The 102320-nt window shown below is 40.7% G+C and overlaps 1 protein-coding gene across 1 annotated transcript; it reads right to left on the minus strand.

Annotated features, from left to right (window-relative positions):
- Positions 1-1623: 1623 nt before the first annotated feature.
- On the minus strand, positions 1624-65719 carry LOC121614188 (cilia- and flagella-associated protein 46). Its single transcript, XM_041947993.1, has 59 exons — positions 65671-65719; positions 65452-65573; positions 64178-64309; positions 63819-63883; positions 62764-62928; positions 61914-62037; positions 61241-61335; positions 60162-60308; positions 59890-59989; positions 59393-59491; positions 58716-58906; positions 57943-58168; positions 57117-57234; positions 52525-52645; positions 51845-51969; positions 51420-51529; positions 48785-48897; positions 46986-47198; positions 45973-46174; positions 36408-36557; positions 33173-33283; positions 32124-32305; positions 31681-31812; positions 31338-31503; positions 30222-30294; positions 29759-29894; positions 29464-29647; positions 28858-29011; positions 27893-28116; positions 27646-27768; positions 27061-27222; positions 26516-26658; positions 25968-26066; positions 25828-25888; positions 25119-25271; positions 24564-24764; positions 24369-24475; positions 23529-23711; positions 22448-22586; positions 20054-20251; positions 18608-18796; positions 17703-17825; positions 16103-16288; positions 15536-15709; positions 14460-14557; positions 14063-14136; positions 13272-13450; positions 12904-13010; positions 12578-12654; positions 11640-11813; positions 7526-7605; positions 7051-7111; positions 6887-6914; positions 6386-6499; positions 6123-6235; positions 2564-2645; positions 2260-2396; positions 2012-2110; positions 1624-1749 (listed from the first exon to the last, which is right to left on the minus strand). Exons 1-59 carry the CDS (start codon positions 65717-65719, stop codon positions 1640-1642), a joined length of 7803 nt encoding a protein of 2600 aa, XP_041803927.1. The 3' UTR covers positions 1624-1639.
- Between the last annotated feature and the right edge of the window lie 36601 nt (positions 65720-102320).

The raw sequence follows: 102320 nt of genomic DNA on the forward strand, positions 1-102320 counted from the left end.
AGAACGTGGGGCAACATTTCAATTCAATTGTATGAGTGTGAATGTTGCTAAGGACAGGACGTCTGAGACTGGCTGAATCCATACAAACCTTAAGTAACAAAATCTGCCTACCAGCACCTCTAAAATTCAATAATTACCACATTATGTCTGTTTAATTCATACAAAACCAAGGCATAAAAAAAATCAAGTCGTGGTTTTGTGTCCCAGACTATTTCTGGCCTTGGTTTTGGTATTGATTAAGCAGAAAAGACAAAACGTGTTAATTAGTGAGCTTTTGAGGTGCTGGTAGGCAGCTCTTGTTTACCTAAGAACCTACTTGTTTCCTGTCTTCATGCTAAGCTAAACTAAGCTAAGCTAGCATCTTACGGGATAGACTTAACTGTGGTATCTATCTCATCAAACTCACTCGTTCACAAGAAAGCAAGTGTATTTCCCAGAATATGGATATATTCCTTTAATTCTACTGTGGCCTCTATACTCGTGGCTTTGTGTGTGACAGTCAGAAGCTGAATCTCTCCATTCTCACATACATGAGGTAAAAATCCCATTTTATCTGTGTTTTAATTAACTTACACACCCAAATCTATTGAGGAATAAAGCATTAAAATGGCAATGGTGGCCTCCACTTTCTCTTTTAATTCAAGTTTGAATCAATTACAATAAATAGGACAGCGTTTAAAACCTCACACAGCTCTTACAGTGAGAACATTTTTTTCTCAAGGGGTGTATTTACCATTTAGGAATTTATGACACAGCACAAGAACAAAAATAAGGATTAAGCTTTCACTGCAATGTCTGATAAAAGCATCCTCTAAATTGAAATTAGCAAACACAATTACACTTAAGTTGTGTCAACGAAAGACCCAGTTTGACACAGCATGCTTAAACAGCACATGCATCCTCAATCATGGGGGCAACATTTGACATTTCTGAGTTCAAAGTCAGTAGTAAATACCGTCAACAAGAGGCTAAATCAGGACAAATGACTATGAGAACTACAATTAACAAGGGAGGCAAGGAGTGAATTTACACAGGAAAGTAATAACAGAAGTTCAAGGTGAAGCTGCATCACTGCACTCACAGCATGCCTGACCACGAGCCATCGTTTTCTAGCTCAGTCCTCTCATTGCGGGGCTGCCGGTCAACAGTTCATTTGGCCTGAAAAAATGTATCATACTGAATTCTGTAAAGCCTGACAGCAAAACACATCAATGAAATATTGGCAATCATGGTGACTGATGTGGACAGTACACTCTACACACTCAATATATTGAGGCAGAGAGGTACAACATGTGAGCATAATGTTAGCAGTAACATTGTTGTTTTAATAATACAAGACGCATATAGGGTGAATCTCTGCAAGCTCCCCCCTGAGAGCATTAGTCTTATTTTGTAGAGCCAAGCATGTTGGGTACTGTACATTAATGTCTGCTGTGTACAGCAAAAACAATATTAAAAACATCAAGTATAAAATCAGTATTCACATAAACTGAATTAGCGGAAAACAGAGGTAATGAATCAAGGATCATCTCTGATGAAAGGTTTAACCACTCATGTTACAGTAGTTTAGCTGGCTGACATCAGTCAATCATCTTGAGCTTTGACGTGTAAGTGAGAAATATTGACGATATACTGTATATTATGTGACAATTAGGTTAGGGAGTCCATAAAGAATGCAGTTGAAGGCTGACGGTGTGAGAGTCGTTTTGCCGTGAACATCGTCTTCCTTTGAGACACTGAGCACTTGATCTGAAAAGGAAAACCAGACAAAGAAATCATTCTATTTGAGGGTTGCATTGAAATCCAGCTTAGTTTGATTCATAATATGAAAGATTCTGCCTGACGTTTATTTATTCCTCTTTGCAAAGAAACCCGAGCCCCGTGTACAGAGAAAGAGAGATGGTTGGGTGTCTGTGATCCACACATAAAAACACATGGACTTGGATGTATTTACAGTAAATACAAATGCAAATGTGAGGCCCAATGAGGTAGCGGGTAGGATGCTCAGTACCATATGATCCTGTGAGCTTGTGATGTGGTATCTCTGAGCTGTCCCCTCTCCTCAGGCCATGGATGGTCTGACCACAGGTCTGTCTCACCCTCAGTAGATCTGCAACACATGGTGACACACAGTGTGATAAAACTCATGGAAATAAAATAAATGTTTCAAGAAGCCAAATTACAACATATTACACAGTCAGGAAGTATTGAGAAATGAATAAAAAACATTATTGTTTCTAATGTATGTCCAACACCTACTGTCTAGAACATTGGCCATATTGTGTGTGTTCTGTCGGAGGCTGCTGTGCCACTGGTTGAGGACAATACAGCCGACACCACCCAAACTCAACAGCAGAGCAGTCTCCAGGGGTTTCTCCAGGGCACACTGTCCTGCACTGGAGAAGAGAGAAACAGAGATATTATGAGAGACGGAGGGAGGGGAAGCCCTGTTTCTAATAACAAGCAAAAAGCTGAAATACTACCAAAGACAGAGACAAAAGCAGTAACATCACTTTTGTAAGTGGATCTACTAAAACACTCCTTCACTCATTTATTTATTTACCTCTTGTGCATGTCGGAGTCTGACTGGCGGAGAACACTGGCGTTGTTCTGAACCAGGTCAAAGAGCAGAGCCATGCGACACTCTGAGGAGAGCAAACATTATCATTATCTGGCAAAATAATAAATAAAGCTCTTCTACTGAAAGACAAGCATTGGCTAACAGCTGTATATGAAGTATATATTTAAAAGTCCTGACAAACAAAATACACAACACAGACTATGGGGTGCCTCAGTGGCCTTAACAAAAAAAAAAACAAAACACTACACTTGTGCCCGTGACTTTTTCAAATACATTTCCAAATGAAGCATAAAGCACAGCCTTGAATATGTCCATCATGTTCCGCCGTAAACATGAGCTGTTCTCAGCTATCTTCATGTGTCGCCTGAACATTATGTATTACAGGAGGTAAAGGCCGGTGTGTAGGGGAGGAAGAAGTCTGAAAGAGAGAACCATGACGGTAAAGAGAGAAGTACAGGAATCATTCTGAAAAGTTGTGATGGAAACTTATGAAGGGTGCGTTCAATGAGAATGATGAGTCTATTTCTGCATTTACAACAGTCAGAGTCCTGCACTACTTCAAGGCTAACCTTTGTACCACAATATATTTTTGTTCTATTCTTTGAAGATAATTTCCCAGGAGGTCTATTTCTAAGATTCAAGAGTGTTGTAGCTGGTGGATCCCTGCAATGATATCATTAAAGTTTGTTAAAATGACAAGGTGCAGAAGCTGCATATGTTAATGTTTAAGCACATAGTTTCAATGTACAACTGTCTCTGCATTGTGGATCAACTGTACTGTGTTTACAGTACTTCAACTTTATAAATACTGTTGAGTTGCGTATAACGTATATGAGGGTATTACACAGAGGTCGGACCAAGTCATTGTTTTGAGTCTCAAGTCTTTGCATTCAAGTCCCAAGTCAAGACAGGCCAGACCTGAACAAGTCACGATGCACTCTTCACCAAACGTAATGCCTTTTTAACGATGGAGCTTCCACTTACTGTTCTTTGTGCAACTTCAAATGTCGAAAAGTCGAAGATGGAAGTTTTAATTTCCGAGCCACTCATTTTGCATACTGCAGTTTATTTTTTGTTGACAACTGTGTAGTTTTTGCATGAAAACAAAATTATCGTAGCATTTTTTCCTGCTTCAGCTCAGTAATGTAACGGTGGGTCTCCACAGTTCTCTTCTCTTACCTGATTCGATGCTGTTGGATTGTTTCAAACAAAGTGGATCTGCATAATTAAGTGTCGACTTGCTGGGAATGAAAAGTGTTAACATTAGGTGATTCAGTAAAATGAAGTGGTTCATGGCATACTTTTAAAATAACATATTTTTTAATCTTTGAGCTTTGGGGGAAGGTATCAAGTATCTTCAAGACAAAATGCTCAAGTCTAAGTGAAGTCATGAGTCACTGGTGTTAAAGTCAAAGTCAAGTTGCAAGTTTTTATTGATTTAGTCAAGTCTAAAGGCATCAAATTTGTGAAGTCAGTCCACACCTCTGGTATGAAGTTAAGTGATTGAATTTATTATGAAGAAAAGTGGGAACCTTTGGCCTTTTCTGCCACTTCTGCTTTTTCCAGCAATTTCCTGGAATCACTTTCAGGCAGAAGATTGCTGCACTTTGTAGGTAGAAAAATATATAGTTTGCAACTCTTTAAACTAAAACATGATATATTGGCCCTTTTAGCCTTCACAAGATCAGATGAAGCTCAGTGTATTTTCGCCAAGGAGACGAAGCAAACAGACGGAAAACACTTCATGTGAATGAATAAATGGTGGCGAGCAGACATGCCACAGGGCCAAACAGGCAGAAACACTGTCACATCAACACAGTCTATCTATTTAGAGACAAAGACAGCCTTTTACTGTACCAGCTCTTGGACTAGACCTGTAGGTGTGAGAAAACTGCAGCTTTTGTCTGACACCAGGTGTGTGTCATTGAGGTTGTCTACCATCTTCTCTATTGAACAGGAAGTGCCTGCAGCTATTACGGTTGACTTCTGATATGGTGACAATCATGTCTGTGTCTAAAGCAGGACACTGCGGCCCCCCTATGCTATGCAGTCATGGAGCGTTGTCCTTCAAGGAGCCATGTTAGGAAGTAATATTATTACACAAACAAGATAAAGACTCAGTGATGAAGTAACACAATTCCCAGATATGAGTACAGATGGGGCAGCATGCACCGCATGACACCCTTTTTTCTAGGAAACACAAATCTGCCATCACCTAATCATATCCTGATGGCCAATTAGGAAGAAACGATCTGGTTTGTTGTGAAGTAACAGCTGCAATTCCGACGACGGTGTCAGTCACACTATAGTTAGCAGCACTAACAGCAGGCTAGTGGGTGGCGCATATGTCTGGCCTGGGGTGAAGCATAAGATCAACCTGACACTCTGCCAGTCACAGTGGATAAAGTTCACCCATCCTCAGACTATCTTTGTTTACCGGTGACAGAGAGGAAAGATGCCATGCAGCCATACTTGTTTTGTGAAATATCTTTGAAGGTGTCAAGAGCTGAAAGGTTTGGGGCTGATGGACTGAAGAGGCCTCGTCTAATAACTGAAAAGAGGGGGACAGGTTTGGAGTCTTCTTGTGCCCTGATTGTAAATGAATCACAATGGCCAGGATAATTCCTCTGTTTTAGTAAATATGCTCAGGTCTCCACATGTGTTATCTTGTATGACTCGATGATTGAATGGCAGTGAAATGAAGACAGTATTGCTCAGGAATAGGCATTATTTCACAGTTAGATTATTTTTACAGGCACTTGGTGCAGTTGTGTAAATGTCATAGCAGTGATCCGATAGTAAAACCTCATTGATTTCTCGCTGCAGAACAGGGACATTTCTATATATAACCGCCGAGGGAATGAAAGATTGATGTGCTTGAAGAGATTAAGCCTACTGCTCCATTTACTGCTTACATAATCTGCAAACAGCTCTGCTCCACATTTCAATCGTTCATTCACATCACAGTGTTTTTCCTCTAATTTAAAAAAAAATGCATCATACACAAGACGGTGTGTGATTTCATGAAATCTGGTACATTAGTAGGACGCCAAAAGCTCGAGATAAGTGATGACATTGACGTTTTTGTCAATCGTTTGTATTTTTTTGGAGAGGGCCTACACGCACTGATCGTGGTGATGGGGTCACAGGAGTAACAACTGGTAAAGTCTTGCTATGTTTTATGCTATGCTAATGTAAACCCCAATTGACATTTTATTTGCTGACAATAGATAGACTTGTGTTATCAACAGTAAATACAGGCTAGTGGACACATCACAAGTTTGTTTGACATTAAGTATATACTAAGAGTGTTGCTGGTGTTGTGCACACTGAAACAAACCAAAACATGTAACAGACCTGTACATCAAGTTTCTGCTCACTCATACACAGCAGTACTCATAATGATATGGTCAACATGCTGTGAATTTTTAATGCTGACATCTAACATTTTGAAAACAACGCACAATCATAGAAGTAAAAACTATTCTTGGGTCCTATTAAAAACTGTAGAAGGAAAATGTAGTGTTTGTGTATACAGTACCAGACAGATTGAGGGCTGCCAGTTTGCCAGGTGGAATGTTTGCCATGAAGCGCTCCATCCCCAGGTAAATGAATGCACTGCATCTGCACAGCAGCTGCTCCATCTCGGACAGGCTGGATGCATATTTGGGGAAGGGTTAGCGGTATAGAAATGATCCGGTGTGTTGCAGTGTACCAAACACAGTTGGTTCTCGGTATGCTCAGTTCAAAGACCAAACAAAGACATGTTTCATTGCATTGCTTTCTCTACTTAAAAGATCTAACCTGGCTCTTTGTTTGCTGCCCATGAAGCCCTCCCACAGGTGGGTAAAATGCTGGCTGTGGGTTTCCAAAATCTCCTTCATCCTCACACTCAGACTCGTCCCCTCTATGCCACACAGACAACAACATAGAAATATTAGAAAACTTTCAACTTGCTGAAGTTGAGATGCTAACTGGGAGCCGCAATGTGACTCATACAAAAGTAGAGACTTTGTAAAATAGTATAATGCAAAAGTTAGATGGATACTTTAAAGAGCTGAGAAGAAATTTAGCCTGCGGAGAACATTAAGCACAAAAGCACCCACAGAACTCCTATACTTAAGTCCAAACACACCATCCATACAGAACATAGAATAAAAACAGCTACAGCGACACAGCACTGTAACTGATTACTGACATGCACTTTTCTGACATAGTGCACTTCAACAGACAATTCTTTAAATTATGCAAATATGAGTATTCTCTTCAAAAGCTGATTGAATCAATTACAATGACTCACCAAAGTTGCCTTCATTGTGAGGGTCAACAATATCTGGGGGGGCATATTAAGAATAATGATCGATGAAAAGAGTGTAATATATATTTATATAAAGAAGCCAGATAAAACAAACATAAAAACAACCATCTTAACAAGCAGAAAAAGGCTAAATGCTTCACATAAAACATACATTTGAAGTTACGTGCGTCCACTGGGAAGGTGTTAGAAGGCAACACACGATTCACAGGTGCCTGGGTAAATAAAATGTTATAGAAGTTATTACAGCTTAAACCAGAAACAGTTACAAACATAACGTGTATGTACATACACACTCGTGCACATATTGTCGAGCACATATATACATCTGCAAATACCAGCTGCAAGAGAGAATATGAACGTGGATTTTAAGACAGAGGAGAGAGAGCAAAAGAAATGGAAAGGAAAAGGGAACAGGCTCGTGGAAAAAAATAGAAGTGGTGCATGACAGAAGATAAATGATCAGAACCTAGAAATAGGATCTTTATGAAAACACATTATGTAATTGATTGAAAAACCACACTTAAAAGGGAGGCGAGAGGAACTTAAATTATTGCTGGTGCTGACAGCAGGTAAAAGTAATACTGCTGTCTGTATCTGGCAGGCCCAGATTAATTTACTGAACTCACCACTTTGATGGCTTGGCTTTGATCTCCCTTCCCCTTAGTTCCTTTGCCACCTTTGGTCTCCTTTTTGTTGTCACTTTCAACTGCCACAAACAGGAAGCAGAATTAATACATACACTTGTCTGCAGGGTAGATTACACAGCATTTGGACTGGGGAAAAAAAAAATCTGCAAAGTCAATGACATTTATTGGTGACTGAAACTTAAGAACTGTTAAAGTTTCCTCATGGCTGCAACATCAAGTATCTACTGCAAATGAAGCACTGACTATAGATTAAGCATTACTTTAAATTTAAAGTTAATTAACTTCTATCTTACATTGTACATCAGTCAGTGCTGCAGGATAAATCTCCACATCCCATGCCAGCACGTACTTGTGTGTCACAACAAGAAAAAGCTAAGCACTTGTCGATGTACCACTCCAAACACTTTTTTTGTGTCTATTTCTGATGGCATTCAGCTCTTGTTTTATTGAGCGTGATTGCACTCGTTAGAACTTGGTTTGGACAAAAGTGTCTGCCAAAGGAATGTAATGCAATATAACTATTAAATTAACTTAACCTATATAGCTTGGGAGTCAGTGAACACTTAATGCTCCCTGAGGATAAATCAAGATGAATTCTAATCAGCTGATCAGCATTCACAGCAAGAAGCAGCAGATCTAAACTAACAAGAAAACTAAAGAATTCCTACAAAGTTTGCTGTTGAAATTCATTGTACACAAAGGATGAATTAATTATTTTCTCTCACCATCTGCTCCCCACCCGCCTCTAAGTGCAATGCTTCAAATTTAAATACAGTAAGATAAATCAAAATCAGGAGAGCAGAAACACTCGTGTTTCATTTGTTGGAATGATCGAGGTTAACTTGCTACCAGCCACAAAGAAATGCGTGACTGTAATTCCCCAACTTTTGGCGGTAGCTACAAATATGATTTATTACTTTTTAAAATTAAATAACACAATTACAAGATTAAAATGGGCTGATTATTCGGTACTTTTGCCTTACGTGAAAATAGTGGAATATGGCACAGGATGGTGGCCGAATGCAACCCGACACTACTTGCCACTAGTGTCAACCTCTAATGACAAGCTCAGGGCAGACCTTTTAATAAACCCTTTTATTTCACCAACTATGTAATAAATATAAAGGAGAAACAGCATAATGCTCTGTTTTCTGTCTGAAGCGTTGTCAGTTTATGGTTGATTAATGTGAAGGCTTAAATTGTTCCGTCTGACGCGTTGAACCACTGCGCTGTGGTATGCTTGGCCTTGTTTTTAACAAAGGTCCCACGCCACTGTTCTTATGACTAAAACAAAAACGCTCATATGTAAAGTGTGCATCACTGTACTGTTTCATGAAAGGACAGCACAGCAAATGTAAAATCTTTCATGAAGTCTGTGCAATTTTTATCACAATTTATTGGTCGTATTTCAACAACTCTCAGAGAGTCACACAGACAAATTGGAGGCAGTAAGAACAGACTTTCAAACAAACATTTCCCACCTGAAGGCAGTCTTTTTATAGTTTGTGCTAATTTGTCCCATGCATACTTCATGCAAAACACTGCACAGAGTAACAAATAGCCCTTTCAACAGTGGTTGCAGGCACTCCATCTTCTTGACACAATGGTAAACTGTAGATGTCAAAATTATGGTAATGATGGTCCAGAAAAAAAAAAAAACACTTCTTCTGGTCTCATCATCACCCATGTATTTAATTCAGCCATTGAAAGATGCACTTGGAAATACAGGTTCTTGTAGTTGCCTGTCCGTGGTATATGCAAGTGTCAAGTGACACACACACACACACGCACACGCACACACACACGCACACACACACGCACACACACACACACACACGCACACACACACACTGGTGAAACAGTAACCTTTGAACATTCATTAAAGTTATGCAAATGATTCAACCTTTAAAAAGGTAAAAATGTCTGCAGCATCTCTCTCATGCTCTATCTACCCTACCTTTTCATTTCTTTACAAAATATTATTGTGCAGAATTCCCCTGAGGATTGAAGCATCATTGCCAAAAAAACAACTGGATTTTTCTCTTTTTTTAACGCTCATGGTAGTAGTTCTCAATAAACTCCTGAGAGACTGGAGAAGGGCACAATATTGTGGATAATATTAATTACAATTTGGCTCATGCTTTTGTTCACACACATCGATATATTTCTTCTTTGTTTCCTACTCCAACAAACCACTGTTCACTTAAGTTTACAGTGAACAGCAATTGCAAGATAGAGTTGCAAAGTGGAGAGAAAAATCGGCAGAAAATGCAATAGGCTGCAAAAATGTTATTTTACATTGTGTTAAAAATACTGACATAACACCAAAGACAGATATTCTTCACAGGGTGTGGTTGTAGAGCAAACCTATTCTTCTTAACAATACATAGGTGAATTTATCTATTCTGATTAGAGTGAGATGAACGGTTGGTGCTGCAGTTGAGGCATCCATTTAGGCACTGTACGACTAACAAGATAGCTTACTTCACAGTGATTTTTTTTCTTGTAAGCCAGTAATGTCAATAGTGGTTATGCTTCATAACCATTGTAAACTGGGAATAGGCAAAACTTGAGTCCCATTAAACCCAATGGACTACTCATTGACTAGTTTAAGCTTGCTTCTTATCAAACTTAAACTCTTTGCTGCCAAGGTCTGTATCCAGAATTTGTGATGTGTGTGTGATGCTTTTCAGCTGTAGCCACACTTTTGTTACCCATGGACAATCAAGTCACGACTCTAAATTACTCCAGCAGGAACAGCCAAATGGCCACAGTTAATGGACATCCACTTCAGCCAAGCAGGCTGTGGCGTTCACGGATGTCCGCATGAAGTTTTGCATGCCAGCAGGATGTGAGATGACCTTTCTATTCTATGGATGGCTGCCTGCAGTCAAACGTGTAAGTCATTGTTTACTAAAATATGATGACAAATTACGTGAGGCAAACATCCACTTACACTGTAAAATAAATAAAATCCCACTCTAATATACGGTTTCATAGACAGAAGACAGTTACATCGCATAGTATACTGCGCTGTAATACTTCTCCCATCAAGAAACCTTTTGTTTCTTATGGTGTCCTTGACTCTGCGTGGAGACACAGTAAAAAAAAAATCATTCTATGTTTTAGTTCTGGCCCAGAACCTTTTTATAATAAGTCATATCTTGTTGTTTCTTTACTGTTCTTCACTTTACCTGTCACAATCTTGTCACATTATCATCTGTGCAATATAAAGCAAAAGCACACTTTTGAAGAACATCTGAGAATTGCATTTATTGCAACTAAATATAATAATATATTAGTATCACATGATATTATTAAAAATAAATATGAGCCAGTGAGTGACAAAATGCTAAGCAGACTATATATCTGAAAATAGACAACAAGAGGAAAGAAATTAACAAAAGAAATGAGGAGCAATGAGTGTCTCTAATAATCATTTTTTTGGGCAATTAAAAAAGCATAAGTACTGTAGCAATTGAAAGAGGGTAGCTGTTTAATTAGTGCAGTAATAACAGGCTAGATGAATGCTGAGCAGGAATTCTCCTGATGGTTTTAGACCCGTCTGAAATGGTGCATCCACCAGCAAGTCAAGTCATTTGCACTTCCATATTCTGACAAGTTGCCAATAATACATGTGTTATATAAAGTACTGCATTAGTCACGCCTTTTGTTTACATGTGTTGTATTTCAATGTTCACATACATGCATATGGGGAAGCATGTGTGTCTCTCTGCACCACTGCCCAATGAAATGGCAAGCCAACCCATGTTTAACAGACAGCTGACACATTGTTATTGATGTTTTCTAACGAGTACTCAACTTGCTACCTTATAGTCCCTGGCATTTTCTGTAGTTAGCAACATTTAGTTGTCTTGACTAAAAATGTGTCACTTAGCAACGATTGAAGTTGTTCACTGGGAGGCATAAAACTCAACAGCAAAACCGTAAAGTATGACTATATGAATAAAACAACATCGCCAGACTTTGAATCCACTAGAGGAGCTGCTGTATGTAAAAGTTGCGTGTTCATGGGCATAGTTAGTGCTGGCAAACATCCCTTAAAATTTGTCTGCATGAGTGTCTCTGGTACCTTTCTCCAGTTCTTCTCTGTTCAGGCGACTGTGGAGAAGCTGGAGGGAGAAGTCTCGTGACACAGAACTCAAGCCTTCCTCCTGCAGGATAGACAAGGCTTCCAGCGGCAACTCCAGCAACTTTCTGTCTGCCAGCACCACCACATACTCCCCTGGTTCAGCTGGTAACTTAACTAACGCGGAGACACAGACACACACACAGACACACACACAGACACACACACACACACACACACACACACACACACACTGTCATGTTTCCATCACTTTTGGGGACATTGCATAGACTTGCATTAATTTCCTTGAGACTTATCCTAACCTAACTATAACCATTACCTCCCTAACGCTAACCCTTTCACTAACCTTAACCTAAACCCCGCCTACTCTGACCTTAATCCGAGTATTCACCCTAAAATGTATTGGTTTATGTTATGGGGAACATATGCTCATCCACACACACGTGTACAAACATCTTCTCATATATCATCTATTCTATGACAGTATAACTCTGTTTTTAACCTTAAAATCTTCTAAAAAAATCTCCTTAAAATATTGCTGTACAACAGTTTTTAAGAAACTATTGCTCTACTTCTGAAGTAAATTTCTAACTACTACAGGGCCATTGTTCTAACATTCTGGGCTGTTAATGTATATGAAGACAGTTTAGTGGTACTATAATCTTCACTGCCCCTTGTAAAAGTACTGAGTTGTCAGTTTGTGCTTGTAAATAAAGTGTATCACATTAAGAGCAACATCACAGGCCTGAGGGGGGTGAGATGCAGCCTTCCTGAATAGAAATCTGATGATTGGTCGCAAATACAGAGATAGGAATCACAGCAGAGGTCAGAACAGTGGTTCAGATGATACACTGTAAAGATACCCACAAGGCCCTTAGGGTGTCACAGACACAAGCAAGCTCACACCCAACATGCTTTACCTTTAGCTGAGCTCCCTTTCTCTTCTTTATCTTTGGTTTTGGTCATTTCAGGGACTGCTGGTGATGCATCCCAGCGCCTGAGGAAGGTAGGGACAGGTAAGGATCAGTAGGGCTACACTATCTTACATAAGATAGAACCAGATAGCGTCAGATGTGACAGAGTGTAACAAATACAGACATGAAGTAATTGCTTTAACAACAACCTGGAACAAACCTGATCAACTGAGATTAACAGACAAACCAGTTGCACTTTGTTTTAAACACAAATGTGAAAAGCCTTTGTAGCGTGCAAATTGGGGAATCTGATGACATATACAGTACTTCACCTCAAGCAAGAGAAATCAAATTCTGTGAGAAGTGGATTCAAATAGTCTTCCATATCTTGCACAATTTCTCTGAAGCAAGCTGCTAACATTTCATCTGCAGCAGTTTGCTGTAAAGGGGAATAAGACAAAAGAGAGTTTCAGTAGCTGTAATGCAGTATTTATTACTTCAGACGCCTGATTACTTTCATACACACATCTATTGCAGCAACACCACGTTTTGATATAACAGTCAGCTGTCCCAAGTCTCCCCAGTAAGCGAGAAGAGACATGAGATGATAATAATTGCAGTGCAGTGAGCTTATTTATGAGGCTCGCAGTGGAAAGTGTTAATAGAGTGAAAGAAGTGCAGAGGTTTCAACAAGACATACACGCGGAAAAACTTGATGCTCCTCAGAGGCCTCCAGCCTCTCCTCAGCTCCGTGCCAACAGGCTTCCTTGAGGAGGGCATGTCTAGTCTCCTGGCCAAAGGCCCGAATTTGCTCCCTCAGTGCCAGCAGAGCCTGCGGGCAGACCGAAACCTTGGCCACCCTAGAGCACGCCAGGGTGCCTGCAACAGAACTGACACACAATCAGACGTGCATACTCACAGACACATACAGGCCTTGTAATTGGTCCCTGTGAGCACCTCCACCCCCTCCTCCTTTCGAAAGATCTCCCTCTCTCTTCTTCTGTCTCATCTTGTTTATTCCTGGACTGTCTTCTCTGTTTCATGAATTTGTCCTTGTTCTCAGGCAAAGAGCTTAGAGTCTTTATTTCCACAAAACCTACAACTTCTTACGTCACACTAGTCCCAGGAAAGGTCATGTGAGCAGGTAATACAGTATGCTAATACCCTGTGATGACTAATTAAAGCTGGTGTTCCATGCCAGGCCAGTAGTACAGAGATCAAAGGGAAATTCAGGTGATTTGTTCTACACTTTGCCATCTTTTTCTCTCCCCTTGTCTTCATTAAAACAGAACTTCTCATCTGCCTTGCAGATAAATGTTAAATGGGGATACAAAATTAATTTGGCCCCATTTAAATGCTGACAACACTGCTACTTGAAGCACCGTATGTGTGATGAGGACCATATTCCCCGGGGCTGTGGCTCATACAAGTAAGAAATCTGACAGCTATTTTTAATGTGAACGTTGGTTTAAAAATGTACACGCATATAACCTGTAACTTGCGTAGTCTTTCCCTTTTGATGTGGAGCTTTGGTCATCTCATAGAAGGCCCCATAAAGTTCTGACCTAAAACCAAAACAAACAAACACTCACAAAAATGCATTTTATCCTTTACCTGTTCACTGTATGCACTGTTTCACAAGTTTATTTACAATATCTTAAACTCAAAGTAACATGGATGCCCTGCAAGTACTGATACAGTAGTTTCAACCAACAGCCCTCTTGTGGCAGGTGTACCACACAACAGGCTCCAATCTAAAGTGACATGTGTGACCAGCAGCCATTTACTCATTTACCATGATACTGTCAGAAGCAGAGGACAGAATTTACAGCATGGCAAAGGATGGGAAATAGTGAGAGGAAACAGAAAGAGGCAAAACAGAAATTACCCATCTTCAGAGTGCTGGAGCAGCAGGATCTTCATGTTGGGCGGAAGCTCTGCAAGGATGTTTAGGTGGCTAGGACAGATGGTCAGGTGGCTGAAAGCCTGCAAACCACAAAAAATTCAAGATCACACATTTAACAGTATATTGTACAACATAAAATGCTTTTGAAAAAAAAAAAAATATATATATTTATATATGCAAGTCCTGTTTTAGGCAACTTGTATAAGCAAACACATATTGATTGAAGTTAACATTTTGCAGAATCAAAGTATTCGTATGTGTGTGTGTGGGTGAATACATGTGGCCATATGAAGGAGAAGAAGAGTTATAGAGCAAGTACACACACACACACATACACATGCATACACACATGCATATTGTTCATCTGACATAAAATGTCCCAAAGTTAAAACCAAACCTACGCCAGTTATTTAGAAAACTGTGGAGCAATTGTAACACATTAAAAGAAAACAGCAATGATCTATTCATTACCTTAGGAGGTCCAACACCTCATTTTAGAATTACAAAAATACCAGTAGCTTATTTATAGCACATAAAATCATCAGTATCATCATATCATCATGTCGATAATACAGGGCATCTTCTGAAGCTTCTGAAGACATTATTTCTGCTGAATAATTAATTAATAATTATTAGCATTATTACTATTATTATTGTCATGATATAGATTTTTTTCTTTATTAATCATTCCATCAATAACATTCAAACAAGAGTCACTTAACTAGAGTTAAGTTAACATGTTTGTGTGACAACATTCCAAAAGACTCATCTGCCTGAGGAGGCAGTTTTCATGTAACTTCTTAATGCCTTATGCTCACAAGGCTGCAGATGGGACAAGTCATCCCACATACCAGCTACTGTATATGTTGGTGTAACATAAAAACTTTTAAGAAGTGTGTTTGCAGCCCTACTACTCTGTGTGATTTTGGAATTGCACTGTACATTCAGAGCAAAGGCTATAACAGCACCAGCATCGTGTCCCTCATCAAGGGAATTTACCAAGCTGAGTATGACAGCATCCATAAATCATGAGCGACGGGGGTTTGGTGATCCGGTACCTTGGAGAGGCTACTGAGGGAGTCATCCACTCCCTTCAGCATGCTGCTGGGCCTCTCCACCTGAGAGACGAGCAATTTCCTGTGTAAGTTGAGCAGGGCAGAAAGCTGGGACACACTGGTGGAAGTACAGGCAGAACTTAGGACCTCAGCCATCGTAGCAACAGTGCAGCAGCTCTGGGAACAAAACCAAAGTTGGGTGAAGGAGCTGTCGGTAATGGCAGGAATTATAGTGGGTGGGGTGAGTCATTCGGTCATATACTGAAGAATACCAACAAGTAAACGAAGATCATGTGTACAGATGCATGGGACTATGTAAAGCATAGAGCAACCTGCATGCTGGCCAGTGCGCAGAATTTCACTGGCAGCATATTGTCCCCTGTTTCATATAATGTACCATATGTGGAACTTTGTACAGGGTTCATGGGCATAACAGTGATGAGATTGAAAGTGAAAGTGAAACCCAATGATTAACGTGTAATTTCTATAACATAGCAGTGATTACTCAAGACAATGCTTGAACACCCAGGAACTATAGCAAAAATGCACATATGATTTGATGCACAATACCTGAAACAGGGCAAGATATTGGCCTGCCAATGCAGGGTCAGACTGGCCATGACACTCCAACATGTTGAGAGCGGCATCAGCGATGATGGAGGAGGGCAGCTTGTGTTGGAGACTCAGGTTGATTGCCTCAGTCAGTGCCTTACTGGCCTGTGCCAACAGCTGCTTAGCTCTATGCCTCTTCTGCTGCTAAACAGACATGAAAGACAGACACAAAAAACAGAGGAAAAATACACCAGATTAACATCATCTGCACACTAGAATAATCAATACAAGTACGGTAATTCTGCACAATCAATCAATCAAACATCCATATGTACAATACACATATAACAATGTTACATACACTGTATATATGCATTGCATATAGTATCTATATACTGTATCTCCATCATTCAGTTTTCATCATAAGTTACCTGACCAACTAAAAAGACTGTAACTTTGGAGGATATCCACTTACTGAATCTACCGAAGCCTCAGATGAGCTTCAGTTGAACTTTAGAGTGCATTTTTACACAGAAGGAGGACTGTGAGGTTTGTTCCTCATCTCATAGCCAATTGTAGAAATATGATGACTCCATATTACAATCCACATTCGCAGGTACCAGAGGGGTTAGCCAATACAATGTAGTTACCCAAACTACCCAAGCAGGCGTTATGGAGCACTCGGAGACAGTAGTTTCATGGCAGTACTGGTACAATTGTAACATTGTCACGAATTAACAACTTTTTTTCTCAGACCAAGGTGTGGCTATGGAAATGTGGCTAATAATACTCTTCCTCACATCCAAATGTGATTTGTCTCCAATAAACTCCACCAAAGATATTCAGGGAAAATATCTGAACTTCTGCATATCATAGAAGAGTAAACTGTTGACCTTGGTGGAGGTCTGTGCTCTCTGAGTGCCCTTCTAGTTTTCAACTGGTGTGTCACTGTTATTCATACATCTAATGTATTTTCATAGTTACATGTCTTTCAACAAACTGATAAGACACTTAAATCTCGTATTGCTATGTTAATGCATAACTTTTGCAGCCTCTACCTACAGCATAAAGACCTCTCACCAGCCAGGTGTTCATTTCATTCCATGTCTTAATAAAAGCTTTGTTTTTACATTTGTAAACAGATATCACAAATTAGTTTAAAAGGTAAAGCATATTTGACACATTTATAGTTGATGATTTAACATAAGGATAGGAAACTCTATGCTATTTAAAAGGAGGTTATGTCTGGCAACAATATTTTTAAGCCCTTAAATGGCAAAATAATGATAAATGAACTGATTAAAAGCTGCCTGTGAAGGCATTTACAGTAGTTAATCTCAGGCACCCCAGTGAAAACTCAACTTTACAACATTATCAATTTAGTCTTACTTAATATTCCAAAATGTTGCCACATAAATAATACATTGGCCCCATTTTATTCCGCACCAAGTTTGATGTAGACAGTAGCTCTCTCTGCACTGACTTTCAATATGAGAAGTATGCGGAGCGCCAGAGATTTACCTCTGGGGGATTTGAGATGTGATGTGAACCTCTGTATAAAGACCTTAGATTTGAGATGAGTCAGAAGTGATGGGGTCACTTGTCAGGAGGTATGTACCTGCAGATCAGCACTTTTGGCAGAGGTCACCTGCGGCTCTCTTCTGCTTGATCCTCTGTCTTTCTCTTTCTCTGAATCCTCCTCCTCCACAGAAACAGCTTTAGGGTCAGACCAGGCCCCCTTCTGCGCAAAGTTAGTTCAAGATCACAGAACAGTGATGGTAATTATTATAAAATCCTCTCATGATCACAAACCATGAAAACCTAAGCTTTTCTGTCTTAAATTATGTAAGCGGACATCCATCTCTCTAATCCTTGTAATCTTTTCAGTCCGTCTAGCAACTTTTCCAGGCTATTGTCCATTGGGGTGTATGTGTGTACATGTGCATTCCTCTGCATCACAAAAGACCCACAAATATGAGCGTGTTCAAAACTTAAATGATTTCATTCTAGTATGTTGTTTTTGTGGGTGCAAAATTTTGTGAAGGCATGAACAGTCTCGAGTAGAGTAGAAGCTTTAGTTTTACTTTAAAGGCATCATCAGGGGCAGGTACAGAAGTCAGGAAACGAGAGTAAATAAGTAGAAGAAAAAAGTTTTGTACACAGCCCAGGCTCTGTAAATGGAAAACAAACAAAGTGGCTCAGACTGAGCCACACAACACCATTGCAGCAACAAGTGGTATTCATGCCTGTGCATGGGACAAGGGAAAGGGGAGGTGGTGGGAGTGAGAGGGACAATAAACCTGGCATGCTAAAGTGTAATTCACATTGCGAAGAAGGAGAGATTGCAACCTTTCTGCAGAATGGCTCACCCCACCTTTAAATTTCTCTTTAATCCCCTGTGACTCTCTAAATAATGTATTAAATTCCACAGTTTCCCATCTGGAATACAGTGCCCGTGAGAACCCTCTATGTAGCATGTTAAAATGAACATTATAAGAACACTTGTGTTGTTGTGTTGTCTACCTGTCTGTGCCTGTCCCAGAGAGCACACAAATAAACAGGGTCCTCCCTCACAGCCAGCAGTCTGAGGTACTTTCCCATCAGGCTCAGGCAGCAAGCTCTGGTCTCCATGTTGTCCAGGGAGTAAGAACTGACTGCAGCCAACTGGCCCAGAGCCACCTGCCCCAAGGTACTGCCCAGACACGCCCATTCCTGGACAACACCAAGGAAGTTAAGGTCAAATGAGGAGATGGATCACAAACAATGTACTTACTTGTATTATCATCTGACAAACCAGTATTTGGATATGCAATCTATCTTTTTGTTCCTTTTTCACAAGGAAAATCTGTTAGAAAAGCTGTTTAGAGGCAGCATTGTGAGAGGGGAAGGAGGAGTGGTGTCTGTGGACAAAACATGAAGTAAGTGCTGCAGTTAGAAATTTATCACAACAAATACTGAACCCTGTGCTATCAAGAGAGAGAGGGAGACAGAGAAAGAGAGAACAAATGGGAATATACATGGAAAATAAGACAATATTTCAGCTCTATCTGATTATACCTTTCATAAAGACTAGCGGAAGGGCTCATGGATGACTACACTTGCTGTGCTCACAATTTAAAGCCCTTCTCAGTCTCTTAATCTAAACAATTAATATTAAATGAGCAATTTCAAATTTAGAGGTCTGGGTGATGCAATCGCTAAAATATTTGGTTTTCCAAACACGTGTTGACTGGAAACAAACCAATTCAGACTGGAGGAAATGTCACATGACTGGAGTTTTAGGGTAGTGTAATTGGTATGTACGTATATTAAATGCTAGATAAGTTCTCTGTCTTGAGTAGGATTATCTTAAAAAAGAGTTGAGTGAGTGAAAGCTAGCCCATGAAACTTGGCAGCTTTTCAAACATCTTATGCACAAAACTTACTACGCCTTACTGTCTCCTAAATCAAGCATTAGTAAGAAATCCGACGTATATTCTCTAAATGACGGAAAACATTCTCTGAATTCTTTCAAAGCCAATAAAGCATTTTTAGTGTCAAGATGCCCTCAGACCACACACAGAAGCTAAACAATTGCTGTAAATTGTTGGTTAGCCGCAAGAGATTTGTTCTCAGGAGTACAATTAAATACAGTACAGCGTAAAGGCAAAATGTATTTGTGAGGAGGATAAATTAATTGTGGTATTTGTCTTTTAATTTGCTGATGATGAAAAAGATAAAATACTGACTGTCTTAGCCTTTTAAATAAGATGCCACGCCCCTATAATAAAGAAATTGCCACTTAGAGCAATAGTTTGTTACAAGAACATAGAATTTGTTTTGGCATAATGTGTTGATTTCTTACATTAATTGGTGTTATAGGGACTATAGTATGTCATTACTGTGGCAAGTAAGTTTGATTATGCTGTATCTAACTAAATTCAAGATTTCACACTCATGCATGTTTAAGGTGCTTGTGCACTATCTAACCTGTTCTATAGAGTTTGGCTCAGGTGTGCAGCGTGTAAACTCTTCCACTGCTATCTCAGCAGAGGTCTTCCTCTCCCGGGCCAGGGCTTGGCGTTTCTCCTCAGCACAGTACTCCTCCAGCATGGCCAGACAACTTTCTGCCAGGGCCAGTCGCAGGCGCAACAGCCTCCGCATGGCTGCCAGTGACAGTCCATGACCCTGACAAGGACGAAAGAACCAGTGTGAAAACGAATGTGAGAAAGTGCACTCATAAGCGCACACATGCAGTAGTTCACAAAGAAAACCATAACACACACCTGAAATACACACACATCAGTGTCTAAGAGGCATGAGACAAACTTAAGCAACTCAAGTTTCAATGATATAGAAAACTTCACATCAGTGCTTTCCTATTTAAATGAGGTACCAACCTGGAATCCAAAAAACACCCTTTCTCTCTAATAAAGTCTGACTACTGTTAAAATTGTCAATGGAAACAATTATTCTCAATCATTGGTTGGCAAGAGTGGGTAACTTAGGCAAGACATGTGATCAGATATTGTGATACATGCAAATGAGAAACTTAATGGTCTTAATTAAAGAAATAAGACTGAAAACCAAGAATTTGAATAAAATTAATTGAATATGGAACAAAACAGCCCAGCCCAGCTCGTAAAGATGAATAAATGAGCACAATTTCAGTGATTACGGCTGTTGTCTCTTGTTTCAAATGCAGGTTGGATGTCAAAACTTACTAGTGCAGCAGCACCATCTGCTGAGAGCTCACTGCCACAATCCAGCCTCCAGGGGCTGAGTCAAACATCCACACAAGATTGAATCAATAACTCAATAAAACAAGAATTTGCAGCAGGTGTGAGAGTTGTTCAATCAATCTTTCTTTCATGATTTCATCAACATGTAAATCAAGGATGCAGTCAGTGTTGTGCCAGTCCATCTCTGGCACTGAAGCACTCAGATAACCTCGTCTGTATGAGTGCTTGTACGTAGTGTCTGGATAAAATATGATTCTAACACCCATCTGCTGTTGCCAAGAAAAAGTAATGAATTCTTTATCTGTTTGTGCCAGAACATTGGTAAACTGTAGCCTGAGATATAAAAAGCAACACACACATACAGACACATACACACAGGAATATTTAGGGAAGATGTCACACAGCCCAGAATATGACATTGGCACAACAGGGCCTTAATAACCTCATACAGGCACTTAATTGTGATTCAGTCAATTAGACTGTTTAGGAATTGAACATGCAGACAGCACATACAAAGCCTGCCATTTAGCCATGAACAGGGCTTTTCACAGGAGAGCCCTTTCATCTCTCAACACTGAAAAACATGCTCAGATACGTCTCTAAATAGGATCAAACATTTTGCCATCTGCACATGTCCTTAATGGGCCAACAATTTCAATCAGAGCTCAGCTTCTGAGCTACAGTGTAACAGCCAAACAAATGCACTTACACAGTTGTTCAAAGCGTTTTTAGAATCACTGTAGTAATGCCTTTTCCTCTGCCAGGAAGTTCATTTTCAGCCACGTTCTCTGCTGATCAGTATCCTCAAAAGGAAGTTAAGTCAAAAGAATGTGACAAGTTAAAAGTGTAGATAATTAGGCCTTGTTTGTTTTTTTTTGTTTTTTTTTCCCAAATTCTGTGTTTTCCATTTCCATTTCTTTCTAAGAAAGTATGCAAAACTAATTAATAAGCCATTTTTATGTTGCTTTACTGTTTATTTCACTGGCTAGCCTCTTGAATTTTCTATTAGCATTTTCTGTGGCTAATGTGCCTTGTAGCATTTATTGCAGACCCACATGATGGCGGTTCACCCTCATCTGAAGCCCATTAAATAATGAGAGTAGTCGCTTATAACTTACATAATATACTTGGGTTTTTCCTTGTTTTTTTCTGTCTTAAGATGTGTTCCTTTACATTGCCAATAGAGTGTAGAGAGGTAGAATCATGTTTCCAGTGGGGTATCCCTTTTATTTTTGTAATACTGTGACAGAATACTGCCAGCATAAAAAACAAACAACAACTGCTGAAGTGATGAGCTCTTGCTAGCGAGCTGCCTCTCTCTCAGCGGACCTCTTTAACATGACTTTGTGTGTGTGACACCAAAACATAGCAGCATAGTTTTGTTTGTTGTTGTTCATTCAACTGAGACGCTAATTTTTTATCAACTGCAAACACGTTTTGGCAATTTGCGACGTTTAAAACTGCGCTGTACAGTTGATTTAGCTTTTATTATCAAATTCTGCAGAAATCACTGGGCCCTCGATAATAGAAGACAGAATGTTTCTCAGATCATTTGAGAGATGAAATGCCTCCCAAGGATTTTGAGAGGGCAACATCACAATGAAAGATGGATTATTAAGGATCATGCATGTACTTTGTTTACCTCCTCCTGTGAGGGGAGCAGCCTCTGAGCATTCAACACCACATGCTCCTGCTCTGTAACAGCGAGCTGCATTTGGGAGAGACCATTGAGCAGGAAGCGCTGTTTGTCCTCTGTATAAGTAGTGTGGTTGGCTAGGATTCTGTAGAGCAATATTGTTAAGGGTAGACAAAGACAGAGAAAATAAAGTCTGGTTGTGTAAGTGAGACTACAAATGTGCAAAATCAAATAAAGAATGTGAGAGAGCACATCTATGCAAGTACAAGTTCAAACGAAATTCACGTGCTGTCCATACCTGTTGTATGAGTTATGAATACATAGTTTGCCTTTCTCCACAAGGGAGAAAACCACTAATTTGATGTGAAATCATATTGTCTTAATCTGAATGAATTAACTAGAATACCTACATTAACTAAGATAATAGAAAACATTGTCTTTACAAATATTACTTAGTGTAAAATTAATATTCTCTTCACCTTCACTTCAGTTTTTAGATTTTCTGATTTAATTGGCGTATTTCAGAGCAACCTAAACAGTTCAGTAGTTGTTGGGAAGTTCTTCTACTCCGACAGCTGCCTCAGGGTCTTTACCAGAATGCTGCTCAGTATCATCCTCTGTTGCAATGACAGTCTAACACCTGTAGGCTGTAATATTCTCTTTTCTAATATCTCTGTTACAGTCACATCCCCCTAACCATCTCATATTAGTCATGGACCACTTTGATTCAGGAAGACATTTATCTAAAGATCTAACCTGATGCAACCGAAACCATTCCTTCTTCATGTCTGTAACAGTCCAGCGCTGCTCTGACAGCATACGTCAGAGCAGCGCTGGACGTATGTTTTCTATTTGTTTGAGGTCTCCTAATTTGACCACTGACACTGCTAAACTGACAACATTTTTCAGTCAGTTGATTTCTGATAGCAGGCTCCACATTGTGAAAAATCTCAACAATTGACCTTATATGGCAATGTTAGGGTATTGATTAGACTAATGATCAAATCTCACAAATGTAAAGTAACTTAACAGACAACATCCTCACAAATGTTAAGTTACTTAACATACAACATCCTGATTGACTAACCTGAGAGCATGTGCATACTCTACATGAGCCTCTGCTGCGTGTTCTCTATAGTTGAGTTGAGTGAAACCACTGGCACACTCTCTGAGGGTATCACAGGCAGCCATTAGCCTCTGGACTGTCCCGGTGCTGAGAGTTTCTCCAGGATCACCACCACCAAGGGCACGAATACATTCAGTGGCTCCTCTGGAACACAACATATTCCATTAGATCAGGATTACATCAATACCCATGGAAATCACCCCTTAATGAGTGTGTCTGGCTAACCATTTAAAACATCACATTTATATGATGTTTCAAATGCATAACATTTACATGCTGAAAGTAGGTTTCACTTGCTGATGTTTTAGCCAGTTGACTTTTGTTTGAGGTAAATATCCCTGTCAGTCTACAATACATTACAAAGCTTGTGAGGGCCACCATTCATTTTCAATTTAGCAGGGAATACCTATATGTATTCTCAGACTCTCCATGTGAGTACTACAAAAAAGCATCACAGATGTTTTTCCTAGAAATTTCAGATGCAGACAAACCCCTTTGTAAATATCCCATCCAAGTAGTGGATTTTAATAAATTAATAGTCAGCGATTAACTGGGTGTTTTGTCAATGGATTATATGGTAACTGTGCTGCACTGGATCTCCAACCATGTGACACTCATTTTTCTGTCAGTTTCAAAATCAATATTATCTGATAATTATAGTTTACATTCTCTTGACTCAAACTGAGTAGTGCGTTTTAAAAATGATAAACACCTTAATCAAAGACAACACAGCAGTAAAGGTCACCCTAAGCAGGAAAAAGCACACATTTAGCAGGTTTGGCCACAGAAGTTTGGGGTTACCTCATCTCTAATGAGGTGATCAAGAATGTGAGTTCTGGGACTCGGTTAACTCGCTGCTCCAGAACCAGCTTCAGAGCCTCACAGCCTTGTTTTATAATCTGATCAGCCTGTGAAAGAAAAAAAAGTTAAATGCATTCAATACAAAAATAAAGTAATTGTACTGTAGAGAGTTGTAAGAATGTAGTGATACTATACCTTGGTGTGAGCATCTTGGTCTCTCTGGCCTACAACAGCTCTGACCTTGGTGAGGGTGAGCTGGTACCAGAACTCCTCATCCCCACCCAGGGCTTGGGCTTTGTCCAGCAGGATCAGAGCCTGGGCATAGTTCTGCTCTTCACAAGCCAGACTGGCCAGACCGAGCAAACTTCTTGCCCTTGCTTTCTGGTCTCCAAGCTCCTGAACAGAGGGAATTTGAGAAAGATGGTTTTAAGAGTAGAAAATTAACAGAACTATTGCAGTAAATATTTTAGTGTGCATAAATTATCGGCCAACAGTAAGAGTATCCATGTCAACAATAAACTGTAGGCCAACATTTTCTTTCACACAACTTAATATGTATAACTATGTGTGTGTATATATATATATATATATATATATATATATATATATGTGTGTGTATATAGGTGTATATAATTTAATGGTTAATGGTTCAGTCTGGTATGCCAACATAGTACAACAATGTTGTGATTTAATCTGAGCCTATTTTACTGTCAGAATCTGACAGTGTGGTCTTCTTCTCTTTCATCTTACCACAGCCACCCAGTGGGCCTCTGCCAGGAGCTGCCTGGTGGGTTGATAGAGTCCCATGCTGAGGCAAACCTCAGCTTTGTCCAGCCAAACATACTGAGTACACACATGCATGCTCTGTTGCCCTGCCCCAGCCTTTTCATCCATCATTACTTCCTGAAAAATCACAAAAATATTGAACAATTGACTTTTTCTCTAAATCAACTCAGACTGAAAACAGATGCTTTTAAAAGTTGCCGACAGCTTTAAAGCTGCCACATACAAAGTGCAAACACACACCCACACAAAAACCACCATGTGAAAAACTGGGTGCAGAAAAAAAACAACGCTCTAATGTGCCCTGGTAGGATCTTAAAGTGTTAAAATTTATTGAATAGGCCATACATAGTACATTTCAATATGCAATTCAAATCATTAACAGGCTACAGTACCAACATTAAAAATATTTAGAAAATCCTCATCTCTTAACTGACTTAAGACACTCATTCCAGGTTTATGAGACACGTAATTAAACTGCTGTAAACCTCATATATCAATCTGCTAATCAGTGTCATAGCATAAGTCACTTGGGGGCGCTTGTCAGTCGTCCTCTAAGGAGCAAGTAATTGAAGCTAGAGCAAATTAAATGGTTTGACTTGTAAACCCTAATGAATGTGGAGCCCTCGAACAAAATTTAAAACACAGATATATTTATTTTGTGAGGCAAACTGACCTGATTGTAAGCTTTGTGAAGGCCTCTCATCTCCCGTGAAAAAGCAATTGCTTTGTAGCACCTGCAGTCATAACCATCATATCAAAGGTCATTTAAGGAAAATGTACAAACATTTAACATTTACATCTGAGTTGATATACCCCATCTGTTCTTGTTCTTGGATTCTACACAGGTTCAGGAGTGTCTCCTGATACGGTGAATGTGTCTCCAAACCCAGCTGACAGCAGGTCCTCACAATTCTAATTAGGTGATAAAAGCAAACACACAAAGTTACTACATAAATTAGAATAATTGAGTATTAATAGGATTTCTGAAAGCAACTAATGGTGCCACAAGTGGATGATCATCAGGTCCCGTTTTCTTTGCTCCCTGGGTTTTGACTATTTAAATGTTTAACAGCTGACTGAAGTCAAATCATCGTCTTGCAGTGGAACACAATTGAAATAACTAGCCTTGACCAGAGATGACGAGGGAGCTACAGAGGTCTAGTGAGCTCAGTTTTCAGATCCCTACAGCCCCAGTTTTTTTCCTTTATTCCATTTTGTTTTCAGGCTCAAGTGGCATCAATTAAGGCAATTTCACAGATTTTGCACAGTTCTCTTTGGAGTCACAAAAGGCTTTATACAACCCTTCTCTCATGTGGAGCATATCTGTAGACAGTTCACTTTTAATTTATCAGTGTTTTTACCTAAGTCGGTAGAGATCGGACAGACTCCTCCTATCCAAAAGGTCATGAGCAATGGTCTCAGCTAGATGCAGTACAGGCAGGGTCAGGTGGTCGAATGAGAGTAAGTGAAGCTCTTTTTCCAGCAGATTGAGATAAAACAGGCTCTGAGTCTACAGCCAAACAAACATACGCAAAAATAAAGAAATAAGAAATTTTCTGATTAATTACATCCATTCTCATCACATACTTCCATCCCATTCTGGTAGTAGATCCATAAATTAATTATAACACATTTAATTCAGAATATTGGGGTTTCAAGCTCTTCCAACATTTGACCCACACAGATCAATAAATGCACTTCCACTTAACTAACAAATGACAGCTTCTTAGAACGGAATTGATATCAAGTCAATGCTTTTGGCAGCTGAGCCTTTGATCCTATAAAGCCTGCAGATACAATCTCTGTTATTTTGAAATAAAGACTGAAATCAGAGACAAGATCAGAGATGGCAGATAGAAATGGCAGTGAGAGAAATGTGAGGAAGCGTTATGGTATGTAGCCTTGCCTGCTTTGTAATGCTGTGTGTATTGATACAGTGGGGGTTACTGTTGGTCCTGAAGATCTGCCGGGCCTGGTCAGGACAGACATAGCGAGCCCAGTCCTTTGGGGTGGAAGGAAGTGCCTGATCCAAAACAACAGGTTTAGGTCTCTCATCTGTTGGGGGAAGCTGGTCAAACAGATGAGAAACAAAACTCATGATTTTGTAGTTTATACTAATATGCAGTCAGCTTTTAAACTTGAGTACAATTGAGATTAGTAAATACCTGTCAATAATACTTTTATTGGTCCAAATAACTTACATAACTCATTTACTTTTTAGTGTGGTGTCATGTAGTGTGGGGTACCATGTGGAAATTTGAAACTGGCTGGCTCAATTTTCATAATAAATAAGATGAACTTATTAAAAATGTAATAAAATTTCAAAGCATTGTTTCTTGTAATCATACAGAGAGGGTATAGGGAGGATGTCTGGCAGTTTTTAAAAAGCAAGCCAAGTATTGTTCAAAAGTAATGACCTAGTATTCTATGTTACACACTCTGCTGTGTAAATCAACAAAATTCTCAATCAAATGCGAGGCAAAGGACTTACATCTTTCACTTTTTTGCCTTTGGTCTTGTCTTTGCCTTTTTTGGATTCAGCAGAGGGAGGAGGCTGCAGTGGCTGACTCCTTCCCATCTCACTGGAAATCTCATAAGCCACTGACATGGACACCTGGGGTGACAGAAAGTCCACACAGATTTATGGTCCATGCTCAAACAAACATCATTTGAAGAACAACCTCATCCACGTGGTCAAATCTGAGTGACAGAACAATGCTGTAGGAAAGATGCACTACCTGCCATATTTGAAGTACAAAGGTGTAGGCTCTGAGCAGGTTAAGCTGGCGCTCAGGTGAAGTCTTGTCCGCCATGACAGCGAACAGAGTGTGAGCTCGTACAAGACTGTCAAGGCGCCACACCTCCTTCAGATTAGACAAACTTTGTTTGAATAACAAGTCCTGTACTCCGACCAAGGACTCGCATTTCACTGAGCTCAAAGCACTCTGTTTGGACTCATCCTCTAGAGGAAAGATATACACATAACATTTACTATGACAAAGAATTGAACAGGAAACAGATACATACAATAATATGTAAGTATAATTGAACAGCACCATTAACATTACTTTTCACAATTACAAATGGTGCTTATAACAGAGAGACACATATCACTGTAATGAGTTTTCTTTAATTTGAGCGTTCAGTTTGTTTCTAAGGGAATATTTAATGGGGCTCATAAAAGAAGTCTAAAAAGACTTCTCCCAGCACTCCTCTAAACAATGCCTTGTTATTCTCAAGGGGTAGCCACATGGGATCGTGACAAATCTGTTTTCGTCCTGTCAGTTTGTATTCGTCTGAACAATATTTGCCTGGTTTAATGTTTACACAGGGTAACAATTCAAATGAAATACAAACACTGAATACCATTGCTGATGCAACTATCAGAAAGCTGTGGCATGGCCATTGTGGATCAGACACAGCAGATGTTATTCCCCTCAGACTAAAACAGTGTAAAACTTCAGCGAGTCCCTTAAATTAAAGTACACAGGCGCATGTTTTCATGTGCAGCCACACACACAAATTGAATCCATATGATAAAGCATTATCTGTGTTTACGGTACAATTTGCTTCATGCCCAGATGCATACTGGGGAGGGGAATTTTCATTTGTTACCTTCTCCTTCTCGTTTAGAAGTAGCATAATTAACGAAACTAACAAGTATGTCACAAAGTTGTGAACAAGGCAAGTCAATGAGTTCTACCTGCTCTGTCTGCCTGTTCTGTTTCCATGTGTAGAAGGATGTCCACGGCCCACTGAATCTGGTGTTGGGCATCAGCTTTGGGGAAGTTGTGACAGTACAGCCACTCTCCAAACTCTAGCAGAAGGCCGACCTTTTGCCGCTGAGTCTCTACACTCTGTTCACAAATTGCATCACAAACAAACAAAAATCAATAATGAAAATGCTTTTTTCTACTTACCCTTTACTTTTCCTTTGTTTGGAAACAATATATGACCTGGAGGTTGGAGTGAAGTGACACATTTGGATGGTGTAACAGATGTCAATAATCCTAAACCTGACTCTTATCCCAAATTTCACCTAGCCCCAACAGAGAGGCTCTCCTTCCATGTTGCAGGCCATAGTGAGGGACACTATGAAACACAGTGCTAATGACATGCTGGCTCCACATGATGGTGCTAGAGACTTTGCTAGAAATGCTGCCTTTGCTCAGTGCAGGAAATGAAATAATGACCCTCATGACAAGAATTTCCTAATCCAACAAATTCAAACATGATCTGTCTGTGTGAAAAAGCAGATGTATCAGGTTTAGGTCATGATGAAAAAATGGTGCCAGAACAGAGATATTACCAACAGAGAGGTGATGGATTTCTGGTAGCAGGTGAGCTGTTGGGTTATACTGCCAGAACACAGTGCCACCTGGTGCCACATAAATGAACAGCACTGCTCTCCTTCATCTTGTAAGTTCTGCATGTCCATCAGTACACTTTCCCCCAGTCGTGCTTTCACCAGTATTCTGTGTTTCAGCAGAGGTCTGGTAAAACACAGAGGACAATAACATTTCTTTTGTCTTTCTGTCTATCTATCTCTCCAATTCCTTTCATATGTTTACCACAATCCCCACTGTATAATTTTTTTTACTCACAGTCGGTGTCTCGTTCGAGGCATGTCTCTAATAACTTGGTCCAGGAGCTGCAGAGCACTTTTCCAGTCTGCTTTATCAGTTTGGATGCGGAGCAACAAACTGCAAATTGCTGCTCTCAGAGTCAGGCCCTCTTCATCTGCTCACAGACGCACATACATTAATACAGTATATACACAGCAACAAAGCATGTATTCAGATGATTGATCTGTAATCCAGTGTAAGCAAGAGTGTGTCCAAACAAACCATGCAATTGCAAATGTTACAGGCCCCATTGCTTAATTGTTTATCCTGGAATGAATAACACTTTCCATGCCATCCATCATTTACAGTACATAGGTACAGATGAAACCAATCACATTCAGAATCGGAAACAAAACCAAGCATGAGGCTATCTTCAAGGGTCTTCAAATATTAACAAAGAAATTTCACAGAAGAACAATTTCAGGGTCCTTTCACCACTCACCTGCGGCTTCATGTTTAGAACTCCCAAGAGGCAGTCGTGTCAAGGTCAGCAAGCCTTTCACTTCGCCCTGTTTCTGAAATAGAAAGGATTAATGCTTAAGACTATGACCCTTGTGGCTGAACACTTGAGCTACAAGGGTGACAGGAGAGTGTTGCTGATAGAGGTGGATGGTTGGTCATAGTTAAAGCTCACTGATGTACAGTATGAGATAAATTGCTATCTGACCTTGCCCTCTACACGACTGTGGCCCCTTATGTGTAAATCCAGAGCAAGCAACAATAACACATCTGATTATGCATTTGAGGTAGACATTTCTGATGTTCACACTGGGGCATCCCATTTCAATTCTGTTAAGACAAGACACAGCTGTACAGGATGGATTTCACTTTTTTCCTGGCTTATTGTGGGTCGCAGCACTGCTGAAGACCAACGTCAAGTTGGAAAGAGCACCACATCTGCATATGAACATCATTCTGAATTCTCACATAAGATGCCTTTAATTATGAATTTTAAGTTATTCTACAGCTGAACGACTGTTTATCCCCCTGGCTGGATTGCTGTCCACAGGCAGCGCTAAGGAGATGTTATCTCACTCTTGAGCACACCCACAAGTTGTCCCCTGTAGCTCCCTCACAAAAATGTTTAAATTTTCACATCAATTACAGATAACACAGCAAGTTTAAGAACCATGCCCCCTATTTTACTATGTTGTTATTGTAAAAAAAAAAAAAAATAGGACAAAACAGAAAATGGGAAAAAAGAGAAAAAAACAATATCAGGACATAAAAAGCCACTCTTGATTGTCATTCAATTCTTGTTTTGCTCACTTGCTGTTCAATTTGTTGTGCGTACTTTTTTGCCTGAACTTTTGTCCTGTTGGCAGTTGATGAAGACCTAGGGAGGTTCAAACATCACAGACATATCTTCAAAGGATAAGTGTAGCTTTATCCACGTTAAAATTAAATGTAATTCAAATGTGTTAAATCTTCCTAGTAGATGAGTATCATAAAAAAATCAACTCTGGCACCTCCTTAAACATGAAACCAACATAATAACCTGACAGAGTTCATATGAATTAAAATGAATGCATGAATAAGACTGAACAGGAGTCCATACATTTGCATGTGTAGTGTTTGTACTATCCAGAGCAGTCAGGATCTTCTCCAGAGGTTCTTGGAGCTGCCATCTTTCCTCAGGAGTCTGTGTCAGGGGTAGACAAGTGTTCCAGTAATGCCTGACAGCTGCAAGACACAATGCTGGATTCTCAGCCTTTTCTGCATAGCTGTGGACAAGAGAAGATAGCAAGCATATATAAGGTAAGAAATTAAAAATCTAGAGGGGACAGATTTCGAGAATATTTTTTAGTTTAAAAATATTCTCTTAATTTCTCTCATTTTAATTTTATAGATTGTGTCTGCCCAAGGCATTAATCAATACATAAACTGACTGTAAACAGCACCTGACACTGGACAGAAGCACCTTCATAGCCTCTCTGTAAGTGTGCAGGTCTCCGTTGGACTTGTGGACTAAACTCAGAGCCCTCAAACAAGTGGCACTACTCAGCATCTCATTTACTGCGTTCTGGCCATAGCTAGAAAAATGAGGAAGTGTATTAGCTGTCAATCAAAATCAAATCAAACAATCAACCAAAATGTAAAACTGACATATGTATGCAGGAAAAATCTCAAACTTTGCAACTGAATTCAAACTTCATGCAAAAATGTAAAGCAATGCTTGCTCATTAGTGTCACCTGCAATACTCTTGAATATGCACAAGATGTCATCTGCCCCTCACAGAGCAAAAATCTCAAAGCGCTTTTCATAACAAAGCACACACATTCATATTAAGTGCAGTCTCTCCTCCCCATTTTTAGGACTTTGTAATCAGCTTACAACACTTACAAAACACAGGGCATGGTCTTGAGGCTCTTTGCTGCTGCTTCTTCCAGCTGCAGAGCACTCTCTGTGCAGCACAACACCAAGCTGTGTTCCTTGGCATGGTGGCAGAAGGCAGCCAGCTGGCACCACACCTGCAACTCCACCACGGCGTCAGTCCAGCTGCATTCAGACGCCATCCTCACCAGCTTAAGGTGAGGAGAGAGAAGAGGGGAGGAAAATGGAGATGGTGAGGGATAAGGAAAGGAGAAGAGGAGGGGGTGTAGGAAAAAAGGGGTGCAGGGAGTGAGAGAAAAGATGGTAAGAGGGAGGGTGAGATTGCAGGGAGGAAGGCAGAAGGAAATGAAAACAAAGGAGGGAAAATGTAGGAGAGAGGGTGGAATTAAGTAATACAAGCAGGGGAGAAAGTTGGGAGGAGTGAGTGGTGATGGTGATGGTGATGGTGATGGAAGAGAAAGAGAGAAGAGAAGGAAGGGACAGAAATGAAGAAATAAATGAAGAGGGAAAAGACAGGAGGTGGTAAATAGAAAGGTAGAGTAAAAACAAGTAAAGGAAAAAGGCAAAGAAATGAGGAAAGTGAATGGAGGCACACAGAAAATGAAAGGTTAGAAGGAAGGATAGAGCAGAAGTGGAAAAAAGGGGAAAATGAGGAAAAGAAAGACAATGAAAGACAGGGTAGGCGGTGAGAATGCAGGAGAGGAAGGAGTGAATGAAAATGAAGAAAGGAAGAAGGAGAAAAGGAAGCCGAGGACAGATATATAGATGAGAGACAGAGTGAGAGAAGATACAGGTATGGAAAAAGGCCAAAGGGCCTTTAGTGTCAGACAGAGCAATTCTCCACAGAAAAAATGCATAGCACACCTCATATCAAAGAAATGTCTAATAACCTTAATCCAACCAAAGCAAGATGATCAAGGCAACTGCAGTATTTTGACAATATTGACACATGTTACAATTCAGACAGGCTCTGAAGGCTCGAGGGTCATAATGGCATCTGTTGTTGCCATCTGGGCAACAGCTACTGTAGGAAAACATGAACGGAGAACAGTACATACTGTGGAAAGACTAGGAACAGAGAACTCCATATGCCTCGGGTTCCTATTGCAATGGAGCATCTCCACTCCAACCAGCACACGCGTCATCGCAGACACTTGCGCATTCTCACACTGCAGATGGGGAAGAGAACAATGCACCCTGAGCTTTTCAATGCAGTCCTCTGCTGAATATACACCAAAACCCTTGAGTTGAATTATAGAAAAGACACATACATGTATTACTATTTGCTTATAAATTATACATGGACCTGCAGTATGATTATCATATTGTATGTGTCCTAAATACCACAGAGATGACCTCGTTGATAATGTATGACTTTCTATTGTGTGGAGAATGAGTTGATGAATGATTTATTGAGATTAGAGATAAACCCTCATTTATATTAACACTGCATTTCTTAATTTGCATGGCAAGAAACAAACCTCATTTAGCTGTGACTCAAAGCACATCAGGCTGAAGGGACTAATGTAGGGCAGGAAATTCTTGGCTGACAAATGGTCGTAGGATTATGGTGACTAATCAAACAGTCTTTCTAAATGACAAATTGTATAAGTGCATTGCCCACATTTTTATCCCACTGTAAAGCAGTACAATCGGAAAATGTGACATCCGGATATGATCACAGAGCAGCGGATATAATGTAACACCTACCACATCAAAAAGATTAATAAAATTGTTAGGCATCATAAACCCACAATATTATGAGCACATTATGGAAGAACTCCAAGGAGACCGTAATACATAATGCATAATGAATGTGACATGGCTATGTTATGACAATGAGCTATATAGTTGTCTCAGTAAGCATCCATCAACATATTTTGCAGTGTGATGAAAAAAAATCTGAACAGCTGATATCTAAGATAAAGAACTTAGATATGGTGTAACAGAGGATACCAGCCTCTCCAAGTGAAACAGGAGAAAATTGCATGCAAAGGTGTACAAATATTTTTCTTGTTATGTCTCTTGTTATGTTTTGTTTTGATTCACTTCCACCGACTGTCTCCTGGGGTCATGGGGTTATAAACGATAATAAGATCACCAGTAAATGACTGCAGATGTAAAGTAATGGTCCAATGTCATGTGTAGAAAAAGAAATATACAGTATTTTATTTTTAGACACCAGTATGTTCTTTTGATGATTGTGTGAAGATGTGGTGTGTGGAACATCACGTGTAAAGCACAATTTTGAATCTTCGAATCTCTGTGTGCTTCTGAATTAAAAGCTCCATAAAATACTTGAAATTGCTGCTACGAACGAAGAAGCATGCATTGTGGCGTGTTGAGAGAGCTTATTGGACTTGTTTGCATGTTTGAAAAACCCGTAGTTCACATTAATCGCTGCATTCAGATCTACTCACAGATGTGAACAGATCTTTTCACATCTCAAGACTGTGCTAAATCCATCTCACAGTCGACCGACAACAGACCATTTAGAGGCACGAGTGCAGCTGAAAGTATCAACACAACCGAGTAGTGAAAGGTGCAGAATCACCATGCAGGATGGCCACAATGCACTTTACAATTAATTGACAAACTGACAAAATTGACAAAACTACTGTTAGCTTGCTAACATATGACCTAGGCCTGGAGGTAATAAGTACAGTCAACTTATCTGACCTGAAATTTCATAAATGCTGTTTTAAGTGATGTAAATCTGGAATATTTAAACTTATATTTCACAAAAATAACACAATTCAAGTGGAGGGACTCTCTGTCTATATGATTGTCTGTTCTTCAATTTCTTGACAACTGTTCATGCGATCGACTACACATTTGGTGGGTGTATTGCTGTGGAAACAAAGAAGTGCAGTGTCCATGTGAAGTAGTTTGGATGATGTCGGGAAACATAAAAAGAGAAACACCAGCTTGCATGACAAATGGCAGTTGGTGACTACACAATACCCAGAGCCGTGTAGAGAGAGCATTATGGTTAACCATCTCTCTCAACAGCGCTGGTTATACATAACAAGGTGTCTTAAGGTGTTGTAACGATAATGTCTTGATAACCCTACGCAGTGGTTAACTCTAGCTCCGCTAGCTAACTTCGATAAAAAATGTGAGCATATCCTTTGTAATGCCTTGGGAACCAGCTATACTCTGGGGTAGTTGGCTGGCTTCAGCATGAATTTCTGAATTTCATCAATAGTAATGATACAGCAGTAAAGATTTCATTCATTCACTGTTATGTGTGAATGAAAAACTTCAATTTCAGTGGCAGAGCTTTTCTTTCACCATCTCCCACAAATTCTGCTAACGCTAGTCTATAATAAAAATGCTTAATTGCAAATTTTGACATTTTTAATACATAAAAAGAGTGTACATTTTGCTTTTCATATGTGCTTGCCATTTAGCTTTTTTATGTGTCTTTGGCCAACATGAGGTCAATTAAATATTTAAAAATGAAACAAAAATACCAAAAACTATCATTAATAAGTTCAGTGTGACTCATTTGGGAACACCTCAATACTGGTGGTGTATTGTAGCATTACTGTGTTGTTAATAGTTTAAAAAAAGGAAAAAAGCGTGTGTATTTATAGAACGGAGGGTGTCTAGAACTGTGGGGGCTCTCCGCCTCTGCAGGTCGATGAGAATGCGAAATCTGTGAGCTGGAGAAATCAGCAGCAATAATACGGAAAGACAGAAGAAGAAAGAAAGTTTGATCCGAACAGGCATGATTTGAAAATCTGAAATGTTTGACTAAATGGGTACAAAATGTCAGTTAACTTGGCATGATTATACATTTCCCACTCATTCTAAACTGTATGAATGCTGCTTAGTCTATACACACATTGTTCAAAGCGTGTCCTAAAAAAACAATGTAATACCTCCATTTAAACGATATATATTTTAAGCCTCTAAGACTGCAATTTTTGGAGATTATACTAGCTTGTTATGTTAAGGTGACTCCCTGTTTACACACAGTTCATTGCTCTTAGCTAGACAGTGCTACAGATGCTTCCAAACTACCTATTTATATATTATCAAAATCTTAGTTGCAAAGTTTAAATGGTAAGGGTTAGGCTAGGCTGAAATTAGCTACTACTAACTAAGAAGTTAGGAAGGATCTACCAATGGACTTCTAACTAGCTGGTGCAACCAGATCCTGAATTACACTGTAATATGTTATGAACAGTGAGCAGTGGTTTAAAATGTTGATTATACCCTTTACATAGATTAGCAACATAAAATGAAGTGCCACAAACGGTTTGGGGCTGACACAGAGAATAGCACCTCATCTTCAGTGTCCATCTTTGAGCCAATTTGCTGTTGCAAGAGCCTCTTGATCTGCACCCATGTGGCCACCACCTGTTTCCTTGCTGCGATGGGGACAGTCTCTCCTGGGAAGCTGGAGTTGGATATGCGTAGGGCATGGTCACACAGCTAGGAGGAAGTGCAGAAAACAAGAATGAGCTTGTACGTGGTATTTGGTATACCAGTCACCATAGGAGTATTCAACATGTCAACATTTTTTTCATTTAACATACTTCCAATGCAGATATTCATGTGCAATAGAAACCAGACAATGGCATTAACTCGATAAAACTACACAGATAAAGAAATCCTAGCACCCTTATCCATAAAAATGTTGCAATAAAGTGAAATGACACAGGAAAAAGTGTTGAACAAGCTAACTGAAAAGTATTTAAAAGTATTTATTTACTTGACAGAGAAGCATTTGGTTGCAAAGACAGGGATTTGGGCCCGTTCTTCTAGGTAGGCTTTAAAAATCTTGAAGATTCTGGGGGGCTTGCTGGTGAGTCTTGATCTTCACTTCCTTCAACAAATGTTTAGTCTGGTGACTGACTGGACCATTCCAACACATTTATTTTCTTCCTCTGGAACCAATTGGCAGCTCCTTTGCAGTATATTTTGGATCGCTGTCCTGCTGGAAGATCCACTCGTATCTCATCCTCATCATCCTGGTGGACAGCAAAAAATTCTTCTAAAGGATTTCCCGGTACATGGCTCCACTCATCTTCCCTTTGATAATTTGGATTCTGACAGTTCAATGAGAAGACAATACAGCCCCATACCATGATGCTTCCATCTCTGAACTTCACCGTAGGTATGGTATTGTTAGGGTCATATGCAGAGCCATTCTCTGCAAACATGGTGCATCGCATTGTTGTCAAAACGTTTGATTTTTGTCCTTTCTGAAGTTATTTTCAAGTGGTCGTTGGCTTTGGCTACCCTTGTGACAAAATTTCTGCCTGTCCAGTTCGGAAATCTTTCAAGAGACTTCAGTGTGTGGTTGGTTAATGATGGAGTGATGTTCCTTCCACTTACAGATAATGGTCCCAACAGTGCTTATGAGGAATCTATTGGCAATCAGTGCCATTGCTATGTTGCTTAACAATGTTGTTACAAAGTCTTGGGAAAGCTCTTTGCCACTACTCATCAAGAGATGTTTCTTGCATGACAGCTTCGGAAAAAAGTATTTGTTTACTTGCATTCAGAGGTGGGTAATGCTTTTTCAAAGAATGGAAAAGGGTACTAAAGGAACTAACCTTGCCATTCCACTTTATTGCACATAACTTTTTTAATGGTTTGGAATGTTGCAATTCCTTTATCTGTGTAGTTTCATTGAGTTAATACACATGGCTGGTCACAGGTTCATGTGAATAGATGCATTAGAAAAATGTTTGATGTTAATTTAAACACAAGATACTTGTGCTCAAAAAGAGGATTCATTCTCAGTGAAGAACCTTGGAGCTCTAATCTGCCTCTATACCTGCCAAAGAGCAGTGATTCCTAACACGTCTCTGGGGGTCATCAGGTGGAAACCTCCCTTCAACAGTGTTTCGCCTACTTAGTCCCACTACACCTCCAGGAGGTTAGGCAGTGAACTCCGGCGTCCCAGAGTCACCCCCCCTAGTGCCAGTTCACACTGCTCCTACACAATCCAAACAGCACCGCCACGTTCAACTGACCCAGAGATGCTCCAGGTAGTGGCCAGTACCGATGCTACCATTTAACTATTGCTAATGCTAATGCTAACCGCTAGGAAGAACAGAAGAAGACAATACAGTTCCGATGCTACCATTTAGCTAATGTTACGTGCTAACCGCTACCTGCTAAGAGGAACAGAAGAAGACAATAAAGCTAGATTCACCTATACTGTTAATGTTAATTGCTAGCTACCAATACTAACTGCTAAGATACTATCATACTCTCACCGCTTTAGCTATTGTTAGCTGCTACAATGCTACCACAGGCCTAGATGCCACATGTAACTGCCAATTGCCACACTACCATCATCTACCCCTGCCTCTCACCAACTGCACCAAGAAAAAGCGGGGTGGGAATACAAACCCTGGTTCGGGTAGGGGATAGAAAATAAAGAGGTAGAGTCAAAAGATGGAAGTAGGGATTGGATACAGACCCTTGTTCGGGTAGGGGGTGGAAAATTTAGAGGGTGCTGGAGGTGGAGGCCTAAACCACAGACTAGATTTAACAGCCTCTTCTAACATTTCCTTCAAGAAGCAGCAAACCCTACCATTTCCTTCAAAAAGCAAACAGAGCAGGAAAACAAACCCTAACATTTCCTTCAAGAAGCAAACAAAACAGGAAAACAACCAAAAAGATAAAAAAACAAGCCAACTCTGTATCTTACCACGCAAACTCACCTGAACAGGCCGCATGGTCCCAAAGAGAGACTCTAGCTGGCCACACCCCCACCTTATCTAAACTTCCTGGTTCTCTTCCTATTGGCAGAGCGAGAAGATGGGGCGGGGAAAGCAGAGCAGAGGAGAGGTGTCTTGTTAAGACTTTAACCTCTTCTCTTGCCGGGTTAGGCATGCATGTCCTCTGCCCCCCCCCCCCCCCCCCCCACCGTCCCTATTTCACCCCCCAACTACTATTATTTCTCCTGATCCATATCCACTGACTAGACCTAGCAGCCTCATCTGACATCTCCCTCACTGTCTTCCTTAAATTTTGCCCATGCACTCCCAGCTCCCTCAACAGTGAAACAGCTGACCCTGCAACAAAACCTCTACACCCCACTTCAACCGGACAGACCCTGGTCTTCCATCCCCTCTGCTCAGATTCTGTCTTTAAATCTGCATACTTAGTCTTCTTCCTTTCATAAGCTGCCTCCACTGAATTTTCCCAAGGGACTGTTAACTCAATAAAATACACAGTCTTTTTACTCATGGACCATAAGACAATGTCCGGCCTCAGATTACTATAAACTATTTCCTGGGGCACAACTAGCTTTCCTCCCAAGTCGACCTGCATTTGCCAATCATCAGCCCCTACCAGGCAGCCACCTACCTGCTTTCTCCCTGACTTAGCAGCTCTATTTTTCTCCCCCTCTCGAACAAACTGCACATCTAACCTCTCCTTTCTAGAACTTCCAGTATTCACCTGCTTCCTTCTCTCCTCAATGCCTGCGGCTAAGCTTCTCAGCACCTGATTATGCCGCCATGTATACCGGCCTTGTGATAAGCTAATTCTACAACCTGACAAAATGTGCTTTAAACTTGCTATACCTGAGCAGAGTGGGCACGATTGATCGCCCTGTACCCAGAGACTTAGGTTCTGCGGGGTTGGCAACACATCGTATGTCGCCCCTATCAGAAATTTAATACGGCCTTCCTCCATATTCCACAGGTCCCTCCAACTAAGTTTCCTCTTCTCAACACCTTCCCAATTCAACCATTGTCCCTGTTTGGCTTGACCAACTGCTTTTGCCCCCCTTAACAACTCCTCCTGCCTACGCACCTGTTCCACTACAAGCTTTCTTTTCTCCTTTAGACCTGCTTTATTCCACACTGGTTTGCCTGGGCCAAGCCCCAAGCCTCCCCGGCCAAATTGAACATTTCCTACTATTTCTGCATGCCTAAGAGCTGCCTCTGCCTCCTGCACTGCTGCCCTTGGGTTCCATTTCCTCCCCCCAGAAGGATTCGGAACCACATTGCTAACTAACATGTCCTTACTCCCAGATAATAAAAGTTCTGTCCTAACCTTAGTGCACTTAAACTCCTCTGTTAGACTGGATACTGGCAGCTGAAGCATTCCTTTCCCATACAAAGCTACATTGCTTAAGCACCTGGGAGCACCCAACCATTTTCTAATATAAGAGCTAACTAGCCTTTCCATTCTCTCTGCTACAGATAATGGGACTTCATATACTGACATTGGCCACATTAACCTAGGATACAAGCCAAACTGCAAGCACCACAACCTCAGTTTTCCTGGGAGCCCTGATTTATCTATTCTCTCCAGCCCTTCTGCAACATCCTTTCTAAATTGCACAACCTGTTCAACATCATTCAGGTCCACATTGTACCACCGTCCTAGACTCTTAACTGATTTCTCCCTAATTGTTGGGATTTCCTCACCATCTATAGCGAACTTTCTATCACTTACTTTCCCTCTGTATATTGAAATACTCCTTGACTTACTAGGCTTAATCTTCATACTAGCCCACTTGAGATTCTGATTGACTTTATCTAACAACCTCCTTGTACATGGCACTGTTGAAGTTAGCAGTGTCATATCATCCATATAAGCCCTAATTGGTGGAAGACGCATTCCATTCTGCCGTCTCTCTCCACCTACGACCCACTTGGAAGCCCTAATAATTACCTCCATAGCCATTGTGAAAGCTAGCGGGGACACTGTACATCCTGCCATAATACCAACCTCCAATCTTTGCCAGCCTGTTGTGAGCTCTGCGATACTTGCACACAGTCTGATGTCTTGGAAATATGCTTTCACCAAGTTAACAACTATCTCCGGCACTTTAAAGTAGTCAAAGGAACTCCAAATAAGGTTATGTGGCACTGACCCAAACGCATTAGCCAGATCTAAAAATACAACATTCAAGTCTCTTTTCTCCCTCTTAGCTGTCTGAATCTGATGCCAAATCATGCTAGTATGCTCTAAGCATCCCGCAAATCCTGGTATCCCTGCTTTTTGCACTGTCGTATCTATCATACCATTCCTTTCTAAGTATTTAGCCAGCCTCTGTGCTACGATACTAAAGAAAATCTTTCCCTCAACATTTAGGAGAGAAATCATCCGAAACTGGCTAAGGTCCGATGACTCCTTCTCCTTAGGGATGAAGACACCTCCTGCCCTGCGCCATGCTCTTGGAATACTTTGTTTCTCCCAAACTATTCTCAGGTATCTCCATAGTGTCCTTAAGATGCCAGGTGCACTCTTATAGACACGGTAGGGGACTCCATTAGGCCCTGGGGCCGAAGAAGCCTTTGCACGCCTAACCACCTCCACCACTTCTCTCCACCTAGGTGGGCTCACATCCATCTCCTGCTCCACTTCCCCTAATGGTGGCATGTCAGGTGGAAGACCTATGTTCCTATTCTCCTTTGAATCTGAATACGTCGACTTCAAATACTGTTCAATCTCTGATTTCGTTGCCTTAAGTTGCCCTCCTTTTTCTTGATTAAACAAGCCTTTCACAAAATTAAAGGGGTTCCTAAAAAATGCTGACCTTGCACGTTCCTTCTTCTTTCTCTTCTCCCTAAGGTGTTCTGCCCTTCTGAGTACTGCTAACCTGCTTCTCAGTTCCTCCTGCAACACCTTAATGCCCTCCCTTTCTTCTTCTGTCGCCTTCCTCCACTGCTTTCTTAACTGCCTCCTTTCCTTTACTAACTTCTCTATTTCTCTTTGCCGCCTAGACTTGCCGACCTGCACCCTCTCGCCTTTCCTTTTGACAAGCACGCCAAATCTCTCTCGACCATAGGAGTAGATCACATCTCCAATTTTATCCAATTTCTCCACTACATCTCCTCTAAGCCTGCTTAATATGACTGATAAATCTCTATCAACTGCCTCCCACTCTTTGCTATCATTAGCCCTCGGCCACCTAACTCTAGCTTTCTGCTCCATGCTTCTCTCCTTGGCTGGCCTGTTGACCTCAACACCAACTGCATCCCCTCTCCATACCTCCTCCTCTCCAGGGATAGTGTTACTGATATCCTGCGAACTGTGGGTTTCTACCTGTCGCTGGACTTCATCCGACTGATTCGACTGACTTCTCAAGAAATACTGGTCGATGCGGCCACTCTGCCCTTCCACCGCTAAACACTTCCTCCTTCCCTGATGGGTTCTAAGGCCTCGGATTGATGTTATTTTCTGCCAGCCACATGGGCAAACTTGAAGCTTCTTATCCTCTGCTGCACAACTTTTGCTCTCCTTAGTTGCCTTCCCTGTCACCTGAGTACTGCTACCTCTGGTCCTAAGAGATGGGTCCGTGCCCCCATCCCTCACTGAGTCATGTATCCAAGGCATAGTCATATCCGTTATCCTGTTCGTTACCATGCAATCCACCTGTGAGTCATCTTCCACCCCTGCTCTCGCTGACTCTTGGGGTATTTTCCTTATATTGGTTGTAGCTAAGTCTGGTTGTAGCAAGGTTAAGGCTTGCCACTGCTGCCATGGGTTGCTAGCCCAAACCAGCACCTGTGGGGTCTTTTCCCTCCTGTCAGCTGTCTTTCCAAGCAGTCACATGGTCTTTCCCTTGTTGTCAGCTGCTCTATTCACAACAGTCACTAGCCAAGCTAGTTGTGAGTTAATTTAAACACAAGATACTTGTGCTCAAAAAGAGGATTCATTCTCAGTGAAGAACCTTGGAGCTCTAATCTGCCTCTATACCTGCCAAAGAGCAGTGATTCCTAACACGTCTCTGGGGGTCATCAGGTGGAAACCTCCCTTCAACAGTGTTTCGCCTACTTAGTCCCACTACACCTCCAGGAGGTTAGGCAGTGAACTCCGGCGTCCCAGAGTCACCCCCCCTAGTGCCAGTTCACACTGCTCCTACACAATCCAAACAGCACCGCCACGTTCAACTGACCCAGAGATGCTCCAGGTAGTGGCCAGTACCGATGCTACCATTTAACTATTGCTAATGCTAATGCTAACCGCTAGGAAGAACAGAAGAAGACAATACAGTTCCGATGCTACCATTTAGCTAATGTTACGTGCTAACCGCTACCTGCTAAGAGGAACAGAAGAAGACAATAAAGCTAGATTCACCTATACTGTTAATGTTAATTGCTAGCTACCAATACTAACTGCTAAGATACTATCATACTCTCACCGCTTTAGCTATTGTTAGCTGCTACAATGCTACCACAGGCCTAGATGCCACATGTAACTGCCAATTGCCACACTACCATCATCTACCCCTGCCTCTCACCAACTGCACCAAGAAAAAGCGGGGTGGGAATACAAACCCTGGTTCGGGTAGGGGATAGAAAATAAAGAGGTAGAGTCAAAAGATGGAAGTAGGGATTGGATACAGACCCTTGTTCGGGTAGGGGGTGGAAAATTTAGAGGGTGCTGGAGGTGGAGGCCTAAACCACAGACTAGATTTAACAGCCTCTTCTAACATTTCCTTCAAGAAGCAGCAAACCCTACCATTTCCTTCAAAAAGCAAACAGAGCAGGAAAACAAACCCTAACATTTCCTTCAAGAAGCAAACAAAACAGGAAAACAACCAAAAAGATCAAAAAACAAGCCAACTCTGTATCTTACCACGCAAACTCACCTGAACAGGCCGCATGGTCCCAAAGAGAGACTCTAGCTGGCCACACCCCCACCTTATCTAAACTTCCTGGTTCTCTTCCTATTGGCAGAGCGAGAAGATGGGGCGGGGAAAGCAGAGCAGAGGAGAGGTGTCTTGTTAAGACTTTAACCTCTTCTCTTGCCGGGTTAGGCATGCATTTGATGAAAGAAATTATGTATTGAATACTTGTTTCCCCCACCGCAGAACAACTTCATTGTCAGACCAATGGATTTCAGCTGGTGGTCTCCATCGGGGTCATCACTAAACATAATTACAAACAACATCTAAATAGGGTAGGTTTTAAACAGAAAATGCACCCACATACATAACAGGAAATAGGGCACCTACAAAGATGAGTTGGGTACAGTATACTGGTCGTGAGGCAAAGGGGTGGTACTTACTTGTACTTAACCTAAAATGCGCCTATTAATGTGGATCAAACCGTCTATCAAAATGCCATACATCATGATATGTGTCATAGACTTTCTCTAGCCCAAGGCCCACTGCCAGCTTGTCAGCTACAGATATGAGTCATACACAAAAGGCTGAAAATTCAGTAAGACTTTGTTCAAGTCAGACACTGTATCTGACCCTGCTGTACTGTAGACTATTTATAAAAAATGTATTGGAAAGGATCATTTTTTATCTTGCCTTCAAAAAGAAAACAGACAAGATGAAATTTAGTTAATAATTCACTGATAAAGTGTCTTTCATCTGGAGTTAGAGCTGATATTCATGGAGGATCCTTTGAATAGAAAAGGAGAAGGGAAACAGGGTTTAATTGGCGACTGCAGCAAAGAGAACAGAGAAATCAAACTTGAATGGTGCAAGGAAAGCTAGTCACGAAAGCTACAAGAATATGTATACATCTGTGCATGCATGGTTGGATGAATAATGGGTGTCAAAGGGTGAATGTAATAACACAATGCATACTGAGTGCTTCAACTTTTCACCTGTGATGCTCTGACATCTGTCATAATATCATATCAAGGAACAATCCGTGCTCCCTGAGAGGCCTTGAATTTCTTCATTAAAGTTACAAACATACAACATATTGTATGAAACCTAAACAAGGCCAGTATCCATATGGTGCTGACATGTTTCATGATTCATACTTAACAAAATACGAAGAGAACATTTTGAAAGCTGTAAGCAAGCTTTGATGGCTCAAATTGTAGTTTGAAGAGTGAAATATGGAATTTTAAAGTTTCAAACTTTTAAAGTATTGACAGTGTGTAAACTATTTCAAACATACTGTCAATACTTTGATGAGATTCTAAGCACTCCTTGCAAAGATTCAGTAAACTCCATTCAGAGATTATACACATACGCCTTTCTCTACACAATCTCTTCAGAGATTCTGATCTGGATTTGGATGCTGGAGTTTCAGAAACTGAAAAAAATGCAGCTCAGAAAACAAACGAAAAAAGTCTGGGAGGATTTGACAGAACTTTAAATTAAGTTTGCTTAAACAAAATGCAACCAATCGAGAGATTTCCAAGGAAACACATTTTCATAATTTTATAATGTACACATGGGTCACAAAAAAGCTGGTTTCCAAGTTGTCATTATTTCATATTACATGATACATGGAGGTTTCTAAATGTTAGAGAAAGCATTCTAACTTGTATCCTCATCAATTGTCAGGATTGATTATTTCTTATCTTCTGCAGAAGTTTAGGATAAAAAAAGTGATTTCTTTTGTGATTGCCACTCCAGTTTTACCAGGTAGTTACTTTGTATACAAGTATACAAGTGTGTTATTGGCTTTTTTATCTTTATGCAAATAGGGTTACATAATTGCTTTGCAAATCAATGGTGATGTAGGAATTTTGAACATAAATGTTTGGTAAGAGAGGGCATTAAATCCAAGTTTTAAGCAATTTCTTTGTGACACATGTAGTTTGTAACAATGGATATTTTATAAAAATGGAGGTGTCAGGGAGAATTTTATGCAAAAATATGGTGACATGGTTAGGTTTTATGCACATCTTGGTGTCACAGGCACACATATTAGTGCAGGTGGTGCTTCACACCTGCCACTACCAGTTGGGATTGTTCAAAAGGCCATGTAATGAGAGCAAAGCCTAATACTACAATAAAAAACTGAAAACAAAACTGAAAGTCACTATTCTTAAGAAATATTTCCAAGGAATTGATCCTTCAATATATTATTTAAGACATTTAGTCACGCACATCTACACACAGGAGCCTACTGCTTCTATCTCACTCCCACATACTGAACACACACTGGCATACCTCTAGTGCCTTGTGGACATCCTGCAGGGCAGCAGGGTCTAAGAGAATCCCATGGACATTGGTAGACTTCTCCATCCCCTTCTCAGCTCTGTTTTTGCCCTTGTCTCCTGGCGGTGCTGGCTCGATGCAGTCTAGTCCACACAGAGGCTGGATCAACCCCCGGGCCACAGCATCACACAGCAGCACAAACAAAGCACGATTCCTGAGAAACACAATGCAAAGAATGCTTCAAACTGACATACTCTGGAAAAACTAGGGCTGAAAGTTGGGCTTGAAGGCCAAACATCTTTGTTTTTATGTTTTTGTTCTTTCTGAAAGTAAAAACCCTTACCACAGATTTGGATGACAAAATTGGTCACATCGTTACATGAGAATGTCACTGAGTCCCAACATTCACATAATTATTGCTATGCTCAACATTCACTGCTTCTTTCCATAGCCAGAAATAAGAGCTTAAACCGCTTCGTTTTCTGTGAGTGAGCTACAGTGCAATAGAGAATAAATTAATGGTCATTTTTCAAAACTCAACTTTGACGGAGCCTAAAATGATTTTCTAAGCACAAGTGTACACATTGCTGTTGTCAGCTGAAAACATAATTTTCACATTCCACCAGAATTGAAAGACTGTTTTGCATAGTCGCCCAGTGAGGGTTGACTAAATGACTGCTGGGTGATGAACCGCTTTCAAAACCTACTGAGTAATTTAAAAATGTGTACAGTCATCAGTCTAAAAACAGCTATGTTTCACGTTCTTGAAATGCTGACATTTTGTCAATGAGTTTTTTTTATCAAACACCTGTGATATTCTGATTCAGACCTGTTTACAGAAACAATGACGAATGACAAAGTTCACATCAGCAGCAACTGTCATCATTCACTGTCGGTGGAGCAGCTTGATACCTTTTGTCACTAGGCCAAAATAAAGTTTGCAAGAACTGTAGGCCAAACACCTAAACTTCTGTCATGTATAGACTCTGTAATAAAACTGATACTCATTTAGAGACCCGGCCTACCCAGTGTAGTCTGTCTTTCGGATCATTTCCATTAGACTATGGAAGGTAGGAAGCAGGCGTGGGTACTCCCCAGCTGCCAACAAGTGGCTGCTGTAGTTCCACAGGTAAATGGCTGCATTTGCTACCACCCACGGCTCCCTGATCTCTGCCCCGAGCTCCGCTGCCCGCAAGAAGTTGGAGGTGGCGTAGGCAGACAGAGCCTGGATCCAGTCTCTGGGTGAGAGATGTAGAGAGACACAGGAGAGTGTGGGAAAGAGAGGGAGAGAGTTGTGCTTGTGTGAGAGAGCAAGAGAGGTAGTGGCCACATGGTGTTCTCTCTAGTGAACAATTAAAGTAAAGGTGAAAAAGTCAATTATTTTAAAAAGTTTCTTGTTGAAGCTTATAATGCATATGCTTTTCACATGAATAGTTCCATTTGCTGAATAAAAGTGCCACCCTTTTCTGACAGCTTTTTCTGCACAATGCACAAGGAAGAATGGAACTCACCTTGACAATGTCAAATAAATTATATCTAATGAGGTATTCAACAGCAGTATGTTTGAGCACCTGGATGTACTGTGATAGCTCTCAACCCTTATGTTACAATGAGCTGGAGGCAAATCTCAGGAAAAGCGTAATAGTGCAGTAGTTGCTGCTGAATGTGATCAATAAAGAAAACAGGCTGTTAAGACAAGAAGAATACAACCATGACTGCAACCCAGAAGACAAGTTACAGATATAAATCATTCTGGAAAAAGTATACATTTGATTTTGGTGCAGAGTCCATGTGGCTGCAATGTCTATTTTTGAATCCCATACAGTAATCAATGAGAAAGATAACCAACCTGACTACCGTCACTTTGATCTGTAACTCTGATCTGTAACTAATGGTAAAAGGCAGGGGTGCTGGGGAAACAGCACAATACAGGTAGTGTCTGATCCTGGAGCTTTGTGGCGTACATGTACAAAATCTTGGTCTTTAATAAATATAATTGCATCATTGATGATGTTTGAAGTCAAGCCTTGTTTCGACCACTTAACTGGTGAATGGTTTCAGGTCAGGTGTGTAGTTTTGGTTAAAGAGATAAGGAAAAGAACTCTTTTAGATAATTGGTTTGTAGTTCAAGAGAGACCACAGAAACCATTATTTCTAACCAGTGATGTAAATGAATTTACTTTAAAAGATAACTCACTGCTCCATTTAATGAGCCACTGTCACTATAGTATAAAATATTGTATCTTTTTACACTTAATTTTAAAACAACACTTACACAGGAACAAAGAAGCAGTAGATTAATATATACATAATCTTTGATACATAACACACTACTTTACACAGCATTTTATCAGCTTTACAAACATCAGGTTCAAACCCTTTTTGGGAGAAAACAAAAGTTTTTTGGACCATATAAATTTTTAAATTTCAAATTAAATCATGATTTTGACATTTTTGAATTATGTGTTATATAATGACAAGAGATAACAAAACATAAAAAAAGAGAGGAAATGTGGTCACTGAAAGCTGCCCTCAGGTCTTATATCACTGCTTATATTGTTGCGATTAATAATAATTACAAATAAAAGCTAAAATTAAAATGTAATTGAAATTTTTATATGGTCATATGGGTCTAAAAGTTCTTAATATTACAAATTTGGACTTAAAATGAAATGAATGAATGAAAATTATTAAAACATTTATTAAATCTGTGATGCAAATATAACACAGAAACATACAGTGCACAGAAAAAAGATACACAGAAGAGAAAAAATATTCTATTTTATGATGTCAGCATGTGTGCATGTGCATATTGTGTTTTCACCTGTAAACAACCCAGTGTGGATCCTCTTCAGACACACACACCTCTCTTTCCACTGCAGGAACAGCAGGACTGTTAAGCTGCACCCCCTCTGTTTGCAGCTTCTGGACGGTGGTCTTTGCAAGACAGAATCCATTAATTTCCATTAAACTCAAAAGATAACATCAAAGTTGACTTCCTATTTTGACAACTTCATAATAAAAGGAGAAGAGACGACCTCCCACTATGGGATGACAGCATCTCAAGAGCTGTGAAAGCTCAACTGTAGCAGATCAAAGAGAAAAGAAATGACTGGTGAGCATTTTACTGCAAAGGCAGAAAACTCAGGTAAGACACGAGGAACCCGTCTTCATAATCAGACTGAGACGTAGGTATCTTTTAAATTAATCAGTTATGACCCAATGTGTCATAGAACAAAGAGAGTGATACATGAGAGGAGCAAGAAGAAAGCCTATAGTGTGAGTCAGTCTTGGCAGGGTCATGTAGTTGCTGTGGATAGTTGTCTCCATTTTCTTCAAAGTGCTGTCAAGTTAACATCTCTATGGATTTAATAAAGATCTTATGCTGCAGGCTTGATGGGAAGCAGTATCACACAATAAGACAAGCTCATATGACAAGCACAACCATCTCGGACCCCAAACAATCAACATCTACCTCACGGGCTTATTTAAAATCCCACAATGCATGTTTACTCCTGCAAGCACCCTTTGTTCCTAATCTTATATTTCAGAAGAAGCTATGAACAAATCAAATATAATATTCCTATGACCGAAGATAGCTCAACTAGTTTTTGTCTGCATGAACACACACCTCAGTACAAAAAACATCTGCATACAAATAAGCCTGAAAAAAAGATGGCAGACCAAATAATGTGAATGTACCCTTTCCACTGCCCTTAGTAAATCATGTACATTAGCAGCAATAATTGAAAAGGGACACAAGGAAAATCAGACAGCTGAAAGTTTAGTGTCTGATCTGTAGAGTGAAATTGATTAATTGCAACTGAGTGTGACTCTCTATCACAATAACAACCAGAAAAGTGTGTGTCCTTGGAAGATCCACCAATCACTATGTGGGCATAATTGGTCACTGGACAAGTTATAATCCTTTGAGGTATACAGTATACCCTTGTTTTTCGCGGGGGTTACGTGCCAAAAAGAACCCGTGATAGGCAAAATCCGTGAAGTAGAAACCTGTATTTTTTTTTACAATTATTATACAATTAAATATTATACATTGAAAAGAAAGAACAAACCATTTTACAGGCTCAAGCATTTGTTTCACAAATAAAAGTACTTTAGAAACGTTTTTTTCAACAAATAACTTCTGTACTGTACTGTCAAATAATAATTTTAATCATCGATGTGAACAGAAGGCTTCAAATTGCGGAGATTAGCACCGCCCATCGCGACCCGAGTAATTGGATTAAACGGGAGAAAATTAAAAATGATTCTGAAAAAAATACAAAGTACAGTCGGACAAATAGTGACTCAGGTGTATTTCACTGCTCTTCAGACTGAGCCGCTGCATCCTGACTCCGCTCTGCAGTGTTTTCTTCTTTTTAAGCTCGCGGTGCAGGTGTGTTTGTTCAGGAGAAGAACAGAGTGATCGGCAAAACTCGAAATTGCAAGAGAATTTGCACGTACGTAATGTAAATTTGGCAAGCTGTTTTATGTACGTGTACATATTAAACTGCAACGTTATTGACGCACAGGTAGAGAAGAAGCGGAGTGACTTTTTAGCCAATCAGAATGCAGAACACAATGCACGATGCAAATCCGTGAAGTAGCGAAACCGTGAAAAGTAAACCGAGTATAGTGAGGGATCACTGTACTGTCTATTCACTTCTGGAAAATTTCAAACAAATAGGGGGCAGCATTTCACCAGAGTAACTGCTAACTGCTGTTCACAATATCCTGTAGCTACCTTTGGCTGTGGCTAAGAGCTGCCATTTGCAAGCATTTGCAAGCAGTTAGCCTTGCAGCTAGTAGCCCTATCATCTGACTGGATTTTGCTCCAACCGAGAGCACAGAGCACCGGGGGATTGTTGGTGTTTACAATGTGGGCAACAAAACTGGGTTCAGTAGCCTCCCAGTGAACACGTTTGGATTGGAACCGAACACTGCCTCCAAGGCCGAAGGAGGCCAGTTTGAGGACAGGGAAAATGCTGCTGACGTTGTTAACGTCATGTTGAAGAAAAAGTTGGCCAGGACATGAGAGCCGTGACATTTGGCATTTGTGAGTTTATGTTGTGTATTTGTTTGACTAAGAAAGCTAAGACCACATGTGAAACATAGCAAACCTGCATAATGAACTCATCCTTGCTGAAACTACATGGGCTATGCTATCTGTTTGCAGATTGTAAAGGAACAAGACGGAGCAGTCACAGTGACCTGCTGAACGAAGAGCTGCAGTTGACAGGTGTAACCCTAACCATAACCCTAACCCTTCACTGTGTCCTGCTGTTGTGTGAAAAACCAATCATGCCATGTACAGTATGAAATCAGATTGCAGTTGCTTTTTTATTGACTGACTTCATTATTTAAACATTAACAACATTACGATTACTTATCGTAAGGACATACATGAAAAGTGTGTACAGGTCTGTGTTAGGAGGCATGAGTTAGTAAGCACACACCTCAGCACAGATGAAGCGGATTTCAGCTAAAAGGCGCAGCAAGTCCCTCACACAGGTTTGGCTTCCATTGCAACATTCAGCACAGCCTTCTTCCTCCGAGCATCTACAATCTGGATCAGGTTGAAAAAAGCTTTGATGTGAACAACTACAACTACTACTACTACTATTACTACTTCCTGTCCACCTGTGTCTTATCATTAGCAATACTTAGTTACCAAATTAAACTTGTAAATCAGATCCATTATTATTAGGAATCTTTACACATGATCAATGAGGTAAGACAATGTCATAATCCTGCAGTGATAACTGTGATAACTGCCTGTGGTTTCTCTTTACATCATTCAAATATTCCAATACCCTCTCCGTCAGTTTTTGGAATATTGCTGTTATTTTACCATCAGTCTAGGGATCATTCATCATCTTACTGTCAGTCTTGGAAATCTTCCATCTCCCATCATCGTAAAGCAAACAGAATCGACAAGCAGCTCGGCACACATCCCAAACTTCCTGCTTCCTGGCTGCCTTCACCAGTGTTGCCCACAACTTCACCCTGGAACAGCCAACAAATAAAAAAAGAGATTATTTCTTTTTCCAAGGTGGAGGTCAGGGTAAGGGCACAGTGGCACACTGTGTATGATCTGATGTTGTTTGTTTGCAGGGCCATGAATAATAAACCTTTCCTTTGGGGAATCTTCAAGTCCTGATGGCTCTGCTCTCTTATGATCATTAAGCTTGTCATTTCTCATGTGCACACTTTTTACTGTAATGATATTGCTAGACAGAAAGAACTCAACTATGTGCTTTGAATAAGCAGATAGAATGGGAGGTTGCAGACTCCTATAGTCAGAAAATAACTGCAGAGAGGACCAATACATCACACATTCATTACTATCTAATGTTCAGTAACAGCAAGGAGTAATAAATTCAACAAGGCATAAAAGGCTGATTATATAGCCAATATAACTGGGTTACTGGGAAGCCTGACAGCTAAAAATAATTACTCAGAAAACTTTACACTAGGCAAGATGACATAAAAAGGCTTTTGCATATATTCAACACATGCATGTATAGTCACAATAATGTAAATTTACAAACACACACAAACCTCTCTGTGCTGTCTGTGTCATCTCCTTGTCTGGCCAGGTGTCCATCCACCTTCAGTACAGACGTAGAGTGATGCTGAGCCTTAGCAGAGAGGTGAGCCACTGGTCCAGATCCAAGACAGCCTACAGGAACTGAAAAATTGTTGGACTACTGAATACATACGTCAAACTTAATTAATGCTGTTGGAAAAGCCTCTGTATTTTCTCTAAATAATGAATCAATCCAATTTTCTGACTAGTATGCATAACAAAAAGTTGAGTCATTCTTCTACACAACTCCTTGATGCTGTGGGTTTTCTACAATTCAAAGAACATGGAATAAATGTACACTCAAATGCATAGTGAGAATCCTTTTGAGGTTACATAATGATCCGTATGTGATTTTCATGTCCTCACAAGGAAGTGCAACTGAGGGACCACAAGAATAAATGGCCCATTTCCAACAGTGCCAACTCTTTCAAACAGGGATGTTACTGACTACATGACTACAATGTAATCCGATTTGACATGAAAACACAAAACAAAATAAACAAAGAAAAAAAACAACAAAGAAGCATATTCCAGATTTTCATTCAGACCCATCAGCAGAAACAGGGGTATTCAAGCGTTTGTTTTCTGGACTGAATCAAAAAAAGAGGTCTGCGACTTTGATTACAGTGTTTCAAAGAAGCAAAATGCTTCAGTGTGCGCAGCCTGGTGATGGTGGTGCAGATGTTCCTGTACCACTTTCCAGATGGAAGCGGTACAAACAGTCTGTGGCCCGGATGGCTGGGGTCCGTGGCGATGGATCTTGCCCTCTTCCTGACCCGGCCTTCATAGAGTCTAGGTCAGGAAGGGGGCAGCCCACGATGCCCTGTGCAGTTTTAACCACCCGTGCCAGTTGTTTCCTCTCCTGTGCCGTGCAGCTGCCATACCACACTGTCACACTAAGGCAGAGGATGCTTTGAATTGTGGCCCTGTAGAAGTTAACGAGCAACCGAGAGGAGAGTCCAGCCCGTTTCAGTTTCCTGAGGAAGAAGAGCCTTTGCTGTGCCTTCTTCACCAGGCGGCAGGTGTCCATGGACCATGGGGAGATCAGATGGGATGTGGAGGCCCAGGAACTTGATGTTGACCACACGCTCCACCACTCCTCCACACCATGAGGAGGGGGGTGTGATACGTCTTTTTGGACCTCCTGAAATCCACAATGACCTCCTTGGTCTTCCCTGTTTTCAGCACCAGGTTGTTGGCTGAACACCACTGTGTGAGCTGGCGTATCTCCTCTCTGTAGTGGGTCTTGTTGTTATCTGAGATGAAACCCACTACTGTAGTGTCGTCCGCAAACTTCACGACTGTGTTGATGGGGTGGAAGGCAGCACAGTCATGAGTAAACAGGGTGAAGATGGCTGGGCTGAGCACACAACCTTGTGGCGTGCCCGTGCTGAGGACCAGAGGGGATGATGCTGCATTCCCTATTCTCACCACATGAGGCCTGTTGGTGAGAAAGTCTCTGATCCAGTGGCACAGAGACGCAGGCAGACCCACTGCGTGTAGCTTCAGCGCCAGCTTGTCTGGGATGACTGTGTTGAAAGCTGAGCTAAAGTCTACAAATAGCATCCTGACGTAGGTGTTGGGCTGCTACAGGTGGGTCAGGGCTGTGTGCAGGGTGATGGAGACAGCATCCTCCGTGGACCGATTCCCTCGATAGGTGAACTGGAGGCTGTCTAGGTCCATGGGGTTGAAGCCTCTGTGGTGTTGTTGTCCAACCAGGTGTCTGTGACAACGGTAACATAGCTGTCCATCCGGCAAGAGATTATCCTTAGAGGGACCTCGTCGATTTTGTTGGCCATAGACCTGGCGTTAGTGAGGAAGAAACTGGGGAGAGCCGGTCTGTGAGGGTTAGCATGTAGCCTTGCACGCAAGCCGGCTCTCTTGCCACACTTTTGTTTATGGTGCCTCCTCCGTCTCCTTGGCAGCAGTGAGGGAATGGTGGTGGGCTCTGGGGTCCGGAGCAGCTCCAGTGGAATAAAGTCCAGTTTAGGGGGTGTGTGGAGTCCGAACTGTACTCCAAAGTTCAACAGTTTGGACCTGCTGTACTGCGTTAGAGCTTCCAGAAGAGTGGTGAACGTAGATATGAGTAAAAACAAATAAACAAAAACGTAAACACGGGAGCTTCGAGCCGCTGCGTCTGCACGTGTTGCCATCTTGGACAACATTATATGCTGCAATTAATTAATTCTTCTCGTCGGGTTTCTTGGTGTGCTGGCTTTAAAGCTCAGAACACAATGCTTAAGTGATGTCATCTTGGAGATGCATGAGGTTCATGGACAAAAACAAGGGGTGTCTCTCAGACCAAAGCTTTTGACCCATGCCTGCAGTAGAAGCCCTTTGATTAACTGTCAGAGGTGAGTTTTTCCCTGGGTCATTAGGACAGCTGGATGTTCATTTGATGCTGTGGACCAAGAAGCCTCGAATGAGTCTGAGATCAAAGGCTCTTACCGAGCTCAGGGCCTTCTGCTCCATGATCCACTGCACACATTCAATGGGGCTTTTCTGTGAGCAACACCGGAACACACACTGATTCACTGGAGTTTAATACCACTACTGAAAGAGCTTCTGCCCTCACCTGAAGACCAAGGGATAAATTTACATACAAGACAGTGCAAACCAATTTTGCACTGTGACGCTCACTCAATTTGGACTCACAATCTGTTTGCAATCATTGCCTGCCTTACTGAGACAGCCGGTCATTACACAATCAGTGCAGAGGACTGCCTTCCAGGTACATTCTGTGAGCGAAGGAGAGTTCAGATCAGTGTGATTTGTCATGCTGCACTGAAATTCTCATTAATAATAACAAGATAATAACAACAACAATAATAATAACAAGATCTCAAAACATTCACACATGCCACAGTTAAATGTGTTATTATTTAATAATTTGCAGTTCTTCTGAACTGTAGGCCCATTCATTTATGCAACAGGATCAATTAGGCAATTTGAGGGGGTTAGGAGGGATGCCATCCCCTTTGTTAGCAAAATAAACAATATGCATCCCCCTTGTTAACCTGTCATCCCCCCTCTCCATCCCCCAGTAGCAGAGAGAGTGCAGGAGCAGAGGGTTTTTTTGGTTTCATTTATTAGTCTCGTCTGCCTGACTCATTGATCCTTTATCTGACAGAGGTTTGTGCGAGTTAGAATCTATGGCCCCGACCACAGCTCTGAAATATCAGTGGCCTAACTGTGCTGTGTATTGATAAATCCATGGTGCTGTGTGTGGTGCTGAAAGTAGCAGACAGATTTGTAATTGTGCCTTTTTTTCTTAGTCCAGCCTTTCTGCTAGTTTCATCTTGGATTTATAATATTCTCTAAGCTATATTTTCTCAACAAGGGGTTCTCAAACTTGAAGGTCCACATCTGATTGTTATTCGAGGTCTGAGGTCCAGAACGATTGGAAATAACAAAATAACATTTAATCAGTTAATTAACATAACACCTCCTGTGATTGTGATTATGATCCTATATCAGTGTGAACAGACTCATAAAAAACATGGAAAATTCATAATGATAACTAGACATTGAACTAGAAAATGCTCTCTGCCAAGGAGGCTCAATACAAAACCAAAAGTTTAACCACCAATAAATGGCAGAAAAAAACTCCCAGGAAGCAAACAGAAATATTCAGTTTTAGACTCAATACATGAGATAGCTAATTAAAATAAACACAAGTGATGCTTCTTCTAACAGACAAACTTAATGAGTCTCTGTGAGAATCCATTTTTGTAGAGCGGGTGAACTCTGAATTACAGACTTATCAACTTGTTTCCAGGGTTTGACAAGCTAATTGACAATCACTTTCAGGACAGACTGGGCCTCTTCCACTGGTGAGTAACATTAAATGCACTCATTTTGTGAATTCACTAATATTCTGCGGGCTGGTTAGAAGCATTGGCAGGCTGGATGAAACCTGTGAGTCACCAGTTGATGATATGGGCTGGATTGAGATTTACTTGCCATTCAGTCCAGATGTGGACCGAGGTCCAGACCTTGAGAAGCCCTGCTCTTAAATATTTAAGGAATGGCATACTGAATATGACGTACCAGAGCCACCACAATGAGTCCCTAGTGAGAGACAGACAGAGAGCTAAGTTGGATCGAGAAGTTCATTCAAGAAAAGCTCAGAATAGAGCAAGTGGAAGGCGGAGAAAATGTACACTATAAGTGTCTTATCAGAGGAATAAAATAACAGGGCTAAAGTCATTTTACAGTTGACTTATGTTAAGCTTGACTATAATGAGCACAAAACCACCGGTCCTTGCCCCCACATTGTTTGACGCTACAAATTGGTGAGAAATTTTTAATTCTTCCCTTAAATGTATACACATTAAGGAGAAAGGGACCCCTTACTGCCAGCAGAATGTACCCCAGATAAGGTCTCTGGGTACTGTCCATTCACAAAAGTTTAATAAAATGTGTGATTCCTAGCGCAGGTACAAGGAGTAAAAGGCTTCGTAAATTTGCTTCAAGCTATCCCTACAAGTGATCTTCAGTCATGCTTTAAGACCGTGTCATTGAGTCTCAGTGAAAACAGAAAGCGAAGAAGAGAAATCTTTACTTTTGGAGGTGTTGTCTGCATCCAGCACCATCTGGAATTCATCAGGGGCCAAAAGGAGACCCACAGCAATCAGGATGGGACGATTGTCTGTCTTATCTTGGGGTTGCATGTCCCTGGCCTGAGAAAGAGAGGGATGGGTTGGATGTTAGACTTGATGTTAACTTGTAGCCATGCAGCTTACTTACTGTCCTCTTAGCAGCTATGCTCCCCTATGACACTTAAAATGCAACACCATACATCAAAATACACTTGATTTTAATCTTATGGTATACAAATTACACTTACTCATTAAACCTGTGCACTGCATGTAAGTCAACTGATTTGACTATAACACCCCAAAATCATGCAGCAACTAAGAGACTGTGTCCACCAAAGTGTTTTTCCTGACACAGGCATATCTTTTCTATTGTTTGCAATGGGAGCGCCATGTATTTACAGATAGCTGCACATACCAGCAACATGATGAGCTGCTGAGTGTCTGTTCTGCAGTGAGCATCTGCTGTTTATTTCTCTGTTGAAAAATGGTGAACTATGGGTAAAACACCCAATGGTCATTGTCACTTTATACCCACTGGGCCAAATTCAGCTTTAGAACCAAACAATGGTACTTGCTTCAGCCTACCCATCATCTAGACCAAGGGCCAAAGTAAGTCCTCTACCCTGTGCTGACATTTTTACCTTCAGTATTTGTTGATAACACAAAGTATCTGCAAAAATTAGGTACTTGCAACATATAAATTAACCGTTACTTCCACAGACATTGCACATCATAGCAACCAAAGTGTCTGAGCTGAAAAAGACTGTCTGACACAGATGGGCTGAAAACCTGCTGCATAAGCATTGCGGCTTTATCCTCGGTCCGGGAGGGCGTTTGGTGGAGGATCCCTCTCAGCTGCAAGAGGCGCAAAGCTGATGACAGGCGTTCTCCTTGTGTCCCATTATCCAGCACCATGGCTTTCTGGAGGTGAGTCAAAGAAGCCTCAAGGCGCCCCTCCTCCTCTTCAATCATTGCCAGCTCCGAGTGGACTTGACAGCGCATCTCCAGCAACATACTTTGAAAATAACACACAAACACTTCCGTTATTAACTAATATTTTACAAAGGAACAAAAATCTATAGGTCTGGTATCAAAGTTCAAAAGTGGGCGATACTAGTATATCTACTTATGTCATGTTGAAATATACCTAAAGTTTTATCTGTTTTGTTTTACTATAAATCATCATAGTGGCATTTTTCTTGATCCAAACGTAAAACACACACTTTTCCTCATAGCTTGAAAGTAATCATTATCACTGTAAATGTAGTTGCAGAAAATTGCACGGAGAAAGAATTTTGATGGTGAATGTTGGCAGTGTGCATTACCACTAAAACCATAATTATTAAAACTATACATTATCATATTAAAACATAATTTGAGGTATATGACAGACGCATAATACCATGATGCATACTGTACTTAGAAATAGTGCTCCTATGGACTGGTTCAATGTTGAAAATTTGCCTGACAGAGCACAGCCAGGGACAGAACAAAGAAACTGAAAGGCCCTAAGATATATACACATAACCATATATCATGATGACTTTGAAGAAGCTGGAAACCTTTGCATGTCTTCCAGTACTTGGGCCACACCAAGCAGAGGTGTCTTGATGCGTTTCCTGAGGTTGTGCTGCAAGAGGGGCAGGCAGAGGCTCCACTGGGTAGCACAAACTGCCTGCATGGCCTGAGGGTCCCCCTCCCTCACTGCAATCTGCAACCACTGATCCAGCTTGCCTATCTCCTTTAGTCGGGCCTGTGGGATAACAACTACGGATTAAGAATCTCTCCTGTTGCAATGACAGTACAACACTTCTATCACTTGGCAAGCATACTTGGTTTGAATTGGATTGAATATGTGGTGCCAATTTTTAAATGTTACAGTTTTCACACTAAAATATTAGATGATACAAAATTAGATTGTATGATCCTACTTCCCTGAAGATTTTTTTTCTTGTAAGAGAGGAAAAAAAACATATATATATGGTGATTAAATGATGATTTAAATTCTCCACTGAAACTCCAATTGATGATGCACTTCTAGATGGGTTAGCGGTTCCTTAAGGCAGGGACACCAATTGAAGTGTAGTGAGATTTCTGGATGTACCACCTCTAAACAAAGAATGTGGTTACAGAAAATATTATTGAACAGTTAATCAAGGGTCAGCCAATGGGTCCACTGCCTGCTTTATAACGTGTGGCGGAAACACACGGCTGATAATTTGGGCATATGATTGAGCACCTCCACGCTGGCTTTGGAATAGTCATTCATCTCCGCCTCTCTCTTCAAGAGGTTGATTTCACTGTTGACACATTCCATTATTATGTGTTGGCCAATACTCTAAAAAGACAAATAGACATGTAATTTTAAAAGTCAGCATTCAGCAGTGTATGGGAAAAAGAATGACACATATCTCATTCTATGCCAAAAGTTCATGCAATTCAAGGCTGCTAATTATGTTATTGCTTCACTTAATTTTCGAACAAAAAAGGGCAAATTTCTGAAAAAACTACACATGTTTCTATGAAATATTCTACATGCTAAAAGTAATCAGAAATTCAGCAACCTCTTTAGCTCTTTGGCATTGGCTCAGCTAATTAATCTCATCTATTGTGAAGTGCCTACTTAAGAGGGGGTGTCAAATCCCATGCACAAATTTGCATGTTTCTATAATATGTACAGTAACAGCATGGAGCCACGCTAATGCCTGAGGTTTCAAGAGAATATCGGACACTCACAGCCTCTCCCGCCGACTTCAGCTCTTTCAAACAGTTGGCAGCTACTTTCTGATGCTTCACTTGCAAGGCCAGCAGAGCCAGCTCCAGGAGGAAGGCAACTCTGCAAATCCCAGATAAAGCATAATTTATACAGTTCACAACACTTCAGTGTAGTAATCTGAGACATGTACTGCCCTTGGGATATCCATATATGTTTTATGGTAGTGGGAGGAGGACAGGCAGCATCAAAGATAAAGGTAGGAGATTTGTTTAGGACACTTTGGGTCACAGACCTGTCAGCGGATTGGATGGGTGTTGGCCTCGGAAGAGGGCTGGAGTTCACAGGCATAGTGGATACTTTGGTACTATCCAGCAAGAGATGAAAAATCTGCTCAAGCTCCTCTTTTGCTGACTTATCCTCATTCATTTCTTCCAGCCTGCTACAAACCACATGAAAACCTGTCTGTGTACATTAATATACATACACTTTTGCATTCAAGAGTATGCATGCTTCTGTATTTTCATGTGTCCCCTAATATACTCACACACGCAGTGCACAAACCGTAGGCAAAATAACCTATATGATGCTGACGATGGCTGGGTCAGACTGAGTCATGCTGTCAACGTTTATAAGATGAGCTGAAGAACCCTAAGGAGCTTGGACATGTTGAGTGCATGCCTGCGGAAAGGGGGTGGGGGCTGGGACTGGGTTTATACTACGCCACACCAGAAGACATGGTATTATACTATTCATGTGCAAAGGCTGCCAGATAAACCTGCCCACTATGGGATGGCAAAGGTTAACCTGAGAGGCAGTGAATCAATGTTGGAGGATCTTTCAGGTTAGCTGAAGGTATAAATGCTTGAAAAATGTATCAATATACCTCTGGCTGTAGCTTACGAAGACATGGAATATAGGAAAATATGCATTGCAGGTTACAAATACAGAATGGAAAATCTTTGGACAAATCATAACCTTGGTAAGACCATTCATAAGATCATAACTGATAAAGGTAATGACAGAGCTTGCCTCTATTATAAGAAGGAAGCATTCTTAAAAGCAAACATGTGATCAATCAATAAACCATGTTCTATCAAACACAATGTTGCCTCCAAAACTGTTAAAAAGCAAACACTATTTAAACAGACCCACGGCTTCTTTGACAACAACAGCTACAGTACTACTTGCTTATCTTAGCAATAGACAGCCTTTCATCGAGACAGCACAAAAACATTTTGAAATATAAAGCCTTACCATATATATATATATATATATATATATATATATATATATATATATATATATACACACACACACACGTATGTATGTATGTATGTATGTATACAAAAACTAACAAACATCTTCCCTTACTTTTTAAATTCCTGTATTTTGTAAATGATTGCTAAAGAAGTGCTCTGCCTGCTCATTTCAATGAGGACATCATCCTCTATCAGCTTGTGATGTACCTAGAACAGAGAAGAGGGTAGGAGTTACTCTTTATTTATCATCACAAAATGTTGGGCTAAAAGGTGACTGTAGTTCAAATGTAATTATATAAACAGGGTCAGGTTAGGAAGGGTCTAAACCTACTAGAGTCAGGATTAAAGTAAAGATAAATTCAGGTTTCTAATTATACAATCAATGGAGCAGCAAGAAGAATGCAAACGAGGGTTTGTTGAACACTGACATTTAGCCAGCTGGTTGTGAGTCAAGTACCATTTCTGAACTACTTCATTTCAGTGTTACCAAGTAAGCAACAATTTTCTATGACAAAGATGTATGTTCATATTCGGTGATTTTTAAGCATTCACATTGGAAGACTTAATGCTCTTTTGTTGGGTCAGAGAATTGTCCTGTTATAGACCAAAAAACATTAATTAAACAAAAATTAATGTGTTTAAAAATTAATGTCACACAGGTTACAAGGCTGCTTTTCGATATTTTGGAGATACATGGTTTTCACTGGATATGATAACTCATGAAAACAATGCTACTACAAAATTCTTAAATCTTTATAATGTTATTAAGTACTGGTTCTGTTTACCAGTAACTTGAAGAGTCTTGGATAAAGATGCGGGGTATGTGACTTGATGAATTCTACGGTAACTTTGGCATAACTTGCAGCATCCTCCATTTTCCCAGAGTCAACAAGACATTTGATCAGATGCCTAAATACAAAGAGAAAGCAATGAGACCAGCAATATTTCAGTGTGGAAGCAGAGTGTTTTGAAAGGGTTACTGGGATATTTCTGCAGCAAATCGGCATTGGCCATGAAGTGAGTTTTACTACAGCAGTCTCCACAGTACTACAGTACACATCACATTCCCAGTTTATTACTGCATGTGCTAGATGCACATGCAGCTACTGTACAAACAGTGCAATAAAATATCATCAAATATAATAGTTCTTATTTCATGGAGTTTTGTTCACCCATGTGGCGGTCGGTGAGAACAAAATATTCCAAGTACGACAAACTGCATTATAATAGGAACTCAGTGACTTTTGAATAAAAGCCAGGTATGGTGGCCACGTTTTCTTAAATGGATGACACTAAGCTATTAACTTCAGACATATTGTACCCAATCTTATTAATATGCTGGCTGGCTGTATGACTTCTGTTACACTCTACAAGAATGATACATTACGTCCTCTAAACAACTAACATTTGGGCCTGAGGTGTCTTGAATATGTTAAAGCATCTACCATTAGAACAGACTGTCCACTCCTCACAGGAGAATAACAAAACCATTTAACTAGGCAGCCAGAAAGCTGTGGAAGTGAACTGCTGGTTGGCTCTGTATGTCAACCCCATGAATCCAGCATGAGACTGGACAGAATCAGGACTGCACATATTTATGAAAGACAAGTAAGAGAGCACTGCGGGGTCACTTGCATCATAAGTTCAGCCCTCCAGCTGTGGTCCTGGTCTGCCACCTCCTCCAGACTTTGGACCACCTGTCTGAGGGAGGGGATCACGTGGAGGCACTGCCCTGGCCGCAGGAGAGGACGCACTGTCTGGAAATACAGCACTGAGGCATTGAAAACGATGAATTGGTATCTGTAAGAAACAAACCACATGCAAAAGAAGTAAACAGAGGACACTGAATTATTTATATAATGCACATGCAAGCCATTTCATCTCTTAGTACAACTCAATTCAGAACAAGTGTCAACTTTGTATGGAGAAGTCCTGTGAATTGCAAATGTGTGTGGATTAACCATCGTCCAATGAGCCTCAAGAGAGCACCCTGTATATGCCTTTCTATGTGAAATAAATGAAATTTATGAATTTATGGCACTGTTTTGGAGAAAACTGTGTGAGCAGACTGTTTGAGTGCTGCTAATTTATTCACCAGAGAGCGTTGTGCATTAGTCTGGGCTGGATGTATAAGGTATGTATTCCCTTTGGTGTTAATTGCGATTGCACATTCAGCCCTTTTATTGACAGGTTATGAGTTCATTAGCAAAGAGATTCAGTGCTTATTGCTTGTAAAGGCTAAACCACTATCTCCAAACGCATCTTTCAGAGCAGAGCAAGGGACCTTATCTTTCACAGCTTTTATCACTACATCTATATTTATCTGAATTTTCACCCTGCTCATAGATACTTCCACTTAGCTGTTACATTTTAGAAGAATACATACTGATTATCATCCATTTGTGAATGAGGGGTCATGGTGAAGCATGAGGAGTCATGTTATATTTTGAAACGATGTTGTTTGCAAATCAAACCTTCATGTCCCAGAATATTTCTGTGCAGCAGACCTAAAAAAACATTCCCTGTTGTGAATATTTCACTCTCATTTCTTGTTTTTACAGGTGTACCTTAGCACTATAGTGGCAATTACTAAACAACATAAGAGATGATACATTTTACATGGCATAAATTGGTCAACTTTGTTGACACTGTTAGAACAAAGCCAAGCACACTTCTGAGAGGTTGCATACCTTGGTTCAGGTTTTGAAATCTCAATTGCTTTCAGAAAATATAGCACAGCCTCTTCAAACTTTTCCTAAAATAGAAAACAATGCAGAGGGGGACGTTAGAACTTGTCACATCAAACAAACATACAAAGATCAGACAAACTAGCTATTCAATAAAGGCTACAGTTTGATAAAATACCAAGAAAAACTTTAAACTGCACTTAGCTATGAAAAGACAAAGGGCAATATGTCTTGAAGAATCACTTTGTGAAAAAAAAAAGTTGTTTACACTACAACGTGTGTGTGTTGGTGTGCCTCATTGGCACAGACACACACATATACAATCCCCTTGAGGAGATGTGTCTAATTTTTACTGTCCTCACCACACTCCCTGGGGCCGACGGAGACTTCAGCTGGCCCTGGCAGAGGTAGGCTCGACACAAAAATTGATTAGCCGGCGGATTCCCTTCAAAGTACAACTTTAGACACGCTGTGCTTATCTCCAAACAACCTAGCTGAAAACACAAAAAAAGAGATGCACAAAGGCCAAAAAACAAAATGTTTAACCATTATCTGCAGTTTTATTGTTTCACCAGCATTTTTCTAAGTTTGACACATTATTAAAACTATTGAGAAATGGCTTAATGTATGTGTGATCTACATGACAAAAAATCTAATCTCAATTGCAGGCTGTTGGTTTTAAGAATGTCAGTCCTGTGTTATATACCGTTTCCTGTTTATTGTCAGATAAATTCCAGTTTTCATTGAAGGATTGAACACTGTGGCAGAAATTCTAACTGCATACTGTCAGCATTTAATTGTATTATGATCAAAAATTTCATATTTTCTCATGCTGGAAGATCATAAAATAAAATGTAACAGTCATGAACAATGAGTCATTGTGTTTGAAAATGTCATGCAACATGAATATCCATGCTTCTCTAGAGAACTGAAGAATATTGTGATGTAGTTCTGTTGAGGATGAGAGATAATTCTGTAGTCACTTAAGCCTGAGACTTCGAGGCAAGCTGCATTTCCACTGAGGAAACTTGATGTATAATATAAAAAAGACAAAACAAATCGCATTATGGAATATCACTGTGTTTCATTATTCAAATATGTTTCCCTTGCCCTAGGACAATTCAGTCTACATAAGTGAATATTCATTACTACCCCCCACCGGGAGAATAGTTAGATTTAGCTAACTAAAGTAACTTTACAAAAAGAGTGACATAATGAAATCTGTTTCTACTAGCAGAGGGGGTCCTGCAGAGGTTTCTATTTCCATGATTTTCTATATCAGTGCCTGTAGGTAGTGCCACCAACAAAGCATTGATGTTGGTTGGATCTGGCTCCTGCTTTATTTAGTTAAATAAATCTTCCATACATGCCAGTAATGTGAGTAATAATTCAGGAACTTCCACAAAAAAGATGCTTCCATATCATGACATCATATCAGAGTAGCAGCCATTTAATAATATGAATATACTCTACATTTTCACAGTCAGATGCAAATCTTTCGTTCTTGGAAGCTGCTTGAAGCACCATGTCTTATGTGACATCTCAGCAGTTTGCTGCAGACAGTCAGCAGACAGTTTGCGAATCAAATCAACATAAACGGGCACATTACAGTGATTCATCCACGCCTCAGTCTCACCTGTAGAGCTGCTTCTGCGCAAAGGACGTACAACTCTTGGGCAATGCGTGGGGTACGTCCGCTGGTAACAGCTGCTGTCATATTCTTGATTAAATGGTAGGCTGACTGCAGAGCTCCAGAGTCTAACATGCATACATTACATGACGTTAAACACAGTGACGGCATACTCTCACAAGTAGTTCACAAGTGTAGTATTTGGATAATTGATAGATTACAAACCTTGTTGCTCATTCGCCTTGGAAAGGTAGTGGCGAATATCCAGGTCCATGTCAGGTGAAAGCTAACGAGCTAATACGTTAAATAACGACTTGTGTCTGAGAGCTAACGTTAGCTAGTTCGGGTACAACTCGTTAGCTACTGGCAGCCTGTTTTGTTAGCACTACCCCATTGAAACTGTGCAGGTGCGTGAAACTAGCAAGTCAACAAAAAAGTGAAATTGTTTAACCTTGTGTCGTTAATTTAAATATACCACTTACTGAAGTACTGACTACGTTAACGCTGTGTCGACGGAAAGACTAGACCTTAACTACACCGGAAAGTTTGGAGTTAGGGAGCGTTACTAAGCAACCGGAGACTGGGCTTGAACTACGGTAACCGAATGGGACAAAAGGGGTTGACACGCCTCCTTCGGTTTACTATGCTATTATAACTGTGTCAACATAAAACATAACATATATTTTTGTAGTGATTGCCCATCTGAATGTCACAACACTGACTACTAGTTGGACATTATTGTAAAAGATTACAAATATGAAAACAGAAAAAAGACACCCCCCCCCCCTGCTCTCTCTCTCTCTCTCTCTCTCTCTCTATCTATCTCACACACACACACACACACACACACACACACACGGGTACCAAAAGCACCTCGTCATGCTTGTGGTCCCGATGCTTCTAAACTTCAAAGTGCATCATTTGAAATCAGGCCACTCAGTGTGCAAATATAATTTACTTGGTCAAACCAAATACTGCTATTGATGTGAGGGGGGACAAAGTAGCGAGGCATGGCAAAGCACTGTGGTTCGCCCTATAATGGACTTCCTAGTTTTAGGTTTAATTGACAGAATCATGTATTACCTGCTGGTGTTTCAAAGCAGCATAAATACAGTAACTCCTCATAGGCCCTCAAGCAAATTTGTTAAGCAGTTCATCGTGGGATCTGTCTAAATATAAACACAAAGAGAATATTCACCCTTTGGAATGGCTTTAAATGTGAAATATATAATTATTTTCTGGAAGAGATTTTTCCTCTGACCTACTTAATGGTTTGAGAGGGTGCTTTTATTTGTTTCACAACTGTCAGAGCAACAACAGTGCTTTTGCTGATAAATGTGAGTGAATGTGAGTTTTACGGTATCCTCAATCATGAATTGACCAGAGAAAAATATCTATATGGTGTAGACTTGGACATTTTAGAGAGGTGATAAACAAATGACTGTCACCTATGTGCTCATTTAAACATATTAAATCCAAACAAGCTCAATCTATTTTCTTAAAACAAAAGTACTGACAAAGTTTGCTTCATGTTTGTGATGTAATCAATTCAGAGCAGAAGAAGTTGTGGCTGGCTTCACAAAGCCAGTAGCCAGGCAATCTGGCTAACACAGATGGCGCTATATGATGATGAATAGGCTGAAATGTGTTTGTTCCGGCTGTCATCCAGTACATTACAACAACAAGCCTGTCCTGCAGTATAGGTTACTGCTGTATAAGCCTATGAAATTGAATTTAAACATGTGTTATATTGCTGTAAGCATGTAAACCTGTGAACATCTGATAACATGAGTAAAGATTAAAATCTCGAATCCAAGGCTTCAACATGTAATGTCAGGGCTAAACTTCACTGACAGCGGAAATGTTGATGAATAGATTTGCTTAAAGTTATGAGACAGTCTATGTGCCAATATCCCAGGAAAAGCAACCAGGGCATTTCCAATGTGTCCACAATATCTCACTTTAATGTGCTGTCAATGGAACTGCTCCTGGAATGGCTCGTATTCACAAAGAAATGCTTAACTGTCTCAGATTACGTAAATAACAAGCCTGGGCTCTTTTCAGAATTTAATTTCAGGAACGGAAGAGTGAGTTGAAGTTCAATCCAGTGTTTAAATGCTGAGCTCCAGTTAGGGCTCAGTAGCAGATTTTAGTTCCATTTAGCTTCAGTGTACACACCATCGTAAATAGCATTTTGCTGAAATTCATCATGTTTGGGTCATGGTCTCTTGTAAAATGAGAAAGGAAATTGAAATGCCATTAAGTGATAATCCATGAGCCATGTCTGTGAGTTATCATTGGACCAGTGCACTGACGCTCGCCACGTTTAATGAGGATGCAGCCATGTGCCACAATCTTGTCGACAGCATGGACGCACACCAAGGTGAAGAACAAAGATAAACAATGCACCACCAGAAGTGAAATTACATTAATCACTCCAGCTTTTTCCAGGGATGAATAGAAGCAAAAGCCCAAAAGGCTGCGGCTCCTGTGTTTCACACCAGGAAGCTCATTGCAAACATGCAGTCAGATAAACAAGATGAGTCGGAACAGATTTGTTAGCTGTTTTAAGTTTGCTTTTAATTCCTCACAAGCTATAATGTGACTATTTTCTAAAATAAATAAATTAATAACAACAGCAACAATAAACAAACAAATAAAACAGTTATTAAAACTAGCATGCTGATAAGGCTAACAAACTCCCAGTTTCCTGTTGGCTGTATACCTCACACTGTGTTGAATTGAATTCCACAGACAAAACTATTCTGCCCGGTGTTTTAATCAAATACATTTCAATCAGGGGAGATAAGTGAGTGAAGTGAAGATAATTGTTCATTATGACAGATGATACGTGATAATTAAGTCTTATCAGACAGTCTTTGGCGCTCAGACTCCACAGGGAGATTTTGTAACAGAGGGGCATCGCCCTGTGCAGCAGCAAGATAAACGCCCCATGGAGTCCAGACACCGGTGGTGGTGGTGGGGGCTGATGACTCTGCTGACTGACGAAATGATGAAGCTGCAGAATCTGTGGAGACTGGGAGGTGGAGGGACGCACATGACAGCAGCATGAAAGAGCTAAGGCCGAGAGAGTATTATGTTTAAAAAGACAGCAGTGAGATGATAGGCTCACGATGAAGGTGTGTCGCGGTGCTATTGGATAGATGTGACCAGCTGATATCTCAGTTGACAGCCCCCAGACAATGACAGCAAATAAATGATGGATTGAATGCATGAGAAAAAATAGTATTCCTGACTGAACCTTCGCTAGAACTTCACTTGGCAAACTTTTGAAAAGCTACACACTTTGAAATTAGGATGTATGTCACTGCCATCAATCAAAATCTGGAGCCACTGAGAGTGGGTGGGTTTTTTGATGACAAGAATTTACATATAAAATATACAAAAGTATTTGTTTGCATCAAGCTACACAACTGCGGGTCACCTCTTATTCATAATGAATCAAAGCCACTGTGTGAAATGAACTCTCCTGCATTATCTGGCCCTCAGATGGGATAAGTTTCAACATCCCCACAATACCAGCATATCTTTAAAATGTTCAGCAGGTTCAAATCAATTATTGATCAACTCTCAAACTGTCATCAATAATTGAGCATTTTCAACATGTGAAGCCCACATACACAAGAATGACAGCAGCCAAACAGTGATTACACAAGTGCATTCATGCAAGTCCCATTCTACTTTACTATTTAGATACACATAGACGTACTTAATGTCTGGCTTTTGGACTTGGAGCCAAAACACTTCATCTATGATTGAAAAAAGAGATCTCTGTATCTGTGTTTTTGAAAAACTTTGTCAGTATTTAAAAGCAGAATGTACTGCAATAGAGCGCAATACTCGGAAATAGCCTTTCATTAAGATTTAATGCAGATTTTTTTTAAAGAAGTTTGTAAATTGTTCTTTTGACTCATGAAATGATCTGTACTTGCAAAGTTTAACACTGGTCTGGATAAAAATAATTTCGTCAATCAGTCTGTGCCATCACTCTACCAAACATCTTTGCCCCTACTAGTGGCTCTGTTAGGCTGTATTCACACAGCTGTGCTTTGGGTGAAATGATATCGCAAGCATGCTAACATGCTGATGCTATGGTACAATGTTAAGTTTTCTTATAGGCTTATGGGAATGTGATTTGTTATTTGGAGCAAGTCAAGGTATTTGGTCAAATGTTTTGTGGCAATAATGACATTTCACTTAAAACCACAAATATGAACATCATGGTGGCACTAGATGAGTTTTGGGATCACCAAATCCATTAGGATTAATCCTCTGGGGACCATGCATATCTGTGCAAAATTTCTTAGCAATCCCTGCAATAGCTGTCAAAAGTAGTTGACTGACCGACTGGCATACCGGCATTGCTGTTCCGAAAGCAATGCCCCTAGCATGGCTAAAAACATACACGCTTACAAACTATACACAAGCATATATAGAGAGAGGAGGAACTATGAATGTTGTCTGCACCAGCAAGTTGTCTGTAGCTAATCAGCAGGATCACCCACATTTAAGATAGAACTCAATCAGCATAGAATTTTAAACAGACGTGGGCGTTAGTGATTTGAATGAATGCATCAAAATTCACTGTGCATTTGATGAGAAAGCCCACATTGAGCTGGGTGTAATTATTTTCCGTTGAACCAAAGCCCTCTTTTTAAAAAAAATCTGTAATTGGAGTCATTGATTGGATAATGAGCCTTGGGCTAAATTTTAAGCCCTTCCCAAGTGCCCATTTCAAATCCTTTCCAGCAATAAATCAATTGGTTATTAATGTGAATTCAGCTGACGGTCCAAACAAAAATATGGCAAACTATAACGTTCTTATGATGTCTCTTTTCACTCATACATCATCATGTATTAACGCTCAGTTCCCTGTAGGAATGAGGGTTTCTATTAGATAGGGGTAATTAGTGATGTGAATCATGCTGCAGAGCATTCGCACGCATTTGTTACACCTCAGAGCAGTTTTGATGCAGAATTTCAGTCTTCCGGAGTATTCCTGAGTCATCAGTGAGCAATAAATAATTTATATGTTCTTTTACTTGGACATTTGATTCCCTAAGAACTTTTGCGATCTGGTTTTGTAACAGTGAGTCAGTCAGTGTTACACTTCCTCTAAATCTGTACCCAGCAGTTTATGTGTCCTGCACTCCTCAGATGTCCTACTTTATGCACAATAGGCATACACACTTCAAGGATGACATGGTTTCCCAATCTGCCATCTGAAACAATTCAACATTTGAAAATAATCTGGCCTGTCGGAGCCGGACTATCAGACCCACAGTCTCTTATCTATGCAAGCATGTGTTCAAATGGCTAATTAGGGTATTGACTCACAGCTCACGCTCTCATGGGAGATGACGGATGTCACTGATTTGTTTAAACATCATCAGCGTGGGGATTGGATTTGATGGCACCCTGGATGCATACTTAGCAAAAACTGACACGATGCCCAATCCTTCACAGCATGTATTTTGCTGATTTGGTTGCACTCCATAGAGATTAGTCAGTTGAACGGAAGGAAAGCATTACTCTCAAGCTGTACTGCTGCATACATTTGACATGTTCTATGCTGTAAGTCATATTCTAAGGTAAATTTAATGTATGTAAGCTGAATGGATATCGTGTAGGTGGCTGGTGCTTTGTTAGTACTGTAAAAGAAGAGCAAAATAATACATGGAGTTCATGCATTTTAGATTCTACTGACGTCTGCACTGCTCCACATTTTATAAACACTGCACAAGAATCCAAAGTATTGTACTTTGCTTGCTTGTCATCTCACTGTTTAGAAGAAGAAGAAGAAGAAGAGGAATTCCTTTATTAATTACACACAAGTGCACAGTACATGCAATTGATATGGGAGAGAAGTCAGAGTGATGGGTTGCCATGGTGCAGCGGCAGTGCCCCGGAGGTGAACCAGCACCTTCACAGCTACCGCCTCTGTATCGACTCGAACTAGGCCACACTCTGGTCCCCAAGTCAAATCCTTATGGATTTAGCAGCTGGAATTGAATCGGTAACAGTAGCAACTGTGTGGCCATGTGCTGTAACCATTCAGCTACTGAGGCACTTACAGTGTCATTATCTTGTACCTATGCAAAAATAAAAAATGTCTTCTCTGGCAAGGTCTTCTCTAAAACACTTAAATCATCTCTAGACAGATTTATCATTTAATTTTACTGCGATCGCCCAACAGACTGATTAAAGAGACCTAATGTATCTGATGGGGGCTGAAGATTGATTGAGAAGTGATTAATCAGTTGTACAGTCAAATGCATGAAAGATAAATGACATTTTTCATCCACCACAGTAGCCACAGTGGAGTAGTGACTCTCAGGACTGCAAGTTTGGTCGGTCTGTCAGTCAATCTGTCGGTCCACTGGAGCAGAGCGATAAATCTACATCGGATAACTATTGGATAGATTGCCATCAACTTCTGTCTTTTCATGGTACTCAAAAATGAATCTTATGAATTCCAGAAGGAGGGTGAATGCACCTTCTCGCCTAGTGCCACCAAAGATTTAACCTCGCACTTGTGCAACACTTCAGATGGCCTCTATGGGATAACTCTAACACACTATTATTAGCATGTTAGCATGGTGAAGAAAGCATTCAGCTGATTCTAAGAAGACTGTTACATTTACAGTAATGCAAGTTGAGTCAAATCTGTCAGAGCTAAGCCATGCAAAGCTAAGTGAATGTTCAAACCCCTCCATGCTTCCGGACAACAGATGTGGTGAGCTTAAATAAAGTGCACATACATGATGTGCCTGGGTCTGTTAATTTCAGTTTGTGTGTTCTACTCTGCAGAAACCAGGTAACCACAGAAATGTCTGCATACATCTCAGATTTATTTAAGTGATTCAAGTAGGTCTGGTGTTAGCATGAGTCGTCTGGTGCTGGAGTGGTTGGGGCAAAATAACTTAAAAAGAAATGGCTAATGCCTACTCACCCTGAAGCATGGACTTAACATCATTCATGCTCCGCTGAAGAGACAAAAAACATGAAATATGTGTGGACCAGTGAGGAGACTGAAACATTGGTCGAAAGAACAAAAGAAAAAAAAAAACATTTTTCACATGTTTCCATTGTTTGATGTTTGACTGGTCCTCTCTTCTTTCTTCCTCTCTTTGCACCCTCTTCTTCTGTGGTGGTTTAATGGCATTGGACAATTAGCTCCTCCAGCTGTTCGTCATTATGCATCCATCGACTTGTATTTGCATAACAGTGGTGGATGACAACATGCCCGCTGCAGCGGGCCTATAGACTTTAAGTTTTTGTTTCCATTTAGATTCCTGGAGGGATAAGATGGGCTGATTTATCTCAAAAGGTTCCAACACCTCCGCCTCAAAGCCATCCTCTCAGCATAGAGACAGGGTGTCGGGTGTGATTAGCCACACTCTGGTTCACTGCTGACAGGCATCAATAAACCACTTAAAGATACATGCTGGTTGCACTTTAAGCTCCCATCTTCTGCAATCTGACAGCGCTTCAATGCAGCTTGACCTGGACATAAACCATATCTCATATTCATAGGCATAACTGCACATTGAATCACTTCACCCAGGGGATTATAATCCATGCTCATCGACATAAATATTGGGCCATTTACTGCCCATAGAAATAGCCTCTCCTCATCATGATTTACGAGTAATGCCTCTCTACAGCCTATTGCTTTCCTGATGGCAAGGTAAGACCAACAGCATGGTCAAAGGGTTATTTAAAATCTCCACTGTTTCATTATTGATCTGTGTTGTCATTTTTTGTATTGTTATTATTTGTATTTGAATTACATTTTGGCTCTGTACATTTAACACTGGGCCTTTAATGTGAATTGCCTTGAAAAATCAGTCAGCTGTTAACGAGCTAGGTAACTAGTTTGCTGTGTTTTAGCTTCACTCTTGGCTCTCGGATCCAAAATGGCAGACACCTACGCTGTGTTCAGCTCATGATTTAACAGTTAGCTAGCAAGCATTCATAGAATTTGGCCAGCTAAACTATGCCATTCTGATGGTTCTCATCTGCCACACATTTGGTTGCATGCAAGTGAGTAAGTTACTGTGTGATTTGCATTTATTGGCCCACACTGCTGCAATTTCACATGTGCATGTGTGTTCTATTTCAGAAAATGAAGTGGATGGAGAAACGATGGAATGTCTGGACGCCTGTTTGATGGTTCCTTCATAAAGGAAATGAAAGCAACAGCAAGCAACAGTTTGTGCATCACTGCAGGGAGGGTGAGAATGCTGTTACATTAGAGCCCGTACCACTTGATGTTGATCAATCAGCAGCAGAGCTCCAATCACTTTCCACCACTGATACAAGGCAAGTGCATTATTAGTTATTTATTCAATTATCTATTTTTTTCTGATAGCCAATGTTGTTTTTGAGCTTATTTTTGTTCATTCCATAACAATGTCTTTCAAAATCATGATTCTGCTTTGGCAACACCTATGAAATATAGTTCCAATAAAGCCCATTGAATTGCATAAAAAAAGAAAAAGAATTACATCACCATTAGACTTCAATTTTGATGATGATTTCGAGAGAAGTGCGTATAAAACATCCGGAAATGTTATATTTGATGGATATAGAACAACAGAATCTTGACTTTGAATATTTCACTCAGTATAAGTTTGATGCAGCTTCAATGACGCGCTGCAGGCGCAGCGGATGGATGTGACACTGCCCTGTATGTAGACGCACGCTATTTTTTTCTGTAATGGAAAATGGGAGTTCAAGGGGTTAATGCGCTTAACAACATAAAAATGAATCAATATGAATGTTTTTTATGACAGTGGGTGTCTGCTCATTTACATGATGTGTGGTTCTGGTTTTTGCTTTTTTTACAAAGTGTGTAGAATTGACTGGGATTATTTTGTTCTCTAAAAAGGTGAACTCTTTATTTATTTATTATTGACTTCTTTAAAAACTGTTTCTTGTGTGTAGCTTTTGATTGCACTAATGGAGTAGTCATCACAGAATACTATCATATTATCAATGAAGGTTAACCTAATTTCCAGGCTTGCTCCTCAATGAAAAACAGCTAGATGTTTTGTTTCCCAGCAAGAACGACAACAGAAATGTAAGTACTTCATTGTGCCATCCTCTGGGTTTAAATAATTGTTTTTTTTTTTGTTGTTATTGTTTTTTTTCATGTATAATTTATCGTTTAACCCAAATACATTCCAAACCAATTCAAAGCCCGTCAGGAGGCCTCTCCTTGAGGAGCCTAGCTAAGGCTGAAAGGTTGTGGTATTCAAAAAGAGAGAAAGAGATTTGTTTTCGTCAATATTGCCAATCTCTAAGTTTCTATGTTCTCTATGTCTTTAAAAAAAAAAAAATTGGCTCAATTCACATTTGTCAAAGACTTGTGTGTATTATGACTGTCCACTGTTCGATATCCTGTAATTGGAAAACACTGATGTAATCTTGTTGAATTGCAGTGATGAATCAACTCACAAGAGACTTCCTGTTGTAATTGTCATTGTCCAGATGAGGCTTGATCCCAAAGAACCACGTCAAGCTCCAAATCTATGCAACAAAATATTCAGAGTGTTGTATGAAATGATGGCAGAACACACCCTGTACAGCATCTGTATTTGGACAAGGTATTGTCACTTAATCCTTACCTGTTGCAATATTCTAAATAGTCCAGCGATACTAAATGCAACATCTGTATGTATTTTTTCATAAGCATCATTTATTCTCACGTTTTTAACCGCTTTTGCTTTTTCGCTTCCAAGACAGTATGAGGCAGATATCACAGACATTTAAACCTTCACGTATAAACCATCCCTTCACTGACTGAACTCCAGGTCTCAAATTGTGGATGCAGTTCTGTGGATATTTTTATCCACAGCGCCTTCGTGTACAGTGAGTCTGTCATTACCTGTCACTACCTGAGCATTATCTGTCTGTCCTTCTGCCAAGGGAAATCTGTGTTGGGGAGGATTCATCATCTGCTGAGGCCCACGTGAACGTCCTCCAAGTGAGTATCAGAAGACACAAAACACCTCGACTGTGACCTCACGGCACGAACGTTCTCCTGGAGACGTTGTGAAATCATGGAAAGGATGCCTGAGGTGGATCTACTCCCTTAAGGACGATGGCTGGATTAAGTGTGGTGAAAACACCTGAATGTTACTATGTCATTGAATAGTAAAGTAAAAATTTCTAACAGTTGAAGCCATATACTAACAGCATTTTCTGAGCTACTTATAGTAATATACTGAATGATAATAATAATGTCTTCATGTATATTCTGACAATAGTTCTGCTGTAACTACCACACTGTACACTTGGAAATGTATTCAATGTTGAAATTAGGATATTTCTAATGAATTGCAGGAATCAACTTGAGGGCCTGGCTTTCCCTCTTGCCGTCCATCTTCGGAGAAAAGATCGAGCATCACGGCATCACTATGGGAGAGGTGAGCAGACGCTTTGTGTCTAGGCCTTCTGATAATAATAAGGACTGTCCAAATGAAGTGTCCACAGGACACAGGATCAGTGAAATTCTGGAAACTGATCCAAGTGCTTCTGGTTCTCGAAGAGTTAAGCCAGATTTTGATAAACTGTGAGAGGATTTTAGAGATGATGTTTGGATTGCTTCTTAAATGCAGAGAGAACAAACTGCATTTGTCAGTCCAACAAGACATGTTGTCAGTTTTCTCTTTTGTTTTTTCAAAGGATACCAGAATTCATCCATTATATCTGGAAAAAGTGGCTTTGATATTTCAAAGTACCCTGAACTTCAGCAAGTATTTCACTCATCTGATTTCTTTGATGAAGCCTGTGAGGTGGTTCTTTCTCCACACATGATTAAAGAACACTGTAAAGCCAAAATCAGCTATAAAGAATCTGTGCACTATACACTGCAAGGCTCTTCATGGTGCCAAATAGGAACCTATGCCTATGTTCCCATCTCTGAAGTTTTAAAGAAGCACTGCTCTCATGAATATGTCTGAGATCAGATACTATCTGAAAATAATGAGGTCAAAGATGAGGAGCTTCTGACGGACTGCAACGATGCTCTTTATTTTAAGGAACAATTGTTTTTCAGAGACAATCCTGATGATTTAAGGCTTGAAGATGAATTTGAAATAGTTGCTCCAGGAGAACTAATTTAAAGTTGTGTGCATTTACTACAGTGGAAACTTGAGTGGAAAGTATTAATCTTATTTTAAGCACAATCATTTAGCTCGCTGGTCCATTATTCTCATGTGAAACAATTCAGTATGGAAATCATATTGAAACTAACTATAGATGACCTGAAACCGATTTCGACGGAAGGCTTCATCATAATTGACTGTGGAGTGGAGCACAACGTTTATGCTGCTTTACAGCTTTTTCAGCTGTCAGTTGACGTGATTGGTGGCTTTGCCTCGGGTTGAATTTGTCGTTCCTGTATGGCCACTCGTTCAGAAGTGTGCATAGCACGAGTTCATTTGATGCACAAGGTTGTTTTGATGTGGCCAAGTCATTGCCCCCAGACATCATGCATGATATGTTGGAGGGGGTTTTCACATTGACAATGAACCATGTTATTTGCAAAGCACATTGAGAAAGACATGTAAATAAAACGTTCCTCCTGGCAGCAGATACTGGCACATGTTCTTATTCCATGGAGATACTGCAGATATTTAATGGCAGCTAAAGTGAGGAAAGTTGAACTAACATGTCTGGAATTACTGGACAGTGTGAGAATGTATAGACAAAGGAAACATGTGTGTCGCTGATTAGAGTACAGGATGTAGAAAACCTGAGTAGTGACTGTTTACACTGCGATTGCACCATGTTTGCAGGTAAACTGTTTATTAGCATGCTCATTGGTAGTGAAGACTTGCTAGCATGGTGGCAAGGCAGCTCGTTTGTCCTTGTTTGGTTTGGCACCTTCTAGATAATCTAAGGTTTTGCAGCAGCATGGCAGTTTATTTGTGACATGTTTGTTGGCATGTCCTACCAAATTTTTTGGTTTGATGGCTTAAGTATGCTTGCTGTTATCTAGCATTAGCTGACATGTCCTTTGCTTGAGCTGTAGCCCAAGAGTTTAAGAAAAGGCCATCATTAGCAACAGCAACTGAATAAAGCCTCGAATATGTTTCATGTAGTTTCATGCCTGAATTCTCGCCTGGCTCATTGAGTTTACTGCCTTCTGCTTAAGACATGTGAGATATGTGTTTCCAAATGTGGGAAAAAGGACTGATGCAGACAGGAGTGATAGATGATGATACCGATGTTGCCATTGAAGTGAGCTGTTCTCTGCTTTCAGTGCAATTGTTTTCGCATGATTCAGTGCACCAGGCTTTAAATTGCCTGGATAACCATATGTTTTCATGTCACCTTTACACATTCATCCCTATTATTTATGCTGGCATTCCAAGAAATGTGGATCCTTCTTGCGTGTAAATTCCTCACATTTGGAAATGTCAGAGACATTCTTTGGTGTTTTTATAGCAGGACGAGTAACGTTTTATAAATTGCAAGCAACAGCAAATAGCACTGAAGTATGGTTTTATACACAGCGTTTAAGAAATCACATCTCATTTCCAAATTCCATTGATGTCTAACTCTATCAACTGTGAGACACCATCCTTTCAAAGAGAGATGAAAGTGATGCATTTTGTGAATATTCAGGAGGAAGGAACCTGCCATTCACAGAACAGTGCAGTTGGCTAGCCTGTATTTCATCACGCTGCTATATATTGAGCGCTGCATCAGTTAGTGAATGTGCATATGTGAATGTATCTCTCTTCTCAGGTGGCTGGTGTGTCTCTCCAGCCTGGTGCTGGTCCTGCCAGGATGTGGAGGGGGAGCAGCCTGGGTCTGGAAGAGTTGGATCAAAAGCAAAAGGACCCTCAGTGATATTTAATACTACCGCAACATCACTGTGCTCAGGTACCATGGTAACCAGCCACAAAACTCCCTCCTCCCTCTAACTCTTTCCTATTTTATCTCCCATTCCTCTGTTCCTCTATTCCCATACTTTAAAACAGGCTGTGTTCTAACACAAACATGTGGCAGTGAGCGACTGGTCCGATGATATTACAGTATATATATTTGCTAGATTGCTGTTTACATGCCACACTGATGACAAAGTTCACATCACGGTCACATTATGAAAGCAATTTCTGAGAGAGCAGCTCGCTCCCTCCCCCTCCTCCCATCACACAGTCTCTTTCTCCCTTCTTTCTCTTTGATGATACGGGAAGTAACGTGGTTGAGACAACTTAATAATACAATAGCGTCACAATATGATTTAAAAAAGAGTTGAAGAAAGAATTTCAGATGTGGCAAAGAACAAAGTACTAATTTGGGTCAGTCATATATGATGTTTACAAGTTTAGATTTTGAGGTTTTTGGATGCATTGTGTTTCTGAACACGGCCTGGTGCTCTGTCTTTTCTCAGTAGCACCTTGGCTGTTTGCCCAACAGATTGGCTCTAGCTTCAGGCCACACGCCAAAAAAAGGCATCCCACTTCCCCTCACGACATAGATTATTAAAAGTAGAGCGACTCAAAATTTAATAACAGCTATGTTGGAAGTAAGTCCTGATAAATGTGAGCCTCCCTCAATCCTGTTCTTCCCCCCAAAGTCTTTTTTATTCTTAAAATGAAGACTGCACATTGCCTTTCCAGTGCCGTGTGTGTCATGTGTATGTCTTCATATATGAACACAGGCATTGATTATATGGATAGTGAATAGATAGATGATAGACAGATAATGGAGATCCAAGTGTAGTCTTATGCACTGGTATTTCAAAATGATCTCACAGGATTATATTGGTTGGATTGGATTAAATTCTAATCTGATTTGAAAATTGGGAATTTCAAAGCAGATCCAAAGACTTCTGATCCTGAAGATTTGGATTCAGATTTGGTAATCCAATCCTACCGTTAATCCAGACAAAATGCTGTATTAAATGTGTGACAAATATTATATATATATGGACAAATAACCCAGGCTTCACTCACAGATATTATTACCCAGGATGTTTATTATATATATTTTTAAATTATACTTTAGTTCTGATAGTACTAAGTCAATGAAGAAATGTTAAGTATTGCAATATATGGTTAGGCCACACTTCAAACATAGACCATACAAGGTTTTAACTGTGCTTTTTATTCATTAATTAGGCAACAATGCCAACAAAGAAGTACCAGCTCATGTAGTAGGCCTATGACAACATAATGACAAAATAAACAATTTGGACACCAACAAAACTAACAGTCTCAACAGAAATTAGTAGAATTTAGTTCAAACTTATTTATGATGAGAGACAATCCCTCTCTGAGATTAAAATGGCCATTAACTTAGAAGGAAGTGAATTGTAAACATTCTAAATCATTTGGTAATGAAATGCATTTTCATGTTCATTCAGTATTATGGTCTGGGGTCCAGGGGTCCGGTGTACCAGTGATGGTTGTCCTCATTAGAAGTGGCATTGCTGGGGACTGTGGGAGTGAGTGTCCTCAGGTGGTGGGGGGAAGATGTAAGAATCCTCCATCCCCCCCAGTATAAACTGTCCGGAGCTGTCCGTGGTGCTGAAAGTGTTAAAACACTCTGTTCCTTAGCTGACAAGCAGAAATGCCATCGGAAGAGCAGTGAACCGTCAGGGTGGCGGGTGCTCATCCCAGTTGCTGTAGATGGCCAGCAGCCACCTGCTATGATTACACAAGACGCTTTCTCCCCATCAGAGTGGTGTACATCCCGGGGCTACAGAATGCTGCTGCAGACTTTATGTCCCGCATAGGTAGGAAACTCCCACATCATGAGTCCCACATCATCTGAATGAGTGAGGCAAGGCGAAGGTGGATCTGTTCACTCCAGGAGAGAGCACGCAGTGTGCACGGTGGTTCCCCATGAATGCACAAGATGATCTTCTGCTGGAAGTTGATGCCTTCTTTCACCTGCTGTGGCCCAGAGCTCTCCTTCATGTGGTTCCCCTAGTTCCCCTGATTCTGTGCCGCGTGCATTTAGAAGGAACATCTAGTTGTCAGGAAAGCCAGGGTAGCACTTCTGATGTCAAGCTCTGAGGAAAGAGTCCTGGCCTTGGTCGCCATAGCAGAGGCAGCTGACGAAGGCGGTGCTATGTTGTTCTGAGCTGCAGTCATTTCAGCGGCTCAGAGAAGCGAGCATGATCTTGCTCCCCAGGATGCAGCTGGTTTGACAAGTGGGACACAAGCATTCAGCGTCAGAGCAGCTGAACCTCTTCATCTTCACTTCTCTTCTTCACTTGACTGGCTTAAGCTGCAGATATATTGGGAGCAGATATGTTATATACAGCATATCTGTTCAGACTTATGTTGTTTACGATGGTGGCAGATTTACTACTCATAAGTCTTATTATTCCTTTTATTTCAGGCAGACGTAGCAAAATGATTGAAATGACCAATGCTGCTAGAAGACTTTAAACTTGCTAGCTAATTTAGCTCGTAGGCTTCATGAGTTTGTTGGAAAGGCAGTCTCCAGGCTCTTAAATGATTCCAGCTAGCGCATTTTGAAATAACAAAACCTGTGGAAAGGGCCTTAAATATGCACTTAGTGACATGCATTAGTGCTTAAGGGCTGAGGCTAAAGCTGAAAGTCCAACGCTGCATCCAGCTCACCAGTCAAGCACCATGCATCAATAAGTATATGCCAATAACTTGATATATGTTATAAAATTAGTAGTACTTCTTTCACTTCCAATGCGAAGAAATCCTACACATCGGATATGGTCATGAACAGGGCGATTTATGGTTATTGAACATGCTGTACTTTGTGCTTACAGTACTAAATGCCTGGTGCAGGATGACAACAAGGGATCAGAGGACAGCAGAGTGCTCAGAGTGCATGATACCTCTCTGTCATCACATGGCTTTTAGGATGCTCTCATATGTTTTATGGTTCACATGGTTTTTCTTTCAGCAGACTGAATGGTGCAGGTTAGGGCATTTCCCTCTCAATTCACAATCCTACTTGAGGGAACCACTTTATGTAAGGGCACAGATGGACTGTTATGCTCCTACAAACCTATCCCCTGTGAGCCAAGACATCAAGTTCAAGCTTATGTAGACTATAACCACCGCCACAGCCACCCCCACCCCCACCCCTTTTTCTTTGTCCTCTACTGTCCCTCTCATGTCCACATCCTCCATAATTCTGTCGCTCAATTCACTGTTGTGAGGGGCCTGCGGGGCGTGAGTGTTCTGAGCCATGCACGGCACTGCAAACAGACTACCCTCACATCCTCCATCCTTTTCTATGACACACTGACCTTGCTAGCCAAGTGCTGACTGCCTGCTACATCCAGTGACCCCTGCCAAGTTTATGTCCGAAGGTCATGCTGTCGCTCCGTTACCTTTTCATTCAGTGTTTCCTTGGATCAGGGTTACTCGGGCCAAGCTGTCATGGTCCTGTCATGTTGCCAGAGACGTCCAGTCATGACCTGGGCAACCAGGAGATTATTTTCAGGCTGTAGTCCGAGCAGACGCAGGCTTGACAGCAATGCAAAAACTGGTACAGTTAGGCATACTCGTGTGACAAATGCTGGCTGTATAGAGTATAGAGGCATTATTCCTGCAATTCATATTGTGACTAACAATGATGCTGAACCAAGATATCGTAAAAATAGGCTTGGAAAAACATGCAGAAGCATTTCTCTTTTTTTCTGAGGACCAGTTCTGACTGATTCATTTATGCCTTTTTCAAGAATTAGCTCTTTTCCAGAGTGTGAAACTTGTAGAGAAACTTGCACCCAGCCCCTGCAGATCCCAGGGGCTCGGATCCCAGCTTGATGTGTATGATGTTGTGGAAGGATGTTGCAGACACCTCCTGTGAACAGACAGCCTCTCTGCTGCTTACAGCAGATGCAAAGACATCAAACTGAAAACACTGCTGGCTATAGCCTATTAAACTTACATTGTGTACTTTTGTTTTTATGTTGTGCTAGGTGCCATCGCAGATGTTCTCCATTTCAGCTACTGAGAAAGGGCTGTTTTCGTTCACAGATGCTGGGCTGACTAAGATTATAGGAATGCAGCCAAAACCCAAAAAGTTTTAGTGCTCTTTTTTAGTTACTGGTGGTTATTAAAATGGTAATATGCTCCTTGCACTGCATTCCAAGACATTATCAATTTAACAGTGTGTCCTGGACTGTTTGTCCTTGGATTTTCTGTAGGAAAGTGTCAGAGACATGATCTACCTGAAAAAATAAAGCATTACTTCAGAGATAGATCATCTATTATACTATATTCAAACGTCACTTGCTTAAAGAAAGTTCAGTCAGGAAGGCCATCTTCATGCTTACTCTGTATTTAGATTTTCTTTCCTTTCCCTTCCAGCTCCATTAGCCGACTAATGGTGTTCACACTTTTTACTCCAACCAATCAGGTTTCACCACAACCTTTGTGACCCGATCAGTCAAACTTTAAAATCCTTTTTCTGCTGCTGTCAGTTATGATTTCAGTATCCTGTCATTGGAGCCATCTCCACCTCTCCATCTCCAGTTTTCATCACAACGGAACGTCCAATTGGTTCTTTTAGTAAGCTCAGAGGAATCCTGTAGGCTGTTCTTTACACCTTCAACACAACCAGTGTCTAGACTCCATTTAAATCTCTCTTTTATTGGTCTCTCAGAAAAGTTTTAATGTCCCTATTTCTTGAATTTGTCTTCTTATGTCGTGGCTGGTGAGGCAATAAGGAACAGGACCCACAGGGAAAAAAACAGGAACAGTTCAGGAATTTAATGACAAAAGTAGTGTTACATCAGCCTACTGGCACGGGTAGAACAAGTTTAAACAGAAGTCCATGAGTAGACAGAAATGGAGCAGAAAAAAAGGTGCAGCAAGCAGGTTAGGTACAGGTTTCAGGATTAAGGATACAGAGTAACAGAGGCTCAAAAGTAAGGTATGGAACCAACAAACTTATTTAGACAGTCTAGCACTGACTGGGGGATAAATGTCTGGTGTAAGTGCTGCAAGGCTGATGAAAACAGTGGAAACAGGTGTGCAGGTAGGAGGGGATGTCAGGTGACTGTAGGGCAGGAGGGAGTGGCTGGAAGTGGGAGTAAGAGCAGGGGTTGGAGACTGGGATTTCCACCTGGTATTAAAATGAGATACAAATCTCTTTGAGAGTAATGCAGGTCTGAGGTCAGAGGACGGAGACACTCATTCTGATATGTGGTTGTTTTGTGAAGTACATGTTGTAGCATCTTTTTATGTGAAGTGTGCTATATGAAAAAATGTTTTATTATGAGGCCTGTTTATTGTTATTTTATTCTCATCAGCAGTTTATGGTGTGTTTATGTGATATGCTCACATATCTCTTTAGATCTTTTCCTAGTATCCTTTTAAGTTTGTAAGGTGGCTCTCAAAAGTTTGAGTTGCTGACACGATATTGAGGTGGAAAACATGGATATATAGAAATGTCTTTAAGGACTCCTGCAGCTTCTGTATTGTACTATAATCCTCCTATGGATGGACTATCACTTCAAAATAAACAATACAATTACAACAACAATTAAGTTACCTGCTGGTTCTTAATGGGAAAGCCTAGGTAGCGGTAGCACTTTCATTATAGGAGCACAGCAGGCTAGAAACCATTGATTTCAGCTCAAACAGCAACAATGTTGCAGTCAAAGTTGTGATATGAAGACACATTTATTTCTATTTTTGCAATTTTGCAGAGTTTCTGGAAAAGATACCGTTATATATGACGTGAACCGTCCTTGCAGCAGGCTCTTTAAAAATGCCCTTCCCCCACCATCCCTTTTCATGGCAGCTGCCACAACAGCAGCAGCAAACCGACACTGGCGTTTTTCTTGAAGTGCTGCACTTGTTTGAGTCATTCATGATGCCGTGGAACATGATGTGTGACACAAACCTCGAGAGATTTGTGGCGCATCAGCTCTCAAAGTTAACCGCAAAGGACAAAGAGTAAGAACTCCACGTCATTCTCCAGCAGCAACCTCCAACTGGATGAAGATACTTCAGATTACAATTGCTCAGAATGTGACAGCTTTGGATATATAGTGTGTGTGCTGGTGGTTTTTAAAAAAAGAAAAAGCCACAGCAGCCTTATTGTGACACATTCAGTGGAGTACACTGGTGAGTGCTGCATAAACAGCAGCAAGCATTCCACCAGCCTGTTTTTATGTAAACATATCAGCTGAAAATATTTGCCACGCAACCCTGAGCAAATTAAAATTTCTCGCTCTCATCCTCTCCACTCTCTCCGCCCACCCTCTCTGTCCTCCTACCATATGCATCCCAAAATGATCAGTGGATCTCAGCTCCTGCTGGGGCCTGTTACACTCGCATTTACTCACACACACATTTTCACTCCCTCCCTCTTGCTTTCTCACTCACACACAAAAACACACACTATGCTACTTAGTAATGGAGTGGCTGTATTCTCCTTCACAAGTGAGAAAGCTGAGGGCTGTATAATATTCATATATGCTGCTGCATAGTTGCAGGGCAAGATTTTTTCCTAACCTTCCTCTCCTGGGCATGCAGTGTAGGTACATTTTCACACGTGGAATTTAGCCATAAAGTTGCCATCAGAGAAACACAGCTGCATCATCGCCTCCCATTCATTCTCCTGCAGCCTGAGCACAACTTCAGCAAAGCAAAAGTTTAACAGTAAGCATCTACTTTTAAGTTGAAGTCGTGAAAGTTAATCTCATCTCAACATCCCTCGGTTGAGTGTTTTCATATCACTGCTGCAATACTCTGCACACTGTTTTCTGTCAATCACCCAATGCACACAGGAATGAAATGGAAAGAAACAATCCCTCACAGCATATTGCATTTCAAACCCTGTCACTGTTTTAATTGAAACATCTTTCCGAGGTGGGATTGCTGGTAACTTGCAGGTGGATTTGACGCTAAAGCTTTTCTCGTCTTGTTCTGCTGTCATCGCACAGACCAACCAGACTGGAAAGAACAAACGTGCTATACAGTCACCACTTGCTGCTATTTGTGATAGCCGAGACGTAAAGTTGCTGTTTTCCATTTTAAAGGCCTCAAAACCACATTTTTTAAGCTTTAGCTTCTTAATTTGAGCGACACGCTCGCGTATGAATACAGTATTCAATGCATATATATATATATATATATCCTGAGAATCACAGTCAGAAGTCACAACTCTATTCATGATATACTAGTTGTCACATTTAAAACAAATCCACATTAATGACTAAAGTCCCAGCAGCAGCAGCAGCAGCAGCCCAGCCATCATTCGTCCTCAGGCTGTGACTCAGGCATCCTCATTAAACATCGGAGAGCAACTGTTGTTGACTTTGCTGTGTGACCTGTTTGGGCTGTACAGAGGACTCTGCCATTGTCTGGATTTGACTGTGATTACCAGGCATATGCTTTTTCCAAAAACCCGCTGAACTGTGTCGGTCTGGCTCTGCAGCGTTTGTGGGACCTCAGACAGAGCGAGTGGGTGGCTGCGCCCGCGCTGACAGGACTCAGTTCTTGGCGACGGGGGACAGAGTGATTATTTCCGAGGGTCTGCTGGCATTTTGCCTTCTTTCACTTCTTTCCTCTCCTCTTCTGCTGTGTATTCCTCCCAAATTGCCCAGAGTGCCTATGCAATACTGGAGACAGTCTTCGCTCATGGGGCTTTTGTGTTTACACACACACACACACACACATACACACAGTAACTCAAACTCAATGTTGATTTAATGATACTACGGTGTGTACACCACCCCCTGATTTGTATCTAAAGCATGTTTTGAGTCTGTTATTACTGTCATAAGCCTGAATTTGAGTGTTTTATCTACTCAATGCTGCCTCATCTGATGGAAAAAGCAGCGACTGTAAGCATCTTTAGGAGACATTTTGCATTAAAATAAAGTTTTTCTGGTGCTGAGTGTTGGTTCTAGCTTTCAGCGCCTTTAGTCCGAAGGCACTGGTGCCAGCCTCTGAACCCATATTCTTCATTCCATCAGACTGTCTCAGAGGAATGAAATAAAATTGGGCATCCATTCAGCGAGAGGAGAGGAGAGACTTCAGAGTAGAAGGTAAGATATCAGCTGGAACAGAGACTTCATGCCTCGTTAATCCACAGACTTTAGCAGACAGACGCTTTGTTGTGGTGGAGGTCTAAGCTGTTGGTTTTTTTTTTTCAGAAAATAGAAACTCATGCGACTTGTTAAGCAGCTTTATCCCCTGTTTCACACCTCACCTCGGCATTTGAAATTCCTCTCAGACCCCTGTTTGTCTTCGGCCTTGTCGGGGCTTTGGACACTAATGGAGGTTTGAAAGAACCCGACTCCCGTACTGCCACGCCATATTTTTTCCTGTTCAGCCAGTTGGTGCTCTGCAGTCTCGTGTATACACCAGTGCTTTTTTACACAGTTTGAGAGGGACAGAGAGAGAGGGAGGAATCATCAGTATTCTTTTGTGCATGTGCTACAAAGAGAGACGCTTATGCCTCTTATGCAATACACATACATCTCCATCTGGGTGATGTGTGTAGCATTTGTAAACAACATTCTCCTCCTAATAAAGAAAAGACACCAGTGTTCTGGTGATTGATAGCCACTGCGTAATTTAATTTGTATAGATAATGCTGATGTTTTCTATATGTGCAGGTACCAGCGCAGCACACACATCAAGGCGTGAAATGAATCTCTATCAGTGTAAGTGAGACTCCAGTTGTTATATTTATTAAGGATCAATGCTGCTGTATCGTAGCATTCTGCATTACCAGTCTGTACACACCTTGGACAAATTTGGAGGTATTATGAGCGAAATGTTTTCTGACACCCACTACACTTACGCTAACATACAAAACAAAACAAAAAAACACTCAATATGTTGATCTGGACACTTTTAATTCTCTTTTTTTGTGTGACATTTGCACTAAAATGACTGTGTAATGTGACACGTAGTTGGTCTTCTGACAGATGCTTTGTTCATGTCTATCATCTTATTTTAGTGACAAACCAACAGATCATTTTCACCGACCTTCACTTCCTCACAGCGCTGGGGAGCATCTTCTTCAGGTATCTGTTCTGGTTATTCAGCCCACAGCTTTGACTGTTTTTATCCACTTTCACCACTTTCAGCAACCTTAACCTTTAAGGCAGCCAGCAGCTGTTTGTGAAAAAGCTCTCATAAACCAACTGCGCGCTGCCTTTCCAGCACCAGACAAAGTTAGTGATGAGCTTGTGAACATTGCGGAGCATTTAGCAGCTAAAGAGCCACCTACAATGGACTTACAATGATCACGTGGCCGGAAATACGACTCTAAATAAATGCTAGTGTTGTTCTGTGTCTGCTGCACATGTAAAGAGCCGACGGCTCGAATGTTCTTTAAATCAGCCCTGTCAGCCGGCCTATAAATGCAACCGTATAATCATCTTGCTAAGGGAAGATTCATTTGCAAAAGATAATGGAGGCTTAGTTACGTGTAAAAGTGTTAGCAATTAAATGACAAGATAAGTCGATAAATTGTAGTCCATTACAGTTAATGAGAAATAACATGCAGTTAAATTACAGTTACGAACCAAAGTGTTACATCCACATATATTCTTCTAAGTAAAGCATATATGTAGAATACAGTATTGCTTTTGTTGCATTGCATATCTTTGTCCTTATTCAACTTTAAGAAATGATTGTGCATCCATGTGTGTATTGCCAACAGGTACAAATGGAGTCTTGTTTGTTGTTTGCTTATCATTTCACACACTCTACAAGCATCAAATGAAAGATTTCTAGGTTCAGAAGATGCCTTGGAATATTTGTGCTTTGTGTCACTCTCAAATGTTCACCTTCACATCTGCATTCAGCAAAAAGTGCCACCTGTGCTGAACTGTAATTTGGCAACCAGCTACCAGGCCTGTTGTTGTTTACATACGATGTAGCTGCAGCCCTCTGACCGTTTTATCTCCTCTTTGTTTTTCCAGCTATCAGCTACAACAGCCAAAAAGTTATCTTGTATGATGGAATATGTAATTCAGATAAACATTGTACTGCAGCACTTTGGGATTTTATTAAAAGAAAGCCGTATCAGTTGTTTATTCATATCATGACTCATGACTCACGTACATACAGGTACACAGGAAGTCAGCTCGTTGACTCCATTAATCATGTCTGGCCGCAGATTGTTGTGGGGGTTGCCAGCATTTCCGCTATCATGGACATTCACAAACCGAGACGTAATCAGTCATAGTCATGTGAAGTGTGAGGTGCTCACCACGCTAACAGAGCTTTCTTTGGTGATTCAGATAACATTTATTTTGTTAAGTGTTCAGCTGAAGTTAGCTTTGGAAGGAGCCACAACATAACTGAAGACGATATTCAGCTCCCACCCTTTCCAATCACATTCTTCTTTTATCTTCGCTCTTGGTGTGTCTTCCTCTTAAACGTCTTTCCATTTATGTGAACAGCTTTCCGTTTGTCTAAGTAATTCATATTTAATTGATCCTGACAACCCAAGGCATTTATTAATCATCACTCAGAAACATATACCACACCTTCTGTGTACGAACGCACAAACTTTGTTTTCGCATTTCTCGTGTTTCTTGACCCACTTAAAAAAGATGCAAGAGGGAGACATAATATAATTGGCTGCACAAAAGTGGGTCACCCATTGAGCTTTGAAGAGTCAATTTATGGTGTTTTGGAGGCGTGAAAACTAGCTTCTCTTCATCGTGAACTTTCGAGATGTTTTCCCACTGCCTCTTCGGCTTTTACGGCATGTTTTGAAAGAAGAATCTGTTCCGGGGCGTTCACGGTGTCCAAGAAACACGAAGTGCAGAAATCTCCCTGGAAATGAATTCCCGACAAGATCGATGGATATTACTTGAAAAGTGCTGTGAGGCATTGGCTCACTGTCATCAGTGTGGGGTAGGCCACAGCGTCAATAATTTGGCAACATGTCTGGCTAGAAACAAAAATAATATATTATGCAATGATGCAGTAGTTAAAACTAGATCTGTCCTCCCCTCCCACACGAGGGATTTGTCTAATAACAGCAACCAACTAGATAAGGCTGAGATACACTTGATTTGACTCCATGTGCACCATATGTGTGTGTTCTTGTACATAAATGTGTAAATATAAATATATTTATATATATATTGGGAGTGGTCTCAAATCAAATTGTCCCCCTCCTTTATTCTCCTTTTTTGTGGTATTGCAGAAAAAAACAGCTGCTGTGTCCTGCGGCAGAGTTTGTACTGAGAGATTATACAGTGAGCCTCTCTGGCACTTGACAGGGTTTTGTAGTCTCCCACATATTTCTGGATAATATGGCAGACTTGCTAATCTGACATGGTGTACACCCCTGTCACCTGATCACTGGCAGGATTCTGATATTAAAAGACAGCATCCCAATGTGAGGGAGACAGACGGTGAAAGAGAGAGGCAATACATATGAGGAGGGAAGAAAAATGGAACGAATCCCCAGACAGATGGTGCATGCATGATAGATGAGCAATGCAAGGCACTACGTTTTATACTGGGTGCAGGCTTACACAGACTCAAACTCGCCCATTGCACTGAAGTGATAAGCCGTTTGTTCACAGTTACAATCCCTCATAAACTTCATGTACAGTATTACATGACAGACTCTTCCACGTACAGAGAGGACGAGTTTCTGTTTTGAAGTTCAAGGCTTGAGGAGATGATTGATAACAACAACCATAGATAGGTGCTGTGTATGGAGAATTCTCCATTTTTCTTCCTCCTCGAAATCCTGGAAATCCATCTGATTATTTACTGCATGCTGTTGGGGTTCTATGGAGCCCCTGAAAAGTCATGTTGGGAGGTTTTCTTTCTGAGCTATGCATTTTTGTTAACTTGTAATACATTTTACATTCCCCCATCCATATTTCTGTTAGAAAGTAGAGGTCTGAGGTCTGACAGCAGCTGTGGCACCGGTTGCTGCTGTGGCTACCACTGTACTTGTGGTTATTTCTACGGCTATGCTATGCACTGACTATGCCAATGTATATTCTATGCTCTGCTGTGGAAGTGTCTCCTCATTATATCACCTGAGATAATAAGGGCAGTGGTTGTGGCTATGGCAGTGGTTGTCTGAATGGCTGCTTCTATGGCTCTAACTAAAGCTAGGACTGCTTCTGTAGCTATGGCTAAGGTTTAAGGCTCCTGCATTTTATTGACACCCATTAAAGCTTATATGGCATGGCTTTGGTCTTGACAACTGCGATATCACAGCCATCATAGCCATAATTGCATCAACAGCAATGCACAGTGATCATAGCTGCAACCACCGCCGTGGCTATACAGCCATTACCGCAGCCTGTCACAATGTGCCTATCCTTCATCATGGTCTTAACCCCTTCGCTGACACACTGACAGCATGCTGTAATGATGGATGAAGCAGTCAACATGCACAGTTGTTTTATGCTTGAAATACTGTACATGGTAAATTGAAAGTGTGCTGTTACAGAGAGCTGTTAACTAACCTAGTTTGCATACTTTGTAGTTGGCTCTGCTTTCACAGATAAAGATGTTATGTGTGGAGGACAGGGTGTTATTTAGATGTGTATGAAGTGCTGAACGCGGGTCAGTGTGAGGCCATGTACTGCCTCGCCCCCCTTTAGAATTCATACTGTATGCTTACAGATCTTTTTGCCTATTGCACACTCTTTGGTTCATTAGGACCGTCTCTAAAGCAATGTGTGGAGAATACAGAATGTGTCTTTATCTCAGAGGACCCTTAGTGCTGAGCTTAGGCAATATTCCATGTTAGAAAGTTGTACCATACCTTTAATACTTGATACATTGCGTCTGGGTTTAAATCCCAAATGTTTTGTGATCTTCTTTTACCCAAGCAATCAAGCTGTAAAGAGTATACCGCCCTCGAGTGAGGGGGGCCCACAGAGATACTAGAATCAATAGCCATGGATGCAGGCAGGGATCCATTTACACAGTCCAGAATTGTGTGCTACACCCCTGCTGTGGGTGGTTAAATGAAGACTCACTGCAAAATGTTCCTATAGAAATAAAGTGAGAGTATGGAGGCAGTAGTAACCACTGTAAGAACTGTATAAGCACGGTGCATTCAGGGATCTTGAATAAGAACATTTCTTTTTGCAACCTCCCTGTAAAGACCTTTTAATTGGGTTATTATGTGATTATGCGCGACAAATAAACTAGAATTCAGGATGAGCTGTCATGAAGTAGAGGAGACGGAAGACAATCAGTATTATAAAAATAAATGTGCCGCAAAGACAATGTCTGGTACATTTAGGAAATTCAGAAGAGCAGAAGTAAATTTGTCCCATAAAGTTAAGAATTCATTCCACTTTTTCTCATTGTCATTCTCCTCTTATGAATATTTTACGAGTTTTTAAAAAGTTTTCTCAGATGGTACAATACTTACTGTACTTACAGTTCTACTTTTCCCTCTGTTGTTCTGCAGTGAAATTTAATTGTTTAATCAGATTTAATCATAATTGTGCCTGTATTCCAGCAAATCTCATGACTTGACACATAAATTTAGCCTTAATTAAATGTCATCATTCAGCGCAGTGATTTAAATTACCACTGAGTTAAATAGATCCTCTTTTTAATTGGAGCTGTCATATATAAAGGAGAGGAGAGGTGGGGGATTGGTTGTGTAGGCTGTGAGATAAAACTGATTTATTTCTCTTCACGCAACACTTTGACTGTAACAGTCTTTGTGCAGTTTGCTTGAAAATGTCAACATGTGTTATTTCAATACAATATGTGCACAGCTCAGCCATCTGCTGTGTCTACGTAGGAACCAATACTGAACTGCTATGGTTTGCAAGTGACCCAGGGTCTGTCTTCAGCGGTCATTAATCAATATCATTTCTTTATAATTGGTTGCTGATGTTGCGGAGAATTTTCATTGACTCATAAAATCTGCACCGGTCACTGTGTGAGGAGCTGGTAGAAGTGTATTGATGCTGGTTTTACATGTTCTGTAATTACTTCTGAAGATACCCTCAACAAAGACTCTTCCTGCCTTTGTTCCAGCAACATCCGGGTTATTAATCACACTTTCAGACATACGGACAATTGCTTTTCCTCAAGCGGACCAGTCCTTCCAGGCTTCGTCCACACATGCTCGTAGGGACACGCTTTCACAGAGACCGTGCTACCTTATTACAGCTAAGACGCTCTAAGATGAGACTTTAATTGTTCACATTTGCTTTGAGCATATTTATATCTTTTCGCAAACTATTTTAGGCGACTTTGAACATTTTTAGCCACTTTGAAAAGCAACTTCAAATACATGGTGCAAAAACACAGCACTCGTGGACTCCTTCTGGTGCGCTCTGGAAATCACGCTGTGAGTCAGGAGGTTATCATCTACTTACTTGCAGTGCTTTAGTAAAACCTTGCTGAATGATTATTCGCATATGTGAATGTTCATATGTTATTCATAGATGCGAGTGTACATACAGGATGTTTGTGATGCATTACTGGACTATATTTACAAAACCTGGCCTATGTGTCTACCACATACATGAGTTTATTTTCTTATGAATGCCTGTCTCTCTCTCTCTCTCTCTCTCTATATATATATATATATATATATATATATATGTTTCTTGCTTTTCCCTCTGTCTCATGATGCATTTGTGTTGACAGCATGCTGACAGAGACAGTATGATGGATTCTCCCTCATGGTAACACTATGCAAAACTGTGTCCTAATTACAGCCCATAAAAAATGTGGAGCAGAGAGTCCCCTAATGCAGGCGAAGCAGACTGCGGAAAGGCATGTAAATAATTCTAGTCTAGCTGCCTCCATCATCCATTGTCATCTATCATCCGTCAGTCAATGCCAATCTACTCGTCCATTATGCCCAGATCCTTTAATCCCTTTTAGTATTTCAGTCTTGAACTTGAACAGTTTGCATGCGCAGGAACAGAACCGATCCCAGCACGCCTTTAACCCAAGGTAAAGAGGCACCCTGTCCATCTTAACACTAGGATTACAAAGTCTAGCTAGAAGTTGTTTAAACTATTAAGAAATGGTCTCTAATGCATTACACTATGGCTGTAAGCACATATAGGGACATTTTTGAGTGTTTATTAAAGTTTTTGTCAGCAACTATAAGTCCTCCTGGGACACCTCAGATCGGTGCACAAATAGAAACAAGCATTCATTCACATTTTCTTTTGCCAATTTTCTCAAAATGCAGTTAAATAGCACTAAATGCAGTTTAGTGCAGCTGAGGCTGATGGGCATAGTTGCTAGTTTTGCAGGTATTTTGCCATAAAACAAAAAACTTGAACAACTTTAAAATTTGACCCAGTGATGGAAACTCAAGGGATCACCAGAGGGATTACAGTTCACCCTGAGCGTCTGAGCTGAATTTACCAGACTCAGTAGGCTTCATCATCTGGTGACCATGAATGTATGTACAAAACTTCATCGCAATCCACAGTTGGTGACATTTGTGTCTGGACCAAAGTAATGATCAGACTGACACCGGCATCCACAGAGCCATACCAACAGCGGGACGACTGGCACATAGGCAGGCGTGGTTTAGGTGTGATGACTGAGCACCTGTTCTTTAACAAATAACAGTTGAGGCTCCCACAGAGGTTAGCGACATGACTCCCGTCATGAGCGGCTTCAACAGGAGGTTCTCTCTCCTGCTGAGTCATATGGTTTGTCGATCTGATTGGCTGAAGTTCACCCATAGATGCTGACAGACAGATGGTTCATCCAATCACTTGCCAAGCGTTTTTCCTTTTTTTTTTTTTGAAAGTTCCTGCCCTTTTCCAGACAGCTTCCATGGACGACTTCCCAGATGGTTCTGCGTAACAAACCATCTGGCTCATCAGGTTATAAATCACCTACAGCAGAAAGAAACAACAGCTTTCCGCATTCACTTGATCACATACTGACACACGGGGTACAAGGATGACAGAAAGTGGAGGTGGCAGTTGCGAGACATGACCGATTCATAATTTATGAGGCAAATCTAAATTCTTACCCCAAGGTAAGTACAGGTCTTATATGTCTTGCCTGTGGTTGGCCTTGGTTTGAATAATGCATTTAGTGGTTGGACAAGAAACGTGACTTTTTTCCACATTAGTTGTTCAGTGTAGTGTCAACTCAAACAAAAGGCCTGTAAAACTTTCTTGTATGGTTTTTGTTGAGAGTCAACAATGTTGCAGTCGTAGTTTGTGATTTTTCTTGTATTATATTTTACTGTAGTGTGAGACAGACACACACACCAACACCGTACTTAGTAACTCGTCTGCCTTAACAAACCCTGCAGCAGCTTCTTGTTATTCTGACCTGGCGTGACCCTTCCACGTTGCTGTCCAAAACACTCGCACAATGTCTGGCCGGCGCGTGAAACATCACCAGTGTGTGTGTCTGACCCCTGAGCAGATCGCTGTTTAAACATTTCTCTCGGTACCCCCTTACTGTTTATTCTAGCAACCGCAATCTCAGAGAAAAGCGAGAGAAAATCTGCGGTACGGTGTGTGCCAGACACCCGACGGAAAGTTACTGCTCTCCCAGGAGATTATTAATGAAGCAAACTTTTCTGTGCCAACTAGCAGACTGACAGAAATACAAATACTTACAGAAGCTCTTTGAACCTGTGGATTCAAGTCAGCTGTGTTCAGCCACTAAGAATAGAGTTATTTACACTCACGCCCTGATCAGACCGGGCCTCATTCTGTTGTTCTGTGAGTTGAAATCTTTATCTTCCGGGTTTTTAAATATTTACAGTACAGTTACAGTATGAGTATGCCTTGGGTTTTTAGATTTTAGTTGTTGTTGGCAGCTTATTATTTACTTGCAGACGCTCCGACTTGAGTTGAGTAACCTGGAGTATGTGGTTGATTTGCAACCTCTAAATAATGGATGCAGTGGTCCTGCATATCTTTTTTTTTTCAGACATCCCTTTCTCAGTTTGCTCTGGCCAACCTAAACATATTCAGGGGAAGAGCAGACTGTGTGAGAATGAGAAAGAAAGCAGGAGAAAAGGGACAGCTGGGGAGGAAGCAAATATACATACAGAGAGGTGCCAAACAGCTCCACTCTGTCACACAAATGCTGCCGTGCTGCCAAAATTTGCTCAAATGCCAATGCTGCCCAAACAGAGTCCAGATAAAGCTGAGTGAAACTGACGTGGGCTCATCCTGCAGAGCGATTTGTTCTTCGCCGACGATGTTCGGGGCGTCTACGTACGAGCTCCAGTGTGTTTAAGGTCAGAGCCGGGGTGTGCTGTTTTTAAGCCTCTGCATATTCTATTCATCAATGTCCCCAGCATCAACCCGTAGCAGCGTGTTCAGGACGTTACCATGGAAACAAAGCTACACGGGCCAACACTAAATTGTACATTTGCCTCAGTATATTACAGTGTTTAATTGGTCTATTTGTCAAACAAAGCAAGCACATTGGGAACGCACTTGCTAATATTGTTCTAGTAAACTATTTGATTTTCCTGTGGGGAAGGATATGAGCCAATTGAGGGTATCATATAGGTAGTATTTTATTTACTGCGCTGAAAAGAATGTTGAAGTGCAAGTCAGCGTAGCAGTAAGATAATCACTTCATTATTTCACTTTACAGTGTAGAGCTTTTTTTAAAAAAAATACTATTATTCATTTGTTCGACAGGGAAGGTGCATTTAGGCACATTTACATGTTGCAAATGCTTCCCGCTCTAGCTAACTTGCAGGCCTTGTCCCTGCTGTGTATGCAATATGAACCCATGCATCTCAGCGTTCACGTTGCTTCCCAATCAGTTATTGTTTGATTTCTAATGGCAGGGTATTCCAAACATGAGGGCCTGTACCCGGAGAAGAGGATGGACTGAGCGATGCTCTGCGTTTTGCCTGTTCGCAGACTCTACTGCTTCTCGAGTTGTTTTGAGACATCCTGACTGACTTGTTCTGGGGAATAAAATTCTCCAAGGTGAATAAATTATACTTTCATATTTTACAATGGTGCAATTTTAATGGCGTCTGCATGCTGTCATAATAATATCAATTATATGTGCTGTAAGTATAGAACTATAGGAGGTGGTTATCCTAGAGACTGGAAGCCAGGACAAAAAAAAGGTTAAAAACCCATCCATCGACACTTCTTAAGCTCACTGATTAGCATAGTTTTTCCTCATTTGTCCAATCTGCTCACAAGCAGAAATGTAAGGACAACAGTTAGTGGTTTCAGGAGGAGTTATGTGCTTTACAGCTATTCCTTGACAAACAACACTTGATCACTTCACCCAGACCGTCTGTGCAGCACGTTTCCTGGTTGTCTAACACCTCATAGGGACGACAAGAGTCCAGGAAGTCACTGTGTCGGGCTGTTTCTTATTTAGAAGTGGTTTCAGCAGGTTCCCCCTGCCTCCAGTCTTTACGCTAAGCTATGCCTCTGTTTTTAATGCACAGACAGTGGTACTGATCTTGTCAATTAACTCTTGGCAGGAAAGGGAATATATGTTCAACTGCTTCATTAAAGGAACTTATTCAGGTTTGTTTTGGCATCTGAAAATGCTCATTTGAAGATCCTGTTCAGCCATTTTCAATTCATCCGTGACCAGTGTGAACGCCAGAGAAGACGAGCCCAGAAAAGACCATAATCCTCAAATGCAATTGTATCAACTGGAGTTAGATTTGCCGCGACATGTCCGCAGCGACAAACTCTCTAACGTGGAGGGACAGCCGGTCTCTAACTTTTACACTACATGTGAGTCCTTGTGACTTTCTTTTTGCGGGCCCCGGGTCGTTTGTAACCGAGCGGCTTTTGATGGAGCAAATGTTCCTGCAATGGTCTTCAGCAGAGAAAAACAAACTGAGAGTGTGAGGGTTTAAAGTGGGACGATCTCCAGTGGACTCAGATGAGTCACTGAAAACAATTTAGTACAATAAAATCACGATTCCGTTGTAGGTGTAATGTTTGTTGTCATCTTTTTATAGTGTTTTGTTTACCTCAGTGAGTGCGAGGTACTGCACTGTTATATCTTGATGGGTTTTATATTTGTGCCCATTTTGACTATAAAATCCAGTCAATCAAATGAACAAGCTGACAGTCTGACAAGTGACGTAACCTTGAGGCTATTTTGACAGGAAATTTGATTTGATTGCCTCTGAAAGTTTTTCCTCTCCATGCAGATGTGTCTATTAGTAGCAAATCCTTATTTTTGCCGCTTGCCAGTCTAAAAATGCCTCGATTCTCTGTCTGCCCAATAAGCAATGCTAAGCTTTTCCTGCATATGTGTGGGCACACATACGTGAGTAAAACAAAGGCAGGGAAAGACGAAGAGAGAGCGCAGTTGAATGAGCCAAGGATCAAATGGGGGGAATATTTACAGAGGGATGTGAGAGACAAAGGATGTCACAGAAAGGCAGAGGGGGAACAAAACAGGAAAATGTGTTGGGGGAACCAATTATACTTGGCGTGCTCCTACCTGCTCCACCCCACCAACACTTAAATTGGTTGTGCTCGTGTCTTTGGGTAACTTTTGCAAAAAAAAAAAAGATCTCCCTCTTATCTCCCGATTTAAAACACTTTGTGCACATACTTTTAATGACCCAGCAGCCCTTCTAGCTATGCAAAATAAATGGCATTATTTAGCCAGAAAGTGACCCCATTTTTTTTAGCTTTGTAATTACTTTCTCAGCTAATGACACACCATTGCAACATGCACGTTTTGATTTATTCATCAACCTAGCACGGATCTGCTGTGACACATGATCCTGCCTCGTACGCAGGGTTATTCCAGTCATCACAGCGTCAGGAAGCACTCGACACAAAAACCAATTTAATATGAATACACCAGAAAAATGAAAGAGTGGAAACCTCAGGTGGAATGACAAGGCAGTCTGGCTCCCTCTGACATCTGTTCCTGGGAAAAGAAAGCAGGGACGCCACTAACAGTTTACCCCAGATACCGCGGTCCCCTCTGGCAGCAGCATCTGTCTAATGAGGGTGCACAGGAGCTCCTGTGAAGCCAGACTTAACGCAGCTTTGATATCATGAGATTTCCAAGTCCTCCAAGAAGACGCTACATGAGTGATGAAGATGAAAAACCTCAAATGCTGAAATTTGTGACAGAAAATGTAGGTGACAGTCATAAGGTGTAAAGTCGCTTTACAGAGGGTTTGTCTAAAAATCTAAAATAATTCTGCCAATCCTTATTAAGCTTCATCTCTATTGCGTTCAGAAAAAGAGCGGCTGCACAGAGAACATCTTGACTGCATGTCTCCAGTCAATATTTTTTGTCTAGTTTCCATGGTACAAGCCAAACAGTGAGCGTATAATGAATTGGACATAATTAAACTTTAATGCAGTGGGTTTACTTGCTGCCAGTTAGGAGCTCCAGCCTGTCAATAACTCTAGCGAGTGTGACTAACAGCTAAATGATCTTGCTCCATTAAAGACAATCAATATTGCAACACCTCTGTATAGACTACACATGGTGTGCATTGAAAATCTTTTCCTATTCTTCTAGTGACTATAGCCAATATATGACCAGGGGCAGGTTTAGAAAGCTGTAAAGGGGGGGAGGGTCAGTTTTAAAGAGGAGGGGTGCATTTGTAAAATGAGTATAAATGTGTTCAGACTCAGGTTTGAAGCCCTGCTTCATGGCAATAATAAACTGTGCATCATTAAAATAATGTCAATAAATAGCTGCTGTTTGTTACTTCAAATAGCCTACAGCCATAGACAGATTATAAACAACAGACGCCTGGACACAGACATAACAAAGTTTTTTTTTTCTATCTTTGTGATTGTTTTGCATGTCTTTGTGGTCATTTTCCATCTCCTTGTGACTATTTTCCATCTCTTTCTGTTTGTTTTGTCTGTCTTTTCTTTTGTTTGTTTCATTCATTTCATTTCTTTGTGGTCATTTGATGTCGCTTTGTAGTCACTTTGCTTTTCTTCCTGGTCCTTTATTGTCTCTCTGATTGACTCTCCAACAAGAGATGTTACAATTTTTTACAACTGCAAACTCACACTTGTCACTTTTTATATAACGACCATAAATAAACCTTAAATCAAGAGGTAGCATTATGCAATACTGTTGTCTCTGAATTATCTTTATTTATTTAGCATAATCCAAGATTCCATCACAGCAAAAAGAAAGGCAGTACATAATGTCATGGATTGTGCTCCGTTATAGTATTCAGCATGTGACGGAAATGCTAAAATATACTAAAATAAACTAAAATAAACCTAAGCCTATTAGTAGCCAATATTAACAAGCCAATAGGCCACAAAAATATGCACATGAGAGAAGGAGAAGGGTCTATTTGCACCAAGCCATGACCTGTTCCAAAACCTAACCAAATAGTTTTGTGGCCTAAATGTGACTAAACTATAACTGGAAAATGAAAATAAGAAAAAAACAAAAAACAAAAACAAAACAAAAAAATTCCAGACGGGACACATCCCTCCTGGGTCACAGTCCTGTGCTTGACCCATTCACCCACCATGACCTGCTCCCTGCCTGGACTTTACTCAGTTATAATGATGGTCCTGGAGCAACGTTCATTATGACGCTGTAGGAACAACAGCAACAGGCGATGTCAGACAAACCCCCAGAAACACTCACCTTCACCTCACCTGCCTCTTCAGCAAGCAGGGTCAGCAACCGCTACCAGATATAGCCCGTTAGCTCGTGATAGCTACGAGCAACACAAATACTAAAGTTATTCTGAATCAACCATCTAACTGCTGCAGCAAATAAACACAGTCGACTGACGTAGAAACTAACATCTCCTTTTATTTACTTAGCTTAACAAGGCTGTGCATGCTAGCTATCTAGCTGGCTAAGTAGCTAGGTAGCTAGCATTAGCATGTGAAAAAAAAAATGCTAGCAGCAGCATCTGATGTTTTCTACTTAATTCAAAGTTATTTCTGCCACATTTTGAATCTAAAGATGTTCCTTAGAAAGAGACACAAAACTCCATGAGGAGTTTCTCTAACCAACAGACGTTAGCTACCACTGCTAACGCCGGTCTTTCAATTTGAGGCCGACTATTAATTTTGTTCAAACAATCCTGCCTTGCTAGTTCCCCGGCTAGGTAGAAATAAAGTACTGTATGTCATTACAAAAAGTGAAACTATAAAATAAAGCAGCGTGAAGTAAACGTATCAAAAAGTGGCAGTATGAACTCAAAAAAGATTCTGAAAAGGGCATTATGAGATAAAAAAGCTCTGTAATGAAGTAGAAATGATATCCAGTGAAATTCAAATTCTAATGTGATTTCATCATTTAATTTAGTTTTGTTTTAATAATTACTTCACTTGTTTCACAAGTTGTTAAACATTTATATATTTCACCCAATTTTTTATTATCATTTATTTTTTATTCATCTAATATTGAACACCCTGCTGCTCACTCTAAAACAGAGAAAAGTTCACTGTCCATGACTCTGAATTATTTCAGAAAAAGTGTCAAACATATTTTTGCAGTTATTTCCATTTCAGGAATAATGATGCTGATGATGAAGGTGCCATACAGATCTTCATGTTTTCAGGTGAAGGCCGGTAGATTCCTTGGTTGATGGCACGGATGTAGCTCTGGGAAGCCCTCGCGCTAATGCAGTAAATTGTGGATGAGCAATTTCTGCGGCTTTGCACCAAAATCCATCATCCAGCTGGGGAGGGGAAGGTCACCTTGCAAGTGACTGAAAACTCCCTTTTAAATAGATGAATTGTTTAAACATAAAGATTGTAATTGTTGAAATGTTGCATAATGCATGGCCAGGCTAATATCCCAGAAAGCTGGAGTGGCACTGTGGTCAAATGTTAAATGGCTGGAAAATAGAGACACTCTGCAATGCTTGAGTGGCGATTGAAACACTCTCGCTGCCAAAGACTTACTGCCACACTTGGGAAAATATTAATGTCTTCATCAGATCTACATAAACAGTAGCTTGTAACTCACTGAATATGAATAATGTATCACACACTTGACCCCTTGATAGCTCAAGAGATCAATGGGCCAAAGTGCCGCATGAAAGCTTTGGTTTCAGGATGCACCTTTAATCTGGTCTTCTCTGGTGACCCAGGCTTAAGTGATGGAACTTGAAGAACACATCCCACATAAATCATGCATAAAACATGCACATGGCCACATAACCCTGGGTGAAATGGTTCGGTGAAAGCGGCAGCAGATGAATGAGGGCTCAGGTGGACGTGGCGAAATACCCCAAATGGATTCAAATGTGACAGGGAAAGATATGAGGAAGAGATTCATCACAAGCGGGCCCGCCGTTGGAGGAAAGGGCTGAGCGCTGGGTGGCCTTCAAGTTAGCAGTCTCATCTTCTCACCTGTCCCTTGCTCTCACATGCATAAAAAAAAAATCACAAGGGGAGGGTCGCCTGTTAGAATGTCAAGGATGTTCAGAAGATATGAAGCCTGTTAGAAGTACAGCAAGATGTGGCAGGTGGCAATCATAGCTGCTCAGTGTGGAAAAACACTGCACAGACAGCACAGAACAGGTTGATTGGTGGGATGGATGAATGGACAGACTGGCTGTCCATTAATAAGAGGACACCATCCATACTATGTTTTCTTCTGTTTTAAAACACAGTCTCTTTACCTCTCAGCAGAGACATGAGAGGTAAAATTGTGAAGTTCTAATAAAAATGGGTCAGAATTAAAAAAAAAAAAAATAAATATATATATATATATATATATATATATATATATATATATATATATATATATATATATATATTGTTGCAGCAATAGTTTTTTTCTGCTTTTCTATCCTTGCTGTGACCATTTGGGGGCCCTGACCCCCAGGTTGGGGGTCACTTTCTTAAGAAGCCCTGTCACCTAGAAATTCTGTGTCATGACCCGTGCCATGCACGCCGGTTTTGTTTAGTTTTCCTTGTTTGATCCTTGCCATTGCCTCAT

This window comes from Chelmon rostratus, chromosome 11, assembly GCF_017976325.1.
Source record: "Chelmon rostratus isolate fCheRos1 chromosome 11, fCheRos1.pri, whole genome shotgun sequence".
Classification (NCBI taxonomy): Eukaryota; Metazoa; Chordata; class Actinopteri; order Chaetodontiformes; family Chaetodontidae; genus Chelmon; species Chelmon rostratus.

Coding starts and splice junctions, on each gene's coding strand:
- LOC121614188 (XM_041947993.1), bottom strand. CDS start 65,719: ATGGACCTGGATATTCGCCACTACCTTTCCAAGGCGAATGAGCAACAA. Junction 62,929..63,818: donor ATTTCAAAACCTGAACCAAG/GTATGCAACCTC, acceptor TGTTTCTTACAG/ATACCAATTCATCGTTTTCA. Junction 2,111..2,259: donor TATGGCCAATGTTCTAGACA/GTAGGTGTTGGA, acceptor CATGTGTTGCAG/ATCTACTGAGGGTGAGACAG.